Genomic DNA, 144,179 nt, shown 5'->3' with positions numbered 1-144,179 from the left:
GTTTTTATGACTTCCCAGATAACTTTTAATTGCAGTCTGGGTTCATTTTCAGTTTGAGACATTGCCAAGCAAAGTGGAGGTATTATTTATACGTGAAGTATCTTTGCATTCAAAGAGCTAAACAACAGAAGGCAACTAGGTTGGGTGTCAGGATATTAGATGTATAAGACCTAACACTTGCCTAAGAAATATTGCCAAGGAAGTATCACTGGAGTTTAGAAAAGAGGAAGACTTGGGGCAGGGGGGTCCAAGGAGGATGAATTGGGCAGGCATCAACCACACTTGGCCCTGAGTGGCCATGTGTGCCCCCTTGCTGATCACAGGCCTAGCCTTTTGCCTCGATCTTGGAGAGCTTGCAGCTGATGTCTTGATTAGGCTCTTTGTCTATTTTTGACTCTGCTCCCTAATACTTAAGTCATCAGGTTTACACCATAGAGATCCATTTTACTCGAAAACAAACAAAAGCTTTTACAATGCCAAAAACCAGTACCGTACAATTTTGCCTTACAAACTAGAAACATCAATTCCCAAATCCAAATCCTTTTAATGTTGCAGTGGTTGAACTCTTAATTATTACTTTTTAAATAGTTGCTTTATGGAAATGGTTTTTTATGTATGACTTATAATTTTGTACTACTTAAAACACAGAATTTATGCGTTAACCTTAAAGTTTTCTGAAGAGGAAAAGAATAAAAGAAGACAACTCATAATGAGAAATCTGAAGTTCCAATCTCACATTTGCATGGGATGGAGTGTACAATAATGTAAATCACTATTATACTAAGCGCTATGACCACAGGTGATTTGAATACAGCTCTGCTTTGAAGCGCTATCTGGCTTTTCCCTTCTTCAATGTGACTGTTCTAAACTTAGAAGTGGTTTTGGAGCTATGATTTTTGTTCTCTTGAAACATTGCAATTTTTTTCCCCATCTCTTTTTGGATATTGAAGTTGGCCTTGATGTTGCTTCCAATGGGAGTTTACAGGAGGCAAACCCTGCTTAAGTGCAAAAGCTTGTGGGTCCTTCCCTTTTTCTCTACTTTGTTTGATTAGTTTACATCAAATTCACTGCTGCTTGATCATCTAGTTGTATTTTGGTTTTATGCTTAAAAAAATAAAGATGAAAAACAAGAAAGAATAAATTTCCCTGGCATGAAACCAAAATATACACAGAAATAAAGAGATATGGATTACTTGAGAAGGTAAATCCATCCCGAGCAACTGACTATATATAGTCTGGATTATCTGTATTTCTATCATTGTCTCATTGAAAGCTGCTGATAAACCACATATTTCTTCCACCTCATCACGAACTAAAATTCTGTCTGCTTTAATACCTCCCAGGATGCCTTGTGTCAACACTAGTTTAAAAACTAATAATATGTTAATACACAGAATGCCAGCACAATTCAACAAATATGCTGCAAACCGCCAAAATTGGGAAAGTCAGTGTGTCTCAGACCTTTTTAGATCTAGTGCAGTCATACAATTTGTGAGTCTGCATTGGCTTGTGACCATATGAATGAATCCATTGAGATGGGAAAGCAAATTGTTGGTGCACAGAAGAAAGAAAAGCACTACTGATGGACAGACAGCAGCAGATTGCCCAGAAAGAGGCTTGTTTAGTCTTGTTATTATAGTTTGGGGAGAAGGCATGGAAAAAGCACAGCATAACATTTTTTTTCAAGGAAGGAGAGCATTAACAAAATGGATTTAACATAATATCAGTTCCTACTTTAAAAATATTAATACTAACCTATGTTGTTATGTGGCAATGATGCCTTTTTAAAAATCCTAATGAAATGCCAGAAAAGATTTGTGCAACTGTTGCAAAACTAAAACAATCTCATGAATTTGAGATGTACACAAATTCCATTTCATACAAATAATTCATCATGGGAAATGCATGAATAGGATCAATCTTCAAGGCATAAACTTCTAAATGTCTCCCTTTTATCTAAATGCAGAAAAAAAACTGGGGAAAATACCATGTACAGAACATGAAATGCACACACTTTCCTAGAACAAGATCCTGCTGTGGCCAATTCTACCAGGCTAGCTCTTCTAGTTACCTCAATCTGAATAAGAAACGCTGTTAAACTTAACAAAGAACATCTGTTTTTCATTTAAGGCACATTTGAGTGTTCATTAAAGTGTCCTAACTGCTCTTTTCTTTCTCTGTTTCACAATGGCTCTCCTTCTAATACTGTTGCAAGTTCAGCACGTGACTTAAGAAACCTCAGAGCCATTGTGGCATTTCCTTTGAACAAGGCCAGGAGAAACAAGGGGGAAAGCTGAAGTCTCTAAGTTTAATAACATTTTATTACCATTCACCTTTTCCATACTTCCTAGGGGTGTTTATTTTCTACAATTATTCAACTAGGCTTCACTGAACCTGAGTACCCCAGGGGCCTTCATTCCTGTCTACAGGGAGGCCCAGGAAGGCAGAACTTGAAAATGAGTTATTGGTATTAGCCCCATTGATGGAAGTATTTGGTCACCTTTTATGGGAGGAGAAATCAGTTCAACATAGTTTAAATGCAAGGCCTTAGATTGCTTCATTTTGCCATATTCATTAATCCATATAATTTATGCTGAACGTCAAAGTCACCATTTTTCAAACATTGCCTTTGTTAGCTTGAAAGCATTAGTTCATTAAAACTAACAAATGAACTTGGATACTTACTTACTTAAAGATACAGAAAATATTTTATAGACTTCCAGGGCAGATCTATCAGATTTTAACCAATAAATTGCATCCAAATAGAATCAAGAATATTTTCATTTTAATAAACAATTAAAAATGTCTAATCTCTTAAGCATACAGTTACATTGATTTGGGAAAAAAGTGTATTTTAAAAGAATGCTGCTAAATACATCTCTAAAATAAAAAGAATTTGTATTTTAGGTAATTTAGGTCAAATTACAATAATAGAATACATTGGTACATCTCTGTTAAGAGAAATGCAGAACTGTCTGTGGCTGGAAAACTAGTAGAGAAGTCAACACTCTCAGTACAAAATAAATCTTTGTCAAAGATCACTTATCTAATGTGATGAATTAGATGTTCCAAATGCTGTAGATGAAAAACAAAGCCTGACGCATAGTAGGCTGTTAACACATATGAGGATATGTTTATTGAATAGAGAGGTGGAGGAACCTATCATTCCATTTCATGAATAAGGGACTTGCATATTAGCATTTTGTATGTTTAGCATTTCTGACTTCCTGAACAGTTTATCCTCCTGGGATACTCTGCATAGAGAGGATGGTTCTCATTTGTGGGTTCCTACTGCAACATTATTCCTGCTGATAAGAAGGTGAACTCTAACTCCAAAAATTGTTAAGATTTGCCAGATTAGGGGGTTTTGGTCATTTGGGCAAAAGCCACATAATTTTTAATTTCGGCATTATTGAAACAAATAAGTGCTCTATGAAAATTAGCTATGAAAGTAGGACCTTAGAAATCACACACACACACACACACACACACCTTTCAAAAAATCTATGAAAAAAAAAATTGAAAGATAAGTTTACTTTGTTGCCCAAAATTTTGAAATCCATGCATAGCATTTTTCATAATATACATTTTCCATGAACTGTTGGAGACCCTCCATAAACACAGATTTCAAAAGTTTTTGCACAAAGGGGCCAGTGATGAGGTGTAGACATCTAGGCCTCCACCTGTAGTGCCGGCATTGCATGTGGGCACCAGTTCAAGTCCTGGCTGCTCCATTTCTGATCCTGCTCCCTGCTAATGCACCTGGGAAAGCAGAGGAGTATGGCCCAAGTGCTTGGGCTCCTGCAGCCATATAAGAGGCCCAGAAGCAGCGCCTTGCTCCTGGCTTCAGATTGGCCTAGCTGTTGAGGCCATTTAGGACTGAACCAGTGGATGGAAGATCTCTCTCTCTCTCCCTCTCTCTCTGTATCTCTGCCTTTCAAATAAATAAGCCTTAATAAAAAGTTTTTGCACCAAAAATAAATTTATATTTAAATGCCATTTCTTTAAAAAACTCTAAAGTTTTTGCTTTTTAAAAACTTTTATTTGTTTATTTTACAAAAGGGAGACAGAGGGAAAGACAGAGCATCAGAAACCACCTGCTGGTTCACTTTCCAAATGCCCATGACAGCCAGGGCTGTGACAGGTTGAAACCAGGAGCCCATAACTCAATTTAGGTCTCTCATATGGGTGGCAGGGACCCAATAGCTTGAGCCATCACTGCTGCCACCCAAAGTGCACATTAGCAGGACCTGGAATCAGGAGCAGAGCTGGGACTGGATCCCAGGCACTCCAGTTTGGAATGTGGGCATTCCAAGTAGCATCTTAAGCATTATACCAAATAGCATCCCTGCATATTTGGAAGTATCCTCATATATACTATTTATTGTAAAGGCATATACACATATATAAATGTAATACACACACACGTTTAAAACACAAGCTAATTAATACTAGTAAAAATAATTCACAACTATTCATGAAGTAATGCTTTGTTGGTATGGCCTAAGCCACTGCATGCATTTGAGAGAAAAAAGTACTTTTAATTAAAATTTATTTGTCCTACAGTAAAATCTTTAAGTCACAGTTTTCATCTTCTCTGATACTCAGTACTTACACTCTAGCATTTTTGCTCAGTACTTTACATGTGTTATCTCTTTTGATCTTTTCTCATAACCATTCAGAAGAGTTATTCACTTTCGTTCCTGTATTTACTACAGCACCAAAACACAGATACTTGGAGAGATTAACTATGTTGTCCAGAATCACACATAAGTCAAACAGTGGCAGGGCTAGAAATCTGAATTTGCAGCCTCTTAATTCATATTCCAATACAAAGATAATCCTAAGAGTCCAGTAGGATGGTACAGTAAATTAGGTTAATAAATATTAAAATCTTGTAAAAGAGAAATCGATATTTTTTGGAAAAGTATGCTGCATCATCAGCCCTGATTTGGGCTAAAAGCATCCAATTGAGTCACATCTAGAAATAACCCATGGAGAAGAATTGATTCCCATGCAGGAGACTGGAGCCAGCCTAATGTGGGATGCTGGCCAAGGGGTTGTTATGCTTGAGCCAACTAGAACCAGAGCTGTAAAGGTTCTTGACAAGGCCAGACATGGAGAATCTAGGGAGTAAGAATGGGGTCTTTCTAGGGGCCAGAGTCAAAAGCCACATTAGTCATCTTAAGATTCTAATAATTTTATTTTGTCACTATAAAATACTTATAAGACACTTGTGAAGGATGGAGGTTTATTTTGGTTTTGGAGGGTCACAGTTTAAGAACAAGTAGGTCCCATTGGTTCAGCCATTTGGTGAAGCTAGAGGACACCAATAGGGTAACAAAGGCAGGAAGATACCAATAGGGAAACGAGTGTGAAGGAAGAATCACATAGTAGCCAGCAGACAGAGAGGGTGACTGGATCTGACTCAGGCTTTTTTAACCAACCGTCTCTTAGAACTTCCTTCTAAGGACACTCCCCCAATGACCTAAGGACTTCCCAGTAAGCCCACCTTCTTCACACCACTATTGGATCAACACCCCATGCTCCCAGCACCATCAGTCAGTGATTTGTGAGTGAATACGGGAGCCAAATCATGTTCAAACTATAGCAAAGATCAAACCTAAAGGTCAAGGGGGAAAAGATAAGGAGCAATCATAAGGCAGACAGTTGGAAATAAACTGTGAGACAAAAAGAAACTGGACAAAAATTAGGGTCTAAGAACATGGTATAAGAGAGCCTGGCACTCACTAAGTGGATAAAACTTTGTAGAATCAAGGTACTACCAAAAACCCTTCAGGAAATCGGGGAAATCCTTGATCCAGCATTGATGGTTATAGATAGCCTACAATGTACTTCCTCAAATAGTCATTTCCCTAGTATTAATTCAGATTCTAGACAAGAAATCTATTAATACCTATTTGTTGGATACAGATCATGTTCTCAGTCCTCTGTTAAGTGCAATGAGAAAGAGAAAGGAAATAAGATACAGTCTTCATTTCCCAGGCTTGCATTCAGGTTAGCAGGAGTAGTGGGGGTGGGTGGGACACGATCTATCATCTCCCTCCCCCCAAATTTATATTCAGTGAGCATCTCTCACGTAACCCATGCACATATCACATAAATTCACCCTGCCTTTGGGATGTGTCTTGAATCCAATACTTTCTTTTGCCTCCACTCCGGTCTGAGCACACAAGCCTAGACCAGCAATCCCTAATGTCACTGTTCGGTGGATGACTAACTCTGTGAGATGCTTAGAGGCATTAAACTGCCCATCCAAATATGAAAGAAAAAGAAAAGGTTTTGGGTTTAGATAAGAGTAGGAAAGACAGAGGCAAACATAATTAAATCAGTGTCTTGAATGAAGAACTGTGTAGTCTTTAAAACAAGCTAATTTTCTTTGGGCTTCCCTCAAAAGACATTACAGGGGCCAGCACTGAGGCATAGTGGCATCCCATGTGGGTGCCTGTTCGAGTCCAAGCTGCTCTGCTTCTGATCCAGCTCTCTGCTGTGGCCTGGGTAAGCAGGAAGATAGTCTAAGTGCTTGAGCCCCTGCACCTGTGTGGGAGACCTGGAAGAAGTTCCTGGCTCCTGACTTCTGATTGGGTCAGCTCCGTCTGTTGCGGACATTTGGGGAGTGAACTAGAGGATGGAAGATCTCTCTGTCTGCCTCTGCCTCTCTATAACTCTGCCTTTCAAATAATAAGATTAAATCTTTAAAAATAAAAAATAGGGCTGGCACCGCGGCTCAATAGGCTAAACCTCCGCCTTGCGGCGCCAGCACACCGGATTCTAGTCCTGGTCGGGGCGCCGGATTCTGTCCCGGTTGCCCCTCTTCCAGGCCAGCTCTCTGCTGTGGCCTGGGAGTGCAGTGGAGGATGGCCCAAGTCCTTGGGCCCTGTACCCCATGGGAGACCAGGAGAAGCACCTGGCTCCTGGCTTTGGATCAGCGCGATGCGCCGGCCACAGCGCACCAGCCGCAGCAGCCATTGGAGGGTGAACCAACGGCAAAGGAAGACCTTTCTCTCTGTCTCTCTCTCACTGTCCACTCTGCCTGTCAAAAAATAAATAAATAAATAAATAAAAATTAAAATTAAAAAAAATAAATAAAATTATTTTTAAAAGACACTACAATCAGTATTTTCAATCTTACTTAATCACGAGTCTCTTTTCTTGAGGGAAGTCTTTCCAGAAAACTGAGAATGCCACTTTGGGAAGTATTAGTCTACGTAACTGAATTAGACTCTAAAAGGTACCCTCCATAAATTCTCTGCCACCTCAAACCATTCCATACATTTCTACCACAATGTTTTCCTGAAAGTATTATTTTTCATGTATCATCCACCTAATCACAACTTTCAAAGGCTCCCCTGTAACTACTTATAAAGCTCAGATTTGGCAACTTGTCAATATATAATTCTCTATTCAGTTAGTCTGATCTACTCACACATTATCCCAGTCTCCACATATTTGCTGTTCATATTTTTCAGGAATATAATTTTGAATACTCCACTAGTCTTAGGCTCACAAAATTTTCAAGATTTTGCATAAGAATCACTGGAATTCCTCTTGAATACTTCCTTCTCTGAACTTTTACCAAACTTACTTTTAGACAATGCATATTTCACTCTCCAGTATACATAAAAACCCTCCCATATTAACAGCCACGCTTTTGTTTTCTTTTGTTTTTAATTTTCCTAAGACCTAGGACAATTCTGTACAAATAGAAGTAGAAAAGGATAAGATAATGAACATAATAAAAGTAAGTTACATTTAGTATCTAGTGAAGTTTTGTTTGCCGACAACTGCCAAATGAGGAGGCTGGATGTGGTACGATTCAGAATGGCTCCTTGAAGAAAGAAAGGATTTGTGGCTTCCACACATTCCCACGAGGCTTTTACCACTGGAAGGCTGTATCAATTTGCCAGAGCTGCCGTAAAAAAATTCTAGAGATTGGGTGGCTTAAGCAATCAAAGTACATTTTCTCCCAGTCCTGCAGGTAAGCAGTCCAAGAACAAGGTATCTTCAGTTGTTTCCAAGGCCTCTTTCCTTGGCTTGCAGATGGCTTCCTTCTTGCTGTGCATGTTTGTGTCTTAATCTCGTCCTCCTCCTCCCATAAGGACACCATTTGTACTGGACAAGGGCCCACTCATATGACCTCATTTCATCTTAATCATTTCTCTCTAGGCCTAAGCTTCAAATGTAGTCACGTACTGAGGTAACGAGGGTTAGGATATCAACATATGTTCAACATGCAAAGGATCTTCAAAAAGTCCATAGAAAATGCACATTAGAAAAAACCACACTTATATATTAATAGTTGTTGCACCAAAATAAACATCTTTAAATTTCATTTTCCATGAACTTTTGAAGTACTCTTGTATTTTGGGTTGACATAATTCAACCTATAAGAGATGTTTTTGAGTAACTGATTCAAATGAATGGAATGAACCAGACAGAATGAACAAAAACTAAAATAAAACAACAAGACATTGTGAGAATTACAATGGTATTATTTCAAGTTTTCATTTGTAATTTGCCTTGTAAGATATGGAATCAACCCAGATGTCCATCAACCAATGACTGGATAAATAAGTTGTGGGGTGTATACACACACACACACACACATACATATAGATGTATATAGTATGTAATATTACTCAGCCATAAAAAAAGAATGAATCATTGTCTTTTGCCACAAAATGGATGCAATTGGAAACCATTAAACTTAGTGAAATAAGCCAATCCCAAAAAGACAAATACCAGGTTTTCCCTGATCTGTGGTAACTAATAGAGTACCAAAATTGTAATGTATAGGAGTGAAATTGACAGTTTGAGATTTGATAATTGTTTACAGTCCTTGCCTCTACTGGTGAGGAACAATGGTTGTTTCTTCTTACTATTTGTTGAACTCTTTATTTAATATAGGTTCACTCTTATGAGTATAAAATCAACTGAAAGTAGATCATTATAAAAATTAAGAGAGGGAATAAGAGAGGAAGGAGGAGAAAGGGTGGGGTTGTGGGTGGGAAGGAGGGTAGAGTGGGACATATCACTGTTTCTGAACCTGTATTATGAAGTTTCTTTATATTAAACTTTTTAAAAAATAGCAAGAGTGTCGTAGGAATCAACAGAACATAATACATTTACTACTCCTTAGTATCTCTATACCATTCATCTGGAAAATTGTAATTTTAAGAGTTTTTATTTGTTCCTAATAAATTAATTGTTAATTATAGAAAAAAAATAAGTTGCTTTAAATGGTTTTAGTTTTTCATTATTCTTTACTCCAGAATAATTCCTGATACATGGTCATAAAGTTTTTGAAAATAAAGTTGACTATCTTTTCTATTTCAGAGAACCCATGAGACAAGAGTTCACGGAGATACATGCTACTATACCTACGGCCCATTAACCACATGGTCCCACATGAAACAACCCTACCCTCTGGAACTCTACGCAGAAGAAATTCTCCTTTAGTTCCACATACTATCACTTCTTGAAGTATGACAGATACATAATTGGCAAATTTTCCTTAGAATTTAACATTTTCATAGATCGTTGGTATTTGGAAAATCAGTCTGCTGCACACATGAACACGTTGAAAGAAAGATTTGAATAGGGGAGAAAGAATGTGAAAATTTCAGGACTTTCTAGTTTCTCTTAGGATTTGTTAGAATATTTTAATATTAGGAATTAAGAAAGTAAGGGGATATTCTCCCAAAGTCACATGAATGACTTCAGATAAAACATTCTTAAATCCAAATAGGGAAAGAGGCACAAAAGAAATGGAAATATCTAGCATATTCATACTGTCAATCAGTCAAAAAGAAATAATAATTCTCCAATATTTCCTACAAGAGCTCAGAGAACTGCAGTTTCAATGGGGACGCAAGCAAACAAATTCTCATCAAGAAAGTACGAGGTTAGCAAAGGCCAGAAACTGGCAAGGAACGTGCCCTGGCAATGTTGGGAGATAGAACATTCTAGAACAACAGGAAGAGTAAATAGGTTGCGTAACAGATATTATAAGGAAAAAGAGAGTCTAACACCTCTGAAGCCAAAGTGGTGAGAGAAGAGCAAAAAGTAAGCTTGGAGAGGCCACCAGGACCAGACCACGTCATGCAGTAGAGGCCTCTGGCTATGACCCTGAGCCAGGTGAGAAGCCGTGGAGGGTCTGGATAGAGGAATGACAGGATTTGACTTGCATTTGAGTGGGGACACTTCAGGCTTTGGAAAACAGACTGAAGCAGATGAAGCAGGGAGTCAAGAGGCTGTCTCAATAACCCAATGGGAGAATGGCAGCTTGCACAAGAGTGGAAGTAATGGGGTAATTGAGGAAGTGGTCGATTCTTGACATAGATTGTAGGTAGATCCAACTGATTTTGCTAATGCATTGAATATTGAGTGTAAAAGGAAAAGCAGAATCAAAACATAATACCATCCTTTTGTTTGTTTGTTTTTGCTTAACTATCTGAAGGAAGGACTTGTTATTAGTGTATTAAATTGGTACAGGCTCAATTGTTGGCTTCCCTCAATCAGAGTGTCTTTATAGACATTATTTCAGCTACAAATTGAAACTTTGAAAAATGATGTGTTTCAACATCTAGCACACAATTTCACACATACAGGTACTCCATTTCCTTCATAAGTACAATCAAATTGTGCATAAGCAATGGAATAAAGTATCTCAGTTTTCTGTTCACCTGTCTCTCAAAGACATTTTTGCATGTTGCCTCCATGACAAGAGAAACTGCTACACACACAAAAAAAGCATTCTACAATTAGATAAAATATTAATTCAACTCAGAAAAGCTATTCCTATTGGTTCTCTTGGTGAAAGACAAGTGGAATAATAGCAGTCTCCTTATAAAACAAAGAATTAGGAATTATATAGAAGGTGTAAGAACAATCCCCAGGAAACAAGATCCTTCAAAAGTATGGCTGAAATGCCATGAATGCTACATGGTTTAACTATGAAGTTGTTCAGTTTCTAGCAGGTAGATGTGAATTGATATTAACAATGCTCAGGGCTAAACTGACTGATGACTATAGGTCAGAGGGAAAAACTGGGTATTCAAAAGTTTAATACCAAATCTGAATTTGAAAAAATAGAAGTGTGTAATTATTACAAAAAGTCTATGTGTGGTTGAAGGCCTAAGTATACTTATCGAGACAAAGTTTTCTTAAAGTAATTTTACAAAATCAAGGCGATTTACATAAAAAACTGCCCATATAAACTTACGTATACAATGCACTGCAAGAAATTTATGGAAAATATGAAAAAACTATGCATGGATTTTTTTCACAAAAATAACCATGAATTTTAATTTTTAAAATTTATTTTTATTTATTTGAGAATCAGAGAACAGAGAAGAAAGAGAGAGAGAGAGAGAGAGAGAATGTTCCTATCCACTAATTCACTCTCCAGATGCCCACAACTGCAAGTTCTATGTTGTTGGGCAGGAGGTGGGGTGGGGTGGGGAATGAGGTTGGTCAGTTGAAGCCAGGAGCTGGGAATTCAATCCAGGTCTCCCATGTGGTTGGCAGGAACCCAACGAGTTGAACCATCATCTGCTGCCTCCCAGGGTGTGCATTTAACAGGAGGCTGGAACTGGGAGCAGAGCCAGAACTGGAACACAGGCACTCTGATATGGGATATGGATGGCCCAAGCTGCAGCTGAACAGCTAGGCCAAATACCTGCACCAAACTTTTCTTAATTCCATTATTCCAGGAACTTTTTGAGGTACCCTCATATTACATATGGCCATGCAGGGTCCATTTATGGACTCGTGAAAAAATTCACAGTCCTGAAAATGTGGAAAACACATACTTCAAGTGAGCAAAGTCAAGTTTTCCAGATTTATGGCTTCTAGCCACCCAATTCCTGCCCATCATTCAAGACTCGGGGAAACTGTCTTAGTTTTCTCTGACTCACACTGGCTCTTCTCTGAACCAACTCCATTTACTACAAATTCTACTTGCATGACCCATAATTACAACTGCTCCTGGGAAACTTTTATGTTGCCATTCTCTGCCTTCCATGCTTGTCATTAATTTAGTGTTTAACCTGTTTTACCAAAATGCATTGTGAGCTTCCTGAGGGCAAAGTACTTGTGGCTTTTTCCTTAGTAACTAAAAATGCAGTGATATAGGGACAACATGATGTTTATTACATGATGTTACATTACATTATATAAATAGATTCGCCTGTGATTGGTAAAATGTATTCATTTTCTTCCTTTTGACTATTAAAATTATCTACTGACACACAAGCTAAACAAAAGCGAGCCCTAAAATAAAGGATTGTCTGGAGCTAAAATAGCAGATGGCAATGATCCAATCATTGGTGCATCTCTCTCTCTCTCTCTCTCTCTCTCTCTCTCTTTCTCTCTCTCTCTCTCTCTGTCTCTCTCTATCTATCTCTATCTCTATCTCTATCTTAAAGGGAGAGGCAGAAAGAAAAAGAGAGAAACCAATATATAGAGATCTCCTATATGCAGGTTTACTCTCCCAATGCCTGCAAAAGCCTGAGCCAAAGCCAGCAGCCTGGGGAACTCAATCCTGGTCTCCCTAAGTACATGGCAGGGACTCAAATAATTGAGCCACAACTGCTGCTTTCCAATGTGTACATTAACAGGAAGCTGGCATCAGGAGTGGAGCCAGAGTTCAAACACAGGCACTCTAATATGGAATGCAGGCATCCCAAGCATCACTGTACCACGTGCCCACACCTCGAACCACTGAATTAAGAATAATAAAGAAGGAGGTAGGGAGAAAGCTAGCAAGAAAAGCACAAGACTATTTAGATGCTCCTTTACTTTGTCTTAACTTTCTTTATGGTGTTTCCCATCCTGCTAAATTTAAGCATACATCACTTTATATAATCATAATTTAAAATAATCTAATGTTACCCTGTAAAGAGAATCTACACAGTTCTATGAAGAAACTCTCTGGTAGCTACTCCTTTTTATTTTAGTTGCTTATTTGAGAGGTAGAGTTACAGACAGTGAGAGGGAGGGAGGGAGGGAGAGAAAGAGAGAGAGAGAGAGCGAGTGAGGGAGCTGGGCTGATCCAAAGCCAGGAACCTGGAGCTTCTTCCTGGTCTCCCACAGAGGAACAGGGATGGCAAGGACCTGGACCATCTTCTACTGCTTTCCCAGGCCATAGCAGAGAGCTGAATCAGAAGAGAAGCAGCCAGGACTAGAACTAGTGCCCATATGGGATGCCAATGCTGCAGGTGGAGGATTAAGCTACTGCACCACAGTGCTGGCCTCTTGGTAACTACTTTTACTAACAACTCCTAAGAAAACCTCCTGATCCAGGGTCTTCTCTCAGAAATATTCAAACCACTTTAATGTTGTACAGATTAAAGGCTGGCCTTGAGGTACAATGGATTAAAGCATTGCCCACAGCACCAGCATCCCATATGGGTTCCAGTTCAAGTCCCAGCTGCTCCACTTCCAATCCAGTTCCCTGCTAATATTCCTGGGAAATTAGCAGAAGATGGCCCAAGTACTTGGTCCCCTACATCCATGTGGGAAACCCAGATGAAGGTCCAGGCCTCTTGCTTCAGTCCGGTCTAGGTCTGGCCATTATGGCTATTTGGGGAGTGACTCAGCGGAAGGGAGATATCTCTCTCTCTTGGTCTCTCGATCTCTCTCTATCTCTCCCTCTATCTCTGTAACTCTGCTTTTCACATACATAAAATAAATCTTTTAAAAAATTGCATATATTCGGGCCAGCGCCGTGGCTCACTAGGCTAATCCTCCGCCTGTGGCACCGGCACCCCGGGTTCTAGTCCCGGTTGGGGCACCGGATTCTGTCCCAGTTGCTTCTCTTCCAGTCCAGCTCTCTGCTGTGGCCGGGGAAGGCAGTAGAAGATGGCCCAAGTGCTTGGGCCCTGCACCCGCATGGGAGATCAGGAGGAAGCAAGCACCTGGCTCCTGGCTTTGGATTGGCTCAGCGCGCCGGTCATAGCAGCCATTTGGGGGTGAACCAACGGAAGGAAGACCTTTCTCTCTCCCTCTCTCTCACTGTCTAACTCTGCCTGTCAAAAAAAAATTGCATATATTCAAGTATCCCAAAAGGCTGATTAAGGCAATGGGCTATGATGCCTGCTTGTGTAATGTGTCTCCACTTTGTTATTATGAATTTCTACCCAACTAAGACATGATAGATTTTAAATATCTAAATACACGAATGTATTTCTCCCGTATCATCAGGTTCATTTTCATTTCAGTTCTTTAAAACTTTTGCTACATATTGTCAAAAATATCGTTACCCAAGGACATTTTTTCTAAAAATCATATTGAAAAAAACAAACAAACAAACAAACCTGTAGAGCTCCAGGAATCTTTTGGGAAAACAATGGAAACACCTGAATATTCCAAAGTCTTCCAAACAGAACCTAGGCATCTTAAATGATGTGACATAACGTACATGAAAGCAAACTATAAACTAAAACACTATTAAAATGCAAGATCAGATGACAGAGCCCACAGACTACCCAATGCAAGATTTACATTTCATTTATGTGTATTTACAGTAAGTAAAACTTTAAAAACAATGTTTTAAACAGCCCATTCCCAGGAACGTACCCTAACAGAGAGCCATTTTTTATTTGCCTGGTGTATATATGGCACACTTACCCCATGCCCTTGCCCTTCCCCAATAGTACCATTTAGTACAAACAGAGAAATAATTTGTTTAGCGATCTAATCAGGAGAGGCTGCACACAATAAAAGAAAGCATTCTGGTTTTTAAATGAATAAAAATTGATTGTGTCCCTATAAAAACTAAATTGGCAGAGTGTTAACTGCATTTCACATAAACATCTGCAGCAGACTGTGCCTCTCCGCTGTGCTGTAATGCAATATAGGACACTTAGGAATAAATGCAGCCTCCAGATGAGTTCAGGGAGATTTTCTAAAAGCACCTGATGAGATTGTAAAAATTGGATTAGTCAGAACTGCTAATGACACTTAAGACAAAGGGAAATCTTTGAACAAAATTATTTTGCGCTTCTTCTCTCTTGATAAATTATATGCAAATTAATGTTGATTGAAAAATGTTTGCCTGGAAGGTAAATTCTCACTAATCAAGTAAGGTCATCTTTCCTCAAATATAGTACTTCTCATTAGGGATACTTTAAAATGAATCATGCTGTTTCCTCTCTGCAAACTATTGCAATAAACGGTATGATGATGGTAGAGACATTTATATTCTATCTTTTGCATGTTCCTGGGTAGTATAGTATTATAGTTATAATTACGATGAGTATACATTTATATTATTCTTGGTGCTAGCTGTCTGCATATGTATGTATTAATTTTGTGTGTATACTCTTTATATATAGTACATGTATATAATCACATCCACATAACTATGGATATAGCTATCACATAAGTAATTCAAAAAGTTTATGGGAAAATAAAATTAAAAGATAAGTTTATTTTGGTACATAAAAGTTTTTCCAGGGGTCAGCACCATGGCTCACTTGGTTAATCTTCTGCCTGCGGTGCTGGCATCCCATATGGACGCTGGGTTCTAGTCCCTGTTGCTCCTCTTCCAGGCCAGCTCTCTGCTGTGGCCCAGGAAGGCAGTGGAGGATGGCCCAAGTGCTTGGGCCCTGCACCTGCAAGGGAGACCAGGAGAAAGCACCTGGCCCCTGGCTTCGGATTGGTGCAGCACGCTGGCTGTGGCGGCCATTTGGGGGGTGAAGCAACAGAGAAAGAAAGACCTTTCTCTCTGTCTCTATCACTTCTATAACTCTACCTGTCAAATAAATTTTTTTTAAAAAAAGTTTTTCCATGAACTTTTTGAGAATCCTTTGTGTATATTTTCAGCTACCAAACTTTTTTTTTTTCCCCATTCACTAGTTGGAGGCAAAACTGTTCCTTCTGTCAGAATTTCTTAGATAGTTTCATTCTTGGCACAATTTTTTAAAAATTTCAGTGCCAGTGGTTCAAGTAAATTATTCTGTAATTTATCCCCTCTACTAAAATTCCAATGTATGGTGTTAGAAAGAGCAGAGTTCAAATTCCAGCTGGTGCCAGCTTTCAACCCAGAAACAAGTTTATAAAGAATCAGCATTAAAATTTGGAACCTGAGGATTATCCTCAAAGTTTCAGTTTCTCCAACTGAAGCAGAGGATGGGGGACTTCCATCTGTTTCTCTGTGTCTCTTGTCTTTCAAATATATACAAAGGAAATTTAATGTTAAGACAAGTCATGCTTTAAAATGGAGATACTGGATATATGTGCAAGATTTAAGTAAATTAAACAATTCCACTTTACCAAAGACAGAAATTTTATTTGCATAAGTTAGAGGAAACTGAGGTAAGATTATATACTACCACATAGAAAGGTACATATGTATCTTCGCAGTGAGAGTTAGGAAGGTGAAATTAAATAACTGTTCACTAACAGTACTAGATGATCTGAAGAGGGTATATATTCTGAGAAAAATGGCATTCATAAGTGTTTCTTACCAATTCTGAAAGGGACAAGCATTGTATAATCACAAAAGTAAGAAAGGTATAATAATTTAAGAAGCAAGATATTAAAGAATAATAACTGGGAATATTTAAAATTCATAAAATATTTAAATCAGGGATCTAACCAGAAATCTGTTGCAGTGGGTCATATATGAAGAATTCTGGATACTTGCTTCTGATACTGCAAGAGAATCAAGAAGCAATCTTCCAAATTCCCATGGACTTGGGAGTCCTAGACAAATTCCTTATTGTGTTGTTAATTCTCACCAAAGAACAACAAACAAAAAGGAAGCAAAATTGTCCTCAATTTATATTTTCTTTCCCAAGAATAACAAGAGTATTTTGCAATTATTCTTGTGTGCTAAAGAGCAATCTTTAGGGGAAAATAAAACAAATACTGCAGCATAGAATCATAACCAACTAAACATCACTAGCAAGTAGTCTTCAAGGAATTAAATTAATGAATGATGTGATATATTTCAATATAATAAATAATCCAAATACATAATAAAGTAAGTAAATTCAAACATGTACTGCCTTACATTTATAAGGCATTGTGCTATAAACTGAAGAACAGCAGTGATGTCAGTCACAATTCTTGTCCCTAAGGATCATCAGATCTCATGGAAGTATTACAGACACTTGAAATATTTAATAAGATTAACATGAGTGGTATAGGCAGGAAATGCTGTCAGGGTTAACAAATGCAGAGTGAATGATGCCATGATTTCATGAAGGATGTGAGGTTTACACTGATGTCTAGAATGTGGAGAGTAAGCATAGGCAGGGAGAAAAAAGTGGGTATCCAAGTGGAGGGTTTACGAGAAACTGGACAAAGCACTATGAATGCAGGAGTGTGGGTGAGATTGGCTCAGCCGTAGTGAGGGCTCTCAGCAGACAGAGTATCAGGAGATAGATCTCTGGCAGCAGCCCATATAGTAACATGGTAAAACTTACTAAGAAGGATCAAATCTGCATGTTGAGTTTGAAGGACAACTTTATGGATCTGACATATCTTAGCAGTTAATAGACTTGGTATCCAGAAGGAATCTTGTGAGCAAGAGGTTGGCCAGAGCAAGCAATGAGTCAAATTCAAACAGCCAGGTAACACTGGAACTTGACTAGCGAGGCTACTGTTAGGTTTCAAGAAGCAAATCAGACTTCTCTTGACCTATTTTGGGTCAAGACCCTTTTGAGTCATCTTCTGACCCAAAGATGAAGCCAGAGGTTTATAGGCAAACACACACACACACAGGAACCCAATTCAGTCACTGAACCATTTAGTTAGTGAGAGGCCTACATGGTTCTGGTAAGCTCAGCCTCAGAAAGGTTAACACCTTTTCCTTGCTCACAATAGGGGGTAGCATCAAAGCCAGAAGTAGAGCCCAGAATGATTGACTGCCTATTTATAGCTTTAATGCAACACCACCTGTCTATGCTCAGCTCTACTGCTAACCACTGCTTGATTTCTTGAGCTTGTTGGGTTTCCAGTGAATAGGAAGGATTGTGACCCGGTAGTTATCCCAGTCACTATAAACTGGAGGTTAACATATGTAAGAACCATGGGAGAGACCACTGTAAGCCAAGGTTTCATAGACTGGTCAATCACTCTGTCCCAGGAAGCACTTTGAGTGAGTGCTGCTAAATGTCCTTCCATTTGCTCAGGATTACAGGACAGGCACTTCAAGCGACTCCTACTTTCCTATTCATTAATTCAGTAAACACTCATTGGACTTCTACATAATTTCCATCATTCATGGAATTCCTTATCATTCAATCTTCTGTGAGTGTCATGGGAATAGAACTGTAAAGCTTACTGGGCTGTGTCAATGTTTCCCTTATAGATGTGAAGCCAGTTGCAAGAATATTCATTCATTCTTTCATTCTACAAATATTCAGTAAGTACCAACAGGTACTAAAGAAAGCACCCCAAGTAGTGTTGTACTTAACAGGAAGACTTTCAGCTCCTTTACTAAATAGGATATGCGACTTAGCTCCAATCGTGAATATATACATCTGTATATGTATACACATTTATGGACAATAAATGTGTTCATAGCCATAAAACACCTAGAGTAGGATCCACAGGTAAGTCTCCACTAAACATGCTATTATGATCGCTACTTTAGAGTCAGCCATGTCAAAGATCTCTTCTAGAGGCAGGGATACTGTGTAGGGCTTTGAAGTGCTAATAAGCACTTTCTACTAAGAAGAACTACATGAGGGCATTAGAGGTAGACAAAAATATCCTGTGAAAATGATGGAGCTGTCAGGCAACACAACAGGGGCTATCCTTTCTGGATGGAATCAGAAGATTGTCAAATCGTAAAAGGCCCTGTGTGCTCAGCTAGCAGGTGTGAGTTTTATATCAAAAGCTATGGAAGCTATGGAAAGCCATCAGAAGATTTTGTGATGGGGGTATGGCATGATCAACTTAGTACTTCAGAAACATCATTCTGGTGGTGCTAATGGAAAAATCATGTGGATGCTTTTTAAAAAGATGTATTCATTTATTTGAAATGCAAAGTGACATCAATCAAAACCACTGATAAGTTCAAAAGCAGACCAAATATATATGCACAAAGTAGATGAAGGAAACAAAGATGTTCCAAGATGCAGGTCTGAATGACTTGAGGAACTACAACACAGCAGTCACAAGCAAGAAGTGTGATAAGAAATGAATATTGTAAGTATACAGAGAGAACAATGAAGATGGAAGCGCAAATAACCTGTTTTGAGTCACTCACACAGAGATTTCTAAACTCACCCAAATCATATTGGAAGGCTAACTTCTGTCTGCACCCCTCCCCAGCACCACTGGGACACTAATGGGAGTAATCTAGTGATTGGATCACCTGCACTCTAGCATTCTTTCAACGAACACCGTATGGTATATGTGCATAAAATAAGAAACAATACTGGCTTATCTATTTGACTTTTCTAGGTTGCTAACTACGGGACCACGTACAGATTAATGACTTTGCCCATGTCTCAGTTTTCTAGTATTTAAATGGCTACAATAATATAAGTATTGCTGCTATCAATTGAATGTCGATATGCTCTCTCCCTGCCCCCTAGGTCATATGTTGAAACCTTCATTTTCAGCAATGATATTTGAAGGCAGGGCCTTTGGGAGGAAGTCAGGGCTAGCACAGGTCATGAGGGTGGGGTCTTCATGATAGGACTGCCGCTAAAAAGAGGGAGGAAAGGCTGTGTGAGCACACAGTGAAAAGATGGCTATCTACCAGCCAGGAAGTGGACCTTCATCAGACACCAAACATGCCCACTCCTTGATCTTGGACTTCCTAGCTTGCAGAACCATGAGAAATCAATTTCTGTTGTTGAAGTCACTCAGTCTAAGGTATTTTGTTACAGCAGCCCTGGAAGACCATGATATTAGCCCACTCACAAGTTGTGAATGAGGATAAACTTAGATAAATTATAATAGTTAAGTTACTTAGCTCTTAGTATAAGTAATGTATTGTTCTAAGCTCTCCACACATAATATTTCTTTTAATTCTTCCAGCAGCTCTCTGAGGGGATGGACTGACCTATATTAATCAGTGCATCTCACGGGAAATGGATCTTTTCTTTCAAAGACATTTGAATCCCAGGGAAGCTGAACTGCTTTCTAGAAAATAAGATTTCTAGATAATAGGACCTTACGTTCCTGTTGGTTTGTGCTATCATAACATATAGGCATGAGACCTTCTCTCAAGTTTAGCTAGATGTGATTATATTTCAGCCTGAATTGTAGAGATCTGTAAACTGAAGGTAATTCTGTTTCTGTTTCTTTACGTCAGGATAACTATAAAACAATGTGGGCTATTTTACAGACAGTTGTATTGATTATGAAAGTCAAACCTTTTCTGGCATTCATCAAAACTTCTGAATTGGCAGATTCTCAACTTGTGCTTTATCATATGTTAACTGATGGCTTTCATATGTATTAACTGTATATCTGCACTTTACCATTATTTGGTTGATGGTACACTATCATGATTTTACAATAAGCAAACTGAGATCCTTGACAAAAATCATAGGACCAATACATAGACTGGGGACAGATACTCCATCAGTCATGTCCTGGCCAATATTTTATCAACAGTGATGTCATAACACTTTTATTTATGTGAGTTACAATTTGCAGTTTATTTTTTATTGTATTGCTTTAGTTTTTTATTTTAGTAATTTTTTATTATTTGTATAAGGTGAACAAATTTCATATATTTCACATATACTGATTTAGGAGTATAGTGATACTGTCTATATTTCCATAATTACCACTCACAACGAATGACAGGCAATATATGGTATTCCATTATATATTCTCAACTAATGAGAATTATATAACACAGAACAAATAATATCAATCAAGAAGCTATCATAAGACTATTCTAGATGGGCTAATTTAATTAGGATATGCCAGAAATAAACTGAAGAGAGAATATCATTCTAGGTGTTAAAATACAAGTTGGGGGGGCATTTTTCAAAGCAGTTAAGGCACTGCTTGGGACACATGTGTCCCCTCTCAGAATGCCTCCTGGGTTCAAGTTCTGGCTACTCTTCTGATTCCAGTTTCCTAGTAATGCTACCCTGGGAGGCAGCTGGAAATGACTCAAGTAATTGGGTCACTGCCACCCATATGGTAGACATGGGAGACCTGGACTAAGTTTCAGGCTCCTGGCTTCAGAAAGGATCAGCCCTGATGGTTGTGGCCATTTGGGGACTGAACCAGCAATTGGGGGATTTCTCTCTGCCTATTTCCCTGTTCCTCTGTTTCTGGCTCTCTGTCTTTCAAACAAATACAAATAAATTTAAAATGCTTAAAAATATGAGCTCAAGAAAATGGCCAGGTGAGAGAGATACTGCTAAGCAATCCCCCTGACATCCTGGGAACAGCGATGATTGATCAACATTTCTAGGAGGCCACACTGGAAAAATCTATGGCCAGAGACAATCAGGATCTCAGGAATTGGAAGTAAATCAAAGAAGTATTATGTTTAATGTGTAATCTGCATGAGTACTGTGCTATAATGAATATCTGCAACCCCACCCAGGACTGATTCAATGATTCAACTCTGACTTCCAAGAACACCTTTCTCCCATGCTCACCCTCCAAACTAAACTGGCTATGTATTCATTCATGCACTGAATTATACTAGTTTAACATATATTGGGTCCATGCTCAAACCCTCCAAGTCCTGGGAGAACCCTTCGGTAAAAGACATCTTCACATGTAATTTAAGTTTTCCCCTTATATAAAATAGGATACTTGAAGATGTTAGGAAAGTTAAAGTTTTAGAGAGCAAGTGGACAGATTTCTAAAAATACTAATCAACTTTATTTGTATACCTTTGGAATATGGGATATGTAATAATCTGAGTTCAAAAGTCTCTATAACCTGGACTCATACATGACAGAACTATGTGATCCATAAATTACTACTGACAGAATGGACACCTGGTTTGCTACATGTATTTGTTTCCAAGGAGTGTAGAATAGTGGTGTTTAATCTGCTTACTGAATGCTCAATTGACCTGTATCAGATTAATCTACGGTACCTTATATACTTTATACGGTTTTAAGTTTAGATACAAAATGCAATTCTGGCACAAGATGAATTCTTTTCAAAATCTAGAGTCAAGGCTCAATTCTCTCTTCCAACAAAGTCAAAGTGGTTCCTGAATGGATGAGTCAGAATAGGAATCAAGGTAGATTGTCAGGCTTAGACCTAAACCTGAGTGTGGTCCAGTGCTCTAAGGAAAAGATGTGTGAGGACAGACCCAGAAAACAGAGCAACAACAAGAGCTTACAGGAAACTCCATAGAAATTAAGTGCCATTTACCAAGAACAGAACACAAAACCACAGATCAAAAAGGAGAGCATGACCGAGAAAGGTTTTATGTGGATAGATTTTAGTACTAATTGTATATCATGAATTATTGAGGATTTACTCAAGTAACTCAGATTAGGATGTAAGAAAAGCAGTTGCTGCCATCTAATATTAGTTGGGAACCAGTTGGTACCATGGCAGGAGGAGAGCTAACCCGGCACTGAGTAAATGAACGTGTTCATATACTTCTTGCTTATAGTTGGTATGTAGCACAGCACTAAGCATACATGGAGAGGTGGAAATGTAGAAGCCAGAATTGTATTTTATATTACATTTATAACCTTACAAAGGGACTATACCCTTAAGCACTGCATAGATTTGAACTGTCTACACCATCAGGCAGATTTTACTTTGTGGGAGGTACTAATATTAAAACTATCTTTAGAACAATATTTCTCAAGATGGCCATTACCAGCCTATTTGTGGAAAATACGTAGTTCTAAGTGTAACTTTAAAATGTAATATTTTTTTTCCCAAGGAGCTAGAGACGATAATACAAACCATATGTGAAACTGGAGAGAAATGGAACTCAAATCAGACTCTATCAAAAAATCTCTGAGTTTTCACAAGGTAATTAACCCAATATTTTAACACTGTAAACCAGAAGAGTGCCTCTTGTTTTGTTTTATCTTGCTTGATTTATTTTTATTTTTCTCTGTGTGCATGCATGCACTTGTGTGAGTTCAGGGATTTTGGATCTGCTTCTGGAGTCTGCTTAAGTTTTACAGCTGAAAATCTACCTTCATCATGATTCCTTACTCTGTTTCAAACTTCCATTCCTTATCACATCTTTTACTTCTATCACTGCACTGAATGATTTGTGCTGCACAAAGAGATTGGAATTTCTGCTTTCACTGGTGCTGTAATACAAGTTGAAATTGGTAGCTGAAATGTAGAATTTGTATTAACAGATACACGGAGTATCCAGCAAAACTATTTTGAAGAAAAACTAAATGCAAAGTTAGACTTACCCTTTGTGTAGGCTGCAAACAAATTGATAATTTTGTCTGCCTTAACACCTAATGACCATAAGAATGTAAACATTGTGAACTGATTTTTAAGCAATGACATTAATATTAAGGTAAGTTTTTTGGTCTAGGTATGTATTTCCCAGTAAAATGTCTTCACAACTCTTCCTAAATATTTGATAAATTAACAAATGTGTGAGTGTTTTTGGCTTTCATCTTGCATTGTGACTTTCCTTCTGCTCTGATTTCTTAGCTGGGACCAGAGACCAGGAGAACGCAGCTGACTGAAGCAGGTAAGCCTGCACTACACGCATTTCACACATTAGGCATTTGGCTTTATTCTCAGAAATCCTTCAGAATTACATAAAACTTTTGAATCAATATTTTGCAATAACATTTTAAAACGTCCACATGCCCTTTAGTTGACATAATGTTTAAAACTTCATAATATCTACTATCTTAAGAAATCCTTTTTTTTAAAAAAAAAAGATTTATTTAATTTATTTGAAAGAGTTACAGAGAGAAGTACAGACAGAGAGAGGTCTCCCATCCACTGGTTCACTCCCCAATTGGCTGCAATGGCCGGAGCTGCGCCTATCCGAAGCCAGGAGCCAGGAGATTCCTCCAGGTCTCCCACATGGGTGCGGGAACCCAAGGACTTGGGCCATCTTCTACTGCTTTCCCAGGTCATAGCCAAGAGCTGGATCAGAAGAGGAGCAGCCAGGACTAGAACCAGTACCCATATGGGATGCCAGCGCTTCAGGCCAGGGCTTTAACCTGCTGTGCCACAGTACCAGCTGCAAGAAATCCTCTTTTTAGATGTATGATAAAACCTTGCTCTGTATTTCCTACTATGTTGAAAATGTCAGAGAGGCACCAACATGGAGGAATAGGGAGGGAGATTACTGCTGTAGTCTAGGGGAAGATAGTTTTAAAAAATGTGGAGAGGGTGGAATCTCAGGGATGAGTTAGGGAGAAAATGGCAGATGAAATGCTATGCAAATTAGAGGGTCACTGTGGACCTAAATGGAGAGTGTGGACATGCACAGTTCAGGACCCCAGCAGCCAAGAGCCTCAGCACCAGCTTTGGAGTGAGGTGAGACCCGACCACAGCAGCCAAAGCTGTTGGTAATAAAACTATGGGAAAAGCCTGGCATGTGTCCAGCTTGGAGCCCTACAGGGGACAGTATACCTGCCAACATAGAGGAGAAAAGGGGGCTAGCATCCAGGCATTGGTCTCCTTTGAGGAGAGGAGGTGAACATGAGAACATCCCAACAGAGCAAAAAAAAAAAAAAATCTACCCTCTGATAAAAAAAAAAAAAAAAGGAGATTTACCACACCTAACCTGGGTGTCACCTTGGACACACCCCTCACCCTGGAGCACTGCTCCCTGGCACAGCCAGCACATGCTTCAGGGTATTCACTGAAAGAGTGGTCACTCTACTAATCCACAGAAGCAGAGTCCAAAGATAAAAGACATCACATGGAAAAAGAAATAAACCAACAAGTACCTCCATTAATCCTGAAAAACAAATTCAGCAATTCAAGAAACAAGAAAAAGAAAGACAACAAGATGCCCCCAAAGGAACACAACAACACTTCAATACGAGAATATGAAAATGAAGAAATGGAAGTCAAAAAAATTCATTATGCTATTACTTAGAGGTAATCAGAAGCAAATCCATGAACTGAAGAAATCTATACATGACATGAAAGAAAATTTTTCTCATGAAATTGAGATTTTAAAGAGAAATCAGAATGAAATATTGGAAATTAAGAATTCAATAAAATGAATAAAAAATGCTTTGGAAAACCTTAACAACAGAATTGGTGAGGCAGAAGACAGAATATCTGAGTTAGAAGACAAATTGCTGGAAATTTTACAGTCAGACCAAAAAAAAAAAAAGTAGAAGAAGAAGAGGAAGGAGAAGGGGGAGGAGAAAGAGGAGGAAAAGGAGTAAGAGAAGCAGGAGGAAGAGGAGGAGGAGGAGATGAAGAAGGAGAAGGAGAAGAAATTAGAAAAGTAAAAAACACTGTTGGAGATCTATGTGATGCTATCAAACGATCCAACATATGGGTCTTGGAGCTCCTGAAGATGTGGAAAGAGAAAAAGTATTAGAAGGCCTTTTTAGTGAAATAATTACTGAAAACTTCCCTAATGTTGTGAGAGAAAGTGATGTCCATGTACAGGATGCACATAGAACTCCTAATAGAAATGAGCAGAAAAGATCTTCACCACGACACATTGTAGTCAAACTCTCCACAGTAAAACATAAAGAAAAGATTCTAAAAGGTGCATGAGAGAAACACCATATTACTTTTAGAGGATCTCTGATCAGACTCACAGCTGACTTCTCATAAGAATTGCTACAGGCTAGGAGAGAATGGCAAGAAAAATTCTAAGTCTTAAGAGAACAAAACTGTCAACCCAGAAACCCCTGCAAAGCTCTCATTTATGAATGAAGGTGAAATAAAGATCTTCCTTAAACAGAAATTGAAAGAATTTATTGTCATTCATCTAGCCTTACAAAAGATGCTTAAGGATATGCTACACAAAGAAATACAGAAAGATAGCCATTACTATGAAAGATGAAAAGGCAGAAAATCCCCTAGAAGAAGTACAAAAGAAATCCAAAGTAAACAATAGGAAGATTTATGGAAAAATGGCAAGGTCAAGGTGTTACTTATCAATAGTCACCTTGATGTTTAAATTTTAACTGAAAAGTGATCCCTGTTAAATTTAAGAGTGGAAAAAGAGACGGAGGAGGTGTACAATTTGGGACATGCTCAATCGGACTTGCCCCAAATGATGGAGTTAGAAATGTGCCAGGGGATTCCAATACAATCCCATCAAGGAGGCATGTACCAATGCCATCTCACTAGTCCAAGTGATCAATTTCAGTTCACAATTGATGGCTCTGATAGGTCTAAGAGTCAAAGGGATCACACAAACAAGACAAGTGTCTGCTAATACTAACTGATAGAATCAAAAAGGGAGAGAAAGATCCAACATGGGAAGTGGGATACACAGCAGACTCATAGAATGGCAGACGTCCTAAACAACACTCTGGCCTCAGAATCAGCCCTTAAGGCATTCGGATCTGGCTGAAGAGCCCATGAGAGTATTGTAGGCATGGAAAGCCAAGATACCATGGAAAAGAAAAAACAAAAGAAGAAGACCTAAATGAAAGATCTCTGTGAGTGAGATCCCAGTGGAAAGAATGGGGCCATCAAAGAAGGAGGTACCTTTCTCTGAAGGGAGGAGAGAACTTCCACTTTGACTATGACCCTATCGGAATAAGATCAAAGTCAGCGAACTCTAAAGGCTTCCATAGCCCTGGCAACTCATGACTAAAGCCTAGGGAGATTACTGACGCCATGAACAAGAGTGTCAAATTGTTAAGTCAGCAACAGAAGTCACTGTGTACTTACATCCCATGTGGGATCTGTCCTTAATGTATTGTCTAATGTGCAGTGATGCTATAACTAGTACTGAAACAGTAATTTTACACTTTGTGTTTCTGTGTGGGTACAAACTGATGAGATCTTTACTAATTATATACTGAATCGATCTTCTGTATATAAAGATAATTGGAAATGAAAAAAAAAAAAACCCTGGTGTTAAATTGGAAATGGCATAGAAAATTAATTAATTTTTTTTAAAAAATATTATGTAGGATCTCTGTCTTTAATGTGCTGTACACTCTTATTTAATGCTATAACTAGTACTCCAACAGTATTTTTTTTCACTTTGTGTTGCTATATGGGGGAAAACTGGCGAAATTGTTACCTAATATATACTAAACTGATCTTCTGTATACAAAGAGAATTGAAAATGAATCATGATGTGATTGGAAGGGGAGAGGGAGCAGGAAAGGGGAGGGTTGCGGGTGGGAGGGAAGTTTTGGGAGGGGGAAGCCACTGTAACCCATAAGCTGTACTTTGGAAATTTATATTCATTAAATAAAAGTTTAATAAAAAAATAGTCACCTTGAATGTAAATGGCCTCAATTTGCCAGTAAAAAGATACAGACTGGCTGAATGGATTTTTAAAAAGACCCATCTATTTGCTGCCTACAAGAAGCACATCTCACCAACATGCAGACTGAAAGTGAAAGGATGGAAAAAGATACTCCATGCTAACAGAAACCAAAAAAGAGCTGGGGTTGCCATCCTAATATCAGAAAAAATAGACTTAAACATAAAAACTGTTAAAAGAGATGAAGAAGGTCACTTGTAATGATTAAGACATCAATTCAACAGGAAGATGTAACTATAAATGTATCTGCACGCAACTACAGGGTGCCTGGCTATTTAAATGCAATGTTAATGGACATAGACTCTAGTACAACAGTAATGGGGGACTTCAGTACTCCACTTTCAGCAATGGACAGATCAACCAGACAGAAAATCAGCAAAAAACCCAAGAGTTAATCAACACTATAGACCTAATGGACCTAACGGATATCCTCAGAACTTTTCATCCTACAGTACATGGAACTTCATCTAGGATAGACCACAGGCCAGGCCATAAAGCAAGTCTCAGCAAACTCAAAAAAACTGAAATCATACCATGCTTCATCTCTGACCACAATGGAATGAAGCTGGAAATCAACAACTCAAGAATCTCATGTAAACAAATGGTGGCTGAACAACACATTCCTGAATGAACAATGGGTCATAGAAGAAATCAAAAGAGAAATCAAAAAAACTGTTGAGGAACACTTTTTTTATATACTATTTGTTGAACTCTACTTAGTATAGAGTTAATTTTCTGTATATAAAGTTAACTGAAAATTGTTCTTAGTAAAACATAAGAATGAGAATAGGAGAGGGAAGAGGAAGAAGGCTAGGAGTTGGAGTGGGAGGGTGGGCACAGTGGGAAGAATCACTATCACCATGTTCCTGAAGTTGTATTTATGAAACACATGAAGTCTGTATAACTCAAATGAAAAGTTTCTGGGGAAAAATTTTTAATGTTTTTCTAAAGACTTTTATAGCTAGTTCTCAAGTTCTGGTCAGATACCTCCAGCTAGTCTAATACAGCTGTCTTTGGATATGTGGCTGTGTTTCAACCTCAACATGCCTGGTGCTTAAAATGCTGTCCTGATCTCACCATTGCTTTCCAATTCCTGTCACTGTATGTTTTCACCCTTGCTTTGTTTTGGTTTATCATTTTTTTTTCATCTCATCCTGGTGACATTCAACTAGTCACCAACTCTGACATATTCTTCCTTCACAGTTTTTAACTCCATCCTGAGGGGAGACAGACAAAGACATACTCCTGATGGTAGATTTCAGAACATACAAAAGAATGTGCAATTGTCTTTTTCTAAGATGTGCAACATACCAATGTCTTAAAAATTAGATTGCATGCCCTGCTTCCTTTTTGAACATAATAAGCAAAAGGTTTTTAAAACTTAAAATGTGTCTAGTAGTGCTTACATTTGGTATCAAATATAAGTGATTAATACTTCCATGTTCTTTGAATTCCTGATTTGCTTCCTGTATGATCTGAAGCTATTAAGAGGCAATTAGGGAGAGTGTCCTTGAAGTCTCCTTCACATCAGGAATCTCCCTTTTTTGGTTCACTTAACTTCATGTGGGAGTTGCTTGTGATATTTTCCACATTTCCCCTTCTAAGGTTATGGGCCCCATTCATATGCTGTATCTCCTTCTCAGATGAGTAAGTATGATTTTTATGAATTTTTCTTCACTCGTGGAATTTAATTTACATGAATAATTAGGAAAGGACCAAGTGAAATTTCTCTCTCCCCAGGCAAACAATCTTATTAAGAAAATCAATGGCGAACTTTTCCTTTAGTGTTTTTTTCCCTTTTACCCTGAAATGTATTTGTTACCACAAAGAAGCAAAATTAAAAGAAATATATGTGTACTATAAAAAAGAAAGAAAGAAAATGTCAATAAGACAGGTGACCATCAATTCTTCACACTCAACATACATGTTCAAATCCATCTCTTGAGTTATGCCAATGGCTGCTATTCTTAGGGCTGGTGGTTATTTCTGACTGCATGTCTGCACCTTCGATCCGTCTGATGCTGTGTTCAGAGTGAACCCTGGCAGTTCTAACTGATCTTTCTATGAATATCTATTTGCTTCAGACTTCCAGAAGTGGAATGCAACGCTAAAATATTTCACATTATACTTCACGGGGTCTGCACAGAATGTTCCAGTGCACACTGCTTGTGGCTTATGTTAAGGTAGCAGCTGAGTTTTCCTGAAATCTCTTCTCAGTTAGCAGGCACTGACTGAGCATTTACTATACAAGAGTACTTCAAAAAGCTCATGGAAAGTGGAATTAAAAGATGAGTTTATTTTGGTGCAAATTTTTAAAAATCTATACATAGCTTTTCATAATATGCATTTTCTATGAACTTCATGAATAGCTCTCATATACATGGATTTCAAAAAATTTTTGCCCCAAAATAAATGTATCTTCTTTTTTAAAAGAAATTATTTATTTCGGAAACAAAGAGAAAGAGAGAGAAACAGAGCTCCTTCCACTGGTTCATTCCTCAACTGACTGAAACAACTAGAGGGTGGGAAATAATACCAGCAACCAAAGAATTCAATCCAGCCTTCCATGTGGGTTGTAAGAGCCCATTACATCCCAGGACCTGCATTAGGAGGAACCTAGAGTCAGGAGCCAAGGCTGGGTATCCAGCTCAGGCACTCTGATATAGGATACTAGCATCCAAGTCTCTAGGCTAAATGCTAGTCTCTACACATAACTTTTAATTTCATATTTCATAAACATTTTGAAGTGCCCTCATTTATCCAGCAAAGGATGCCAAGTGGCTTCTACCTTGCTCAGAAGTTGTTATAATTGTCACACTATGAAACCTCATTAGTAATAATTCTGTCTTATTATGTATATAACACAAAGTAGCCTCAGTGTTGGGCCTGAATCTTGTGCTTCCTTCATCACTAAAGCTCTCTTCCCTTACACTATTACTAATTGTCTGTCTTTGTCCCCAGTTAATTTTTTAAAAGAGTTATCTAGTTATTTTAAAGGCAGAGCATCAGAGAAAGTGAAAAAGAGAGACACATAGACGGAGAGAGAGATCTTCCATTTGCTGATACGCTCCCCCAAACACCTGCAACAGCCAGAACTGGGCCAGGCTGAAGCCAGGAACCAGGAACTCTATCCAGGTCTCCCACATGGGTGGCAGAGGCTATAGCATTTGGGGCATCTTTTGCTGACTTCCCAGCCACTTAGTGGGAAGTTGGATCAGAAGTAGAGCAGCTGGGACTCTAACAGGTGCATAAACAGGGGACGCCAGCATCACAAATGGCGGCTTAACCTATTGTACTGTGTGCCACCAGCTCCCCTCCCCCAAGTCATGTTTTTTAAAAGTCTGAAATATAGGCAACTGCAAAGTTTGCAGCCAGAACTACTTCTTCCAAGGCCCTGTCCATGTAGACTCTTTTCACTAGATCTACTTCATGAACAACATTATCTCAGAACAGAATAGCATCTGCTCCCAATAATCCCAAGTGTCTACATTTTTAGAATTTTCAGATTGATCTGTTTTGTACAGTTCACATTTATAGGAAAAGTTTTAACTGTGTTAAATAAGTTTATGCTAAATCACTGCTTTAGAATACTAATATCTGCAAAGGAACTAGAAAGAGGTCCATAGAAAACCTCATCAGAATTGAGAGTACAATATGTGGTTCCTAAATTCACTCTAAAATTATAGCAGTAAATGTATATATTAAAATGGAATTACATTTCTATAATTCTTTTAACTTTTTAAATGATTTCATAAGGAAGAAAAGATTATGAGCTAATAAAAATACACAAAAGAAGAATGTAAACAGCCAATAAACAGGAAAAATGCCATTTGCATTAATTACAAGATAAATGCACATTCTAATACTATTATCATCCATTACATTAGAGAGTATATTTCTAATGTTAATCAGAGTACAGTGAAATTATAGATATTTTTGTTGCAGCAGATGGGAATATAAATTGGTAAATTGTTCTGGAACAGCAATATGTATTAATGGCTTTCAAAAAGCGCATGGTTTTGGACTTAATGATTACATTTCTGGAATCATTCCTAATGTACATATGTTCATCATAGTAGTAATTACAGTAGCACAAATATGAAACAGCCAAAATATTCAAAAAATGGGAGAATATTCTGAGAAATGTTGGTTATGAATGGATGAAATATTATACCGCCATTTAAAATTATATCTTTGAGAGTATGTAATTAAGGGGGAATATGCAGTTATGTCAAGAATCAGGGCAGATAGGGGCCAGCACTGCAGTGTATTCGGTAAAGCCGCCACCTTCAGCACTGGTATCCATATGAGTGCCAGTTCAAGTGCTAGCTGCTCCACCTCCAGTCCAGCTCCCTGCTAGTGTGCCTGGGAAAAGAGTGGAAAATGGTCCCAGTCCTTGGGCCCCTGCACTCATGTGGCAGACCTGGATGGAACTTCTAGCTCCTGGCTTCAGTCTGGTCCAGCCCTGGTCATTGCAGCCATTTGAAGGGTGAACCAGCAGATAGAAGATTCTCTCTCTCTCTCTCTCTCTCTCTCTCTCTCTCACACACACACACACATTCTCTTTCTCTCTTTCTCCTCTGTAGCTCTTTCAAATAAATAAATAAATAAATCTTAAAAAAAGAAACAGAGTAGATATAAAAATATACACAATGAGACAAATATATACATTATAAATGCATACACATATACTAGCAGAAAGAAATATTTGAATTATCAACCTAGTTATGAGTTTATGAGGAAAACTTTTTCTTTGTTTTTCCAAATTTCCATCTTATTCCATCAGAGTTCTTCTTTAAAACTGTTTTTACATATCTTTGCCTTTTCTCAGAGAAGATAGGAATCTCATGGCTCCTCATTTGGAAAACTACAACTTACTGGAGTGACCCAATTTTATTGATCACCTTTTCTAACTTGTGAAGTTTTTAGTCTTCCAATTTGACAATCACTATCCAGTCATAAGAGATTATAACATGGAGCTGGTGCTGTGGCATAGCAGGTAAAGCCACCACCTGCAGTGCCAGCATCCCATATGGGCGTCAGTTCTAGTCCCAGCTGCTCCACTTCTGATCCAGCTCTCTGCTATGGTCTGGGAAAGCAGTAGAAGATGACCCAAGTCCTTGAGCCCCTGCACCCATGGGGGAGACCTGGAAAAAGCTCCTGGCTCCTGGCTTCGGATTGGCATGGCTCTGGCCATTGCAGCCAACTGGGGAGTGAACCAGCAAAGGGAAGACCTCTCTCTCTGTGTAACTCTGACTTTCAAATAAATAAATAAATGTTTAAAAAGAAGGAGAAAGAGAGGTTATAACAGGTTAAGCCACTGTTTGCAATACTGGCAGCCCATATCAGAGTGCTGGTTTCGGTTCTGGCTACGGTGCTTCTGATCCAGCTTCTGCTAATGCTCCTGGGAAGCAGTGGAAGATGGTTCCTGGCTTCTGCTCACCCAGTTCTGGCTGTTGCAGCCAACTGGGAAGTGAACCAGCAGATGGAAGACCTTTCTCTCTCATCCCCTCCCTACCCTAATTGTCACTGTGCCTTTCAAATCAATCAACCAGTTGACACTTTTTAGAGAGATCATTTCATCAAGCATTAACGTATGCACCAAGTGTCTGTCAAGCTAAGTCATGGACTCATTGACTCTTAATTACAGGTTGTTATTCTGTTAAAGTCCATCCTATTTGGAACCTTTAAACCTTATGTGAACATCTAAATGTGCACATGTTGTAATTTTCATAGGACAGAGTGAATGCCTGTTTCTGCTGAATATATTGGTAGTTTAGTTTAACAAATAAAGGAAAGACTGAAGAATGAAAACAAAAGATCTTTTAAACATAGAAAATAGAAATTTAAAAGCCATAAAAACTATTTATCACTAGTGTACAGCAATGGCTGCAAATTTAAGTCACTTGGAAACTTAAAAGAAACTACAATATTCTGGTCAAATCCCTAACATTTTCATTTATTTGGTCTGAAGTAAGCCATAGATTTTGGAATTTTTCTTTTCAAGTTTTTAGAATATTAGTGTTAAGAAACTCTACTGAATTATTATTTGGATAACAATTCACTAAATTTTCAGCTTTTTACTTCTATAGTTCTAAGGACTTCTTAGAGCCCATGAGTTACCATAACTAAATTATGCTTTTGTAGTCATCAACCACATTCCATCAACCACCAGTAACTGTTGAATATACCAGTGCCCATATGAAATGCTGGCGTTGCAGGTAGCAGCTTTACTCACTACACCACAACACTGGCACCCAAGTACTCATCACAGACCCAGTAAGCCAAAAGTTCAGGTATTTGACCTGAGCATCAGTAGTTTTCAAAAATTTCCAAGTTATTTGAGTGTGTACCCAGAGTTGCATGCCCTTGTAGTAGAAAAACAGAATAGACAGCATTTATCCTTGCCAGGATTGGAGAAAACAGGAAGTGAAGCTTCATAGAGGGACCAGTAATGAAGAGTAGAGAACATAAGGCAAAGGAGGGCTGGGGAGGATGGATTTTATGCAGGTGGAAGAACAAAGTCAAACCCAAGGCAAGAAAGAACCAGCAAGTGGTTGGTATGACTAGAAAATGGTAGGAACGAGGTGGAAGGGAGGAGACCACAAAGCAAAGATAGGACTTAACCAAGACGTGAAGGGTTTCACAGAGTTCACATTTTGTCCTCCAGAAATGCAAAACCATTGTGGAATCTTCTTCCCTAATGAAGGGTTTCCCAAAAAAGCCTGCCTTAGGACTGCCCCAGGAGAAGTGGTTGCAGGAGGCCTGGGGGAGGCTAGAGCAGGACACTAGCAAGTACCCAGGCGGGTCTGGAATACTGCAAGTTTGGAAAACACTAACTTAAATATAGAGTCTCTAGGGAATGGCAAAGTAGCCATTCCAGACTTTGGCTAGAAGTTAAAGAACTTGAGAATTTAGATTTTATGTTAATCCCATCTTCCGATGAAAGCTGGAGCTCAGGAAGAAAAAAAGACTTTCAAATGAAGGACCTGGCTGAAAGTATGATCTCCATCAGCACAGTCCAAGAGAAATGCAATGTGGCCATGTGATTTTGAGTTTTCATTTAAGTTAAAATTTCTCTACCAGCCACATTTTAAAAAGTTCAAAAGGGGGTGAACATTTGGCCTAGTAGTTAAGCCATGCTGGTTAGGATGCCAGCATCCAACATCACAGTGCTGGTGTTTAAAGCTCAGCTCCTGATTCCAGCTTCCTGCTAATGCAGACCCCGGGTAGCAGTACATGACGGTTCAAGTAGTTAGGTTCCTGTCATCTATATGGGGGACTAGGATTAAGTCCCTGGCTCCCATCTCTGGTCCTAATCCAGCCGAAACCGGTAAAGGCATTTGGGGAGCGATCAATAGATCAGAGCTCTCTAATGTCTCTTTGTCTTTTAAATAAATAAATAAGTATATTTAACCAGTAAAATCCACATCAAGTTAATCTTAGGAATATGTTTTATGGAGCCCCACAGACTATCATTTAAACATATAATCAATATCAACATTAATAACAATATTTTACATTCTTTTGTTTGCACAAAATTTGATGTGCATACCCTATTTCAATTTGGGCCTTACAAAATATCAAATCCTCGTTAGCCACATGTTGCTTACTAGTGGCTCCTGCGTTAGCATAGATCTAGACAGAAGGCATATGGTTTTCTGAACCATGCATTGCAGGCCAAAATGATGAGCCATGGTGGTGAATCGCTCAAGGATAGAGAAGTAGGCTTTCCTCCAGAATCACCACTTGTCAACAGACAACAGAATGGACTGTCTTGGAAACCCAAAGAGGTCTTGTTCACCAGACAACTTTAAACAGTGGCTAGACCCCCTCAGTGAAGTGTTGACAGAGAGTTCATGTATCATGATACAATAAGTTGAAAAAAAAATGGTCTCCAAGGTTAATACCAGATCTGTACCTGATATTGACATTTGGAATGCTATTTTTGGTACAAAATATGCATATGTTAATTCTTGATACATATATGTGCTCTCTCTTGCCCCTCTCCTTACATACACCTGCAGGTCATAAGCACACATATATTTATATACTCACAGATATATATGAATGAATGACATTTACCTAACCACAACACAATCTCTGGTCTCCCATTCTCACTGGTCTGCCACAGCTATCACAGAACAGAGTCTGACATTGCTGCCGAACATTAGTAAATTCTCAAAGAACACACAGTCTTTAATTCTGACCTTCCTGTTGTCATCATGCCTAAATATTTCTCTTCTTACCTCTGTATCTTCTCTACTATAAAGAATATTTCTCTGTAGATTTAAAACTAACATGCAGTACCCACAAAAATGTTTTTCAAGGGGCCAGAACTGTGGCGTAGCAGATAAAGCCACCAACTGCTGGGCCGGCATCCCATATGGACACCAATTTGAGTCCCGGATGCTCCACTACTGATCCAGCTCTCTGCTATGGCCTGGGAAAGCAGTAGAAGATGGCCCAAGACCTTGGGCTCCTGCACCCATCTGGGAGACTCAGAGGAAGCTCCTGGCTCCTGGCTTTAGATCAGCACAGCTCCGGCCATTGCAGAAAATTTGCAGTGAACCAGCTGATGGAAGACCTCTCTCTCTCTCTCTCTCTCTTTCTCTGCCTCTCCTTCTCTCTGTGTGTAACTCTGACTTTCAAATAAGTAAATAAATTTTTTAAAACGTGTTTTAAGCCACCTCCTTCACATTACAAGAAAATAACCCACTACAGAGATTCCATTTAGGTACTTATTCATGTGTAACTTTTTATCTACCACAACTAGAAATCTTTCTCTAGGTGACCCTCCATTACATCCAAGCACTGCTCTCTCTCAATACTGTTTTTCCACATTTTTATTCTCTCTCCTTCACATGTGGACCCTTTTCCTGTGGCCATTTTCCTATAGTTGGAAATTTGATACCAACATTTCTATGTCAAAAAACTCACAGGCTTTTCACCCACTGCTGCCCATTTCTGGTGTTTTCTTCCATGTTGGTTTCTTCTTTGCCATAAATGACAAAGTTCACAGCTGTTTCACCTCTTATAGGACCCCTGCCATGAAGTACCTTTCTGAGCTGCAACAGACTATGCAAGCCTTCTTCATGAGAATCAGTCATGCTTCTCTTTTTCCCAGTCTGTGCTTCTTACACAGGCAATGGGAACTCCAAAGCCAAACTCAACAGACAGTGCAATGCACCAAGGCGACCCACCCCAATATTGCTAGGAAATATTTAAAATGTGATTGCAATGGTGACATAATCATGGTACCTGGGCAATAGGTATAACTACATGAACAATTCTTTAATTGTCTAGGGTTAGTTGCAAAGTAACTTACTCATGAAATTTCTAACCCTCAACTGACTCAGATCTTGTAAAAAGACAACATAAATATAACTTTTAGTCATTATTCTTTTAAATAACAATATAATATGCATTTTTATTTGTACTATTTATCTCAAATTACAAGTCTTATATTCAAATTTATTTTCAGACTTGCTTCTTGTTGGTGATCTTACGAAGGACATTGCCTATCACGTTCTGAACTTCGTTGTCCATTTTCAAAAACAGGATGCAACTTATTTCAACAAAGGATACTTTCTTACTTAGTTCCTAAAAATACTTTCTAAGATTTCTATTTGCATAGCTTATATAGAGGATCTATGTGTAGCTTTAAAGAAACCTGGAATGATAAAGTAGAACAATATCATTTCTATTTTCAGAAAGAGAGAAAAAGTACTCTCCTCTACTGGGTCACTCCCCAAATGTCAACAACAGCCCTGGAAGCAGGGGCTGCATTGAAGTCAGGAGATCAGGAGATGGAATTTAACCATGGTTTCTTGAGCCATCATTGCTGCCTCCCAGGTCCGCATTTGAAGGAAGCTGGAACCAGGAGCCAGAGCTGGGTACTGAACCTTGGCATTACATTATGGGGTAGCTTAACCACTAGGCCAAACATCCACTCCTAAAGTTGTCATTTTTGTGCTAAATGATTATTACTGTCCACTTTGCTCAGAAAGGATTGAAAACAAATGCTAAATTATATTACCACTAAAACCCTGTGTCCCCTCTATATAATGGTATTTAGACTATGTCAGTTATATTCTATAGTATGTGCTAGTCTAATGTTATCAACCGCAAATGCCATGTGATGCCCTCACCTTGAGAAGCTACCATTGATGGGACAAACCCTTGGCAGACCTTGATCCTGGACTTTCAGTGTCCAGATATTTAAGAAATAAGTTTACATTGGATATATGAATATAAATTACCCAGCCTGTGATACTTTATTATAGCAGCACAAATGGACTATGAAAATGATGTTCCTTTTTAATGTAAAAAATCCCTTTTTATATAAATCCCATGTATAATCTATGAATTCTGATTTGAACATCTTACAGTGGCATTGAAGCAATCTAATGCAGTATCCTTCTAGATTTCATAATTTTGTTTTCCTTTTTTTTGCAGTGGCTATGACCATATCTAAGTAGAGAGTAAGACTTCAACTAATTTTTCTAAAGAATTTCACCCTGATTCAAGAAACAATTCATTTATTTTGTATTGTTGCATTGGTTTGAACAATATTTAAATTACAATGACAAATGTAATTCCAGCCAACAGACTTGGGAGCAATGACTCTTGGTGAGCAAAGACATCAATCAGTAGAAGCAAAGGTGTCACGTGAACATCCTACAGAGGGAGATGTCAGCTCACTTCCCAGAAGGCACAAAACACATTTGCTTGTTTAGAGAGTCAGATAAATGGAAGTCAGATATGACAGCTTCTATTTTAATTGATTTTTACTCTTTTCATTAGTCTTTCTACCTTTTATGCTCTGTTCAGAGTACCTTGATGAATTATTATGTCTTTTATGTAGTTTCCCTGAAATGATTCTTAAAATATAGGGGAACAACTTTGCTAAATCTTCATGGAAATGGAATGGGCATTTGAAACAGTGGTTAAGATGCTCTGTGGGATGCCCACATCCTATGTCAGAATGCCTGGGTTCTAGCTCTGACACCACTTCTGACCGTACACTCTGGAAGGTAGCAGGTAATGGCTCAAGGACTTGGGCCCCTGCCTGGAATGAGCTTCAGGCTCCAGGCTTTGGCCTGACCCAGCCCCGGTTGTTGAAGGCATTTGGGGAGTTAGCCAGTGGGTGGAAGATGTTACTTTATTTTAAAACTAATGAAAAGATTTTAAAATAGAGTTAGCAATATTTCTAAAATAATGAAAACATTCACAGCAGTTTTGATCGCTTCAAGAACCACAGAAATGTTCAAGCAACAATTTCCTAACAACATGGTTCTTCAAAAAGTTCATGGAAATATGCATTATGAAAAAACTATGCATGGATCTCAAAAATGTTCTACACCAAAATAAACTATCTTTCAAGTCCATGTTTCTATTAACTTTTTTGAAGCATACGCATATTATGTCTGAGTACACATGGAAGAATCACATTTTTTGCATACACAAGCAAACACAAGACATACAATAAGCCGTGATTTGTAGAATTCTGTTAAAACATTGGCATTAGGAGAAAAGAATAGTACTTAATAAAATTTACACTTTGCATGAATGATGGAACATTCACTACGGTGCATATGTATAGTATGATTTGCCTCAATGACATCTGAATCCATAGCCTTCAAAATGAAAATGATACTGAAATAACATGCAATGACTACAAAGCAGAAACAGCATGCTCTCAGTTTTTTGTGAACAGATGCAGAGCTCTCATCCTTAATATTCAGGATGGCCGCACACACTATACATTTATGAACACAGATTTATATTTCTTGACAACAATGTTTCCCAGTGGAGCACCTTAAAAGTGGATTCCTGAATTAAACATGTTATTGCTTTCCCTTTAAGGGGAATAAAAGTAATAGAGCAAGGAGAAGCTATTTATGTTTCTTTACAGGTAGAGTCTCAGGAGGAAAAGAGAACTCTTGGAAGTTCAGACGAAGGAAGCAGTTTCCCACTGCTTGTCCTCAAGTCCTCAGTCTATTCCTTTTATCACCAGGGCCTGGGTAAGAGCCATCCGGAAGCACAGATTTAAAACTGACTTTTTGTTTAAACTTTAACATTTACTAGCAAAGGGATTCATATATATACACATATACATATACACATACATATATACATACATATATATACATACACATATATACATACATATATATACATACACATATATATGTATATATATATATATAAAACAATATCTATTTGCAATAACAGATGAAACATCATCTGGAAATACATAGGGACATAGCCACATTCTAAGCCATTTTAGGCCTTAAAGTTCATAAAATGAAGTTATAAACTTATTTCATTCTTGTATATTAGGTCCGAAATCTTCTCTCAAAAGTAATAGCTAAATGTGGAAGGCAGAATAATACCTGCATTTAAATAAATATATACGATCTAAAAATAAATGTAAAGTATGCATGTTCAAACATACCTCATCAGAATATGAAGAATTAATGTGCATCCCATAGGCAACATTATAAAATATCCCTGTGTGTAAGACAATCTAATGGATCAGGCATTAGAATCTTTTTAACTGTCAATCAGGGTATTATTACAGAGTATTGAATGTTTTACAAGCCGATATCCTGTTTTGGCATATTTCTTTAGAGAAGGAACAAAAAATTACTATTACCTAGGAAAAAGGGAATTGAATATACTTTTGTTGGTGGTGGTGGTGATGGTATATTTTGTTTAACATGTGTAATAAGTTACAAGCTATTTTCTGCTTTCAAAGGTGCTTTTTGGCACCTTTAGAATCACAAGCGCTTTTTCATTTCTCTATGGTGCCATTTAAAACTCATGAGTTTGTAATTAATTTTGAGAGTTTCTTAATGAGTCAAGTGCCTAAGGGCCTCTTCTCTTAGAGTCACTGATGAGAGATAAAAGCGTATCAAAATACAATCACACCCAGGGGCCAGGAATAAAGCTGCCTCCTGAAGCATCGGCATCCCTTATAGGTGCTAGTTCACTGCTCCACTTCAAATCCAGCTCTCTGCTAGGGCCTGGGAAAGCAGCAGAAGATGCCCAAGTGCTTGGGCCCCTGTACCTGCATGGGAGAGGTGGAAGAAGCTGCCAGCTCTTAGCTTCGGATTGGCTCAGCTCTAGCCATTGTGACCATTTGGGGAGTGAACCAGCAAATAGAAAACACCTCTCTCTCTCTCTTTCTCTCTTTCTCTGCCTCTCTGTAACTCTGCCTTTCAAATAAATAAATAAATCTTAAATACATGTGCTTTCCATAGTCCAACATTATAAATATATATATATAAATTTATATATATATATCACATCCAAAGTGGTCATTGGTTAGTATGGATACCAGTATGCATATGGCAGAAATGATACATCTTATGCTTAAGAATACATGCACAATTATCTGATATAATAATAGTCTAATAAAAGGAGTTAGTTTTTACAGAATAGACTACCTATAGCATAAATTTCTTTAAATTTTTGTGGTGGCTTATTGTATTCAGTAACTCTTGAACAATCTGAATTTTTCTTTTTTAATTATTATTAATTTCAAATGTACAAAATAAAAATTATGAGATAGTACTACAATAAGTTCCCAAATACCTTTCACCCCATTCCCCCATTAACATTTCAGATTAGTATATTTGTCACAATTAATAAATGACACCCAGCTTCTGTTTCATTGGTTAGGTGATTCATTGACTTTGGACTGACACCATATTGAACTGGACATTAGTAGGAAAGGTGTCTCCAGCTGTGAATGGAACAAAGTTCCAGCTGTTGAAAGGCAAAGCCTGGGTGACATGACTGATCCAAGGGCAGTACATGGCTGAACTGGACTACCATTGGAATTTCCACAACGAATGTTAAGACCAAATTCTGTCCATTTTCAGAGAAATAAAGTGTATTCTCTCAAAAGCTATTTTAATACATTTGGATTCATGAGATTTGCTATTGGTAAGCGAGCTTAGAGATATATACAACTTGATCAAGTCCATCCCAGTGGAGAATGGAATATACCCATTAGTAACAGAGCTCTTGTTAAAAAACTGTCCTGTGGTCTTCTCATTCAGTAGGATTTCTACTATTGTCTCTCAACTAGGATGGCTTAGCATATATTTTTCTACCTGATGTTTCTAGGCACAGTAGTTTTGCAATTTTATGTCAGTAGAGATCATGTTGCAATTTTTCATAAATAAGCTGAGGGTGGGGGGGTCTAGGAAAAAATGGTGGAACAGTGCCAAAATACACATGATTCTAAAGAGAATTTCCAGCAGGTAACTAGTTAGAACTTGTCTGTCTAGACACTGCTTTCCTAAAGTGTCAGATACATATGCATCGTGAATGTACATAGTACTACCAAGCTGTATACTTTTAAGTAAAAGGGTGTTTAACCTAGTGATCAAGAGGTTGAATAAGATACCCACATCCCACATTGGAGTAACCTGGATTCAACAGCTGGCTCTGGCTTCCGACTCCAGTTTCCTGCTGATGACGATACTGTGAGGCAGAGATGACGTCTCAATACTTGGTTCTCTGCCACTCTCATGAGTCCTAATTGAGTTCCTGGTTCCTGGATTCAGTCCCTGCCAAGGCTTGACCATTGTGGGCTTTGGGGGAGTGAACCAGCAGATGAGAGCACTTATTCTCTGTCTCTCTTCTCAAATTAATTTTTTTTGTAAAAAAAAAAAAGCAAAATGGTTAACATGGTAAATATTACATGTATTTTGCCACAATAAAAAAATGAGGGGCCGTCACTGTGGATCAGCAGGTTAAATTGCCATTGACCATGTCAGCACATGTCTTATAAGGGTACTGGTTTTGGTTCTAGTCCTGGCTGCTCCACTTCTGATGGAGCTCCCTGATGATGAACCTGGGAAAGCAGCAGATGATGGCCCAAGTACTTGGGTCCCTGCTACCCATATGGAATTCCTGCTCCTGGTTTGTTGCTCCTGCTGTGGCCATCTGATGAGTGAAACAGCTGATGGAAGATCCCTTTCTCTATCTCTTCCTTTCTCTCAGTGACTTTGTCTTTCAAATAAACAAACAAATAAATAAATCTTTTAAAAATGTTAGTGCTATAGGGGCCTGCACTGTGGCATAGCAGGTAAAGCTGCCAGCTCCAGTGCCGGCATCCCATTTGGGCACTGGTTCGAGTCCCAGCTGCTCCACTTCCTATCCAGCTCTCTGCAATGGCCTGGGAAAGCAGAGGAAGATGGCCCAAGTCCTTAGGACCCTGTACCCATGTGAGAGACCCAGAGAATGCTCCTGGCTCCGGGCTTCAGATTGGCGCACCTCTGGCCACTGTGGCCAATTGGGGAGTGAACCAGCAGATGGAAGACCTCTCTCTCTCTCTCTGCATAACTCTGACTTTCAAGTAAAATAAAGAAATCATTAAAAAAAGTTAGTGCTATAAAACATTTTTTTAACAATGTGTTATTAGTGCTATTTTCCCTGCTTACAGTCATCTGTCCAGTTGTTGAAGCCCAACATATGTGATGGCTGAGTAATTCTACATCCACCATTATACTTCCCCAGCCTTTGGGACAACATAATCCTTTAAGCTCCCACAACACTTATTCCATTTAATAGTAGCCAGATTTAATATTTATCGAATATTTACATTTAGTTTTATGATCTTTAGGACTGTGAATAAATTACAAGCCTTGTAAGAGGAGGCAATATGTCTTACACAGTGTTGGTTTGACTATCCATACACTATCAAACTGTCTGTTCAAATGTTAGCAAGAGCTAGGCAAATATTTCTTGAAGTTGACATGTCATCTAGCAGTAAGTTTAGCTAATTCTACTGTGAGAACTATCAGCTAGGAACTTGGACTTAACTGGGTCAAATGTTCATTCCTTTATCTCTTATTAATTCTAACTAATTACAACACCTGGGATGCATCAGGTACTCTAGTAGGAATTAAATATAGACATAAGTACGACAAACAGTCCTCAAGTTGCCCAAATCTTAGGAGGGAGAAAATCTGTAAATATATTTCAATGTGGATATATTTTCCTTTTTCAGCTGAAGAAATGTCAACAACTTTTGAAAAACTGTTTCCAGAGTTAAAGCTATGTATAAACACTCCTTTTGAGATACACAACCTTTCTAACTCTTCAGCTTCCTCCTCTGTAAAATAAGCACGAAAAATAGTACCTATACATCACTGCCATTCTGAAGATCAAATGATATGATGCATGTGTTGTGCGTGGCACTCTGCTTAGCACATTGCAAATACCCAATAAATATTAGCTGCTTTGTTGCCTTAGAGTATGACACTATACTGCAATGACATTTTGTCTTCTGAGATCTGGAATTAGGAGTGTATGTGCATGTATCACCCAATCATTTGTTTTTGTTATCTATTAATGTATCTGGACTTAGGTAGATGCTAGTTGGCTGTATCCTCAATGCACAAGGGTTACCCTTGCTCTGCAAACAACCTGATATGCACATATAGGCCTGTGTGTCTATCATATCAGTGCCTTTGACCTTTCTCTTGGTCATAGCTGACTGCCTGTTAGAGTCAATACATGATCTAGGCTAGGTCAGATCTCTTCCTTGATTACTGAATAACCAAAATGAAGACAAAGAAATGGATCTCACTGGACTTGAGATTCCCTAAAGGCTACATTCTAGAATGAGAGAATGAGGGTCTTGGAATTGCCCCAGCTGCTACTCTTCTGGAGGCTCATCACTCAGGGAGCCCTTTGATTCCGTGAGCTAGTGCAGCATCCTTTCAATAAATCACAGTCAGGAGCTCACTCGCAGCAGAGAAAAGACTTCACTTACTGTGGGAAAGGGTTCTGCCTTTTCTGCGTCTGTCTAGCGAACCTGCTAAGATGGTTTCTCTTTCCACCGAAACCTAGGAGAATCTCCCTGAAGGTGGCCTAGTCTGTGCATCTTTGCCATCACTCTCCAACAACAGTTTAAAGAGAGAAGAGAAAATTGTGCATTTGCTTTCAAATAATTTTCTTTCTACCCTGATTTTTACTTTAACCTTTGAGACTTAGATTAAATCAGTATTTGCCAGTCGAGTCCTTTCATTTCTCCGTTGGCCAATAGAAACAACGATGTTCCTCTAAGGTAACTCATAACCCAGGATGAATTCAATAAGCAAAAAGAAAACAGCTCTGAGCTGACTTAAAGAACCTGGGGTTTCTGGAAAAGGAGGTACACAGAGCATCTAGTCTCTAGACGGCCTTCAGTGACTAACATGTTAACTCAATCTATCACACGGAGCAGAAGGTGTGGAAAACAAGTATTAACATGGTCTCAAAAAGGAATCATGTAGAAAATACAAAGACTTTCTATTTTTCAAAATATCCTAAATATTCTAAATTTGAGGAGGAAAAATACCTCTCCAATGATACAGACTAAATATTGCATGGCTGAAACATACATATAGCACTTAAACAAATAACATCATATCTGCTTAATACTTTATGATGAAAAAATATTTGATTTACCTTTAATTTCTGGCTGGAGCTGTCGAGGCAGTGGCTCCAAATGTTGTAACATAGGAAACATCAGTGCCAACGGGCTTTTAAAAAAAAAGGAGGGAAAAGGGGAGAAAAACCTTCCCCGTTCAGACATGTATGTTTATTTTCCCACATCTTTTAAAAGTTTATTACTCTTACTTAACTCATCGTGGGATATTAGTAGTTCTCAAACAATGTGTGGTTCAAAATTTTATATTTGGTGGTCCTAGTTCAAGCCCCAGAGAACAGCATTCCCCATAATAAACTGATATTTCATAAGACTCACAGGACTCAATTAGCAGAGAATCTGAATTGCCTCTAACTCTGGGGAAAGGGTCAAACTTCAGATCATTTAGATCATGTGAACACAAACAGAAAACAATTGTTACACAATTGGAATTTTAAATTAATTTCAGGAATGACAGATGCATATGATCCTTATTACAGTATGGAGTGTTGTCGTAAGTTCTATAAACTGCAACATAAAAATCTGGCTGATATTTTAACATATGGATTGTATATGTGTATAATAAAGATTTAAGGTATAATACTTATGTTCATGTATACACATGCATGTGCAGATTCTCCTACCTATATTCCTTCTCCAAAGTAAAATATTAATACATTTTGAAATTATTCAAGTTATTTTATTATGGACACATTCTCCACAGTATGAGCTCTCCAGCTTCCCAAAGTATAATAGTGATTTCCTTTTTTTCATTTTGTTTTATTTATTTATTTATTTTTTGCCATGTAGTGGTTGGTTGGATGTTGGGGTAGAATGGGAGAAAAAGGATGTTATCATATCATGGAAATGAACTTCCTAGAGTTGTGGTATACTTGTGGATATCAAATGTCCAAGCTTGACTTTTGATTTCAAATCATGCAAACCCCCTTTTTATGGCCTGTCTCTTTCTCCATTGTAAACTAGTCATTTAAACTGGCAAATGCAAAATCATTCTTTGTGTGCTTATTATAAGCCTGTAAGTCTCCTTCAAATGCACATCCCTTGTGCATAAAGGAGCCACCACCACTCCCTTGGAACCAAGAATCCCCTCAGAATCAGGAGAACAAATAGAAGCGAAGATCATCTGGAACTTCCTATACGTTCTATAGTCAACATAAAAACGTTTGCTCTACTTAGCCACTGTGTTTCTCTCTTTTGTGAAATTTGTCTGTCTGCCTGTGCTAGCTCTGTGTTTACAGTTTAGCTTCTTCATTTTAAAACAGAAATTCAGCCAGCTTTAAACTCTGTCTACTTCTAGCCAATTGTCCTTTTCTGGCAACATTTTTGTTAAAGGAAAAGCACATGGCTAAATGCGATCCTTCCAACACATTTAAAAAGAAACTGAAAAGCTCACTCAAATCAGCTCACCGAGAAATTCTACTGAGATGATGGTGATAGCTCATATAATCACCGGAAATTATTTACTTGAATGATCTCCCAAGAATTCCTGATTCATTAACTATAATTATGGTTGCTGATACCATTCCATATATAATTTTGAGTTAAAAAATAACTAAGGTGTGACTACTTATTTATTATTACAAATAAGAGTTACTAAATATACAAAAATATTATTATCATGCCAGGCAGAGTGCTTTACAATGTATACTTTCATTTAAACTTCATGATAATCCAATTGTGGTAATCCCATTATCTTTACCTTACAGTGAGGAAATTGGAGATCTAAGAGACTATGTATTTTTTTAATTTCTTTTTTTTAAACTTTTATTTAATGAATATAAATTTCCAAAAGTACAGCTTATGGATTACAATGGCTTCCCCCCCCCCATAACTTCCCTCCCACCCGCAACCCTCCCCTTTCCCACTCCCTCTCCCCTTCCATTCACATCAAGATTCATTTTCAATTCTCTTTATGTACAGAAGATCAGTTTAGTATATATTAAGTAAAGATTTCAACAGTTTGCCCCCACATAGCAACACAAAGTGAAAAAATACTGTTGGAGTACTAGTTATAGCATTAAATCACATGTACAGCACATTAAGGACAGAGATCCTACATGATATTTTTAAAAAATTGATTACTTTTGTATGCAATTTCCAATTTAACACCAGTTTTTTTTTTCATTTTCAATTACCTTAATATACAGAAGATCGATTCAGTATATGCTAAGTAAAGATTTCATCAGTTTGCACCCACACAGAAACACAAAGTGTAAAAATATTGTTTTAGTACTAGTTATAGCATCACTTCACATTGGACAACACATTAAGGACAGATCTCACATGAGACATAAGTACACAGTGACTCCTCTTGTTGATTTAACAATTTGACACTCTTGTTTATGGCGTCAGTAATCTCCCTAGGCTCTTGTCATGAGTTGCCAAGGCTATGGAAGCCTTTAGGGATCGCCGACTTTGATCTTATTCCGACAGGGTCCTAGTCAAAGTGGAAGTTCTCTCCTTCCTTCAGAGAAAAGTACCTCCTTCTTTGATGGCCCCTTTCTTTCCACTGGGATCTCACACGCAGAGATCTTTCATTTAGGTCTTCTTTTTTATTTTATTTTTTCCAGAGTGTCTTGGCTTTCCATGCCTACAATACTCTCATGGGCTCCTGAGCCAGATCTGAATTCCTTAAGGGCTGATTCTGAGGCCAGAGTGCTATTTAGGACATCTGCCATTCTATGAGTCTGCTGTATATCCTGCTTCCCATGTTGGATAGTTTTTTCCCTTTATGATTCTATCAGTTAGTATTAGCAGACACTGAGACTATGTATTTTTAAAAATTTTTAAAAGACTGTTTATTAATATAAACAGATCAGATTTCATGTATTTCATAGATATAATTCTTATTCTCACATAAGGTCACTGCCAGTCATTAAACGGCATCATTGTCAAAGACAATCCAGTTCTCTTAGTAGGCTATATATTTAACCAGTACACAACATAAATATGTCCCGAGTATCACACACATAGATATGTGCATATATCTGTGTGTGTGCGTGTATCCATGTATACAAGCATATATATTCTTATATTTATATGTATTTATACTGATAGATTATCATCTAGACAGAAAGATAGAACACTGTATAATAGTAGAACTAAATAATTACCAAATTAATAGTAAAAAGTAGTTGTTTTCAAGTACTTTTCCAGGAAGACAGAAGTGCCAAATATAACTCTCAAATGACACACTTGAGAGTCCCAGTGAGTACATACAGTAGAGATATTTATCAAAGATGTCAATAAAGTTTCCCTTGAAGTAGGGACTTGAGTACAGATCTGAAAGATGAGGAGGAAAAAACGGAGACAGAAGAGTCCAGATGGAGAGGACAATCTATACAAAGGCCCTGTGGTAGGAAGGCACCAACTGAATGAGAGGGAAAGAAGTGCTTGGGAGGGGGTTTAGCTTATGTGGGACACAGGGGCTGGAGTAGAGGAGAGTTCATTATAAGATAAGGCGAGAGACAGGAGTTCTAATCCATGGAAGGATCAGTGAGAGTCCCAGGAAATTGCAACTGATCACATGCACCTCTTATAACTGATCCTATCACAACATGCATGTTGGGAACTGTTAGTGGATACAATGAATCCACCAGAATTCAGAGCAAGAGAGTGCATGAAGGCTCTTAGAATGAGGGAGCATTATCATGGAGACAATGGGATCCCATCCACTTTAAAAGAATAGCTATCCATTAGACAGACAGAGAGGAGGAGAAAAGTTAAGGAGCCAGAAATGGAGCACTGGGCGGGCATTTAGCCTAGAAATTAGGATACCTATGCCCCATTTCAAAGTGCCTTAATGTGATTCCTGGCTGTGGCTCCTGGCTGCAGATTCCTGCTAGTGTGGACTCTGGATGGCAGCAGTGATGGCCCAAGTTACCGAGCTCCTGCCACCCAATTGGGAGATCTGGATGAAGTGCCCTGCCCCATCCCCCACCCCAGCTTGTGACTCAGCCGAGGCCCCTGCCACTGGGGAGTCAGACAGCAGATGAGAACTCTGTCTCTCCGCCTCTTAGATAGAAGAATTGATATAAATATAGACATATAGATGATATAGATACAGATCTATTTTTTTTTCTGAATGAAGATACAGGTGTGGTCATTGACAGAATGGAATCCTTCCATAGGAGTGGGCCAGTGCTTTCTCATGAGAGCTAGTGCCATCTGGAAGCATGCTGACAACCTATTCTACAACTCCTTTGCTCTGTAGTAGGTCTTTTGAACAATATACTCAAGGTAATCACATTCAGTTCTGAACAAAAGGTCCTATAGTCTATGCATGCAGTGAGGGGAAGGAAAAGATAGTAGAAGAGCTCTGACTCCAACAGACCTTCCCTAGTGGCAGACGGGACACTGCAGAAGGTACCACTTTCCAGATGACTGCACCTCCCTGAAGGACTCTAAGGGTAGGGGTTGAATGGAAACTACAACCAAGAGAAACAGCAGAGAACTACGTTTTAATAGCTGTGACATAGACATATGGCTATTCCACAACACCACGCTATTCTGTAATACAACAAAATAAGCTTCTATCTAGAGAACTATACTATCAAGGTCACAGCTCCAGGGAAGGTGTTTGGTCTAGCAGTTAAGACATCATCGGGACAACTATATCCCATATAAGAATGCTTGTTCACTTCCCAAATGACTCCAACAGGCAGATCTGAGCCAGCCCACAGCCAGAAACCCAGAATTGCCTCCAGGTCTCCCACATGGGTGGCAGGAACCCAAGTACTTGAGCTGCCTCCAGGGTATGCATTGGCAGGAATCTGGAGAGGAAGCCAAGTAGGACTCAGTCTCTGGATACAGGATGTGGGTGCCACAACACCTGCCTCTGGAGTACTTCAAAACCAGATGCACATGATTTTACATAATAATGGCAAGCCATGCTGGGCTTTAGCTTTTAACTATTTGCTGAAAATAAAGAGGTTAAAAAATGAGATTAAAAAAAATAAGGAGGCTGGCGCTCTGGCATAGTAAGCTAAGCCTCCACCTGTGGCATTGGCATCCCATATGGGTGCCAGTTCATGTCCCAGAGGCTCCTCTCCTGATCCAGCTCTCTGCTATGGCTTGAGAAAGCAGTGGAAGATGGCCCAAGTACTTGGGCCCCTGTACCACCATGTGGGAGACCTGGAAAAAGCTCCTGGCTCCTGGCTTTGGATCAGTCCAGCTCTGGTTGTTGTGGCCATTTGGGGAGTGAACCAGTGGAAGGAAGATCTTTCTCTCTGTTTTTCCCTCTCTCTGTCTGTAACTGTACCCCTCAAATAAATAATTTTAAAAAAATAACTTAGGGAGTGACAATGATTATTTCTTTATACATTATTATTTCCTGTTCATCTGTACCAAAGTCTATCTCTAAAGACTCAGAATAAGCACAACCATATCACTGGAACACATGAAAGGCAAAGACAAATGCTTTGGTTCTCTCTCCAAGTTCTTCCCATGGTCCTTAAACTCTTCCTCACCAGCTTGTATAACTGGGCAAATGGTTAAAGGTGGAAATTTTTATAAACAAAAATTATTGCTGGCTATAATGCTTAGTTGTTTATTTTATCACTCAGTATAGCCTGAAATTGAACCTCAAATTATTATCCATTTGGGACCGGCACTATGGCGTAGAAGGTAAAGCCACTGCCTACAGTGCTAGCATCCCAAATGGGCACCATTTGAGTTCTAGCTGCTCCACTTCCAATCCAGCACTCTGCTATGGCCTGGGAAAGCAGTAGAAGATGGTCCAGGTCCTTGGGTCCCTGCACCCACATGGGAGACCTGGAAGAAGCTCCAGGCTTCTAGCTTCAGATCGGCCCAGTTCTGGCCATTTCAACCATTTAGTAAGTGAATGGAAGATCTCTCTCTCTCTCTCTCTCTCTCTCTCTCTCTCCCTCTCTGTAACTCTGCCTTTCAAATAAAAATGTTAAAAATCCTTTAAAAATTAGTATCCATTTTTTGTTGATATAATTAAAACAAATTCCAAGTTAATAATTTAAATTCTTGACCATGTTTAGTATTCACTAAGTAATACTCCTTAAAGCAACCTATGATTACATTTTTAGGACCTCAGGTTTGCCAATAATTTCTTAGATACAAAACCACAAGTATAATAAATAACAGAAGAAAAAATGAACCTCATCAAGATCAACAACATTTGTATTCTTAAGTATACCATTGTGAAAATCAAAAGTTAACCACAGAATGGATGAAAAATTTTGCAGTCATTTCTCTTGTAAGTATTTATAGCTAGACTATATAAAGAACTCTCAGAATTCAATAATAAAAAGATAAATAATTCAGTTTAAACATGGAAAAAGGATTTAAGTTTGCATTTCTTCTAAGAAAGTATACAAATGGTCAATAGGCATATCAAAAGAAGCCCAACAGTATTAGTCATTAGGGAAATAGAAATCAAAGCCATAATGAGATGTCACTGCACATGTAGAGGATGGCTAAATTTTTTTTTAAATGAAAGGAAAAGAGCAAGAATTGGTAAGGATGTGGAAAAACAAACTCTCATATACTGCTGATGGGAATGTATTAATTCTGCAAACACTGTGGTAAATCTTTTGGTCATCCCTTGAAAAGTTAAACATAAAGTACTCCAGGACCCAGTATTTCTACTCCTCAGTATAAACCCAAGTGAAATTAAAATATATAATTATTTTTAAAATTGGAAAAAGAATGTTCACCACAGCATTATTAATAATACTCAAAAAGTTTCAGCAATCCAGTGTCAATGAGCTGATAGGTAAAATATGGTACATCCATACAGTGGAATATTATTCAATTATAAAAAGGATCATGACGCTTATATATGTAGTACTTATATATGTTGTTTCAGCATAGATGAACCTTGAAGACATGATGCTAAATGAAATAAGTTAGACAGAAATGCTAAAGACCCATCAAGTAGATTAATGGTTGCCAGGAGCTAGAAGGAGAAAAGAATTGGACATTCCCACTAATGGGAATAGAATTTGTTCTTTGGATGATGGTAATATTCTAACATTATGTAGCGGTAATGGCTGAACACTTTATGAGGATACTAAAAGCCATAAGTTTAAATACTGAAAAAAAGATTTGTAAATTATAAATTATTTATTTGTAAATTATCCATGTAAATTATAGATCAATAAACCTACCATGAGGGAAATAAAGGTCAGCATACTTATTTGAGAAATGCTCTCCTTAGAGACCCCATGGCTACCCTGAAAATCACTGGGGGAGTAAAGGAAAAGGGCTTCACCAGGATGAAAGCTTTTCTTCTTCTGAGACTTCTACCTGTGAAGAGCCACTCAACCAGAAATGGTGCTAGCGAGAGATACACTGACTGCATGCTGTGGCTATCAGGCATACACAGGTTGTTCTCAAGCTGGACAGGGAGAAACAGCAAGTGTTCAGTATTCTCAACATGCCGCAACAGAAAACGTGCATGGCTCTCCACAGAAAGCCTGCCACTTCACTAGTCACACAGCCCTACCCAGAGGACACACAAGCACGACAGTCCCACAGTAGGGCACTTTATCATCAGATGAATCAAAAACCCATACATGGCGGGTCACAATTGTCACTTATCCATTCAATAAATATTTACCCGGTACTGTGGGAATACAAGAGCAGGGTTATTTTTATGTAACATTCTTCGCGGTATCAAGAAGAATGCAAAAAAGACAGGATCCTCAACTTACAATTCTGCAATGATGCCCCATTTTCCTGAGAACAAAACCAAAGTCCGTAGGTGCTATGTGATATGGACCTGCAACCCTATGCCACACCCTTTTGCCTCTGTGACATCACCTTCAACTTTTCTAACCCTTGCTCCCTCCGCGGCAGTCACAGCCTTTTCCTCCAATGCACCAAACATGCTCCTCATTCAGACCTTTGCACCAGTTGCTCATGTAGCTTAAAAATTTTCCTATGACTCATCTGCCCTAACTTTTTTCACAAGTTATACTTTCTCAGGACTGGTGCTAAGGTGCAGCAGGTTAAGCCATCACTTGTGATGTAGGCATCCCATATTGAGGAACAAGTCCCCAGCTGCTCCACTTCAAATCCGGCTTCCTGCCAATGTGCCTGATAAGGTAAAGCAAGATGGCCAAGTGCTGGACCCCTGCCACCCTTGTGAGAGACCTGGTTGGGGTTTCGGGCTCCTGGCTTCAGTCCGGCCCAGGCCTCACCTGCTGTTGTAAGCATTTTGGGAGTAAGCCAACAGATGAAATTTCTCTCTCCCTCTCTTTCTTTCTCTCTCTCTGATGTTCTTTTAAATAATAAATAAATAATTCTTAAACATATTAGATTCTTTTGATGAGATCCTTGCTAACCATCTTATTTAAAATCACAACCCACTTGCTTCCAACATTTCTTATTCCTCATACCCTGCTGTACTTTTCTTTTTCTTTACATTTTGACATGCTATGGAATTTCATTACTTATTACACTTCTCGTTGGCCCATCCCCAGTCTCTAAGACCCATGGAGTTCCTTCCATTTTGTCTACACTGTTCATTGCTGTCTCTCTAGCCTCTACAACAATGCATGCTCCATGAATATATGTTGAGTGAACACAAATAATACCGATACCCTTAGAATATTTTCTCTATAGGAAGATCCTTTTGCACTGGGTCTCTGGGGACATTATTTTAGAGAATCTGAAATCTCAGCTATAAGCCCATAGCACTAGCAGCCACACTGGGCCTCTGAGATGTGAAGGTGTTAATCTCAGGACACCCGATCACTCAGCAGCAGATAGTATTTCTTAGCATACCTGAATATCACTCAACTGTGCTCCCCACCTCTGCTCTTCCCGTTAGTACCTGTCAGAGCCCTATGTGGGTAGACAAAAATTATTTCTGTGCAGAATGTTTATCATGCAATGGTCTGCATGCTCCACAAAATGTCTGAAAGAGATCGGAAACAACGAGCTGGGAAACGGATTTACTCTAATTTCTAAAGGCTCCTCTGATCTTCATAATCCCTGGTATTTCCAATTATACAGGCACTTACTTAAATATTTCATTTCCTCATCTTGTTCTAATTTCTTTCACTCCCCACCCGCCAAAGAAAAATAAAGGAGAAAAAGAAAAAAATACCCCCGATGCTTTTCTCTTAAGTAAAGTTTATCCATAATGTATTGTTAAAGGGCCCTTGATTTCTGTTTGTAATTCCTGCCTAATCATGTACATTCACAGGCTAAGAAAACTCAAGGCCATTTCATCATGACAGTTCTAATCAACAGAAAAGACTTTATGATTAAAATGTTCACTTAGCAATGTGTAAAAATTGTAAATGAGGATTATCTGTATATGACATGAGATTATCAGGATACAAATGAGGCTGAGCAAAGCACCTTTGTGTGCCTTTGTACAACAACACAAAAGCAGCAACTTGGCTGACTGACACAGATGCTACTTTGCATTCTTGTCACCGGTTAAGTCACTTGTACACACACATTGTCTTGAACCATTTCAACTAAATTCCATGGATTTGTCTGTAAAACTGAGAGATTAAGATTAGTCTCTGAACAATTTCTTTACCTTCTAAAGTGAAAAAAAATGTAGTTACCTTTAGCAAAACAGTAAAAATCCCATGAATGCCTTTCTTGTTTACAAACCTGAACTTAATTTCTCAGCACTGTGGAGTCTAGAACAAAAATTTCAAAGTTCTCTGGAGTTCATGTTAATGGTTTTAGCACCAAGGCACCGAAACAGTATAACTGGTCCACATATAAAATGAGTAGAATGGACAAATGAGATTTAATTTTAAATAGAAATTTAAGGAAAATATAAACTTATTTATAATATTTAAAACAAGCATCAGTTCTTTAAATCTACCTGTTAATGTATTGTACCCCATAAAAATGTACAAGTATCACATATTAATCAAAATATTCATCAAAAATATAAATTTAAAAAATAAAATAAATCTGCCCATTAGAAAGTAAAAGATTTTTCTAATATGTATATTATGCACTAACTTTAAAAGTTCTGCTAAAATTTCTTGAGGTAAAATGGCTTTTCTCAATGATCAAGACTATTAGAATTTTTTTCCTGTTGAATGAATTTTCAAATCAAATATCAAAACTTGTTTCAGGAGAATTTCAGAAGTTCTAATTCTATTATTCATACTAATTCAAAATACATTTAAGGTAGTAAGTTTTATACCTGTTAGAATTCTGGCTATCAAGCATGTATTTTAGCTGAAAGTACTTTAAGAAGAAATTATGCACATTCAAATAAAGACTATCACGTGGATTTTACATCATTTTCTTTAGAAAACCAAAAATAGTGTAACTTAGTACAATTAAAAAAACAATATAATGAAAATAAAGTTAAACACTATAAGCTTTTACATTGAAAACTATATAAGAAAATGAGGTGGCATCTATAACAAAAATGTTAATTCTAAATGCATGAGTAGCATCTTTTATTTTAAAAGCAGGAAGTATGTGTTTGCTAATGGGTGTCATCAACTTTAATGTCACTGAATTATCAGTAAAAAATTTATTACACTATTTGCCACATTGTTGTGCCTTTGCTATCTCTTATAGGCTCATATGCTGGAAGTTTGATACCTAGAATCCTATATTAATGGATTAAGAATGGAAATTAATCCAATTACGACATCTGAAGGTGGAGCCTTAGAAAGAGATTAGATTGATTGGGTTGTTAGGGTGGAGAGTCTGTGATTGAGTTACAGTGGCATTGTAAGATAGACCACAGTCATAGGCTGAGTGTAGTCTCTCTTTCCCTGCTGCCTAGCACATGATCTTCCCTCTATACACATTCCACAATCCACGGCCCTCATCAGATTGCAATTGAATCTTGCACTGTGAACCTTCCAAACTATATACTGAAATAAGCTTCCTTTTTAAAAAAAATTTTAAAGATTTATTATTTATTTATTTGAAAGTCAGAATTTCAGAGGGAGGAAACAGAGGGGTCTGGGTCTTCCATCTGCTGGTTCATTCCCCAAAGAACTGCAACACCAGGGCTGGGCCAGGCCCAAGCCAAGAGCCAGGCATTTCATCCAGGTCCAACTGGCTGTAGGGGTCCAAGCACTTGAGCCATCCTCCACTGCTTTCCCAGGCACATTAGCAGAGAGCTGGATCAGAAGTGGAGCAGCTGGGACTTGAACTGGCACCCGCATGGGATGCTGGCACTGCAGATAGTAGATTTAACCCCCTGCACCACAGTACTAGCCCCTAAACCTTCCTTCTTAAGTAGCTCCTCTCATGTATGTTAGTTATAGTGATAAAATTTGACCAACACATACATTGAACCAGGAATAATGATAACTTCTAACCTGTTACATTGACTGCAAGTACCTATTTCTTGATTTTTTTCTCAAAATCTATCTACCTAATCCTTTTAAAAATTTTTTCAGGTTATTCACTATATTCCAGGACTGTGCAAGATGTTAGATATAGGCATAGAATAAAAACGATAACGTCTGCTTTTTTATGTCGACACTTAACTGGGCCAATTTCCTTTATAAGTTGAGTTTAATGCACTACTATAAAGCAAATTGATCAATAGGAGTTCTCTGTTATATCTGTGCCCCATTTACCTGCAATTCAGCTGCATAGGCCTGCATATCAAGTCAATACCTGGGCCACCAAGCCAAGACAAGCCACAGTAGGAATATATCTTCTGATGAACAAGAACAAGAAAAAGAGAAGTAGATCAAGAAGAGAAAAAAACAAAAAGGATAAGAGGAGGGAAAAAGTATTTTAGTGAGTGATTTAGTCTGATGCCTATATTAAAGCTGACAGAATCAAAGTTGCTTTCATTTCTAAAACTTTTGTGCTTAGGAAGAAAGAAGACCGTAATTTTTTTTTTTTATCAGGGCACAGGGGCGTTATCAATAAAATATAATAAACTAAAATAAATTAGTCTTTATTAAAATTTGGAATATCTGTTTGAAAAAAACAAGAAGAAAGTGAAAAGGAAAGATACAGACAAGGAGAAGGCATTGATACACTTGATGGGAATGTCATCTTCTCATTCAAGCTCTACCATGATCTTAATTCTGTTTAAAACTGCAAAGTGATCATGTAGGTGTGTAGTGTGTGTGTGTTTATGTGTGTGGGTGGGTACATAATGAGAACTAATTGCAATCACATTGACCACACTGGAGAAATTAAATTAAAGATAAAATTGAGCTTCTGTAAATTATCAAGAAACAAAAAATACTCATTAAGATTTTTTTAATATCTGAAATTCACTCATATTCTTCCCTGTTAGTCTTAAGCCAATGTTTACAACATACAAAATGACTTTTTATGTGACCTCTGGAGAAGCTGGGAAAACCAGTGTATTTTTGTTCCTGGGCATGCAAATACACAGGATAGAAGGCAAGAATTGAAAGCAATGATGCAATGTGCAGAAATAGATCAAACTGGAAAATTAAGAAGGGCTTTCCCTACTTTCTTCCTTACACTGACCCCCAAATACAACAGGTTAAGGAAATGAGTTTGGCTAAGCAAGGGTGAGATACTAGATCAGTGTGGAGAACAAAAGGTGCATCACAACTCCCCAGTCTAGGCATGGAGGTTGAAATCCCTTAAGGGCCATCCACATATGTGCTATAGGTTGGAGTGGTGTCACATGGCAAGGCTACACTGACTTCCGTACCCCTGGCCAAGGTCCCACTCTTTCATTTGGCATTGACTCTTGCAAAGTATGTAGCTGGCCCTTTATAATGGGCATGCTGGGAAATCTTTTCCAAAAGAAAGAATTAATGATTGTGCCTTGCACCTCCTATGACAAAGAAACACAGCACTTGATAGAACTCATGGGGTTGTGTCTGTGTGTGTGTGCTCCTAGAAGCATTTTTAAAATTTATTTAACAGTTTTTAACACTTTTCCACATTCACTTCCCATGTACACTTATATACTATTTTTCTTCAAAACAAGATATTAATATCACATAATGTGGGATTCATGACAATGACCATAAAGCTAAAGGTAAAATATTCTACACGAATATTTTCTTCTTTCATTGATTTCTTGGGTGACATGGCACTCTAACAGGGTATTATATAAATACAGCATGATGCACACACCCCTGCCAACTGGTCTGTATGACCTGGCAGGTGTACGGTGCTGGTGGTTATGTGTGGTGGGATAAGATGCTATGTAGAGCGTATGGCCAGTTCCTGCAGGAAAATTGCAGTACGGATCTCTAGGATCCTGGCACAAGGCCATGCCACCTGCAGGATGCAGTTATTCTATACCATTCAAAAAGCAGTGCTCCCTTTGACTCTTAATTCTGTGTGGATGCAAACTGTTGAAATCTTTACTTTATATATACTAAATTGATCTTCTGTATATAAAGATAATTGAAAATGAATCTTGATGTGAATGGAATGGGAAAGGGAAGGGGAGATGGGAGGGTTGTGGGTGGAAGGGCAGTTATGGGGGGGGAGCCACTGTAATCTAAAAGCTACTTTGGAAATTTATATTTATTAAATAAAAGTTAAAAAAAACAAAACAAAACAAAAAAAGCAGTGCTATCAGGCCAGGCAGAGACAAAGCACTCCTCTTCAGATGCTCCCAAGATCTCCTAGATGACTATATAACAATCTAGTTTTCCCATGCATAAGAGAGACCCATACAAGAGCCACATGCTTTGATGCCCAGTAGTAAATAATAATCTGTATTGCTACTTTATCCCAAACTCCTGGGAAAGATCTAAGGCTCTGTCACAGCTCCTCTCCAGCCAGCTAGAACCACACCATCTTTCCAGCACTTTTTTACACCCAGCAACTGACAGCACAGGTTTGGCCCAGGGGAGCTGGAGGAGCAGAAATAGTTGGTAGGTTAGAGCCATGCCTGTGGAATTCTTCAGAGGCCATATGTGAGCCACATGAAAAGCTGTGTACCCCTTCCAGCAGTTTTCAATCATATTTGCCAACTCCTCTAAACTGCCTCTTGGCCATTTGCAAGTGGGACTGGAACCCAAAGGATGAAAACTTTGAGAGGATCTGACTGATATACATTGGAATTTCAAACTGCTTTCTGGTAGTAAATTTTATGATTACTATTGCAAATAAGACTAGAAAAACACTCTTCAGACTAAGCAATGTTATATAAAATGTTAACCAAAGACGCATACAATTTTGTAAATGATCAAATATTTCATATTGAAGAACACTTGTGATGTTTTTCATATATGAGTAACTTCAAAGAGTTCATGTAAATATAATAAAAAGGGTTATTTTGGTGCAAAATATGTTTGAAATTCATAAGTAGTTTTTTTACATTACTCATTTTCCATTAACTTTTTGAAGTCCCTTCATATATGCAACTAAAAATAGACTTTATTTTCATAGTTTGAAATATTTTGCCTACAGATTAGCAAAACAAACCTATATAAATGCCAGCAATGTGTTCCTTCTAAAACTTACAGGTGACATAAAGCTGACAAAAAGCTTCTCAGTGGACAAAATCATAAATTAAGAATTTCTAATTTCATAACTGCTCAGTTTTCTCATTCCTCTAAATCACATAAGAAAAACATTTTGGTGAAGAAGAAAGTCAATTTTACAAGAATAAAAGTACAAGTGAACAGAAGAGTAAGGCAACTAAAAATCAAACAATTTACCTCATTTCAGAAGCTGCTATCCAAAGTTCTTATTCATGGATTAGGTTTTTGTTTATCTTGTATTTTAAAATGCATTGGGCTTAAAATGAAAACCTGCAGTTATTCTCATAATCCAATTTAAATGACTAACTGCAGAATTAAAAAGAAGATTAGTATCAAAAGGTTTCCAAAAGATTTTGCATCCATTCACTAAAGCCTAAATCATTCTAAAGGTTCTGTGGATAGGGTTTAGGCTTTTACGAGCTTCCTGAAACAATACAGAAAACTCTTTCTTTTTGTGTGCCTTTTCCATTTTGCCCAGTTTAGAGACTTGTGAAGTCCCTGCCCTCCCTCAAAGACTAGGATTTCAGACGTGGAGTTTAATTAGCTCAAAGAGTTTTGGGGGAATGCTGGTGGTGAGTGTCAGGTTGCTTGGTTGGAGGAGTGGAACAGGAGCATCACAGCCAATATTGAACACCTGCTGTGGTTGACTTGGCACCAGGCATAGCACTTCCCAGCCTGGTGCTACGGCATGGTGCCTCCCTGGGAGAAATTCCCATCAGAGGAGTGGCGGCAAACATCAGAATTCTAAAGGGGGGATGCTCTATGCAAACCGTGCCATCTTCCTCCTTGGCATGCAGTACTTCCTAACTATAAGGCGTTTTCCCTTGGGCTGGTTCCTGGATCACCTCATGGATCCTGGAAGGCACTCAAAAAAAGTATCATCAATTCCATTGGAAAGAGAAGAAACCGAACCTGCAGTGATTACTGTTCACGGCCCCTGCCTATTTTCCTGCTAAACAGTGGTCTTTTCACTTTCCATTTGTTGAACTCTTTGTTTACTAGAGCATTAAGCCTTTGACTATAACATCCATTAACAATAAGTTATCTAAAAATAATAATAAATAAAATATTAAGCTAAAAAAAACAAAGGGAAGAAACTGAAGCATTAGGAAGAAGCATTCTCTCTTTCTCATGTTGCCACAGCAGCAGTCTTTAGTTTGGGAAGCCTCTGTGCCCCTCTCCAAGAAGAGCATTTAAAAAAAGCTCTGGGGGCCTTTCTCTGCTGCTCAGTGGTACCACCACAAGATGTTTCTCCCTCGGCATCTTCTGGATGCAGACAAAAGGAGCCCTGCTAGGTCCTCCTCTTCAATGTAAGGAGCAGGGCAGGACCCAGAACCCAGGGCCTGGGCTGGGCTCTAAGAGGCCCAAGAGGAGATCCAATCACTTTCTCTTTCTGTCTTCAAAGACTGCAAGGGTTTGTTTCCTGGAAAGTAATCAACCCTGCAGTCCCAAACTCCCCCTCTAGGGAGTTGTCCCAAGATCACAGTGGGAGAAAGGGAAAAAGTAGATGAACCCAGCTGTGGCAGCTGCTTTATACTAATTCAGCCTTATCTGGAGCAAGGTGCTATTCTGAGCTCTTCATGTGTGACATCGACGAGAATGCCCAGTTGTTTCCAAATTCACAAGTAGGGAAGGAGTGCCACTCATTATGCTCCCTTGGACTTCCAATCTCATCAGCCTAAGTGACTTAGTTGAGATCACACCCCTCACCAGCAGGTTGCTGTCACTGGCAAGCAAGTCTTTCCAATTCCCTCCCCGCTCCTCAAAAGTAGAATACTGGGAAACATTCTTAGAAATTCAAGTGTGTTTTTTGGACAATGAGACAAATTGTTTGAAGTGAAACTAAGCCAGAAAGTCATTCCAGGTGTGTTCACATATTATTTAAGAAGCTGCTCTAATCCCACTTTCTACAAGTTTAATTACACCACTGTGAGTTATTTAACATGCTTAGGCTTCATTTACATTCCTAAAATGAGGGTTTGAAGCAGATGATCTCCAAAAGCCATCCAGCCTGACGATTTGCTACGTATTTGAGCCCAAACCACTCTACACAAAATCTAAAACTTTTCCTGTTCTGTCTACCATACAATGACTATTTTCCACCATCATATTTTCCACCTGCACCTATAATTTAAGCATTTTGCCATAATATGATGTTGTAATGTAAGTTCTTGCCAAAGAATATCATCTTCAACTCTTTTGGCTGCCTTTTACCAAAAACTCTTTTGTTCATCTGAAAACATCCTTAAGCGAGAGTCAAGCCACAGACTTGTATGTAATACAATGCATACTCAGAATCAATAGAGGATTTCTACCCACAGAAACAAAATACAAAGAATCAAGTTTTTAATGGGCAAAAGAGATAAACAGGTACTTCCAAAAGAAGCTAATCAAATGACCAGTGGGAATAAGAAAAGGTACTCAACTCATCAAGGAAATATAAAGTCACAATGGGATGGCACTATATTACCACCAGAATGCCCAAAGGTGTAAAAGATGAACAATATGAAGAACAAGTGAAGATGAGGACCAACTGGAGAGCTCAGACATTGCAAGTAAAAATGTCTATTGACTTTGGGGTACAGTTCAGAATCATCTAAATCTACCAGTAAACATGAATCCACCCTATTACCATTAATTCCAATCCTGGAAATGTGTGCATATGTCCAGCAAAAGGCACACACAAGAATTCTCATAGCAATTTCATTTATAATCTGCAAAAAAGGAAAGACAACTCAAATGTACATCCATGATACGAAGGATAAATACTACCTTGTATTCCTACAAAAAGCACTGCTTAACAATGAAACAGAACAAACACCAGCTAAATTCAGACCTAGGAAGAATTTCAGAGACACGACAATCAGTGAAATTAACATGATTTATTTGAAGCTCACTGAGAAGCACAACTATCAGTATTGATCAAAGTCAGAGCAGTGACAAGTACTGACTGGAAAGGAGGATGGAGAACCTTCTGGGCTGCTAGATACTTCTGAGTGTTGCTGATTGAGCGCTCTAAACAAAGGCATATAGATCTTAGCAATCACCACACTGTACACTGTGCATTATACCTGAGTTAGAAAACAACAAAATAATTTTAAAAATCCAAGTTCAAAAAACAACATTCATGAAAATTAATTAATGAATATCCAACTGAGCCATATTGTAGATCAGTCTAAATTTTACTCTTGGGTGAAAAGTAGAGCTGCACACCCCCCTATCACACTGCACACATTCAGCCTGGACTTGGAACCTTCCCAAACTACGCTTTAGGCCACAGCTATCTCCTATCTGAGGGTGAGGGCTTTCTAACAAACAGAATGAAATCTGATGCCAATTTTGTTTAAGGACATTGTTTGAGGACAGCATTTCTCCATCCCCTTGATGGAGACGCACTGAGGAAAATTCTTTCATTAATCCTTTCATTTCAGGAAAGGTGTCTATCTTGAACAACTGCTAGCTTATTTCTGATGGATATGCATTCTCCTGTAACTAAATTGTCTGGTGATGGGAGCAAACAAAGGAGAAAATGTGCATTAATTGGCTTTTCACTCTTTTGTGACTTCCCATCTACCCTTTGAGCCACTATCTTTTAGAACATTCTGGATCATTCACCTTTGTTAACTACTTTTATCACTAACTTTGCTTTATTTCTCTATCCTTTTCTCTATTTTTTTTACTACTTTCATCCCATTGTGCTATTTATTAATGTATCATTTATTATTATACCATAGAACAACCACTACAAATATTTTGTTTTAAAACAAACAAAACAGAGATGCACACATTACATACAAAGACAAAGGAGGCCCTTACGGTCAATTAGCATTTTCCTGCTCACTAACCTTGAATCCTAAGCCTGTTTTAATTGTTTAAATAGTCCCTAAGCTTCTTGGGCTTGGCCCATGTGTGAGTCTGTGAATAGTCTCAGGTAGATGGCAGGGCCATAACAAGTACCATTTGACTGCTTCTGTCCAATTAAAGCTAATGTCAATAGTTTCAGAACTTGTAGTGCAAAACATGAACACATTTTTAAATCATGAAAGAACTCTTTCTCTAGGCCTGCAAAAACTTGTGCCCCATTTGGAAATTGGGTTATTTTAATTATAATGTCACAGAGAACAACATGTATTTTAATCAACTTCAGTTGACAATGCTGCAACCACATCATAGTTGATGCCGATTCCAAACCAGCTCAAGAATTACTTCCAGGTTTTAAGAACTTGCAGCTTAGCGAAGCCGGTTAGAAGTGCAGCCTGCCCAGCTGCCGCCAGAGCCCAACCCTACAGGATCTGGGCCTTGTCATTAGGTAGATTTTGAAAACCAAGGTCCTGGGCCAAGTGTGATCTCTAGGACCGGCTCCCAGGCCCCAGGAGAAGGCACCTCCCAAAGGCTATGCTGTTCCTTACAATTTTCTAAACGATTGGCAAGAATTTCACTTCTCTGCCCTTCAGCATAGTCAGCAAACAGCACCAAAGTTTTGCTTGGCACTTCCTTTTGACAACATCTTACAGTTTACACAGCTGGTCCTCCATTATAAAAGTTGTGGGTGACCTTTGGTACATAATAATGCCTTCAACCTTTGAGAAGCTGGTTGCCATTTTTGCCCACTGACCACAAGACTTCCTGAAGGGAGAGAATCCTCCACCATTAAAACTGACTGACAAGATTCCTTGATTTGCTTAATGAAGTAACCATGGGGTAGCTGATGCTGCAATAGTTATTTCAGAATTAAACCTTACCGGTTCTTTGTGTTAATGTTTTTCTCCACAGTAAACAGAAATACAGGGCTTTTATAAGTAATGAAACAATGAGAAAATTGGTTATTGTTTTTTAAACAAATACTTTGAAAATACGTTGTAAATGTTGGGAATATTGGACACACCAATACCGATGCTTCTACAGAAAAGACAGAAGTACTTCTGCTTTGAAGATAGGGATTGGCATTATACAGCCAGTGATGCTGGCATCTCATAAAAGCGCCAGTTCAAATCATGGCTGCTCCACTTCTGATCCAGTTCTCTGCTAAGGCTTCTGGGAAGGTAGCAGGAGATGGCCTAAGCTGAGCTCCTGCCACCCTCGGGGGAGACCAGGTTCCTAGTTTCGGCCAGGGAGTGAACCAGCAGATGGAAGAGCTTTCTCTCTCTCACTATCTCTGTCTCTCTTTTCTCTTCAACTCTACATTTCAAATAAATAAAATACAACCTTTTTTAAAAATGTGAGGAGCTGTATATATATATATATGTGTGTGTGTGTGTGTGTGTGTGTTTAAGGAAAATGATTACAGAGTTTATAAGATAGATTTGCTTTGAGAAACAGTTGTGCAATCATATCTTTTAAAACTTGCTTTAAAGGTCTCAATGAAAAGCTTTAACATTAGGGAGTTGTTTCTGAAAACAAACACTAAGTGGAAAAAAACCTACAACTTGACAATCTGATGCATAGAAGAGGTTTGAATGTGTCAAAACTTAAAGCGTGGCCGGCGCTGCGGCTCACTAGGCTAATCCTCTGCCTGCAGCTGTTCCTCTTCCAATCCAGCTCTCTGCTGTGGCCTGGGAAGGCAGTGGAGGATGGCCCAAGACCTTGGTCCCAGCACCTGTGTGGGAGACCAGGAGGAAGCACTTGGCTCCTGGCTTCGGATCGGCGCAGCACGCTGGCCGTGGCGGCCATTTGGGGGGTAAACCAACGGAAGGAAGACCTTTCTCTCTGTCTCTCTCTCTCTCTCTCACTGTCTAACTCTGCCTGTCAAAAAAAAAAAAAAAACACCTTAAAGCATTTTCTTTTTTCTGAGAAAGTGAATCAAATGCTGAAAAGCAGCAGTGGCCAGGAAGAAAATATGAAAGGGAATGGGTGGATTAAAAGCTGCAGGGAGCTCAGGCTACAATAAGTGGATAACCCTGTCTCTTCCTGGGAGGAAGGTCACACAAATTGAGCCACACAACTGACGCTCAAATAATTGGTGAATGAGCAGATTATCAATTAAATGAAAAAACAAAAGGTGGTTTCTTGAAATTTTAGCTTTATAGAGAATGCAATACATATGTGGTCACTGGCATTGGCAGCCCCTTAATGGCTGTGGTGATGCTAGAACTTCTGCCTCCCGACTCACTGCTTTCTTCCTGCTGTTCACGGTTTTTTGGGTTTTTTTGTTTTTTATATTTTGGCTCTCTTAAGATTTGCTTATTGGGGACTGAGATCTTCCATCTGCTGGTCCACTCCCCAAATGCCCAAGACAGCCAGGGCTGGGCTGGGCCAAATTCAAGATCCAGAAACTCCATCCTGTCTCCCACATGGGTGGCAAGGACCCAAGAACTTGGGCCATTGTCCATTGCTTCCCAGGCACATTAGCAAGGAGCTGAATCAGAAGTGGAGGAGCTGGGATTCCAATATTGGATGCTGGCATCACAAGTGGTCGCTTAATCCATTGGGCCAAAATGCCCACCTGTCCCCACCCCTGTTTTCTTCTTTAAACCAAACACTAGATTAAAAAAAAAGAAGAAGAAGCATTGTTTAAGGGGAATGACCTCCACAGTTGTCTGCAAGATCAAAGGAACACAGTAACTTCTCATGGGGATAAGGCTCACAGAGAAGAGTCTTTCAGCAGAGACTAATGTAGGTTGTTAGGGGCTGCACTATGTCTGCTCCCCATTCACAAGTGGAAGATCTAACCCCCAGTACCTCAGAATGTGATGTACTTGAAGATGAAAAAAAGATGGAATTAAGCTTCAATGAGGACCTATGGGTGGGCCCTTGTCCCATACCTTTGCATTTAAAGAGGAAACTGGTACACAGACAGCAACGGGGGAAGAGCAAGTAAGACACCAGGAGGGTGCCATCTCCCAAAGTATGGGAAAATAGCTTTGTGCTGTTTAAGGCATCCGCTCTGTGCTACTTTGTTAAGGTAGCCTTAGCAAAGAATTTCATTGACATCGAGAGCGTCTGCTCTTGGGAATCACAACAAAACCCTAACTGCCCCACTTGGTAGGTGCCAGTTACTAAGGATGAAAGAAAGCATGGTGAAACATGTGCTGTTTACTGTAACCGTGCTTAGCTTTTGGAATACAGTCAGCTAACCTATAGTTATTTTAGTTAATATTTGCTTTGTGAACGAGTGACGATGACATAATGTTCCCAGTGACTAGTTAATACGAAACAACATCCTTTGGCTGAGGAACCACTCGGCCTAAATAGCTGGACAGCAAATCTCACCCTGCACTAGGATTCCTGAGGCTGGATGGAAAATGGGTTTCAGGTGCCAATTCCAGTCCACTGGAAGTGGCTGAATGAATGCCATGTTCAAAACTAAGTCCAGAGGCCGGCACTGTGGCACAGTAGGTTATTCCTCCACCTGTGGTGCTGGCATCCTATATGGGCGGTGGTTTGAGTCCTGGCTGCTCCTCTTCAATCCAGCTCTCTGCTATGACCTGGGAAAGCAGTACAAGATGACCCAAGTCCTTGGGCCCCTGCACCCACGTGGGAAACCTGGAAGAAGCTCCTGGCTCCTGCCTTTGGATCTGCTCAGCTCTGGCCGTTGTGGCCATTTGGGGAGTGAACCAGCAGACGGAAGATGCTTCTCTGCCTTTCCCTCTCTCTCACTGTCTGTAACTCTACCTCTCAAATAAATAAATAAAATCTAAAAATAATAATAATAATAAAAACCTAAGTCCAACATGGAGTCTTGGTCTAATAAAACTGGGTCATGATGTCTGCCCCAGGAACAGAAGTAATGGCAGTATAGTTGCCCCAAGAAATAAACCATCTAAATGCAAATTTGCTAAATACACATAAACACCAAAGTAAACATGAAGGTCATTTTTTATGTCACTTTTGAAAAGTGTCTTATAGACTAACAATGAACATATATTTTCAATGGAATAAGATAAGTACAGGAGACAGCAGCAGGAGGAAACAGAATTGTCTGTCATTGGCAGATGACACCTTCCACCCCCAGAATGATAGTTTTAGCAATAAACCAGTTCATCCTCCCACATCCTTTCGGAATAAGAACCTCTGCCTCTAGAACCTGCCTGGTCCTTTCTTTCACTCACCAGCCTCATTACCCTCCCTCCACAGCTGCTCTTAACAGTTACAGTGCCTGGACCTGTGCCAGTGTGGTTTACCTATAAATAGTAGGATAACAGACACTGATTTTCAAACAGTAGAACTACCCTTAAGGAACTAGGACTTAAAGAAGCACCTTCCTTACTATGTAAAAAGACCCTGGAAAACTGCTCAGCAATAGCAAACTGTCATGTAAGCTTTCTGAAATGCTTTTATATCCAATACTACATGTAAAAATCATTTTATTTCCATCACAGGCAAAACAGTATTTAAATATAGTGAATTTCATTATATATTATATATAAATATTTTTCCAAATTAAATTTTGTGTAGTGAAACACAGAATCACTTCAAAAGGTGCTTTTTTTCTACAAAGCATTGCATTAGATCAGTTATAGAAAATTTCAAAATAAAATTCAGTTTTTAAGTGATTAAGCTTTATTATAAATTATAATCACTACATTGAAGCACAATAGATTTATACATTATTCCATCTGGTTTTGTAGATCTGCAAATAGATAGTGCTTCATTTCCTAGATTCTAAACAAGTCCTAGAAACAACAAAATTTCAAGAGAAAAATTAGATATCAAAGCTGTTTTTCCCTGGAAATAGAAACACTTTACAACGCAATGTTTACTCAAGAGTTGTTGTTTTAGATTAGGCAACTTTTTCTCCATTTAACATGCTATCAAACAATTCAAATGCATTCAACAATGCAGTAATAATGCTATATTGCTTATAATGACATAATCCATTGAAGACTGTGAATATAAATTCTTTTTACTTATGCATCCAAATTACTCTTATGGCCTTCACAATAGATCCTCTAACCAAAATCAGTGCTTTTCAAGTAAAAGACAGGGGCACAAAAATTTTTAGGAAAGTAGACCAATAGTTGTAGTCACCATATAACATTTGTGAATAATTTGCTTCATTTCAAAAGTGCAAGAAAAATGCTGCACTTTGAAATCTGGTGAAAGGTAAATGAAGACAAGGCCTAGAGCAAGGCTTACATGCCAAGGGTTAGAAAAGAAGCGAATATGCAGCTGCTTTAAGTCAAGCATTTATAATCTAAAATATGTAGAAGGAAAACACTCTGTAAATAACAGAATTAAGCATGTGAAACACATATGTGAGTATTTTTAGGCCAAATTCAATAAGATATTCATTAAGCAAGTTAACAGACAAAAATTGAAACTTAAGTTTGGAAACACATAAGGTTCACGCCATCTCTTAAGGCTGAAGCCTTATGTATTTACAAACATAGCAACAGCAGATTCTTGGGAGTCTATGAATATTTTCTGTACCTCCAGAAGATACCACAATACAGAACATACTTGGGCAAACCACCAACTTGAGGCTAATGACCTTGCAAATTTAGGCTTTTTTCAAAAAGGAAATTGTGAAAAGCAGAATCCACACATTAAAGAAGTAAACATTAGTGGTTCTTTAGAATTCGCTGCTATTAAAGATCATTCTTTCTTGTAATAAAATGCTTGAAATCTTCAAAATTACTCCCATAATTTGGCTGGGACAATTTTTTTCACAGTAAAAAAAAGAAAGCCACAACAACAGTAAATGAACTGTGGCAATAGCTCTGATTTGATGTGAAATTTATTTTAAGAGTTCAATAAAATTTAATTCTAGAAACTATTGGAACGACTAGCATATTATACTCAATTTTGAGTCAACATTTTAGGGTGGTTATGTTTTTCTCCCTGACCAACATAATTAACTCTTAACAAGTCCGATATGTCTGTCTCCCCACTCTCCTTCTCTATAAATACGCATACAGTCGTATATGTATGAGAGTACTTCAAAACGTTCACAAAACATGGAATTAAAAGCATGAGTTTATTTTAGTGCAAAAAGTTTTCTGGTGCACAAAACTTTTCTGCATATATGAAAAATGCACATTATTCAAAAAGTGTTTGGCTTTCAAAAATTTTTTGCACCAAAATAAAATGATACTTTTAAAATTCCATTTACCACAAACTTTTTGAACAAACTCCCTCTCACCCCCACCCCCACCCCCATATACAGGAAGACAACGCTATCATCAGGGATCCTGTCTGAGATAGAAGTTGCTAAGCCATCTTGACATTATGTGAACATCAGCATGTACTCACACAAGCTAGGACAGTTTTGAACTCAGCAGGCCACCATATAACCTTGTGGGACCATATATGTGGTCTGTGGCTGACTGAGACGTCATTATACAGTACACGACTGTACATGATGAATAAGACAGAGCTGCATGACTGGACAGCCAGTGGATGTGACTCCCCAGGTGAAGAGAAACTGTCTTTCATTTCCCAACATCTTCCCCCCTGACTAGGAATGCTTTTCAGGGAGATTCTTCCCAGCAACGGCCTCGTGAGCTGTGCTGATGTTTCATTCACTTGGCTGCAGATTCTAAAATAAAGTTTTGTAATAGGTGGGAGGTGAGCCATTAGTTCTAAACACTGACTATATTCTGCACTGCTAGACCTCAAACCAAGATTTTTATATTTTAAAGTCAAATTAGCTTTAAAAAAAGAGACACTCATTAAGTAAAACACCATGTCTAATTTTCTGAAAATGTTGCAATGAATGATTTTTAAGAAGAGGCCTTATAACTGAATTGAAATATGTAGAAGCAAGCCTGATAATCCCCAGATCCTATTAAACTCAACACCTGCAGCCAACATAATAAATCAGTTTGTGAATCTAATTGCTCGTTTCTCATGCTTCCATGAGCCTCTCTAGCTAAGCTAACACCATTGTCCTAGCCTTAATCACAGCCACGTTTATTTTTGTTGGCAGCCTTATGCAAAATCATTGTATTATGGGTCTTTGCACTTAATTCACTCAGATTATGCCCTGATACTGAAAACAGATTGTAAACCAGGAAAGTGATCTCTGAATTGTTTAATTAACTATGAGCTGTAATTTCTATTTATATCTAACTGAAATATTATAGCTCTGTGTTAAATATTCATAAGAAAACATATTATTCTGTTTCTAATTTAATATACTTAAGCTTGTTGCAATTTACAAGTTATAGTTACCCACAGAGAGAATATATCAACATGTTTTTAATGGTTTAAGCCAATTTCTCTTATTCAGTGAGCTAACTTCTGGAAACAAAATTCATCAACAAAATGCTAATTTCCTAAATGATACCTTGGTGGCCTAAAAGAGTTGCAGCAACTCCAAAATGGCCCAAATTTTATCCTGTGTCTTTAAATCTTTCACTACATACTCTTTTCAGGGAACCACAAGGAAAACAATTTTATCAGTCAATTACCACCAATTATTGTTGGTTGATTAAACTCTCAAGAGCCAGAAAAAAAAAAATCTGTATCTACCCCACATTTTCTACCTTTCTCACTTTTTCAAATTGGTAAATTATCTAAAAAAGAAAAAATACAAAATGTAAAAAAGTCACCAATTAACCTGAAAGCACATGATCCCAAAAGCACAAGCAACAAAAGCGAAAGCAGATCAATGGTATTACATCAAATTAAAAAATCTTCTTTACAGCCAAGGAAACAATCCACACAGTGAAGAGACAGCCTACAGGATGGAAGAAACTATTTGCAAACTATGCATTTGACAAATGGTGAAAATCTAAAATATATAAGGAACTGAACTCAAAATGGCCAGAAAACAAAAAAATCAAATTTAAAAATGGAAAAAGGTCCCAAATAGATATTCATCAAAAGAAGACATACAAATGACCACTAGGCATGTGAAAAATACTCAACATCACTTTTCCTTCAAAACAAATGAAAAAAAAATTAAAGGGAGGAGAGAGACAGAGAGAATCTTTCATTCACTGGCTCCTTTCCCAGATGACTGTTACAGCTGAGATGGGACTAGGCTGAAGCCAGGAGTCAGAAACTCCACCTGGGTCTCACACTTGGGTAGAAGGGATGATGTAAGTATTTGATCCATCATCTGTTGCTTTCCAGGTACATTAGCAAGGAGTTGGTTTGGAAGCAGAGCAGCCTGGCCTCAAACCAAAGCTCTGATATGGGATGTTGGCATTGCAAGGAGCAGCTTAACTCACTGCACTACAATGCTCACCCTTGGAAAATAAAACCCTTGGAAAATAATAAGCTATTATCTCACAGATGCTATAATGGCTATTACCAAACAGACAAAAGATAACAAGTGTTGATGAGGATGTGGAGAAAGGGAAACCCTTGCATACTGTTGGTGGAGATATAATTTAGTACAGCCATTCTGGAAAACAATATGGAGGTTCTTCAAAAAATTAAAAAGTAGAACTACCATATTACCCAGCATTCCCACTACTAGGCATATGCCAAAAATAAATGAAGTCAGAAAGTCAGAGATATGGAGTCCTATGGTTACCACAGCATTATTCATGATAGCCAAGATATGGAATCCACCTAAGCATCCACAGCTGAGTGAGTGGATAAGGAAAATATGTTGGAGACAATAGAATATTATTCAGTCAAAAAAAGGAAATCCTGTCATTTTAAACAACACGATTAGCCTGGTAGATTTATGTTAGGTACAATCAGCCACCCATGGAAAGAGAAACAGTGCATTATCTCACTCGTATTTAGACTCTAAAAAGTTGATCTCATAGAAGAATGGTGATTACCAGGAGCTGGGATGGTCGGAGGTAAGGGTAGGGATTGAGGAAATGTCAGTCAAATAGCACAAAATTGCAAATAGATAAAAGGAGTAAGTTCAATAGATCTATTATTTTAGATCATGGTGACTATGATTAAAATAGGCTACATGCTTGAAAAATGCTAAGAGTGGGTGTAAAGTGTTCTCACCATAAAAATGATACCTATGTGACATAACACATGAATTGATTTAATCATTCCATAATGCATATGTACCATAAAACATTATATATGGTAAATACAAATAATTTTATCTTTCAATTTAAACAAATATTTTCAAAATCTAATCACTTTACAGTCACTTGGCCACAAAAGAGTCACGGCATATTTGCATAAAAATGTCCTTACATTTACAGTAGAATAGTTTCTGATTTTTTTCTTTTCCCATTGATTTACCTGATCTCAGAAACTCTCTGAATGTTAATATCCTCACATAAAGAGGAGAAGAGAGCACCACTACATCCATCCTAAGAACATCATTCAGCAGACATAATGTTTGTGAGTGTTGCCTACTCAGTCATATTCTGTCTATCCGACCACATGGCTGGACAGGCACAATCCAAGGGCGCTCTCAAGATCTCTCTTCATGATCTCAAGATTTCTCCCATGACCGTAGGTGAAACCATGGAGTACCTGCAGGACATCTTCTGCCGTAGGGCAATTAATTTCTGAGTCTTTTAAAGTCTAGCGAATTTGTTTATGGTAAAAATGTAGTGCCAGCACTCTGATGTTTATCTGAGTGGTTTATCAAAGACTACACTGTGGTTTTAAGAACTGGAAGAATGAGTCAAAAAGAAGGACCATTCATCGGGCTCCAAGTGTCCATCATCATCATGCCACTCCTGCGCACTGAGCTATAAACACCCTCCTGATGAAAGCATCCATTCTCCTCCCAAACAAGAACCAGGTGGTTTCTCAGCCTGTTTAAATTAGACAAAGACAAGACATCCTCTGCCAACCCTGGCAGGAGGAGCAAACATGGGCCGTCTCTCAAAGACACTGGGGCATTAAATCAACAGGGTGTGGTTGTAGGCTGTGTGGCTGGGGACCCTTTACTTAGGGAATGCTCTCACACCCTAAATAACACCTACAGGGAGGCACATATGGTCAGACTCAGCTTCCAGATGAAAGTAGACTCACGTCAGTTCTCACCACTAGAGTCAGACTCTCCCAAATCCAGCTGTTCCTTTCACTAGGAAGGGGTTTCTCTTTATGCACCTTCAGTTATGTGATATAAAGCACACATTCACTGCAATAATATATAACAGCAAGGTGCTTAATCTATACCAGCAACTGTCCTAAGTGTCTGACACTTAAGCCTGTGAAGTAGGTACTATTATCTCTATTTTATTTTTTAATGATATCTATTTTACAACTACAAAAACTGAGACACAGAGGGGATAAGTAATTTCCTAGAGAAAGCTCCCTTCCCGAATGATGGAGCTAGTACTGAGTGCGGTCTGGCTCCAGGGGCTACTCAGAGCCTTCAGTGTGTTACGTTATGCTGAGAAAACAAAAGTGAGCAAGCTCTTGAACCTGCTCATTGAAAGACCAGAGACTTCTCTGCTTACTGATCTGTCTGCTTGTTTGCAGGAATGCGGGTCAGCGGAAGGCTAATGAAAGGTCAACTAATTATTTAAACAGACTGTGATGTGACATTAACAAATTTATGAAGGGGACATCTAACTCAATTTGGAATATAAAGTGTGGGAAACAAATGGCCTGAGGATTGCTGGAGAGGTTGAGATGGCTAAGCCGTGGAGAGCTCCCTAGGTCAAGGGCCTTGGGGTGTATACTGTAGCTTTAGGAGAGTTACCTTTGAGATAGATCATTTCAGCTGCATGCACCAGCAAGAGTTCAAAGTGACAAGAATGGAAATAATGGTCTAAACTACTGAAACAACACAGTCAAGGAATTTCAAGGAACAAATTAGGATGGATTTGAAAGCAAGCATTGAGAATGATTTTGAAAGTTAAATTTAGCTTGATCTGATTGATTATACTTAAAGACAAAGACTGGTCAAAGTTGACAACAAGAAATGACTCAATGAAGCCCATTTCAGGCTCACTAAATTGAGCCCTCAGGTCCTTTGACAAGTGTTACCCAGAAAGCATCTGAATGTATGGGAATGACATTCAGGGGAGAGCTCTGAATTGAAGATAAATGTGTTGTGAATTTTAGGAGATGAATAAATTTGTTCTAATCCATAGTAATGGTCTTTTAAAAAAAGAGAGCAGATATGTTCTTAGCGAACAAATATGGGGAAAAAAAGGAAACCCAGTTTGGAACTCTGACCTCCAAATATGAGGAAAATAGAAACCAGACTTGTCTTAGAACTTCTACTGTTGTCAGAAGCTACCACTCCTAAGTTAGGAAATGACTTCCTGTGGAATTTCTAGAATGATTCTTCTTGACTTCTCATCGTCCCTTCAAAGCGCTCTCCTCTTTTGTACTCAGCTTCAAGCATACATCTGTTCTCCTACTCCCAGTTTTCCAGGTGTGTTTCAGCATTTCTCTTTGGAATTCTCTATTCTCTAGGAAGCAGGTGAACACCTACAGTAAAAAGAACAGGAAGCCACTTGCCAGGAACCAGAGTGTGCTTTGGATAAGCTGTCAAGTGACTACTCCCACACTGAGTATTTTCATTCTCTTCAATCTTCACGTGATCTCAGCCAAAAGACTGAGAAGCAATCTTCCGTCTTGCTATTTCTCTATGTTAGTTTCTATTAAGCCAGTGATCCAGATAGACGGAATGATCGGCATTCTGCATTTTGTTACCACTTCCCTTTAGTATATGCATTTCTATTCACATAACATACATGTGGGCAGCTTCATCAAGAATTTATTTCCACTACTAAAAAAGACAAAGATCAAAAACATTATAGGTTGCTCATCTCTGCTGAACCTTTATAATCTGTACTTTTAAAGTCAGATATCTAGATGTTTAGGGTGTGATTTGGTGAGAGTTGAGGGATCCTGTCGGGAGGAAAAAAGAAAGAAAAAGCCCTCCTCAACTCTACTCTTTCCAACTTATGCTGAAACCCCCACCTTGGTCTCAAGCCATAGGTCACCCTTAAAAGGTAACTTTATCATCTGGAGAAATAACTCATTTTATCATGAAATTTTATTAGTATACTAGGATAAATTTATCATGTCAACCTACAGCTCACTTCAGATGTATTTAAGACAACGGTATGATATATGAAACTTGGCTGGTGGCATAGAAGGAAGAGAAAAATCCAGAATATGAGGCAAGGTCGGGGATAAAAGGGAAGCAGGGGTCCCTCGGGGGCGGGGGAGGATGTCAAGAGAAGGAATAAACAAATTTGCCTAGAGCAACCTCACTCAGATGATGAAACAGTGCTTTCACTTCTGAGTCTCTGTTTTTGAGATGATTTAAAGCATGGTCATTATTTGCCTGAAATCCTGCAGGAAACTTTGAATTATATGTGTCCATATTGTACTAGTTATCTTAGAAATGTGATTGGGCTGCAATTATGTCTGTAAAGCTCTAACTACCAAAAGAAAATTGTATGGCATCCTCTATCATGCCTGGGCAAATTTAGATGATTGAAAGCATAAACCAGGCCATATTTTATACTACATCTTCTGAGAAGAAAAGCAAGAAAACTCCTAGTTCACACATGCTGGATGCTAAAACAACATTGGCACAGTGTAGTGGAAAAGAACAGCTCCACAGGGAAAATGGACACTGAAATCCAGTAGCCATCTGCCTTGGCTACAGACGCGAAAGCAAGGTAACACCGGACTGACAGAGCGCTGCAGAGCTCCATATGGTTTTTACAGTCCAGGCTGGATGTCAGGTTTTCTGGTAATGGTAGATATGGTACACTTAACTATTTTCACTAGGAAACACTTTGCATAATTCTTAGGCTCAAATTACGGTTGAACTGTGGATTTATTTTAGGCAACTACCGCAAAGAAAATGCTGCATCTTGTCTCTTATTTTTAAAATTTATTTTCATTTGATTTGAAAAGCAGAGAGAGAGAGAGAGAGAGAGAATCTATTCAGTTTAATTTTTCAAATGCCCACAACCAGGGTTGGGTCACACTGAAATCAGGAGCCTGGAATCCAATCAGGATCTAAGTATTTGAACTATCACCTGGTGCCTCCCAGGATTCACATCGGTAGAAAGCTAGAATCAGAAGTGGAAGAACCAGGTTTGAACCAGGCACTCCTATACAGGATGGGGCATCCCAGGCAGTGACTTCAGTGCTGTGTCAAATGCCTGACCCTATTAATTTAATTTTATCTTTATTTATTTTCATTTTTTTGAAAGGCAGAGAGACAGAGAACATCTTGTCTCTTTTAATACCCTAAATCTTCAGACTCAATACAACTCTCTTAATTCCTAGACCAGTATGCTTAATTTATGGTACAAAATATCCACTTGCCTTAGTTTCACAGGATATATCTCATTACTAATGCCCACAAATACAGAACATTTTCATTATAACTGAATTGTGAGTTCTGCCTCTGCTCCATAAACATACACATCTAATTATATCAAGGCCTTTTAAAAATCAAAAAGTTTGGAAATCAGTTAAATATTACCTTTCAGTAGAATTTACGATATTAAATTATAATTGCTTCTATACATACACTTGTTTTGAATATGAGTATATATTCCTGAAAGTCAAAAATTAGATTTATCTCTATGTTCTCTTACTAGTATGTGATCTTGACTCATAAACCATTCAAAATAGGAGAGACAGTTTTCCATATTTCCAACATAAAGACAGGAAGTCCAAAGCAAAGATCCATTATTTAGATGTATATACTTAGAATATAAAATCATCCTCTTACACATGATAATCCTTGATGTCATTATAAAATTAAAAATATTCATACACATTTGCTTTGGTTCTTATTGGACGCTAGGAATAATCACTTCATTATCTGATTTAATTCCCACAAGGTATTACAGGTTGAGCAATCCTAACCCAAAAATCCAAAATGCCAAATGTTCCTGCTATGGTATGGATATTAGTTTGGATATCTGAATGTCTCCCAAAGGCCCCTGAGTTAAAGGTGTGTTTTCCAGGGCAGCTCTATTGTATGATGATGGAAACTTTAGGAGATGAGAGGTCCTTAGGTCAGTGCTGGCATTCCCCTAGGAAATAGTTCTCAGAAGAGGGCTGTTCTGAAAGCCCTAATCAGGCCTAGCATTCCTCTGTGCTTCCTGGTTTGCCATGCAATCCTTCCTCCACAGTGGCTCCATCATTGCCAACTGCCCCCCTCACCAAATGCCAACAAAGGAGGCTGCCTGATCTCGAACTTGTACCTCCAAAACTATGAACAAAATAAACCTTTTCTGTTTATAAAGTTAGTTGCCCCTGCTAGTCCATTGCAATGAATAAAAGGTGACTAACACAGCTCCAAAATTTGCAACATTTTAAGTGCCAAGAAGGGACCACCAGTGGAAAATTCAACACCAGAAGACTGTTTCATGCAAAAAAATTATTAAAAGATTTTATAAATTATACAAATTGCCTTTTGGTATTTATATATGGTATATTTGAAACATAAATGAATTTGGTATTCAGATTTGGGTCTCATCCCCAAGATATTCTGTATATGAAAATATTCCAAAATCAAAAACATTCTTATTCTAAACATGATATAAATGATAATCAACTTATACTATACATTCTAACTTTACAAAGGGGTAACAGTGGCTTACCAACTTTATTAATGAACTCAGCATCCCTATAAACCATGGTAAAACTTGAACTTGAACCCTGGTATCTCCAATCCTAAACCCATGTGCTTAAATACTACTGCAAGGAGATTACAGTGGACTTCCATATCTCAGTAGTGTCTACACTTGTCAGTGTTCCAGTATCAGTTACCACACAGAGAGGCTCATAAATTATACCATTCATTTCCATAGGCAACATGAACACTTCTTGGCTTAAATAAAATTTTAAATTGATGTTACTTTTCTATGAAATTATCTTTTAGGAGATAAATGTGTTTATATATTTGATTCTTCCTTCACCTCCTTCTGTTTGAGACAAATAGCACAGATCATTTCATTTACTATAACTACTAAGAATCTTCCCTGTTCATGAATTGAAATGTCCATACTGCTGAAAGCAAATTACAGATTCAATGCAATCCCAAACAAAATAGCAAGGACATTCTTCTCATTTTAGAGGAACCAATACTAAAGTTCATATGGAAATACAAGCAACCCTGACTAGCTAAAGCAATCTTCAACAACAAAAACAAAGCTGGAAGCTTCACAATACCAGATTTCAAGACATACTACAGGGAAGTTATAATCAAAACAACCTGGTACTGGCACAAAAACAGACATGTGGACCAATGGAACATAACAGAAATCTCAGAGCTAAAACCAATTAATCTTTGACAAACGAGCTAAAATCAATCCCTGGAGAAAGGATAGTCTCTTCAACAAATGGTGTTTGGAAAATTGGATCTGTGTGTTCAGAAGTAGGAAACAAGTTCTCTACCGTATATTTTATACAAAAATCAACTCACAGTGGACCTAAAGTCTAAATCTATGACCTGATACCATCACATTGCTAGAGGAAAACATTAGAGGAACTCTGCAAGACATCAACATAGGCAAAGACTTCTTGGAAAAGACTTCAGAAGCATAGGAAACAAAGGCAGAAGTAGACAAATGGGATTACATCAAGCTAAAAATATTCTCAGTGCAAAGGAAACACTCAACAAAGTGAAGGGGCAACTAACAGAACAGGAGAAAATATCTGCAAACTGTGCAAGTGATAAAGGATTACTATCCAAGATCTATCAAGAGCTCAAGAAACTCATCAACAACAAAACAAGCAATCCAGTTAAGAAATGGGTAAAGGACATGAACAGGCATTTTTCAAAGAATGAAATTCAAATAGCCAACAGACACATGAAAAAATGCTCAGGATCGCTAGCCATCAGGTAAATGAAAATAAAAACCACAATGAGGTTTTGCTTCACCATGGTCAGAAACCAAAAAATAGGGCTGGTGCTGTGGCATAGTGGGTTAAGCCTCCACCTGCAGCACTGACATCTATTCAAGTCCCAGCTGCTCCTCTTCCAATCCAGCTCTCTTCTATGGCCTATGAGAGCAGAAGTCCTTGGGCCCCTGCACCAACGTGGGCAAAGGTCCTGGCTCCTGGCTTCAGATCAACTTAGCTCCAGTCAGTGTGGTCATTTGGGGAGTGAACCAGAGGATGGAAAACTTCTCTCTCTGCCTCTCCCTATCTCTGTCTGTAACTCTACCTCTCAAATAAATAAATAAAATCTTATAAAAAATAAAAAAAGAATAAATGCTGGTGAGGACATGGAGGGAAAGGTACACTAATACACTGTTGGTGAGAATGTAAACTGGGATACCCATTATGGAAGATAGTATGGAGACTCCTCAGAAATCTGAAAATAGATCTAAATAGATCCTCGAAATTTACCAAAATGAAATGAAATCGGCATGTGAAAGAGTTATTTATACTCTCATGTATGTTGCAGCTCAGTTCACAATAGGTAGGATATGGACTCAACCCAGATGTCCAGAAAAAGAAAATGTGGTATATATACACTATGGGATACTACTCAGCCATAAAAAAGAATGGAATCCTTTCTTTTACAACAAAATGGATGCAACTGGAAACCATTACATTTAGTAAAATAAACCAGTTCCAAAAAGACAAATATATTTTTCTCTGGTATGTAATAGTTAATATAGATGAGAAAATGTATAGGAATGAATCAGACATCTTGTGATTTGATTATTGCTTTACTTGTTTATACTCTTGTGGTACTGTGGTCTTTATACTTTTTACTTGTTGAATATTATGGTTAGTGGTACATTAAGCCTGTGATTACACAGTGGACTGAAATTATATATTTGCAAAATTAAAGGAAAGAAGGGGGAGGATTTGAGAGAGGGAGGGAGGACATTATGGTTATCTTCTTAGAATTGTACCTATGAAATACATGAAATTCATTCTCTTTTTATTAATTAAAAAGAAACAACTTCAAAACATAAGACTAAAGAAATAAATTATTAACTGAATTATTGACTGAAGGAAGATTTTTCATGTTGCATGCTTACATTTAAATGTAAACGTGTTTCACTCAATCATTAAGAACAATTAAATTTGTAATAAAGTGAATTTTAAAATTTGTATAATATAGATATACCACTTAGATTTTTAAGTCTCATTTATAAATTTCTTTATAATCCACCAGTCATCCATTATTTTCTCATTAGTATATATTTTTACTCTGGAAAATCACAAGTTCAAATATATTTTAAATCTTCAATAAAGTAGATTTAAAAAATAAACTTAGTAAAAGTTTTGTTACTTATTCTAGGACCTACTTTCACATCAGTTCTCAATCTCTAGTGTACCCCAGTCACCCAGGATGCTGATTAACATGTCATCTGCAGCAATTCTGTTTTGACAAATCTGGGGAAGGTCCTGGAGCCTCCATTTTCACAGGAGAGGTAATCCTGTCCCAAATGAACCAAAGATTTCAAGAAACTCTGATTTCTGTCCTCCCCCACAGCATTTCCCACAAAATAAAATAAAATGAAGATGAATGTGGTGGTTCCCAGCCTCGGCAGCACATCATAATCACCAGGTCTGGAGCTAGGCCAGCATCCCCAGGTGGTTCTGGTTGATGGTCAAGTTTGAGAACCACAAGCTCAAGAACTATGAATTCAAAATGTCTGTGAGAAACAGAATTAATAGATAAGCTGATTTTGTTGCAAAAAACTTTGAAATTCAACATAGTTATTTCATAATACACATTTTGCATGAACTTTTTGAACACCCCATGTATGCATAATTTTTGGCACCACAATAAACAATTTTAGCTGCACTTTACATGAATTTTTCTCATATGAGGAACAACTGGAGAATACTGTGACACATTTCCTACATGGCTTATAGAATGGTTATTAATAAGCAAACCCTGTATTTAGAAGCAGCAAGATCAACAAAAATACTTTCATGAAGTCTCTTCATCTTTCATTTCTTAGCAACCTGTGACAGCAAGGGGTGACTTGGGGTGACCACCCACATAGGAGAAGCCATGCTCTCCTAATATCGAAAAAGTTTGAAATCAAGGAATGCTGTTACAGCAGCAGAGTTTGCCACTCTCTGCATTCCCTCCTGTTTTGATCTAGCAGCTATTTACAGGTATTCTAGATTCCAACCTTGTCCTGACATACCAGTCCTTAAAATGCTTTAGATGGCCAGCACCGCGACTCACTAGGCTAATCTTCCACCTGCAGCACCAGCACTCTGGGCTCTAGTCCCGGTCGGGGTGCCGGATTCTGTCCCGGTTGCCCCTCTTCCAGTCCAGCTCTCTGCTGTGGCCGGGGAGTGCAGTGGAGGATGGCCCAGGTCCTTGGGCCCTGCACCCCATGGGAGACCAGGAGGAAACACCTGGCTCCTGGCTTCAGATCGGCGCAGGGCGCCGGCCGTAGTGGCCATTTGGGGGGTGAACCAACGGAAGGAAGTTCTTTCTCTCTGTCTCTCTCTCTCTCACTGTCTGACTCTGCCTGTCCAAAAAAAAAAAAAAAAAAGCTTTAGAAACCAGAAAAGCAGAGTTCATGTGCACAGCCAGCTTTAACACTCCTTCCTCACACCCATTTCTATTATTTTGTACCAAAATCTAGACAATGAAGTAGAAGAACCTCCACTGACTTCCAGGCAGATTGAAAAAACCATGCTGCTGTCATGATGAGGCTTGTCAAGGGAAACCAAAGGACCAAAGTATTCAGAAAATTAAAGAAGCTGACTTGCAAAGATTTGCAAAGAAAGCCAGCCTTTAGAAGGACCAGCTCAAAGCTCTGTTTAATTTGTGAACTGAGCTAGACAGGTGAACCTTTGTGCACTTATCTCAGAGTATAAAGTATTTTCCTCACTGTGAGATACAATGGGTATCCTTAATAATTACTTCAATAGGGTTGATAGTCTCAAACTGCAAGGCAACAATTATACTTGCTATTGTGATTTTGCAACTTATTTATATTAAATAAGAGGCAGTCCGTGCATGAAAAAAAATGTTGTTATTATTGTTGTTTGAAAACCAATTCTTTGAAAAAAATCAAATGAAAAATGTTTCTGTGACCAGATGCCAACATAAATCCCAACTTGATCAAGGATACCAATGTAAAAAAAATTGTGAAAGTGCAAGAGAAAAACATTATGGATAATTTTTTTATAACTTTCAAGTGCTTCTCTATGAATCAAAATCCCAAAACTATATAAGATGAATAAATTCAACTAGATAAATTGTCAAAACATGCATACCATGAAACCTGTAGGAAAAACACAAGACAAGCAATAAACTGTGCAGAAATATTAGCACACTATATACAGAAGGCAAACCTAAACATATTAAAATGCCACAAAAATCTACAAGAGAAAACCAACAAAAAGAAAAGGGATGGGAATGGGAGAGAAATTCACAGCACAGGAATGATAGCTGGTTTTAACAAATGAACTCCATAATAACTCCACAAATAATAGCCTAAATGTACTATGTGTTAGGCACCAGCCCAGTTCTTAAAATGCATACAACACATCCAACTCTTACAGTAACTTTGTGAGGTGGTGGTTATTTTTCACTGCCATATATTTTTGAGGAAATAGAGCACAAAAATGTAGAAATTTGCCCAAGGTCACAGATCTGATAAATGGTGGAGCCTGAACTTAACCCCAAGTTATGGGTTCCAGATTCTGTGTTCTTGGCCAGTATGCATACTTCCCTTCCTAATGGGAAAACCACATTGAAATATATTTCATTTCTCAAACTGACAAGGATTGTTAGATTTGCTAATGCACTCTCTGCAAAGCACTGGATCACACTAGCACTCTGAGACATTGTTGGTACAATGTAAACAGTTACAACATCTATTGGGAGCCATCCAGCCACCTTCTCCTGGGAATTTATGCCACACATATAATTGTCCACATGCAAAATTACAGGTTTCAGAAGTGATTGTTTCCACAGCACTGTTTGTAATAGCAAAAGATTGGAAAACCTCCACATGCTCATCATGATGCCACAGCCTTTCCATGGAATAGAAGAAAACTACCGAAGAACAAAGCAGCCCTCTAGCTACTAGCAAGCCATGAGCTCCATGATACGGTAGATGAAAAGGGTAAAGTGCAGACCAGAACGCACAGTGGGCTGTCTTTAGTATAGGGAACAGGAACAAGAATATGTATTCATCATGTGGTCCAAAGAATAAGAAAAGAGGATTCTGTTTTCTTTTCTTTATATTAATACAAAGAGAACAGATTTCAGGTATTTCATAGGTACTGTTCTAAGAAGATAAAAATAATGCCTTCCCTTCCCCATCCCTCCCTCAATCTTCCTCCTTCCTTCCTTTCTTTTTCTTCTTTAATTTTTGCAAAACCATAATTTCAGTCTACTGTATAGTCACAGGCTTAATATACCACTAACTACAATATTCAACAAGTAAAAAGTATCAAAACCACAGTTCAATGGGAGTATAAACAAGTGCAAAAAAACCAATCTAATCACAAGATGTCACTTTCGTCCCTATACATTTTTTGTCTTTTATATTAACCACTATGTATCAGAGAAAACATATGGTATTTGTCTTTTTGGGACTGGCTTATTTTACCAAGCATAATGGTTTCTAGTTACTTCCATTTTGTTGCAAAAGACAGGATTTCATTCTTTTTGTGGCTGAATAGTATTCCATAATGTATACATACCACGTTTTCTTTGATTCCAAACCCAGTTCCATCCTCAAAGGAAAGACTTTGACCTAACATTAAACCATTGATAAGTGTGCTCTATGCCTTTAAAGTTAAAGCAAAATGACAAAATACAAATTAATTATTATCTTCTTATTAGTCTCCACTTTAGCCAACTTTTCAGTTTATCTGAAGATGGCTTACTGGGATTTCAAGGTGATACTCCAGGAAATGTGCATTGTGCTTATGGGACACTCTATACTCCCCAGTAAGTTGGGGGACCTGTTTTCCTACTTGCCACCTACTGTGTTCTTCTGCCTCCTCACTATCTCTTTTCTTTGGATTCATGTTTCTCTCCATTATTCAGAGACACTTCCTGTCTATGCTCTTCAACAATATCCTAAATATCCAGAATCCAACAGAATAGATTTTTTTAAAGGGTACTATTTACGGTTCTATGGTGTAAATCTTTATGTATCCCCAAAATTCATGTTGAAACCTAATCATACCAATATGCTGATATTAGGAGAGGGGCCTATGAGGGATTGGTTCCATTAAAGAGCAGATCCAAGGGAGCTCATTCATCTGTTCCACCATGGAAAGATGACACAGTTCAGAGTTACTATCTATGAACCAGAAAGGAGGCCTTCTTGAGCACCTTAACCTTCAACCTCCCAGGTTCTAGAACTATGAAAAATAAATTTCTATTATAATTACAATCCACACAGTTTTTGGTGTTTTGTTATAGCAGGTCAAGTTCTCCAAGATAAAGATCATCAGAAAAAACACATTTGCTATCCTTATTCTTTTTTTTTTTTTTTTTTTGACAGGCAGAGTGGACAGTGAGAGAGAGAGAGACAGAGAGGTCTTCCTTTTGCCATTGGTTCACCCTCCAATGGCCGCCATGGCCGGCGCTCTGCGGCCAGCGCACCGCGCTGATCCGATGGCAGGAGCCAGGTGCTTCTCCTGGTCTCCCATAGGGTGCAGGGCCCAAGGACCTGAGCCATCCTCCACTGCACTCCCTGGCCACAACAGAGAGCTGGCCTGGAAGAGGGGCAACCGGGACAGAACTGGCACCCCGACCAGGACTAGAACCCGGTGTGCTGGCGCAGCAAGGCAGAGGATTAGCCTAGTGAGCCGCGGTGCCGGTGCTATCCTTATTCTACTGTGCTAAACAACATGGCCAAAATATTTTACTATACCATATTTTTAAAAATTTTTTAATTTTTATTTTTTTGACAAGCAGAGTTAGACAGTGAGAGAAAGAGACAGAGAGAAAGGTCTTCCTTTTTCCGTTGGTTCACCCCCCAAATGGCTGCTATAGCCGGCGCATTGTGGCTGGTGGACTGTGCCCATCTGAAGGCAGGAGCCAGGTGCTTCCTCCTGGTCTCCCATGCGGGTGCAGGGCCCAAGGACCTGGGCCATCCTCCACTGCCCTCCCAGGCCACAGCAGAGAGCTGGACTGGAAGAGGAGCAACCGGGACAGAATCTGGTGCCCCAACTGGGACTAGAACCCAGGATGCTGGCGCCGCAGGCGGAGGATTAGCCTAGTGAGCTGCGGCGCCGGCAACTATACCATATTTTTCATAACTTTATTTTGTTCTACTTCTTTAAAAGCAAACAAATATATAATTTTTCTAGAATTACCCTAAGTCACACAAGTTTACAAGTATTTTCTTTTAAAAAATAAACCCTTTTCAATACCATTACTCTTTCCTATAAAGTCAACTCTTTATAATTCATGCAACAAATTATTTATTTTAGAAATTAGCTGCATATAAAAATATTTAGACAGTTGGCTCCTTAATAAAGCTACTTCTGAAAATATGCTTAAGTAGGAAGCAAACTATCCCTAAAATATCTTAATTACCTGTCTAGAAGAGAATTTTGGAATTTCCTAAACAATGAAAATTTATTCTTGGCACCAGCTTATATTTGCTTCTTTCGGAGCAAGTTTCAATGCATTTTGACTGTCAATACCTTAAATGTAAACTTCAAGCCATTTCTTACCCAGTGTAGGTCAATAAAATATAAAAAGAAAACATCTTTACCTGATTCAATAAGGATGTGTCAACAAATATATTAGAACTGTATGCAAGTACATAGAATAAGATTTTTATTTCAAGGACACACACTTAGAGAAGGTTTCAAGAATGGCATTTTTACTATACTTAAATCTGCATCACTGGAGAACATATTGTCTTGCCTCTTAAAAATAGTGAATCATTCTCTGCCCAAAGGAGCCAAACTTTAAATATCACACAGTAGAAAATGCTATGTGCAAATGAGTGTAATGGGAATTAAAGGCATAAGTTAATGCTTCTAGCCAAGGGAATCACAGACAAGATGGTATGATATTTTAACTTATTGTTCTGTCAAAATACACTATGATACCCTCATCACATGAATTATTAATTATCTTAATAATAAAATATGGTATTATTTTATTGAAGTTGTGCTTGATTATATGACTTCGTTTGACCAATGGAATGTTAGCAAACATGAAATCAGCAGAAGCTTTACCATTTCTCATTTTTATGCTTATGTCATTATCAGGTAGTCATTGAACTCAGGCTGATGAAAAGAACATGGAAGATAACAAACTCTACTCCAAGCCAAGCTAACCACAGGGATACCCTGCTGAGCCCAGCCTTGGGCAGCTGAACCAGTCAGCTCATAGACACCTGAGCAGGAAATGTTGTCATAAGCCACTGAGATTTTAAGTTCACTTGTTCTGTGGCATTACTGTGGCAAAAGTTGACTGAAGATGGTGTATTAAGTTGGACATAAAAGATGGATAAAATTTAACTAGGTCAAAAGGACAATAAGGGCTTCCCAAGCTGAGGGAAACTCACTGAGATCTGTCAGTTTTTCTATGTAATGTTTTCTGTGTCTATTCTTTTCTTTATATTCTAACTACTTGGACCTTAATCGAACTTTCTCTATATAGCATCCACTACCATGACAGTCTTCTAAGAAGTCTTCCTCACTTAATCACTTTAAATTGCCTAATATCTGAAAGTCAAATTAACAATGCTAAAGAAACTAATAATGCAAAGTCACATTGAGAAACCTTCAATATACACCCTCAGACCAAACCGACTAAATAGAGGAACCATTCCTTCATTTCTGCAAATATCTTCTGAATATCTATTACATTACAGCACACTATTACCAGATATAAACAATGAAAAGCCAAGGCAGATACGGTCCCTCATCCAGAGAAACCAAAAAGTTCACAGAAAAGTTAACAGTTTAAACAACTGTTGACATGGAAATGAAACAAGACCACAACACAAATGTGCAGAGAGACAGCAGGCTGTGAGAGTTGGATGAAACACCATCCCCAAAGAGATGATGACGCCGAAGTTGAGATGTTTGCTTTGTTTCATTTATGAGTAGAGATTAACTGCCAGAAAACAATCTACAAGGGTTTGGTAGGACTAGTGTGGCATTCCAGCCCAAGCAAACAGTATAGGTAAATACGATGATGGTGGCTTAGCACAGAGGTGCATGGTTGGAATCAAAGCTGCATCTGAAGAAGCAGGGTAGCATCTTCATGAAGGCATTAGATTACCTGTAAGCACCGTACCCTATGCTTTCACTTACAACATGCTGTCACCATTGTTTTTGTTGTCACTGAATAAATCAAGAAAATGTTGGGAGACTCTGTACATTTAATATAATAATATTAGATTATGATCATCAAACCAATACAAGAAACAAAGCAAGAGAAGAAAATCACCTGCTAAATAAAAACAAGCAGTGAATTTCTATACTGGTTCTACTTTCCCCAAACCTGGTTCACTAGTCTGGGGATCATGAACCCAACTCTCTCTCTCTCTCTCTCTGAAACCCAGTCCTCTCAATAGTACAAAGTAGATCACATTTCCTAGCTATTGATGTTTTTCCATCATGAGCAACTTATGTGTAGGAAAACAATTCCCAATTTATAAAGTGCCACATAAAGTCTATGCATTACTACTAAATGTAAGAGACTACACATTTTGTACAATGCCAGTCCCAATTTATCAGAATAAATCACTAGTTTCCCTATTACTCTTTTAGAGTGGCTTCATAAATGAATATCTTCTAAGCTCTATGTAGTTCAAAATGGGATTTCAGCCTAATTGCCTAAGTCACAAGAAATATTATACAAGGGAAATGGGGAAAAATTTATGAAAAGAAGTTTTAAATAAATTATAGACCCCTTGATCTTTTGAAGAAAAAAATAAAGCTCGAACAAGACAACGTATAACAACAAAGAGTGACCAAAAAAAAAGTAGGCAAAGGTCCAGAAAGTAACAGAAAACTAGAAATGTTAGAAAATAAAAGCTATAATAGAAGAATGAACAAATAGAATAAACATGAATTAAACAGTTAAGGAAACAAAGACAAGCTGAAGAGAATAATTCAAAACAAAATGGAAAAAAATTAAAAACTGATTTTATAAAAGCTATATGGACAGATAAAAAATATTTAATATATGCATGAATATCCTCAAGGTTTAATTGAGTAAGTGAAACAGGCCAAAATTCAAGACCACAATGTAACAAATGCTCTTTTGACATTTATACTTAAACTTTTTGGGAGAGCAGCAAGATGGCGGAATAGGAAGGGAGCACACTGATAGTCCAGGAAGAGACAGTTTAATAAAAGTAGATACTGCAGGTTCAAGGAAGAGTAGGGGAAGAAAGAGCAGAGGAAACTCTTCTGGAACTAGTGATTCACAGTGGAGCTGTGTGGATAGCATGGGAGCCCACGATTCGGGACACCAGTGGCAGAATCAACACACCAGCGCTGGAACGTGGGGTGAGCCAAACCTCAATAGCCTGAGACACCGGTGGGCAAGTGGAAAGAGGAGACTAGAGGGAATGAGGCTTGAAACCCCGTGGGGAAAAGTTCACCTGACTATCTAGAAGAGAGAGGAAAAAAAAGTGACCGATACGGGCACGAGATACTTGCAGAGAACTTCCCAGGTTTGGAGAAGGACAGAGACATCCTAATACAGGAAGCTCATAGAACCCCTAGTAAACATGATCAAAAGAGATCCTCACCACTACACGTTGTAATCAAACTCACCACAGTGAAACATAAAGGAAATATTCTAAAAGATGCAAGAGAGAAACGTCAGATTACTCTCAGAGGATCTCCAATTAGACTCACAGCAGACTTCTCATCAGAAACCCTACAAGCTAGAAGGGAACAGCGAGACATAGCCCAGGTATTAAGAGAGAAAAACTGCCAGCCCAGAATATTATATCCTGCAAAGCTCTCATTTGTGAATGAAGGTGAAATAAAGACATTTCATAGCAAACAGAAATTAAAAGAATTTGTCGCCACTCGTCCAGCCCTGCAAAAGATGCTTACAGATGTGTTACACACAGAAACACAGAAACATGGTCATCAATATGAAAGAAGGTAAAGGAAGGAAACCTCACAGCAAAAGACCACAGGAAGCTCAAAGTATATATTAGAAAATATGTTTGGCAAATGGCAGGGCAAAGTTGCTATTTATAAATAGTCAAATTGAACGTTAATGGCCTCAACTGTCCAGTTAAAAGACACAGATTGGCTGATTGGGTTAAGGAGCAAAACCCATCTATTTGCTGTTTACAAGAAACACATCTTTCCAAGATGCATACACACTGAAAATGAAAGGCTGGAAAAAGATATACCATGCCAACAGAAATTTAAAAAGCTCAGGCTAAAATTTATGTTACCTTATTTAAAATGTTATCCTAATTGTGTTACTAGACATGATAGTTATCTTAATGAGAAAGCCCCAGAGGCCTAAAGGGTTAAATACTTGTAAAATCCTACAGGTGCTTTCAAAAATACTGTGAAGTAAGCAAGTGCCTATTGTTGGTTGATGAGTTTATAATTTTAAACATGGCGACTTAAAGTCTTTTGTCATCCATAGTTATATATGATGTGCTGCTCATAAAACTAAAGCATTGTTGGTTCTGTGTTTAGCTGTCCTCCTATAGGTTCCTATGGACTTTTTCCAGCCACTTTTATTGTATTCAGTACTTTGGGATGGCTCTGTAAACGGATGAAGCCAATAATGTATTAACAGTACCAACTGACAGAAAGTATGGTTAACTGAGGTTACTAAAAACAAAAAGCAATTCAAATCAATTGGAAATTTACAAAAAGAGTTTAAAGACTTTAAAAGTTATTATTAAAATTGCTATATTGGTCTATTATGTTATGTTATATGTGTGCACATATTGTATGTCCACATAGGAAAATTTTATTAAGAGTTTTATTTTAATTGGCTTACATATAAGATTGTCCATAAATTTAAGCTGCTAAAATCAATCAAAGATACGTTTTAATTCGTGTGACCTGAATCTCTGTATCATATGTTTTAAACTTGTTGGTAGAAAGAAACTAAAAACATTTTATATGGTTGTGCTTCAGTTTACTGGTTAAACAAACTACACCATGTTAGATATTTAAGATGTGTTTCCAAATACATGATTCTTAAAATTTATAGAAGGCATTGGACCTTCTGTTAAATGTTTTCTTAAGTTGTTATCTAATGGTTGAAACTATTTGCTAAGTTTTCATGTGATATTGCTATTGTCAGCAAGCGATCTAGGACTTGCTCCCTCATTTCTCTATTCTAAGCCCAACTTGTTCTTTCATTTCTCTATTCTCTTCAAGGTAGGAAACTAATTTTATAATGAAGGAATCTGTAGGATGCACAATTTAATCTTTAAACCTCATAAAAGAGATGGCTAACATTTTTCTGTAATAGCATAGCCAAAATAAGAGCTTAAATTATAATCTCATAGCTAGATTTACTTCGCCATCAGCGAAGTAAACGGTAAGTAGAAAAAACCTCCCTTTCAGACCAAAGGGAAAGAAAGTTTTTAAGTGAGAATATAATTTTCCTCATGGGCATTGTCTACCTTAGAAAAACTACCTCAGAACATGCCTGTGACTATAGACTTGTAGTTCAGGCCACTGAAGATTAAAGATGGGACTTGGGCACTCCCTTGACTTGCATCCTCTGGTCTGCTTTAACACAAACCAGGAGGAAAAGAAAGCTAGGCATCAGAAGCAATGGGTGGCTGGCCTATTAATGGCTGTTCCATACAGTGATCTTCCCTCAAGGAGACCCAACAAGCCAGTCCACTGCAGTGGCTTTCAATGTGGTAAGCCTGGGCTTCAGCAGAAGTCAGCTTGTGAAGAGCCCTGGCAGCTCTGCCAAGAGTTGGATCACTGGAAATGGACCTGCCCTGGAGTCAAAGGATGCCTGGGTCAGAGCCACAGATCTTATTGGCTCTAAGCTGAAAAGCCCTTCACTCAGCCCAACTTCCAAAGTGACCACTGCAGCTGAGGGGACGGCCAAGTAGGGTCAGCAACATTGCAGGCAGAACTATAAATTTCTTGTTGGAGATGCCACCTGCCTTTACCTGGCCAGCTCTCCTCCCAGGCCAGCTAAGTAATGAAAGTCAAAGGAGTGCCTTCCCCTAGGAGGTTCACACCTCCCTTAGGATATACCCCATGGGAAGAGATAGGTAGGTCTGGGCCTCTTAACTTACAAGGCCTAAAGCCCACCAGATTATTATCAAGCCCCTTCTGTCAGGTTCTATTTGCCTCTCAATCAGAAAACTTAATTGTAGCTTAGACAGCACCTTTCTTAGCTCCTCTAATAATGATTCTGTCCTTTGTTCTAGACCCTGTCTAGCGTACTTGGGCCTCATTTCTTTGTAATCATAACCTCTACTCTACCACCAATGGCTCTACTCCCAACCTGTGTGTACTGATGGTCCTCTTCCCCACTTAATGCTATATAATTTCTCAAAATTTCTCTACAGACAAACCCCTCTACCTACAAAAGATGAGTGACTTTTCTCCCAGTCTTGGTTGGAATCAGCTTTCAGGTCTGTTGGGTGTTCCCCAATAAACCCTTTCCCTTAAATAAAAAAGAGGGAGGTGCCTTTCTCTGCAGGGAGGAGAGAACTTCCACTTTGACTATGACCTTTTCTAAATACGATCAGAGTTGGAGAACTCGGAAGGCTTCCATAGCCTTGGCAACTCATGACGACAGCCTAGGGTGGTTACTGGCGCCATAAACTAGAGTGTCAATTTGTTGGGTCAACAACAAGAGTCAGTGTGCACTTGCTCCTCATGTGGGATCTCTGTCCTTAATGTGCTAAACATTGTGATTTAATGCTATAACTAGTACTCAAACAGTATGTTTCACTTTTTGTTTCTGTGTGGGTGGAAACTGTTGAAATCTTTACTTTATATATACTAAATAGATCTTCTGTATATAAAGAGAATTGAAAATGAATCTTGATGTGAATGGAAGGGGAGAGGGAGTGGGAGAGGGGAGTGTTGTGGGTGGGAGGGAAGTTATGGGGGGGGGGGGAAGCCATTGTAATCCTTAAGCTGTACTTTGGAAATTTATATGCATTAAATAAAAGTTAAAATAAATAAATTAATTTAAAAAAACCTTTTCAATAAAAAGGGCACACCCACCTCACATAATTTTAATATAGCTTTTCTAGTAAATAAATTTTGTTAAAAGACACAGCATGTTCTACTAAAAATACAGATTGTGATACAGACTAAAGAAGCCTATGTTGCTATTCAACCTCAAGAACAAAGAAATTTCATAGGAATATTCAAGGAGAAAAAAATCGAATCACATATAAGCTAGAAAGATCAATAGGAGGTCATCATTCTCCACAGTGGCATCTAGTAACAGAAGATAACATGAGAGGTCTAAAAAGGCAAGAGGTAAAAGAGTGAGACCACTGATCCTGCATGCTTCTAAGCTGCCTTTCAAATGAAGGTAATAAGCAGACACTTTCCAATTCGCACAAAGCCGAAGGCATTGTCCTTCTGAAAACACTACTCCACTACAATTTTCAAAATAAACAAAAAGGGTGACACTGGATTCCTGAAAATGCAGCCTATTTAGTACTTGATTCAACAGTGTTAGAATCTTCATGGTGGAATTTTATAAATGCTAATAATGTCAAAAGATCAGAATGAACAAAAAGTAATATGACGAAAAGGAAATGAGAAGTAGCTTAATCACATCAACTTTAAAAAAAAAAAGATTTCTATTTATTTGAAATTCAGAGGATTTAAAAAGAGGGACAGGGGCCGGCACTATGGCTCAATAGGCTAATCCTCCACCTTGCGGCGCCGGCACACCGGGTTCTAGTCCAGGTCGGGGCGCCGGATTGCATCCCGGTGGCCCCTCTTCCAGGCCAGCTCTCTGCTATGGCCCGGGAAGGCAGTGGAGGATGGCTCAAGTCCTTGGGCCCTGCACCCGCATGGGAGACCAGGAGAAGCACCTGGCTCCTGGCTTCGGATCAGCGAGATGCGCCGGCCACAGCGGCCATTGGAGGGTGAACCAACAGCAAAGGAAGACCTTCCTCTCTGTCTCTCTCTCTCTCACTATCCACTCTGCCTGTCAAAAAAAAAAAAAAGAGAGAGAGAGAGAGAGAGAGAGAGAGAGAGAGGGAGAGGGGAAGGGAGAGGGAGAGGGGAGCCAGGAAAGGGAAGGGAAGAGAAGGGGGAAGGAGAGGAGAAGGGAGGGGAGGGGAGGGAAGTGAAGAGAAGAGGAAGGGAAGGGAGAGGAGGAGAGGAGAGGGGTGGGGAAGAGAGAGGAGGAAAGAGGAGGCGAAGGGAAGGGAAGGGGAGGGGAGGGGAAGGGAATGGATTTTCCACCTGCTTGTTCACTCTCCAGATGGCTGAAACAGCCAGGGCCAGACCAGCCTTAAACCAGGAGCCAGGAACTTCATCTGGGTCTCCCAAATGAGTGGCAGGAGCCCAAACACTTGGTTCATCTGCTGCTGCTTTTCCAGGCCATTAGCAGGGAGCTGGATCAGAAGTGGGGCATCTAGGACAAGAACCACAGTCCATAAAGGATGCTAGTGTTGTAGGAAGTTGTTCTTCCTGCTGCAGAACGCCAGGGCCCCTATTTGCCACAGCCTTTGCACCACAAAGTCAATTAGCTGTCTAATTGATGCGTATTGCTACAGAAACTCTTTGCTGGTAGTTTCATATTAATCTTTTCTTCTGCTTCAAACTTTTATTTATTTTCTTTATTTAAAAGGCTGAAACACAGAGAGAAAGAAAGAAAAAAATCTTCCATCCACTGGTTCACTACTCAAATACCCACAACAGCTGGGGCTGGGCCAGGTCAGGCCACAGCCAAGAGCCAAGGACTCTCCATCTAGGTCTCCCACATGAATGTCAGGGAGCCAAATACCCAGGCCATCACCTGCTATCTCCCAGGGTGTACATTAGCAGAAAGGTAGAATAGGAATTAGAATTGGGACTTCAACCCAGGAACTCCTCTATGAGATATAGGAATGCAGATCTCTCTCTCTCTCTTTTTTAAAAGATTTTATTTATTTATTTGAGATGTAGAGTTTCAGACAGTGAGAAGGAGAGACAGAGAGAGAGGTCTTCTTTATGTTGGTTCACTACCCAAATGGCCGCAATGGCTGGAGCTGCACCGATCCAAAGTCAGAAGCCAGGTGCTTCTTCCTGGTCTCCCATGTGGGTGCAGGGGCCCAAGCACTTGGGCCATCTTCTACTGCTTTCCCAGGCCACAGCAGAGAGCTGGATTGCGAAAGGAGCAGCCGGGACTAGAACCGGCGCCACAGGCAGAGGATTAACCTACTGCGCCACAGCGCCAGCCCTAGGAATGCAGATCTCTTAAACACTATGCCAAAATGCCCACCCCTCTTCTTAACTTTATTTTTTTTTAAGATTTATTTATTTATTTGAAAGGCAGAGTTAGAGAGGCAGAGGCAGAGAGAGAGAGAGAGAGAGAGAGAGAGAGAGAGAGGTCTTCCATCCACTGGTTCACTCTAAATGGCTGCAATGGCTGGAGCTGGACCAATCTGAAGCCAGGACCCAGGAGCTTCTTCTGGGTCTCCCAAGCAGGTGCAGGTGCCCAAGAATTTGGGCCATCTTTTACTACTTTCCCAGGCCATAGCATAGACTGGAAGTGGAGAAGCCGGGACTAGAACTAATGCCCATATGGGATGCTGGCACCACGGGAGGTGGCTTTACATGCTACGCCACAGCACTGGCCCTCTACTTAACTTTAGATTGCCTTTTATAAATTGATATTACTTACAAAAATAACATCCTTTTTAAGTTCAATTCTTTTAGTAACTTTGGGTTTTTTCTTTAAAAATCAAATGGGGCCGGCGCCGTGGCTCAATAGGCTAATCCTCCACCTTGCGGCACCGGCACACCAGGTTCTAGTCCCGGTTGGGGCACCAGATTCTGTCCAGGTTGCCCCTCTTCCAGGCCAGCTCTCTGCTATGGCCTGGGAGTGCAGTGGAGGATGGCCCAAGTGCTTGGGCCCTGCACCCACAGGGGAGACCAGGAGAAGCACCTGGCTCCTGCCTTCGGATCAGTGTGGTGCGCCAGCTGCAGTGCGCCAGCTGCGGCGGCCATTGGAGGGTGAACCAACAGCAAAGGAAGACCTTTCTCTCTGTCTCTCTCTCTCTCACTGTCCACTCTGCCTGTCAAAAAAAATCAAATGGAAAATATTTTATTAAAATATTCATGCTATGATTCAACTTTTACAAAATTATTCTTCACCTATACATATTCATCATTAAACATATGGAATTATGTATCTCTAATACTGTCAATGGTTATTTCCAGATAGTAGGAGTTGAGGTGACAGTCTATTTCTTAATATCACTTAAAGTTCTATTTTTAATGTACTATTTTTTATAAATCAATGAATATTATTTCACAAAATCATCTAGAAGTCAGAGGCAGACTAGCTGAGAGGTTTTTTAAAATATTTTATTTATATAAGGTGAACAAATTACAATTATTTCATATATACAGATTTGGGAGCTTAGTGATACGTCCCACTCTATCCTCCTTCCTGCCCATGCTCCAACCTTTCCTCCTCATTCCTTTCTTATTATTTCTTTTAATTTTTACAATGACATACTTTCAGTTTATTTTACAATCATAAGCTCAACTCTTCACTAAGTAAAGAATTCAACAAATAGAAGAGAAAAAAAAAACTGTTCAACACTAAAGACAAAGGCTACTAACAATAATCAAATCTCAATGTCAATTGTCAATTTTATTCATATCCACATCATTTTTTTGCACTTTATTAGATTCCACAGATTGGGGAAAACATGATATTTGCCTTTTTGGGACTGATATTTCACTAAGCATAATGCTTTCCATTTGCATCCATTTTGTTGCAAAATATAGGATTTTCTCCTTTTTTATGACTCAATAGTATTCCATAGCATATAGATAGATATAGATATAGATATAGATATAGATATAGATATATCATATTTTCTTTATTCAGTCATCAGTTGATGGACATCTGGGTTGATTACATATTTTAGCTATTATGAATTGAGCTGCAATATACATGGTGGTACAGATAGCTCTTTCATATGCTCATTTCATTTCCTTTGATAAAAATTCCCAGGAGTGGGATTGCTGGGTCATATGGTAGGTCTATTTTCAGATTTCTGAGCAATCTCCATACTGTCTTCCACAATGGCTGTAGTTTAAATTCCCACCAACAGTGTATTAGGGTACCTTTTCCCCCCACATTCTCATCAGCATTTGATGCTTTTTGATTTCTGTGACAATTATTCTAATCAGGTTGAAGTGAAATCTCATTGTGGTTTGATTTGTACTTCCCTAATGTCTAGTGATCCTAAGTATTTTTCATGTGTCTGTTGTCCATCTGAATTTTCTATCATGAAAAATGCTTGTGTAAGCCTTTTGTGCATTTCGTAACTGGATCATTTGTTTTGTTGTTGAGTTTCTGGAGCTCTTTATAGATCTTGGATAGAAATCCTTTAACAGTTGCATAGCTTGCAAATGTTTTCTCCCATTCTGTTGGTTGCCGCTTCACTTTCTTGAGTATTTTCCTTTGCAGTGCAAAAGATTCTTAGCTTGATGTAATCCCATTTGTCTATTTTTGCTTTTATTTCCTGTGCTTCTGGGCTCTTTTCCAAGAAGTCTTTCCCTATGCCAATGTCTTGCAGAGTTTTGCCAAGGTTCTCTTCTAGCAATGTGATGTTATCAGGTCATAGATTTAGACTCTTGACCCATTGTGAGTTTATTTTTGTATAAAATGTAAGGTAGTGGACTTGTTTCATATTCCTCCATGCATAGATTCAATTTTCCGAACACCATTTGTTGAAGAGATTGTCCTTTCTCCAGGTATTGTTTTTAGCTTCTTTGTCAAGGGTAAGTTGGTTGTAGATGTGTGGCTTGATTTCTGGGATTTCCGTTCCATTTCATTGGTCTACATGTCTGTTTTTGTACCAATACCAGGTTGTTTGATTATAACTTCCCTGTAGTATGTATTGAAATCTGGTATTGTGAAGCCTCTGGCTTTGTTTCTGTTCTATAAGATTTCTTTAGCTATTCAGGTCTCTTATGTGTCCATATGAATTATGCCATCATTTTTTCTAGATCTGAGAAGACTGTTCTTGATATTTTCATTGGAATTGCAATGAATCTGTAAATTGCTTTAGGTAGTATGAACATTTTGATGAGATTAATCTTTCAACCCACAAACGTGGAATATTTTTCCATTTCTTTGTGTGCCTTCTTGTATTTTTCTTTAATCTCTTGTCAATTTCACTGGAAAGATCTTTCACCTCCTTAGTTAAATGTATTCCAATGCATTTAAATTTTGTAGCTATTGTGAATGGGACTGATCTTACAATTTCTTTCTCTGCCATAGCATTGTGTATACAAAGACTATTGACTTTTTGTGTAGATTTAATATCATGCAACTTTACCAAACTCTTTTAGGAGTTCTAATTGGCTCTTAGTGGAATGTTTTGTTTCCCCTACACGTAGAACCATGTCATCTGCAAACAGGGATAATATGACTTCTTCCTTTCCAACTTATAACCCTTTCATTTCTTTTTCTTGCCTAGTGGATCTGGCTAAAAATGGGCATCCTTGTCTGGTTCCAGAACTTAGTTGAAACGCTTCCAACATTTCCTCATTCAGTATGATGCTGGCTGTGAATCTGTCATATATAGCCCTGATTGTGTTGATGAATGTTTCTTCTATACCCAATTTGCTTAAGGTTTTTATCCTGAAAGTATGTTGTATCTTATCAAATACTTTCTCTGCATCTATTGAGGTAATCATATGGTTTTTTAAAGATTTATTTATTTAATTGAAAGTCAGAGTTACACAGAGAGAGAAGGAGAGGCAGAGAGAGAGAAAGGGAGAGGTGAGAGAGATAGAGAAAAAGAGAGAGAGAGAGAGAGAGAGAGAGAGAGGTCTTCCATCTGCTGGTTCACTCCCCAATCTGCTGCAAAGGCTGGAGCTGTGCTGATCCGAAGCCAGGAGTCAGGAGCTTCCTGCAGGTCTCCCACTCAGGGGCAGGGACCCAAAGAGCTGGGCCATCTTCTACTGCTTTCTCAGGCCATAGCAGAGAGCTGGATCCGAAGTGAAACAGCTGGGACGCAAACTTGCCCCCATATGAGATGCTGGCACTGCAGGTGGTAGCTTTATATGCTTTGCCACAGTGCCGGCACCATATCATACGGTTTTCATTCTTCATTTTGTTAATTTGATGTGTCACATTTATTGATTTGTATATGTTGAATTAATGTACTATTTTTGTAGAAATGCCACAATCTGTTTTTATAAGCTGTTTTTAAGATTTCTTTTTATTGTATTTTTCATTTATTAAAGGGAACAGTTTTCATGTATGATATATATATATATATATACAATTTTTAAAACATTAATGATACTTCCACCCTACCATCCCTCCCTCCCTCTCTTCTACCCTTCCTCCTTCTTTTTATATTTTCTTTTAATTTTCACAATAATATTTCAAGAAAACTTGAAAGGCATAAAAAGTAGCAAAGAAGACAAAAAGTTGAGAGAGGACAATACCAAGATCAGCAATGAGACAACTCCTAATAATTAGCATTACACTTGTATCTGATCTTTCTTCCAGGTGACAAGGTAAGTAAGATGGGACGGTGAGTTACATATCTTCTTTTTTAGTGTACAGCAAAAGAAAAGAAAATAGAATCAGCTTAGGAAAAAAAGAGGCCCATATTGGTTGAGTAGCTACCATATGTCAAGCACCAGAGCAGGTAATTCTTACAACTCCATGATATCAGTTAATTTTTCAGATGAGGAAGGCCAGATAAGTAACATGATAAGTAGGTGACAGCTGGTTGGTGGGGATGGCTAAGAGAGAATTCAGCTCATGGGATCTCAAAGCCATGCATTGGCCTCTTCAATCCTCTGCCTCCCAATCTCTCTATACCAATTCTAAATTAGTCTCATTATTCCTTTCATAATAAACAGTGCTCCAATGCTGCTGTGTAGAAGTATGCAGTTAACCATAAGCTCAAAATCAAGCTGAATCTGAACAACATCAAAAGAAAAAGCTAATTAATTATGCAGTAGCACATGTCTACTCTGGACACAGTTCATATCAGGGCATTGCCATGACACAAAAGAGCCAAGTTTCGTATTATTGAAATAAATGATGGGAAACATAGAAAACTATGTAAAACATTTATTAATGCAAGTTTTTTATATTAATATGCATTCCATTTACTTTGAAGATTTTTATTCAATGGGAGCAACTATTGTTGAAAACAAGAATTAAAAACAAACAAAACTTTTCAACAGTAGTCCACTGAACATTACAGCCTTTATTAGAACTATGATTGTATACTCTGAATGCTTCCCAGGAGACAATTTGCATTTCAAATTTTCTGTTGAAATTCTAAGGTATTTTCTCTTACTTAAAAAGTAACAATGAAAATAATAAACTAAGTGTATCCCTACTTTGAATAAACAGGGTTCAATAGATATAAAAATAATATCAATTAAATTTTAACTTCCCTCTTTATAGATCAAGTTGGCCTTTGGACAGTTAACATAGATCAGTAAGGAGTATGGGTAAACTGTAGTCACAAAGATATGTTGGTGCTGTACTCAATACTTACCAATTGCCTTTTTTCAAGTACTTCATTCATTCATCCATTCATTCATTCATTCAAACAATATTGAGTAGCCACTGAGTACCAGCTAATGTGATATGCTAGTAATAAGATAAAAAGCAGGGTCTCCTCTTATGATTCATAGTTTACTGGACAAGGGATGTATGAACAGCTAGTCCCAAGTCAACTGACTCAAGGACTCTTGTAGAACTCTTAAAGGATAGCAGATGAAAGAGGGGCACCTGAAGTCACATAGTGTTGGCCTTTGCATTCAAAATGGGAGGAGTGGGAGAAAGAAGAGGGGGAGGAGAGATTTCTGCCACGTTGAGAAGTGGCCACAGTGTATATGAAGCCAAAGAAGGAAGTGTGACTTTTAGAGGAAATACAAAATGGCAGCAGAAGATGATCTTCAGCCGAGAACACATAAGTGATTATTTGCTACTTTGAAAATACAAATATGCATAGAAAGTCCAAAAATATGGTCTTATTAGTGCTTCTCCCATTACCTACAACATTGTGTTCTTTGAGGAGGAGGGCGTATATGAGAGACAGTAACATCAGAGGGAGTTCAGAATCAGGATGAAGGATGTGCTTTCCAAGGACTCCTTCTCCACGTGCACCATCTAACAGTCCTTCATCTCTCTGTAGCTCTGGCCCTGACTCTTCCTACTTAGCCAAAACTTCGGGAAAGGGTAGCTGACTGGGTTCTGTGGGTTGCTGCAGTACTGACCGCAGGGACTGATGGCCTAGGACCTGCCAGCTCTGACCTTGATTCACATCCGGAGCCCCTCAAAGCTTGCCACATTGTCACCTACAACTGGTGAAGCTTCTAGGGTGATTCCAGGGCCTGCCTTTCCCCCATTATCTTCACAGAGGAGGGTGAGGATGCCACTGAGTATGAAAATCAGGCCTGGGATAAGGAGACACGATGTTTAGTGGAACAGCCACCAGGAGGAAGGCGAACTCCATCATCCCAATTACACCCTTCCCCCATTTGCAGGAAAGCAGTACAGCTTGTAAAGAGAAAGTACAGTTGAGGGCTTGAAACTCTTAAGTCAGAAGACTAGTAGTTAGCTTTTGTTAATCAAAATGTGAGAAGGGAAAATGCGTTTGTTAAGGTTACAGGCTGGGCTGTGAGCTGTGAGCTGTGAGCTGTGCATTGGTTTCTGCTGGCATTTCCTTCCTGGCACTGTACTTAAACCCCCTGCCACACGAGTCCTTCCCTTCTCAATCAACCAACCCTGTTAGGAAAGAAAGAACTTACAGTTGTCGAAAGCCAATACCCAGAAGATCCTGGATAGAGGGCAGAGGTGGACCTGGACTTGGTGGGTCCAGGAAGCAGCTCAGACCTGGCACTCCTCTCAGATCCCACCTCTCCTTGGAGTTGAAGAGATTTGGAGATGGTTCCGAAGTGGCCCAATCTGTTCCACTCTGCAGCTGCATACACGAGGACACAGTCGTGGCAGGCATGAGCCTGGACAAACCTAGGCAGAGTTGATGGCCCTGTCCTTTGGACCATAGCTCAGGCTGCCTCCAGTAAGGTCATACACATGGAGCTTGTCTATCCTCTCCCAAAACTTTCTTGTGTCTTTCAGTATTCCACTTTCTCTATAGCCATTGTCACTTTAGATTGGTTTCTGTCACTATAGATCGACTTGCATCTTCTACTATTTTATAAATATTGAATCACAATGTGTTCTCTTTAGCTTCTTTCAGCATAAATATCTTGAAACCCATATATATTGCATTACTCCTCTTTACAGCTGAGTAGTATTCCACTATATGGATATATTTGTTTTGTATCATCTAGTCATCTGTTGATAACATTTGGGAAGATGACAGAATAGGCATAGGGGAGATAGTTTAAAAAAAAAAGTGGAGAGTACCATCTTAGGGAAGAGTTAGGAAGAAAACGGCAGAGGAAACTCCATGAAAATTAGGGGGACACTGTAGGCCTACATGGAGGGTGTGGACATGCATAGCTCAGAACTCCAGGAGCTGAAAACCTCAGCACCAGCTTTAGAGTTAGGTGACACCAGATTGCAGCAGCCCAAACCACTGGCAATAAAGCCACGGGAAGAGCTCAGTTTGAGTCTGGCTTGGAACCCTGTGGGGAACAGTGTACCTGCCAGCCTAGAGCGGAAAAAAGGGGGGCATGTTTCTCTCTCCCCAACCACCTAGCACTAGCGTTCTAGTGAGAGAACTAGCTGAGAGAGGGCAGGCACCATTCTGGGCATACATAACAGTTGTGTCAGCTCATGTTTGTGTGCCCAGAAACCAGCCCAGAGGAAATGCTTGAGTCTGGATGGGAAAATTGATAGGGAACTGGGAGCTCGTGACAGTGGGAGTCTTGTGTGCTGGGACTGTGAAAAAACTGTGGCTGCATGGGAGGGCAAGGGTGTGGCTGGGTCTTTGGGCAGTCACTGTGAACAGCTCCACAGGCTCAGGGCTCCCTGATTTCCTGGTGAGGGTCACTGCTGCAGGATCCATGCTCACATTGAGGACTGCACAGATCCTTTGTTTGGTTCTTGTGGCAGTGTGGATGAAAATTGTACCCACTGGGCTAACGTCCAGGCATTGGTCTCCTTTGAGGAGAGAGGGTAAGCATGAGAACAGACCAACAGAGAACAAACCTCCACTCTGATTAAGAGAGAGAGATTTACCAAATTCAACTTGGTGTCACCTTGGACACTGCCTTTGCCCTGGAGCACTTAACAGAGCTCCCTGACCACACCCAGCATATGTCTCTGTGTATTCACTGAAAGAGCAGACACTCTGCTAAGCCACAGAGGCATAGTTCAAAGATAAAAGACACCACGGAGGTGGGGGGGGGGGGAGAATAACAAGTATCACCACAGATGCCTAATAATAAATGTAGCAATTCAAGAAGCAAGAGGGGGCCAGCACCACGGCTCACTAGGCTAATCCTCTGCCTGCGGCGTTGGCACCCCAGGTTCTAGTCCCGGTTGGGGTGCTGGATTCTGTCCCGGTTGCTCCTCTTCCAAGTCCAGCTCTCTGCTGTAGCCCGGGAGGGCAGTGGAGGATGGCCCAAGTGCTTGGGCCCTGCACCTGCATAGGAGACCAGGAGTAAGCACCTGGCTCCTGGCTTCGGATCAGTGCAGCACGCTGGTCGTAGTGGCCATTTGTGGGAGTGACCCAATGGAAAAGGAAGACCTTTCTCTCTCTCTCTCTCTCTCTCACTGTCTAACTCTGCCTGTCAAAAAAAAAAAAAAAAAAAAAAAACACAAAGAAGGGCACAACGTAATGATTAAGGGATCAATTCAACAGGAAGATGTGACTATTATAAACATATGCATCTAATTACAGGGCACCTGGCTATTTAAAAGAAATGTTAATTAATCTAAAGGACACAGAGACATAGACTTCAATATAATAGTTATGGGGGACTTCAATACTCTGCTTTCAGCAATGGACAGATCAACCAGACAGAAAATCAGCAAGAACGCAGCAGAATGAATCAACACTATAGACCAAATGAACCTAATGGATATCTACAGAACTTTTCATCCTGTACATGAAGATGCACAACACATATTCTTCTCACCAGTGCATGGAACTTTCTCTAGGATTAACCACATGCTAGACCATAAAGAAAGTCTCAACAAACTCAAAAAAACCAAAATCATACCATACATCTTCTCAGGCCACAATGGATTGAAGCTGGAAATCAACAATTCAAGAATCTCTAAAACTTATGGAAACACATGGAGACTGAACAACATGCTCCTGAATGAACAGTGAGTCATAGAAGAAATCAAAAGAGAACTTAAAAAAAATTCTGAAAATGAATGAAGACAATATAACATATCAAAACTCACAGGATACAGCAAACGCAGGGTTAAGAGGGAAGTTTATAGCAATTGGCCCCTACATCAAGAAATTGGTAGGCACAAAAAATGAGCTATCAATACATCTCAAGGACCTAGAAAAACAACAGCAAACCAAACCTAAAACTAGTAGGAGTAAATAAAAAATTATAATTAGAGAAGAAATAAACAAAACTGAAACCAAAGGAAAAAAAAAACATACAAAAGATCAGCAAAATGAAAAGCTGGCTTTTTTGAAAAAAATAAACAACACTGACAGACCATTGGCCCAGTGAACCAATAAGAAGTGGGAGAAGACCCAAATCAATAAAATAAGAAATGCAAAAGGAAATGCAACAGAAACCACAGAAATACAAAGAATCATCAGAAATTATTACAAAGAACTGGATGCCAACAAATCGGGAAACCCAGAAGGAATGGATGGATTTCTGGACACATACAACCTACCCAAATTGAGCCATGAAAACACAAAAATCCTAAACAAACCAATAACCAAGATGAAAATGTAATCAGTAATGAAGAACCTCTCAGGAAAGAAAAGCCCTGGACCAGATGGCTTTACTGCTGAATTCTACCACACCTTTAAAGAAAAAACAAACTCCAATACTTCTCAAGCTATTCAAAACAGTTGAAAGGGAGGTAATCGTCCCAAACTCCTTTTAAGAAGCCAGCATCACCTTATTTCCCAAACTTGAAAAAGATACAAAAGAGAGAACTACAAACCAATTTTTTTATGAACATAGATGCAAAAATCCTCAACAAAATACTAGTCAATCAAATCCAACAATACATCAGAAAGATCATTAGCCCAGTCCAAGTGAGATTTATCTCTGGTATGTAGGGATAGTTCAACATTTGCAATGTGATATATCACAATAACAAATTGAAGAACAAAAACCATATGATTATTTCAATAGATGGAGAGAAAGTATTTGATAAAATACAAAACCCTTTCATGATGAAAACTTTAAGCAAATTGGGTGTAGAAGGAACATTCCTCAACATGATAGAGGCAATTTATGACAAACTCATGTCTAGCATCCTGTTGAATGGGGAAAAGTTGGAAGCATTCCCATTGAGATCTGAATGTCCACTCTCATCACTGCTACTCAATATAGTCCTGGAAGTTTAAGCCACAGCCATTATGCAAGAAAAAGAAATAAAAGTGGTACAAATTGGGAAGGAGGAAGTCAAACTATCCCTATTTGCAGATGTTAAGATTCTATATATAGGGGATTCAAAAGACTCCACTAAGAGACTATTGGAACTCACAGAACAGTTTGGGATAGTGGCAGGATATAAAATCAACACACAAAAATCAATAGCCTTTGTATACACAGATAATGCCACAGCTGAGAAAGAACTTCTAAGATCAACTCCATTCATAATAGCTATAAAAAAATCCAATACCTTGGAGTAAATTTAACAAAGCATGTAAAAGGCATCTATGATGAAAATTACAAAACATTAAAGAAAGAAATAGAAGACACAAAAAGTGGAAAAATCTTCCATGTTAATGGATTAGAAGACTCAACATCATCAACATGTCCATACTCCTGAAAGCAATTACAGATTCAATGTGATACCAATCAAAATACCAAGGACATTCTTCTCAGATATAGGGAAAAAAAGATGCTGAAATTCATAAGGAAACACAGGAGACCACTAGCTAAAGCATCTTATATAACAAAAATAAAGCTAGAGGCATCACAATACCAGATTTCAAAACATACTACAAGGCAGTTATAATCAAAACAGGCTGGTACTGGTACAAAAAAATGGATTAACCAATAGAACAGATTAGAATCACCAGAAGTCAACCTACGCATATACAAACAACTTATCTTTGACAAAGGAGCTAAAATCAATTCCTGGAGCAAGGACAGTCTCTTCAACATATGGTGCTGGGAAAACTGGATCTCAAAATGCAGAAGTATGTATCAAGACCCCTACTTCACATCTTACACTAAAATCCACTCAACGTGGATTAAAGACCTAAATCTATGACCCACTGCCATCAAATTGTGAGAGAACACTGGGGAATCCCTGCAAGACATTGGCATAGGCAAAGAGTTCTTGGAAAAGACTCCAGAGGCTCAGGTAATCAAAACCAAAATTGACAAATGGGATTACATCAAATTGAGAAGCTTCTGTACTGCGAATGAAACACTCAGCAAAGTAAAGAGTCAACCAACAGAAAGAGAAAAATTATTTGCAAATGATGCAACTGATAAAGGATTAATAACCAGAATATACAAAGATATCAAGAAACTCAACAACAGAGTAAACAACCCAGTTAAGAAATGGGCAAATTACTTAGGCATTTTGCAAAAGAGGAAATTCAAGTGGCCAACAGACACTTGAAAAAATATTCAGGATCACTAGCCATCAGGGAAATACAAATCAAAACCACAATGAGGTTCCATGTTACCCCAGTTAGAATGCATTTCATGCAAAAATCAATAAACAACAAATGCTGGTGAGGATGTGGGGAAAAAGGTACCCTATCCACTGTTGCTGGGAATGTAAACTGGTGCAGCCATTGTGGAAGACAGTATGGTTATACCACAGAAATCTGTATTTAGACATATCATATGACCCAGCCATCCCACTCCTGGGAATATAACTAAGGGAAATGAAATCAGCATATGAACATGTTATCTTACCACCATGCTTATTGAGCTCAATTCAAATAGTAAAGATATGGAATCATCCCAAATGCTCATCAACTGAAGACTGGATAAACAAATTATGGGGTAGGTATACCCTGGAATACTATACTAACAAAAAAATGAAATCCTGTCGTTTGCAATGAAATGAATGAAACTGCAAAACATCATAATTAGTGAAATAAGCCCATCCCAAAAGGACAAATACAGAATGTTCTCCCTGATCTGTGATAACTAATACAGCACATCAAATGTAATCTATAGAAGCGAAACTAACACTTCAAGATTCAATGATTTTGAACAGCCCTTGTCTTGACTGTTGTAGACAGTTTTCATACAATTTAACTCTTTAATTAGTATAGAGGTAATCGTATGTATATAAAGTTAACTGGAAATAGATCTTAGTAAAAGTAAGAATTGGAATAGGAGAGGGAGGAGGAAGAGGGATGAGAGTGTGGGCAGGTATAGTGGGAAGAATCACTATATTCCTAAAATTATATTTTTGCAATGCATGCAGTTTGTATTCCTTAAGTAAAAGATTTCTTTGGGAGAAAAAAGATATCTTTCTCTCTCCCCCACCCCACCTTGCCCCTCTTTGTAACTCTATGACTTTCAAATAAATAAATTAAAGAAAGAAAAAAAAATAACATTTGGCTTATTTCCAGTTTGGGGCTATTACAAATAAAGCTATGTAAAATTAAAAAAAAAAAAGAATAAGAAAAAGAAAAGAAAAGAAAGAAAGGTGAGTTAAATATCACCTGTGTCTCTAATACTTTAGTTTCCATTTATTCGTCAACACAAATAATCTGAATCTCCCCCTTCCTTATCCCACTCAAGCGGCCAGGACCACTGGTCTTCCATCAACTGTACAGGGGTCAGTCCTCCATATCCATAGGTTCCCCATCTATGGATTCAACCAACCACTAGATATCAAATATATTGAAAAAGTAAAATCGTTTCCACACTAAACAGGCACAGACTTTTTTTTTTTATCGTGATTCCCTAAACAATACAGTTAAAAACTATTTAAATGACATTTCCATTGTATTAGGTATTGTTTAAGTAATCTAGAGATGATTTAACACAGTTATATGCTAAGACTAAGCCATATAGAGGGGACTTGAGCATCCATGGATTTGGCATCCTAGAACCTATCACCCACTGACCCCAGGAGAGAACTGCATTATTTCATCAGGAGTCCTACTTGACTCATTGAGGGAACCCAGCACAACTACTTACTCTTCCTCCTGGAGCTGTCTCATAATCACTCCTTCAACCACCTCTGCAACTGCTCCTCAGTCCTCATAGTCAGCCCCTCATCATCTTCCTGGTTCTCATGTCCCCTGCAGCTTCTTTGGTTTTGTCCTCTTCTCCCTCAGCATGCTTTTCCAAGTCACCTCAGTTGTTGTTTTCAGTATGGTCCATTTGCTGCTTACCCCCCAACCTACACTTTTAGGCCAGGCTACTTTAGAAAGAAGCCCATATCCAAATTTTCAACTGTCTGCAGATATCTCCTGGATAGCCTCAAAACATACCCAAAATGCCCAAAACTGAACTCCTGATTTTTTGCAGTTAACCATATTAATAATATAGGTAGGCAGAGAGGATTAAATTGATTAGATTTGTGAGCTGGTGACCAGGCCTTCACCCTGTTCCCTGTGTGATCTCATGCCCCTACTTGACCTCATATGTCCGCCCACCTGCCAATCAGACTATGTAACTACTCCCCTTTGGAAGTGAATTAAAGGCCTAGAGCATGGTGGGCCCCCCTCCTTGTCCCACGCCTTTGCCTCTGCATTCCTGCCATCCCTATAACCTAAGGCTTTGCTCCCTGTGGCTCCCGGTCTGCTCTCTGCCTGGTATGGACTCAGATTATGAGCCCAGACTTCTTTCTCCCTTAAATAAAGCCCTCACTCTCCTGTGTATTTCTTTCTCTGAATAAATGTTAAAACCTTACCATGTTGCCTGGTTTATTCGAGCTGATATTCAGAATTCTTATCTGAATAAACAGCAAAAACTCTCAAAATAGTAATAATAAAAAGCATTAATTAAAAAGGCTAGCCGATTTCATTAAGACAAATTTCTCTACATGAAAAATCTTTAACTACCTGGCCAAAAGCCTTCTGTCCTCATTAAACTTTCTATTACCAAGTAACTGTATGTGAATTTATCCAGATATCAAATTTACAGGAATTTCAAATTCTAAAAAATTATGAACCCAAGAGTACTGAGAAAAAGAATTGTTATCATAAAGTTCATTAACAAAATTTCAGTTGCCTTTAACCCAGAGTTCCTCATGATCACACGTAAACATAAGAGAATATTTACATAATGACACAGATTCAAATAAAAATGATTTTAAGAATTAATATTATTTTTAAAGATAAAAGGATAGTCAAGTCTTATTAAGACAGTTATTCAGAACACAGAGAAAGTACAAGATCTGTATTTCCAAAATAAAAATATCTATATGACTTTGTTGATTGTGAGTCTAGAATTTCATAATTCAATTACTCAGATTCCTGGTCAAAATTCAGTCGTTGAAACTTACTGGAAAACATGTAGGATAAACCATATAATGCTAACTGTTATAAAACTATGCAGGAATGAGTATATAATGTTAGCTATTGTCAAAACTATTTAAGATTTTTTTTTTATTTGACAGGTAGAGATACAGACAGTGAGAGAGAGAGAGACAGAGATAAAGGTCTTTCTTCTGTTGGTTCACTCTCAAATGGTCACAATGGCCATAGTTGAGTTGATCCGAAGCCAGGAGCCAGGAGCTTCTTCCAGGTCTCCCATGTGGGTACAGGGGCCCAAGCACTCAGGCCATCTTCTACTGCTTTCCCAGGCCACAGCATAGAGCTAGACTGAAGAGGAGCAACCAGGACTAGAACTGGCACCCATATGGGATGCTTGTGCCACAGGTGGAGGATTAACCTAGTATGCCACAGCACCGGCCCCACTATTGTCAAAACCATTCATTTCCAGGGCTTGGCAAGATGCCAGCATCCCATAGATTTGTGAGCAGGCATGCTCTATTTACAATCCAGCTCCCTGCTAATGTGCTTGGGAAACCAGCTGAAGATGGTTCAAGTACGTGGGCCCCTGTAACTCATTGTGGGAGGCCTGGAGAGAAGTCCAGGCACCTGGCATCAGCCTGGACCAGGCCCTGGCCATTGTGGCCATTTTGGGGAGTAAACCAGCAGATGGAAAATCCCTCTGTGTCCCTCCCTCTCTGTATCACCCTACTTTTCAAACAAATAAAATGAATCTTTGAAAAAACTTTCCAAGTTTTTTAAATCATAAATTCCTTATCAGTAAAAAAAATGAGAGCACATTGTATTGGATACATTACATATCAGTTTTTCTTTATTAAAATAGTACATGTCATATAGAATCTACACAAAAGGATGAGATTAAAAATTAGAAATTCTATTTTTTCCAAAGGCTTAATGGATGATAAGATCCTGGATGACACTTTTTTTGTAGCCCACCACTACAAAACCACTGTCTCCCACTGTCCCTCCTGTATTTTCAGCTGGACACATTTCTCAGATCTCTACTATGTGTTCAGTCCTCTGCAACCGTGGGTTCCATGTTCACTTGATTCAACCAATCCCTAACTGAAAATATTCAGAAGATAAAGAATGCATCTGCACTGAACATGCACAGACTTTTTGTCTTGTGATTATTCCCTCAATGACAGAGTATAACAATGATTTGCACAGCATTGCATTACACTGGAAATTATCTAGAGGTGATTCAAAGTACACAAGAAGGTCTGTGCAGATTATGTGCAAATCCATCTCATTTTGTATAAGGTACTAGAGTATCCATGGAGTTTTGGTATTTGTGAGGGGTCCTGGAATTAATCTCCATGGGGTCTAAGGGACTGTCCCTAGGTAGTTTTAGCTCTCACCGCAAAGATAGTTTAAATTCCTTTCTTTCCTACATTTATCAACATTGCCAATCTCAGTCAACAATTACTTAAATCTCTCACTGCCTTTTTTTCCAAAGACTATTTGTCACATCTTATTGAAAGTTAACATTTTTTACTCAGAATTGCAGTAGTTATAAGAAAAACTTAGAGTTTGTAAAGGTGAAGAGACAATGCTACTTCCTCTCTATAATACCCAGGAATAACATATATGTCACCTCCCACGAAAATACTCTATATATTGAGTGGCATTTCTTATGCCTACTCAGTAGTTCGGTTTGTAAGGGGCAGCTAATCAAATGGAAAACTGGCCTAAGAATGAAACATGAAAGAGAGAAATAAGGTTTGATGACATTAGCTCTAAGAATGTAGGGGCCCAATGGGTCCAGTTCAAAAACAAGCTAATAAATCTCAAAAGAAGTCCAAAGAAAGAAAATTACAATTTCTTTTCATTCAAATTAATTCAGTCCATACTTCACCATTTTAAATGAATAACTGGCAGCATCAAGATTAGAATCAATGTGACCTTATGAGTATGTCAATTACTTTATAATTTTCTAAAATTGTAAAAGAGAAAGAAAAAAAACAGGAAGCCTAAGTTCATATCATATACTGATACACAGCACTCCTAAATTACAAATATTATTTAATCTTTTTTTTACACGTAATTATAAGTGCATATTTACATCATGGGTGACATTCCATGTACCCTGTAAAAAGAAGCATACCCCATTTCAATCTTATTGTATAGTTGTTTGGTTACCAAGTCTTATTTTCAATTCATTTTCTTTGCTAAAACAGGAAGGGTATCTTTTTCCTCTGACAGTGAATATTTATATAGGGTATATGGAAGAAATATCTTCAAAATGACTTTGATGTCTTCTCCGGAGTTATTCGTCTAAAAACATTTGTCAACACCTGCATAGTCCTATGCTTCAGCTCACGTGACAGTTCGCTTTAAAGTTCTAATGCCTTAAAATCTATTCATTTTATTTGAGTTAGAAAACTTTGGAATATCTATTTCCAGTAAGCTAATTCAATATAGTAAGCTTTATAAATTATAACTTATTTAATAGAATTCAGATTAAAATAGAGCAATGTTTCTAGATGGCAGTAAATCAAAACAAGGAGCATTCACTTTTTTTAAAATTCTAAGGAAATAACTTCAGGTATAGGTGATGAAAATACAGATATGTTGACTAAAACATATACCCACTGAGATTTTTTTTAAGGGTGCAATAATTTTTACTTTGCCAGCAACTCAGGTTGAAAATCAGCTTCTGCTCTATGCCTTAGAACTTTGTTCTCAGTCTGGTTGCCTTCCTGATTACTAAGTCTTTCTAAATTAGAGCAAGCAATTTCTCTTTGTTTTACCTAATATTTGAAAATGGCAAAAAAAAAAAAATCCCTTGGGTCACTGAAAATTATCCTTTCATTCCAGCCGCCTGTTTCAAGTCAGTCAAAACATTCCAGACTTCAAAAGGAGGCTCTGCCTTCTTAGGCCATTTTGGTGTCCCTCTATGGTTGGCCTAGGAGGGATCGGTTATTTGGATAAATTAATTTCTGGAGCCTGCTGGCCTTCTAGAAGCCCTCAGTGTCTGACTGCAAATTAGTTCTACTGAACATGAAGAAATCCCTGGGCAGGCTAGAAGAAATAAATGGTGATAAAATCGAATACTACAATGTTGGTAATGTGATTTTATTCTGCTGTGTAGCTTGTAAGCACAGCTAATGTTGAATTAAATATTTTAACTTTAAAAGGGGGTGGGGGCATGAAAGCAGAAAATCAGATCAGTGTCCAAGTCACAGCAGAAAAGGCTAAAAGCCAACTTCAAAATAAAACCTCCAGCAGGAACCTTCTATGAGAACAAACAACAACGTCCCAGTTTTCCACAAAATCAACTATGTATTTACATTACCGATACAAAGCCCCTCATTGGCCGCCCCTCCTCCGAGGCAGGAAGTCACACAGTTGAATGATGCTTTAGCCAGGGCTGTGAATAAACTGTGAGGCAGTCCCCGAGAGCTGCCTTGTACAAGTGCCTGAGGAGTGCAGATCCTTAAGGAAGAGAAGCCTGCAGCCAAAACTAACAAACAGGGCCCCTCAAGCGGAACAATGGTCCAGAAAACTCAGCAAAAAAGAAAATAAACTTCATTGGCAGTTTGTTTTCCACTGTTAAGAGCTTAGCTACAACTCTATCAAGATTTTTAAGAAGGTAAGAAATTTCACACGTCCTGCATTCTCACAGCTGCTTGAGAGTTTAGAGTGCAAATGGATCATCTGGTCTGGCCATGTCTAATCCACTTTAGGAGATATTTGTATCTTTTCTTTCCAAAGTAAACAGACCCACACCTCTAAAAAGGAGTTGAAGAGCACTTCCTCTCCCCACCTCCAAGGCCCCAGGCCAGAGTTCAGCCTCGCAGTGCAGAAGCCAGCTCCTTGTAAACCTGTGCTAATTCTCTCAAAGGGAGGCCGTAAAGATCAGAAATAAAGACTGAAGCTGTGAGTATTTGGTTGGATTCCATAATATACACGTGCAAAAGAAATCAGCCTAAAAAAGAATATGATCAAGATTTAAAAAAAAATTTCTAATGCATGTCATTCTAAAACTTGTACAAGGAATTGCAATCACGGTATCTTTGTGGGTGGCTGCAAATATATGCTGGTTCCCAAATTTCTATGCATCTCAATTTGTAATTATAGTTGAAAAGGTTTTTAAAAAGTTAGTCAACACCAGAACAGTGGCTTAACTATTCCTCTAGTCCTACACTTGGATACCTTCTTTAAAAAAAAAAAAATCTAAATCAAAAAGCCAGCATTATTTATAGATGAATCAAACAGAACATATTTACCATAATGGAAATGAATAATAAAAGTTAACATATGAAATGGGTCTACAAAATGCTCATGGAAAACACATACTGTGTTAAAACAAAGCATGGATTTCAAAAGTTTTAGCACCCAAATAAACTTTTAATTCCATTTTCTGTGAGTTTTTTAAGTGTCCTCATTTATAGTTCATTTAATAATGCCCAAAAAATGAGAAAAACTATAAAGTGGCTAAATATAATGCTTTCAGTCAAATTTGTCCTAAGTATCAATCACATTTCAGTGACAAGGGATCAAAGCAAATAAGATTATCACAACTGTTTTATTCTAATTTTACTGAAAATGCCCAGACTGTTTTAAAAAAATTTTAAATTAAATATGAGAATTGATTCATGCCTATGTAAATAAATAAAAGAAACTAAATACTGTTCAAAGCAAAATGAAAACTCATCTGTAGATTCCCTACAGAAATTTCAACACTTAAGATAGAAAAGCAGGCACCGGGTAACTGGGGAAATCATTGTGGAATTCCCTTACTCCTGTAAAAGTTTAAATGAGGAAACATGGACGGTACATATTATTAAAAACCATCAAAATTTAAGCATATTTTATCCCTTTAAATGCAAAATAGTTAGGTGAATTGCCACATAAACCATAGGTCAGTGGTTCTCAAACCTTTCACAGGTAAGACCCTATTAGACTCTTCTCTCAAGACTGCACATACTTGCAAAAAAATTTATTATTTATCCATCACGTAATGATTTAGATTTCATACTTTAAAAACAGATTTGTGAAAGCAGGCATACAGCCCAGCAGTTAGGATGCCTGTGTCTCATATCAGAGTGTCTGGTTTTGATTCCCACCTTTGGCTGGTGACTCCAGCTTCTTAACAATACAGATCCTGCAAGGCAGTGGTGATGTCTCAAGTAACTGGGCTCCTGCCACCCATATAGGAGACCTGGATTGTGTTCTCAGCTCCCAGTTGTAGCACTGGCCCAGCAGTTGTAGGCAACAGGGCAGTGAACTTGTGGATGAGAGTTCTTTCTCTCCCTGTCTCTTTCTCTGTCTCTCAACTTCTCCAAAAAACTATTCATTTGCACTTCTGTTAAAACGGTAGATAAAAGGAATTGGATTCTTATCCTGAGTGAACAATCAGATAAAGTTTATATTGCTTTATCGTGGTCAATAAATATTTTTCTAGATATTGAAAATTTTAAAGGACTATGTTAGGGGGTTCCTGGTAGAGTTGAAAGCAAGAAATATCAGAAGCAGTTATATCTGCATGTGTTTTATATGAACTTTTCTGGAAAATATATCAAGTTTTCTTTAAAATTATATGCTAACCCTTAAGGAACAGCAGAGAGCCCTATACATTTTGCCTCAAATATGAAAAAAAAAATTGATTCTCATAGTTCTATTTCCTCTCTTTCATTAAGCACTAGGTCATAACTCATGCTTTCCCAAACCCTAGCAGCGGAAGGGATTTTAGAGGAAATCCAGTTCCACCTTATTCTCCAGTTTAGAGTCACCAACAGATTATCACCAAGTAGTAATGAGCTATGGCTGTCTACATAAAGCGCTTAGATCAGCCTTTGCTACACAGCCCAATATGTGTTGTTTATTCTTGGTATTAATGGCATGGAACAACTCCACGGACATAAAACTAAACACCTCCCAAGAAAATCAGCTCATTTCATTTTTCCCTTCAACTTGTACTTAATGACTGTTGCAGGTTTAACAATTTAAATAAACACACACACACACATATGGTATATGAAGAATTTAGCTATGGGTAGTTTTGTGTTTTTGGACAACAAGTTCAAAGGACTCTAGGAACAACATCCCGATCCAGTTAAGATGTGCTACAGTTTGGATGTGGTTTGTCCTTTGTGAGTTCAGGTATTGCAAGTTCAGTCCTCAGCGTGCCAAGGTGAGAGGTGGTGAGACCTTTAAGAGCTAGGGTCTAGAAGGAGATCCTTAGATGACTGAGGGAATTTAGGAGCAATCACGGGGCCTTTGCTTAGTTTTCCCAAGAGTGAGTTATAAATTGTAAGAGCAAGCCTGGCCTCTGAGTTGCTGTCTGGCACCAGTCGGGCAACATGCTCTCTTGCTCCCACATATCCTCCTGTCACTGTGGTTCTATCTGTCATAAGACCTTCACCAGAGGCATGGTGATGCCAGAGGCATGTCCTTGGACATCCAGAAGTATGAGCTAAACAAACCTCTTTTCTTTATTAAATTACCCAGCCTCAGGTGTTTTGCTACAGTAATGGAAAACAACTAATAGCATATGATATAGATATACATATACACACACATATACATGGTTTAATGATTCAGCAAAGTGCATTTATCATTTTAAAATTTTTCATTAAATTTGGGATTATAAACTTTTTACTTTCACAAATGCCTTTAATGTTTACTATCGTTTATCATTTTAAAAAAAATTTTATTTTTTTTTTACTTATCTGAAAGTAGTGAGAGAGAGAGAGAGAGAAGGAGATATATTCTATCTGCTTGTTCATTCCTACAATGCCTGCAAAAGTCAGGGCTGAGCCAGGCAGAAGCCAGGAGCCTGGAACTCAATTCAGGTCACCCACACGGGTGGCAGAGACTCAAGTACTTGACCTGTCTCTCAGGGCATGCATTAACAGAAAGCCGGAATCAGGAGCAAAGCCCACACTCCAGCTCAGACACTCAAATATGGGAAGTAGGCATCCAAAAGGGAGTCTTACACCAAGTCAAACACCCGCCTCTCTCCTGTGAATGCTTTGACAAATGAGCTTTAACAAAAGTCGACTTCATGGATGACATTATTTGTAAACTGTCCCAGTTCCATGTCACCATCAAGTTTCCCATTTTGAAAATGCAAGTGGTTAAAAGCAGCCGCACCTATCCAACTACAAACATGTTTCACACACTTGCACCCTAAATATGTTTGAGCCTATTTTCACAGTTAACCTTTGCAGCTCACCAGAGAAGGAGAGGTAAATATGTCTTTAAAATGTTTCATAGAAACTTAGATGGCCGGTTCACTCAAAATCACTAATGTGAGCCCTAAAAGCGAAGAAAGTAAAATGTATATTTGGTCCTTTTCATTCTGCCAGGAAAATCTATTTCTTTTTATAAACAGAAATTAGAAATGCTATTTTTAATAACTGATCATGAACCAGCCTTTTGAAAAAGTCCTTATAAAATATGACTGTTAAGGTCACTATCTGGATACTCAAAGCACACAGTTTTTTCTCGCAAAACATCCCAGCAATGGTTAAACTCTTAAGGAAATACAACAGCCTCATTAAAGAAAGAAACCAGCACACCATTTATCCTCTCAAGTGATTTTTGATACAGTAAAAATTTTAGAATTTCTGAATATCAAAATAAATCATCATAAATTCTGGTAGTATACCTGATTTAAGAAGTAACAAGAACAAGTGAACGAACAGTCATCCATTTCAATATCTGCATTGCCCAATGCAATTGACTCTTGGCATCCCTTGCAACCACAACCACAATGTTTCAAAATGAAAAAAAAAATAAAACTAATAATTTAAAAGCTTTCCTTTTTTCTTTTCCCTTACACAAAGAAGGGAAACATGTTAAAGAGGTCTAGGAAGTATATTGGTTTGGATTTTTTTAATATCACCTGGAAAAAGACACATACATTTGTTATTTTTTAAGTGTATTGCTTAACGAAGGCACTCGTGATTTCCTTTTGATTCTTACAAAAATGCTGAAGCACACAGGACTGGAATATTACCCCGACTTAGGTGCAGACACTAGCACACAGTAGGGCAGCTGCTGAGTCAGACGACAATGCCAACCCTTAGAGGCCTGGCAGGCCTACACTGCCACATCTACCGTCACTGGGACCACTGACTTACACTGATGAGAACAGAAGCTTAGTTATTGCTTCACCAATATGATATGGAAGGACCCATTCCCAGCTGTATGAATGAACAGTTTTTTAAAAAAATAAGAGAATGTCAGTGTGATTTATGTTAAATTTGAATGTGGGTGACTTCTGAAAGACATTTCAAGAATTCCTTTGAACTAGACACATTCATTGATCTAGTTTAGCCAAGTAGAGCACCTTGGGAAAATGTCTTCAATGACTATGATTTATTTGCAAAAAGCACATGAAATTTTTGCTATGGGATTGTTAACATATTTTGCCCTCTACTTTCACGAACTCATGTGCATGGGCTAAATTAACCTATATCATTCATTTCTTTTAAAATCCTTTTTCCCATAAAAGAATATGCAAAGTGAACCTCATCCTCTGCTCAAATTATCAGAAATTTTCAATGAATGGAGTTCTAGTAATTGAGAATTCATTGGCGTGTTCCGTGTCTTCAGCATGCTTCTATCCTTGCAAAACCTGACAGAGCAAGAAAAGCTCTGAGCCTGATTCTGGTCTGTTTCCAAAGCTGCTTGGTTCCCCGGAGCTATGTGAGGCTAAAGCTGCCAAAGAGCACTTGTGACGATTTCTCTCTGTTTACAAAACCTGCGCTCCAGGCAATTGTACTTATTCATTCACTCAACCAAAACATTTTGCACATCTACAATATGCAAAATAGAGCGAGAGGCCTAAGTGACATAAGGAGGGTAGATGTTCCTCTCTCATGCTCTGTGCCTTCAAACCACGCACAGTCTAGCAAAGAAACAGACTTTTAAATCGGGGTGGACAAGACACGATGGAATAAATCATATGCTCATTAGCAACTCAAAGCATTCATGTGTGAAGAAAGGTCCTGTTTGGGAGGGGCAGGCAGGATAAAGAAATTAAGATCTGAATGTACCAGTTTATCAAAAGATTACTGATTCTGGGACTGACACTGAGGCACAGTGGGTAAAGCCTCCGCCTACAACACTGGCATCACATATGGGCACCAGTTCAAGTCCTGGCTGTTCCACTTCCAAACCAGTTCCTTGCTAATGCGTCTTGGAAAGAAGCAGTAGAAAGGCCAAGTCCTTAGGCTCCTGTATCCACTTGGGAGTCCCTGAAGAAGCTCTTGGCTTCAGCCTGGCCAAGCCCTAGCCGTTGCAGCCATTTGGGGAGTGAACCAGTGGATACAAGACTTCTCTCTCTTCTCTCCCTCTCTCTTGCTCTTGCTCTCTGTCTCTCCTTCTCTCTTTGTAACTGTGCCTTTCAAATAAATAAAATAAATCTTTAAAAAAAAGGGTTACTGATTCTGTATGCAACATAACAGGAGAAAGTTTTATTGATTATATTATTAATTATACTTATATAAGCACATATATGTATATAAATTAATGATATTATATATAACATATACAAACATACTTCTAAAAATCTGTGCAAGATAGAATTAAAAAGATAAATTTATTTTGGTGCAAATAAAACTTGACACACATCCAATAGTTCTTTCATAACATGCATTTTCCATGCATGTTTTGGTTTTGGTTTGTTTAAAGTTTGACCGGGGCTGGATGGCTCACTCACATGGTTGTCACAGAAGGTTTCAGTTCCTGGCCACATGGGCCTTGCCACAGTGCTACCTGATTGTCCCCCACAACAAGGCAACTGGCGTCCCCCACAGTGAGTGATCCAACAGCCAGCCAGGAGGAAGCTACTGTGGCTCCTAGGACCTAATATCCACAGTAGTGCGCTGTTGCTGCTGCCAGGATGTCTGCAGGCCAGAAGTGAGTCACGAAGTCCAGACCACATTCAAAAGGAGGAGTAATCTCTAGGGGTTCCAACCAGAGGCTGTCTCCTGAAGGGAAGGCCATCAAAGAACCGGTGAATATGTATATTTCACATTTTCAGAAACACATCCTGGAAACGGGGTACAACCTGAAGAAATACTTCCTTATTGATGTTCTGGCCATCTTTTCATGTTAATCACAGGAACACTGTACATTATATTACTTATAAATAAAATTTTAGAGGTATAGAAATGTGGGCATCAAAGACTCTTTGTTACATTAGTGCCAGTGCAAAGACATACTATGACACCAGACATTTAGCACAATGGTTAACACATCACCATCCCACATCTGAGGGCCTGGGTTTGATTCTTGCCTTCAGATTCTAATTCCAGCTTCCTGCTAATGCAGACGTTAGAGGCAGCAGGTGATGGCTCAAGTAACTGGATCCCTGTTACCCACATGGGAGATGTGGATTTTGTTTCTGGCCCTTGTATTTGGTGCTTTGGCAGCCTTAGCTTTCTGTATATACGTCTCTCTGCCTCTCTGCCTTTCAAATAAAATAAATAAATATTTTTTAAAAGATATACCATGAGCTCTACAAATAATATTCATTGGCTTAAGGATGAAGAAAGTTCCAAGAAAAAAGACAAGTAGGATTTAGTAATGTAGATCTATATCACACTGGGTCCAAATGTCATCCTGTAACTGTGGAAATGGATCATAAAACCGAGTGCTAGAACTCATACTGATGCTGGTCCTCCTTCCTGTCCCTTGGTGATCACCACATATTCATTTTGTCATAAAAAGACTTTATTAACTTCGATTACCCACTCAACATGATGGGCACCAGTAAAATCAGGCTGTTAGACTTGGAAGAGATTGGGACTAGTGCTGTGATACAGTAAGCTGGGCCTCTGTCTGTAGTGCTGGTATCACATATGGGTGCCAGTTTGTGTCCCAGCTGCTCCAGTTCTGATCCAGATCTCTGCCAGTGGCCTGGGAAAGCAGTAGAAGATGGCCCAAGTGCTTAAGCCCCTGCCACCATCGTTGGAGACCCAGCAGAAGCTCCTGGCTCCTCGCTGCAGATTTGCCCAGCTCTGGCCATTATGACCATTTGGGGAGTAAACCAGCAGACAGAAGACCTTTCTCTCTGTTTGTAGCTCTACCTCTCAAATAAATAAATGGAATCTTTAAAAAAGAAAAAAAATCGGGAGACATCTTTTCCCAAATTCTACATTTTATAAATGAAGAAAATGAGGGCCAGAGAAAGGAAACAAGTCAAATCCAAGATAAAAGGACTGCCCTGATGCAGACAAAATGAAAAATCCCAAAGGCAGGTGGAGAGCGCAATTGTAGGCTCACCTTACCTGCACAAGCTAACAAGACTACAAGGCATGGATCCTCATTTTATCTGCATGCATTAGCAATGTCCTGGGACTCTATTCTATGTATCCATGGCAACCTTCACACCGCAACTGCACAGTTGTATCTCTGTGATAGCAATCTCCTGGCCTGCAAAGCCTATAATAGCGCCTATCTATTTCTCTATGGAAAAAGTTTATTGTATTATCGCTACCTCAGAATGGCTTCGTCTTTTTAATATTTTACATTGAGGCAGCAGAGATCATCCATCTGCTGGTTCATTCCTTGAATGTCCACAACAGCCAGAGCTGGGCCAGGTCGGAGCCAGCAGCTGGGAACTTAATCTGGCTCTCCCAATGTTTGGCAGAGACCCAGGTTCTTGAGTCATCATCTGCTGCCTGCCAAGGTGCACATTAGCAGGAAGATGGACTTGGAAGAAGAAGGGCCTGAACTCAAACCAGGCACTCTGATATGGAATGCCGGTACCCCAAGTGGACCCTTAACTGCTGTGCCAAACAGGCCCCCACCAACAGTGGCTTTCTGATTATACATACACTTGTGATAATTACCATCATCTCTCACAGGTATTTAAATGCCCTCCTCCCCCGACTACACTGCCCACTGAAAATCAAACCAGTGTGACCCTTTTATTGAGAAAGAAAGACCCATGGGTGACCAGTGCTAATCACTCATGTACACAGGTTCACGGTTATCTGAGCTCCCAGACCCTGCACACGAAAAGTCCCAGATCAGAAACAGCAACAGGGCACGAGTGAATGGTCAGAGCCCTCTTTCCTGTCTTTCCAGCATCAGTCGCAAGCAATTTTCATCTTTGTCACACTCCATTTGTGCTGTGCACACGGACGCAGTGAGCTACACCACAACACAAGATGCTGGCCGGCTCAGAAAAACAAGCACTTACCGAATGCGTGGAGAGGGCCTAACCTTGTGTTTGGCCCTAGAAATACAAGCATGTCACTGTCCTAGCTCTGGAGTAATTTTTCTGTCCAGGTTTAATTTTTTACCTAGAAATACCCTACTGTTAATACCACCTGGTGTCCCGTTTGATGTTTGACCATTATCTTTTCCAAACTCTCAGTCCACCTACCAACCCTGGGCTCTTTAACAGCTTGGCCTGCTCACATGAGAAATTTTGCCTAATTCCTTCCATCATGGTCTAACATCCAAAGCCACAACTTTAACTTAACCCTCTGAATGAGAGCCAGGACCTCATGCACCTAAGCAAATATGTTTTAATTAAGCAGTAGCTGGTAATTGTGAAGCACTGACTATGTGTTTGCCTGGAATAGCACACTGTATGCCAAACGACATCCTAAGCACTCTCACATGTACAACCCTTTCAGACTTCACAACAACCTCATGAATTAAGTTATCATTATCCCCAGTTTACAAAGAAAGTGGCCCAGGACAGGCACCCATATTTCCCCTGTGTGGTACAGCGAGTGAACATCACAGTGCAGATTGGAACTCAAGGAACTGGGCTCCAGAATGTGTGTTCTTACTCACTATGTATCTTTCACGTGGTGCTTCTAGTAGCACAACTGTGCAAGGATTGTACTAATGTCCCTACTTCACAAATGAGGAAGAGCTGATGCTTAGAAAGGTTTGCCCTGAGCATCAAGCAAAGACTAAACCCTGTCTGACTCAAAATCTTCTGCCCTTTCCAAAAAGATGAACCCCAGGGCTTGGCACAGGTGGCTGTATATATTGCTTTGCAACTTACAAAGTGTCTTTTTGTTTGTTTGAAAGGCGGAGAGACAGAGAGAAGCAGAGAGAGATCTTCCACTAAGATGGGGTCATTGGGATGGGTCCTACTCCAACATGACTAGTGTCCTTCTAAGAAGAGAGGAGAGACACAGACATAAGAGGGGGATACAGGGTGTCATGGGAAAATGTAGGCCGAGATGGAAGTGCTGCAGCTTCAGTCTAAGCAAAGTCATGTGTTGCCAGCATCCACCAGAGATAGGAAGAGACACAGAAGGATCAACTCCCAGATTCAGAGACAGCATGGCCCGACTGACACCTCAGTCTTGGACCAACCAGTTTCCAGAACCACAAGAATACATTTGTGTGTGTGTGCGTGTGTGTGTTAAGATTTATTTTATTTACTTGAGAGGCAAAGCAGCAGAATGAGAGGGAGAAAGAGCTCTTCTATCTGCTGGTTCACTCCACAAAGGGCTGCAATGGCAGGAGCTGGGCCAGGACAATCCGGGAGCCTGGAACTCCACGAGGGTACCTACATGAATGGCCGAAGCCCAAATATGTAGGCTATCTTCTAGCTGCTTTCCCAGGCTCATTAGCACGAAGCTGGCTTGGAAGCAGAGCAGCTGGGACTTGAACTAGTGGTACTCCAATTTGGGATAAGATTGACACAGATGGAGGCTTAACCTACTATGCCACAATGCTTTTGCATTGTTTTGAGCCTTCTGATTTTTAGTAGTGTGTTTCAGCAGTCATAAGAAGTGCACACAGGCTTCCCGAAACATACTCCTCCTTTTAAAAATGAAATTGAGGGGCCGGCGCTGTGGAGCACTAGGTTAATCATCCACCTGCAGAGCCGGCATTCCATATGGGCACCAGTTCGAGTTCCGGTTGCTCCTCTTCTAGCCCAGTTCTCTGCTATGGGAAAGCAGTAGAAGATGGCCCAAGTCCTTGGGCCCCTGAACCCACGTGGGAGACCAGGAAGAAGCACCTGGCTCCTGGCTTTGGATCAGTGCAGCTCTGGCCATTGTGGCCACTTGGGGAGTGAACCAGTGGAAGAAGACCTTTCTCTCTCTCTCTCTCTATCTATCTGTAACTCTGCCTGTCAAATAAATAAAATAAAATCTTAAAAAAAAAGAAATTAAAAAACCATTTTAATCCATGATTTTAAATAGATCAGCACAGGCTTTTAACATAGTGGTTAAGATCCCACTTCCCTGATCATAACACTTGGGTTTGACTCCTGGCTCCTGCTGCTGACTGCCAATGCAGACCTGGGAGGCAGCAGGAGATGGCCATATGGGAAACCCAGACTGAGTTCCCAACTCCTGGCTTCAGTCTGCCATCCCTGGCCACTTGGGGACTAAAAAAATGGATGAAGACCATTCTCTTTTTCTGTCTCCCTCTCCCTCTGTCTTTCTTCCTTTCAAATAAAGTTAGATTGATAAATTGTCAAAATTCTCACATATAAAATATCTCATTCATGGGGAAGTTGGATATATAAAACTCTGATTTAATTTATAATTCCTCAGTTCTAAACACATGTGCCTAGGAATTGCATAACTACTTTTATTAATTTTCTGTGCTCCTACTAATAAGATAGATATTTAATTTTTTTTTTCATTTTGGATTAAAGGCACCTTTATTTCCAGAATTTTCAAGTATAGACATAAAGTACATACACATTTTAAGAGTTTTCTTGCAAAATGTAACATCTCAGCAAAAGCTGCTGTTAGCATTTCCAATTTACCATAATTTAAAAGAGATCCAAGAAGGAGAGCTACGAGAACACATGGAGCCTTACAGTATAATTATTCTAAAAAGACATAGAATACCCTTACCAGAAATTTTTGAAATCTAAGTAAGTTGCCTGTCTACGAATTACAATCGAATGCTCTTTTCAGGGTCTGTGAGGCCTAATTCCTCTCCTCTCTCCCTGCCGATTGCCAACATCATGACTAAGCATGTGTATTGCCGTTGTCTAGAATACCTGGCACATGTGTGATGATTCCATTTTTAAATTTTTATTATAGACTTGCAGGTGCTCAGTTAATTTTTTTATCCATGCTCATATTTTTCTAGAGAGCTTTCCAAGAAAAAGTGCCCCAGGGGACAGGTGCTTGGCACAGGAGTTAAGACACTGCATGGAGTGTCTGAGTTTGAGTGCTGGTTCCACTTCTGATTCCAGCTTCTGCTAATGTGTCCCCTGAGGGGGCAGCAGATCATGGCTCAAGCACTTGGGTCCCTGCCACCCACAGAGGAGACCTGGACTGAGATCGGGGGATCCTGGCTTTGGCCTGGCTGACTCCTGGTTCTTCAAGCCTCTGGGGAATGAACCAGTGGATAGATCTCGCCTTCCTTCCTTCCTTCCTTCCTTCCTTCCTTCCTTCCTTCCTTCCTCTCTCTTTCTCTCTCTCTCCCCCCCTCCTCTCCCCTCCCTGCCTGTTAAATAAAATGAGACTAAATAAATACAAATGTTTTAAAAAGTATATTAGACTTATATTGGACTTTTCAATTTTGAAGAACTTTTAATGACTGATCCCAGTTGACCTACAAAATTGTGATTCTAAACAAGAGAAAGTGAGTATTATCATCTCTATCTTATAGACTGAGACTGATGCTTGAAAATCCATCCCAGGCCAGACAGCCAGTACAGGGTAAAACCAGGTCTTCAGACTCCAAATCTATGCTGTAGGTTTTTTGTTTTTTTCATTTATTAAACTTTTATTTAATGAATATAAATTTCCGAAGTACAGCTTATGGGTAGTTTTTAAGATACTAAGCTGCCTGCCTAATTCAGACATGAAGTTGGGTTACTGCATGGTGGGTTTTTAAATGCAAGCCTCCCAGCTTCATCAGGAAGATGGAGTAATTTATTATTTTAATTTGTTTTTCCAAAGAGCTGGTAGGTGCTTTTTTTATTTTGCCATAATTTCCATAATTTCCTTCTAGAAATCCTCAAGGATGCAGTCAGAAGTCAGTTCTTTGATGTTCCTGTTTCAGAAGCATTTACCCATGATGGGGACCCCCCACGGTGCCTGTGTTCTGATTCTATGGTGCTGCTGAGAGAGGATGGGTCTGTGCTCATTTGAACCAGAAATCCTTGAGGGCAGAGTAGTGGCCAGATTAGGACAGAAATTATGCGGAGTCCCCCAACTGTCTTCCTCTCCATCACATTCTCAAGAGGCAAACAGAGAAGTGCATAGAAGTGATAACAATCACGTGAGTTACTTCTTTTCCCTAGATGTAAGAGCCACATAGCCGAACACTGTAGAACAAGAGACATAAAATTTGCAATGTAACATTTTTACTCAGTGCTGCCTCTACACAAAAACAAAATAAGAAGCTCCTTTACCTAACTCATGGTCCCTCATCACATGTCAGACACACTCAGCCATGTTACAGCGATACTGCACTTTTTAAGGTGAACATCATTAGCCATTTCCCCTCCCTCATTTGTTAGGAACCATTCTAAAATGTTAGCTCCAGGTCTCTCAATGTACAAGAGGAGCACCAAAAGCAAGCGTGAATGAGCCCTTGTCTAAGGATCCCCACACTGCCATCCTCATGCCCACCAGGACAGGGAAGCTGCTGTTGGCTGCTCCCACTGATAGAGCACCGAGGAATCCCCAGCTGTCAGGGGGTGAAGTGACCCCTGGCAGCACTCCTGTTAGCCTCCTGTCCAGCTCTCTTTAATCTCTTTGCACAGAATGGAGACAGAACTATCAAGACTTGGGATAGGGGCATTGTTTATGAAGGCAAAGGACAGTCCTAATATTGTAGTGACAGTTGCACATGCATTACAAATGTATTTTGTAATCTGGTGCTATACACTAAACCTTCCAAGAAAGCTTTTAAAAAAAGATATAGATATAGATATAGATATAGATAGAGATAGAGATAGAGATAGAGATAGAGATACAGAGATATAGATAGTCATTCTGATGAGAAAACCAAAAGTTCCATTCTTATCGGGAATATGGCTATGGAATCAAGTATTAAAATCTTCCCAGAGGAGGCATAATCTAGAATGGCTCAATACCAGGTGTAACACCGTGAGCAAAGTGCTAAATGGTGGGAGGAAATGAGAATATGGGACATTATGCTGGAAAAGACATTAATTAGGTTATACAGATTTTACAAATGCAAAAATCCAGGTTCCCAGAGAAGTGGTTATATATTTAATGTTTTTTAAAACATGTATACAGTGCATACTATTGCCCAATTTAAAAAGAGCAATCTACAGAGAGACACAAAAGCACTTATGAACCTCCCAGACATAACGTAAATGAAAGAAGCCAGAAATACTAGAGAACATAATGTGTGAGGATTCAACGGACATCATCTTTGGGAACAAAGTAATCAAAGGCAGAAGCAACTGGAACAGTGGACTTCAACGGGGCTGAGGAAGGCATTGTGAGCCAGTGAGTAGGGAGGAACAGAAGAACACTATGCGGGGAGATGGAAAGGTTCCCATCCCTCCATGGGATAGGGTATAGGTTACACAGGTTAACTCATTTGCCAGAATGGGACTGGTAAGATTTGTGCATATCAATGCAAGTAACTTTTATCTCAAAAAATCTGAAAACAAAAATCAATCTTACAGTGTGCTGAGGCAGAAACAAGGGTGCAGGGGGTGCAATAACTCTGGGGTTTCCTCTGAACACATCCAAGACCTTTAGTAAGAGACACTTGTGAAAGACGGATGTCTGGAGCTACTGGTCCAGGACTTCCTTTTTCAATCCTTTCTTTTCCTCAGTAAGCTTCCCGTTTTCAATCAGGTCCTCTTCCTATCATGAGCCTCTCCTCCCATCTTTCTAAGAGGAAGGGGAAACTTGAGAGCCCCAGGAAGTCAGCCCCAGGAGCCCACCCAAGGTCTCTCTCCACACAGGGCCTCTAAGAGCCCACCTGTCATTCGTGGTTGAGCAGGCAGGAGCCAAATTGCCAGGAAACAGCTTCCCCAATCAGTGTCACACAGCAGTTTGCCCTTGAGAAATATCCCTCCCTGGTCTGTCCATCTGAGATAGCCAAATACCTTTTAAGAACAAAACTGCTTCATTCTCATGAAAGAAAACAACAACAAAATACACAGTAGACTGCCTCTGAACACATCTTTTTGTCAGGATAGCTCAAATTCTCTTACTCTCTGTATGTTTTTCATGTATTTTTTAAAGTTGCTTTCAAATTGGAATTCATAAACTATGAAATAGCAAACAAAATAGTATCAGCAGCACTTCTTTGCAGAAAACTGTTAAACTCATTGATGATTCTCCAACATGTCAACTTGCCTCCGACTCAAAACTGGAGTTTAAACAAACTAACACACTCAATGGGTTAAGGAGGCGTTTCCTATTTTCCTATTTAGGGTAAAAGCTACACCACACAAACGCTTTGTGTGAATTACCTAGCAAGATGACTTTGAAGATCCATCAAATATACACTGTAATTCCATATAGGATGACTGCAAAACTACCTTGATTGCACTTGACCATCTGTTATTAAAATCCTCATCCATTAGCAGTTGCTGCTTATTGCATAACACCAACAGGTCTTGTAAAACACACTCACAGAGACCACAACAGCATTACTAAAGATCACACTTCAAGTTTGCAATAATTCCATTGTGAACAGAGTTGAGCTTTGAAACCACACTTCTAAAGCCATCATATCTGACCAGAGAACTTAAAATGCAAACTCAACATGCCTCCCTAAATATTGCTACGGATGTTTTCCCAGGAGATGACTTTAGCTTCTTAACGTGCTTCCTGGAAATTAAAATTCATTGAATTATTCAAGTTCTAAATGACTCAAAGTTTATTTGTAAGATTACCTCTAATTGAGAATATTCATTTATGAGCCAAGGTTTGCTTTCATTCAAATATGAACCTGAAGAAAATGTCTGAACCCTTTCTCTCTGCTCACAAGATAACTGAAATATAACCAAAGGCTCTCTTGATTTAAAGCTGATTCAAGAGTTCATCAAGCTGTGAAACATCTACACCAAACATACATTTTCAAGATTCACATGCACCTACACATATGTATTCGTAAAACCAACACACATAAAACAATCCAAAGTGTAGACATTAATTTCAAACTTTTTGAGACAAATATATGTTTTCCCTGAGGCAAAGTAAAATGTAAGCCTTAAAATTGTGTTATGCATATTGGTGTAATTACCTAATACCAAAGGCTGGCTTTTTCCTGTCTGACTCTACTCTTGATAACTGATACCTCTAAGAAAAAGATATAAATTAGGTTAGGCTGATGAAATAGTGAACTACTTAATTCATAACTTTCAAAATCATTAAAAATCGGTATAGAGCTTTTGAGAAATTTCCAGACACTCAGGTTACAACACAAATAGTCATTACAATTTTAAAAGTAATAACTCTTTCCTTAGGACTGACATTCTGTTTACTTACAGACTGTCCATTTATCCCCCGGGGGTCTTCCATTGAAGACTTCTTCTGAATTATAGATGGGCTATTAGCTACACACTTCTTCAAAGGCTCCCAACACCCCTGCACCTGTGAGGAACAGCGCATCAAGCAGCCATATTAATTGCGTAGCATGAAATTAGGAGCTGATCTTGACATCTGCAGCTTGCCATTGACTAGCATGTATACACAAGTCAAGAACACTTACCTTCAGTGAATGAATCTTTAAAATAAATATTATGGGCTCACTGTTTATCACAATTTACATGAGCCAAATGTGGCCAAATTATAGCTCAGTTGTGCCTGCTGTCAGCAGCTGCAGCCCAAGGTGGGGGGCGAAGAAGAAGGATTGGGGCAGGGAGGGGGGTGCTAAAGACCTTTCTACACACTTTGCTTTTGAGCCAACAGTACACAAACTTTTTTTTTCCCCCAAATAACTCTTCTTTTTCTTTTTGAATTTAGTTTTCCATGCTATCTATCAATGTCAATTGTACCACAATGCAAAGAGGAAATGTGAACAAAGAAATATGATTGTAGTCTGGGCAAGGATGAAAGAGAAAAAGCTAAGGTTGAGTGTTTCACCCCCAGGGCACGGATATTATTATACTATTTCTTAGCAAGATTGCATTAGGTCACAGTTTCACGGTTGATCAATTCTGCATCTTCAGACTCAACACCTTCAGGAAGAAGGGGTTTGGTGGATGTTTCAAAACATAAAAAATAAGTGCGATATCTTGAAACGTATTCTACATGTAACCATCTTCAAAAAAAAAAAAATAGCTATCCAGCTGCCCTTCCAAATTTTCTAACTTCCAGAATTAATTTTAACACTCATGCTCAAATGAAGAAGCCAAAGGCACTACTTGGGCTTCACGACTGAGAAATTACATACATGTCTCATAGAAGCCCAAATGCAGAGGTTTCAAGTACACACAATTTTAAGGAGAAAAAAAGTCATGAGCTTAGTTTTACTAATATTAAGCAACAGACAACTTGAGTAGTTTAACCTCAGAGTCATTTTTTAAGGTACTTCAATGTTTGCATGCCAACATGCTAGGAAAACCACTGTAGCAGAAATCAAGAGACCTGAATTCAGGTTCTAATGCTGCCACAAAATAGCTGAATCATATCAGGAAAATAATGGAGACTGTGCACCTCAGGTTTTTCATCTGTGAAATGGGATATTTCAGCTATGTGCTATCTTACTGCATTTTATTTTATACAGATATTTTTATTATATAATTTTTTATTATTAAACTTTTATTTAATGAATATAAATTTCCAAAGTACAGCTTGTGGGTTACAATGGCTTCCCCCCTCCCAAAACTTCCCTCCCACCCACAACCCTCCCCTTTCCCGCTCCCTCTCCCCTTCCAATCACATCAAGATTCATTTTCAATTCTCTTTATATACAGAAGATCAGTTTAGTATATATTAGGTAAAGATTTCAACAGTTTGCCCCCATATAGCAACACAAAGTGAAAAAAAATACTGTTGGAGTACTAGTTATAGCATTAAATAAGAGTGTACAGCACATTAAAGACAGAGATTCTACATAATATTTTTTTAAAAAAATTAATTAATTTTCTATGCCATTTCCAATTTAACACCAGGTTTTTTTTTTCATTTCCAATTATCTTTATATACAGAAGATCGATTCAGTATATAATTTGTAAAGATCTCATCAATTTGTATCCACGCAGAAACACAAAGTGTAAAAATACTGTTTCAGTACTAGTTATAGCATCACTGCACATTAGACAACACATTAAGGACTGATCCCACATGGGATGTAAGTACACAGTGACTCCTGTTGCTGACTTAACAATTTGACACTCCTGTTCATGGCGTCAGTAATCTCCCTAGGCTCTAGTCATGAGTTGCCAGGGCTATGGAAGCCTTTAGGGTTCGCCGACTTGAATCTTATTCCGACAGGGTCCTAGTCAAAGTGGAAGTTCTCTCCTCCCTTCAGAGAAAGGTAATGTGCATATGCATTTATATACATAACTTTTAGATAAAATAGTGTGAGTATAGTCTGTCTGAGAACTAATTTTGAAATATGGAAAAAATTCTGTTTTGCTCACAGTGATCAATGCTGCAGAACACAGGCCTTACCCACTGTCAAAACAGATGTGATGCTTCTTGGACAATATAAGACTCATAAGTAACAATATTCTTAAAATCTGGAGAATCTTTATTAAAATATCATTTTGTAATGTTAAGAAGCAGCAATTATATAATTTCAAGTTATGAATAAATAAGAATTGTATGGATATATTTACAGTCTGTTAAACCAAGAAAACACATGATAGCATTCTATTCTGAATTGTACAAAATTTTAGAACTGAATATTAAAATTCACCAGCATTGCTTTTAGAAGATTCCTTGCACAATCAGGGAAGAGCTACTATAGAATAAACTACATTTTTTCTATTGCTTTAGTTCTTCTCAGGAGAAACATTAACTTCTCCAGGAACTCCATGGGATTTTAAAATGATGGTAATAATCCTGCCTTACATTGGTAAAAGTCATCACAGTTTACCAAACGCGTTGACAGAAGGTGCCCACAGTGCACATATATACGGTAAGACAAAGTCCACTCTCATACCTCACAGAAGGGAGCAGGCCTAAGACAAAGCCCCCTCTGACTTCTCATAACCTCCCATCCTCTCCATACCTGTCCTGAGAACACGTTTCAATCAAAATCTGTATATTTGATCTTCCAGGATTATTTCCCATGTGTTTCTTTTCCATATTTCCATACTGAACTTACTGAACAGTTTAAGGTATTAAGAATGGTCAAGTTACATGAGCATGAAAGGTATTTCATTTGTAATTTTATTTCTGCTGAAGATGAAACCATTCTGCACTAAATATCATGTTTGTTATTGTTTCCTGGACTGAGAAAGAAAAGACTGAGATTATAGAGAAGTCAAAGCAGTCAGTATTCATCTACTTCAGGTAGATGTTTCCAGCAAAAAAAGACTACCACTCAAAAATCTAAAATTCACAGAGAGTCATGGACTTTATTTACAAATCCTCTACTGCTTGCTAAATCAGCATAGTTGTTTCCAGATTTCTACATGTCAGTCCAAACCATGAAATATATGACATGACTGGGTCTACTGATACTTAGGAGCCTGGCCCCGGTAAACCCTTAATTCCCTTGCAGGACTTGATCTTTCATAGTTTATAAATAAGCCTGCCTCCATTATAGCACTTATCTAGTGGGACTGCAATTACTCCTCTACCTCTCTCACTCATTCTGTAACTTCATGAGTGTTGTTTTGGTCTGCTCACATATGGCCCTCATTAAATATTTTAAATGAATAATTGAATTAGCAAAATTAGCAAATGGATGGGTATTGTTAATAGATAAAAATATTTTTAAGTTTTATTAATTTATTTGAAAGGCAGAGTTAGAAAGAAGAGAAAGGGAGTGATCAATCTTCCATCTGCTGGTTCATGCCCCAAATGGCTGTACCAACCAAGGCTGGGCCAGGACTGAGCCACAAGCCAAGAGCTTCTTCTGGGTCTCCCGCATGGGTATACGGGTCCAAGGACTTGGACGACCCTCTGCTGCTTTTCCAATAAAGCTGGATTGGAAGTGGAGCAGCCGGGACTTGAACCTGTGCCCACATGGCTTTTACTTGCTGATATTCAAAAGGATTTTTCAGATTTCTGGTCCTGGATGTGAGTTTCATGTAACCTAAGAAATAGGCTCAAGTAAAAATAGGTTACTTGGTTGTTGTCTATCTATCCACCTCTGCTGACATATATAGAGAACAGCTCTTCATAAAACTGTACAGGTCTAAATACAAGCATGTATAGAAGTATACCTAGAGGCAAAGTCCTAAGATAATTGTTTAAGCACAAGGACTTTCTAGAAAAGGAATAGAAAAATGTCCAAGGAGGCTACTTGAGGTATGGGTGGGGTGACGGGGAGGGCTCAGTACACAGTGCTGGAAGGATCAATGGGATAAGGTTTATTTTGGAAGGTCTGCTGAGTACCAGAGGCAGAGACCTGATGACACAGGTGCCCTCACAGATCAAGATGTTGTACGTCCCGTGGCTGCTACCCATTCCCAGGCCATCCCCATTAAGCACTCTGCCAATGCAGGAACTGAGATAATTACCCCTATGTGCATTAATCTAAAATGCAAAATCCTTTACCCACTCCTGAGTCAACAATGACAGCACCTGGAAGAAGAAGGTGCCCCCTGGAGTTGTGCACAATGGAAGACCACCCTTCTCTTGGTCACTGAAGGTCCTTTCATAAAGAGACAAGGGACTGAGGCTCTGTCTGTGAAATCCAAGATGGTGGGTCAGTTATCTACTCTGAGCCTAGAGGAAAAGCCTGGAAGCTTTTCCACAAATGTATTTATCACCTCCGCAGCTGAACAAACGTGAAGAAATAGCTACACAGCAGCAGATTGTGCTGAAATATATAACCAGACTCCATAATTTTGTAGATGCCTGCAGCCACCTGAGAGTATACTTGGAGGGTAGACAGTGGCAAGCAGTCCCTTTCAAGGGCACTGCAGCCCACAAGACACAAGGTCTCCCCAGTGGCAGGTGGTGGAGCCCCTTATTTGCATCCATAGTCCCAGGTCAGTTGCCATCCTGCACACCTGCTGCTGAGCAGGACCAGGCAAGTGGCAAAAGGAACATCAGAGGGCCTCCCAGACAAGCAATAAGTAAGGAGTAAGGGAACCCTTTGAACTGATATTGTCAAACCTGGGGGTAATATGCCTTCTTAAATCCTTATCCTTAAAGTCACCTACCTAGGGAAATAGGACAGGAGACCTCACTCATGGTCTTTGCTGGCCAAGCAAGTGCTTTAGGAAGCAAGGTTCTGTACTGTCAAGGAGAAGTAAACTTTGTTAGGTGGACTCACTCACACAGGTTGCATGGAAGCTTTAGGACCTTTCTTACATTTGCCACTTGTCAGGGGGTAGGGTAGGAAGGAGTTGAAATTAGGATACACACCTGGCAAATACACACTGGCAAATAAATGCTGGGTTTAGGTACTAGTACAACAGAGTCCACCAAAAACATCAAACTGAGACTACAATGTGACAAAAATTTGTAAGCATGCAAACCACCCCCACCAAGGCCCGGCAGCATTATGAAATTGGGCCCCTGGTAATGACATTATAATTATACTGAGAGAGTTCAGTGATGCATACTTGGAAGTGAAAGTTTATGCTCTATTGCAACCAATACACCCATTAATTTTCACAATACAGAATGGCTTTAAATACCAAAACTTTAAAGAATGTGAGGCAAAACATGTATTCTGTGTGTTCCCACTATAATTTAAACTCTTCCTGGGCTGCCAATCTTTCAAATTCTCCAGTCTTTGTTACTTTAACATTAAGAGTTGAACTTGCCAACACCGCGGCTCACTTGGCTAATCCTCCGCCTGTGGCGCCAGCACCCAGTTCTAGTCCTGGTTGGGGTGCCAGATTCTGTCCTGGTTGCTCCTCTTCCAGTCCAGCTCTCTGCTGTGGCCAGGGAGTGCAGTGGAGGATGGCCCAAGTACTTGGGCCCTGCACCCGCATGGGAGACCAGGAGAAGCACCTGGCTCCTGGCTTCCTGTCAGCACAGCGCACCAGCCACAGTGGCCATTTGGGAGGTGAACCAACGGAAAAAGAAGACTTTTCTCTCTCTCTCTCTCTCTCTCTCTCTCTCTCTCTCTCTCACTGTCTAACTCTGCCCGTCAAAAAAAAAAAAAAAAAAAAAAAAAAGAGTTGAACTTAAACTTTCCCAATTTCAGTAAAACCTGTATCCACAATCCACTTAATATTCCTTTGCTACCACCACCTAAAGCCAGGCAGTTGCTACAATAAACACCACAACCTGATCTTACATGCAAACATCATTTTTGTTTTGTTTCAGCTCCAGCACATCACAAATATCCTGGCTATCTTCAGAACAAAAGATTTGAGAAGTTGGAATGAGGCTGCAGACTGCAAAGGCATGAAACAGATCACGAAAGGATCATCAGCCAAGCCACTGGGCCAGACTTTCTAGATTGAGGAAAAATAGGTGGAGCTGGGTGTGTGGGGGGTGGGAGGGTAGAGAGCAGTAACATGATTGGGAAGAAAATATTTTGTTTTATTTTATACATCATATGTATTTTATTTTTCCTGCTGATTTTGAAAAGCAGGTTATATTTTAGATGACACATTCATCATTTTTAATGAACCAGATACCCATCAGGCACTGATCACAACTTGAGGTTCCTCGCATACAAGCATATTTTCATTACAACACACCATCTTTACTCTTTTCCTTCTCCCCAAGTGTTGAATTTTCTAACATTCCTCAGAAGCAGAAGGAAACTAAAGATTGAACCTGGCTTTATAGAGAAGAAAAAGGCTATTCTAAAATAGGTCCCCAGAAGACTATAAGCCAAGATTGAATAAACGTATCAAATCAAGGGGGCCTCTAAGAAAATTTACCAACAGAAGCCTGCCATGCAGTGAACCACTGGATAACAGACTTCCAGAGGCCTACTCAACTCACCATTCTGTGGTCCAGATGCCACAAGGTGCCGTGTCTGGCACGTCATCTTTGCTTTCCTCTCCTTCCTAAGAAATCTGGTCATATCAAGGGAAACAGAGATTCAGCGTGCTCAAGCGAGGCAGACGCACTAACCACTCGCTGGTCTCTCACCCAGGGAGGAGCACATCCCCACCACTGAAACCTCTCATGAAAACCAACTTGATTTCTACATTGGTGAAAGTCTTCTACATCTGTAGATGTGGTTTCTATGGAAATCAATGTCTACGCTAATTTTCTTTTCAAAGATTTTGTACTCATTTACTGAAACTACTGGTTTAAAGGTCTTAGGGTGAAGCCTGACTATTCTTTATGGAACTTTAAATAAATATGACCAGATTTTTACTTCCACCATCTTCATCTTGCATCTAACTTGAAATGAAGAACAGAAAGCAACTAGACACTCAGAGGGGCTGACATTCACGAGGAAAAGGATGATGTGTTTATTTGGTAACTAAAGTTGAGTTCAAACTACATGTTCAAGAACATTAGACCTAGAAATTTTCTTAAATAGGCACTTATTTCATTAATGACATTAAGAAAACTCTGAAATGCTGACTGATTGAGATTGACGGCACACACAGGAGGGACTTGTAAATCTTTTATGTGATGAGAAAGCTAAATTGCACATGATCAACCTCCAAAATTCCACTAGGTCGGGATACTCACTCTGCAGCACCTACTGAAATTACAGCATTGCTAGTCCTCATCAAAGATGTGTGTATCAAACATATCATAGAAATATTTTCATCACCCAAGAAGACTATAGTTTTAGTTTTAAAATATGCTCCAAAAAAACCGATGGCAAACAAACCTGGCTCTACTCAGTGGTTATCATTGTTGTTGTCCAAATCAAGTAACAGCACCTAAATGAGGAATTGCCTTAATTTAATCAACAGGAAATGACAAAACATGAAATATCTATTCTTTTGTATAGAAAGAGCTATCAACAAACAAAAGCACTTCAAAATATAAAAAATATATCACAAAATCCTTAAGATATTAGAAGTACACCACAGGGATGGCCATTTAACCCAATGGACACAATATTCATGACCCATATGGGAGTCTCTGTTTGATCCATTGGTCTGACTCCTGACTCCAGCTTTCTGGAGACCCTGGGAGGCAGCAAAGACGGCGCAAATGACTGGGTTCCTGCCAATCACCTGGATAGAGTTACTGGCTTCCAGCTTTAGCCCTGGGCCCAATCCCAGCTATCTTGAGCGTTTAGGGAGAGAAACAGTGCATGATAGCTCTATCTCTTTCCTTCTGCCAGGAAGGAAGGGAGGAAGGGAGAGTGAGGTGAGAAAGCAGAGAGAGAGAGAGAGAGGGAGAGAGAGAGAGAGAGAATACCTCAGAACTCATCCATGATGCAAAGCAGAACAGTGTCACCTGGAGCTGGGGAAAGGTGTTGATGGACTGACTGCAGAGAGGCACAAGGAAAGTTCTGGGGATATGGAAAGTGTTCCATGCCTCAAGGGTGGTGGTTGCACAGTGTTCATGATTGTCAAAGGTCATTGAGCTATATACTTAATAAAGTTGATCTATAAAAATACATATGCTGGGGAAAGGTACTGTGATACAGCAGGTCAAACTGCCACTTGGGATGCTCACATCTCATATTAGAATGCTGGTTGGAGTTCTGATTGCTCCACTTCCAATCCAGCTCACTTTACTGCTAATATGCCTGGGAAGCAGCAGATGATGGCTCAAGTACTTGAATATCTGCCACCCACCTTTGAGATATAGATGGAGTTCTTGGATCCTTGCATCAGCCTGGCTGAGCCCTGCCCACTGCAACCGTTTGTGAGCATGAACCAGCAGGTGGCAGATCTCTCTCTCTGTCTCTGTCTCTGTCTCTCTCTCTCTTCCTTCCTTCCTTCCTTCCTTTCTCTCAAATAAATTAATAATTTAGAAAAAAAAAACTGAATATGCCACAAGTTGCATTTCCTGTAAATTGGCAACCTTCGACCTTTTTTCCAGTGCTGTTGAGGAAATAACAAAGTGTATTAGTGATGACTGCCTTCTTCATTGGGCACAGAAACTAATCCTGGCCCTACCAAACCATCTTGACCTCGGTGATGATCTTTGCTTAGATCTTCATTCACCAGGACTCCTCCCTGTCTAATTCATTTATCCCTGCATGCATAAATGACATGGATTTAACCACTTCCATGTTTGTTTAGGTGTAGAAGTGAAGAAGGGGCTGGAAAGCATACCCTTGATTTAAGAGGTGAGGATAAGAAAACATAAAATATTTTTAATACTAAATTTCAACTGATGTATCAATAATTGACACAATCTTATGGGTTTCTTTCTTCTTCTTTTTTTTAAAGGATTTAAACCAGAATGGTGTTTTGGTTTTCAGTAATATTCTGGGTTGAATTCATAAAGCACCTGGTCTGTGGTTGGCCCACAGTAAGTTCAGCTGGCAAGAATCAAAATGCAGTTTTATTAATAAAAATAAGATGAAAGCATATTTGTTGCTTACATTCTTACAACATTTCTTTACCATTTACTGCTAAAATTCAAAGCAATTCCAACCACGGATACAGGCATAGCTTTCAATGTCTGGCTCATTAGGTAATGCATTGAGTTCAGGGAACACAAGTTCAGCATCAGACCTTAAAATTAATGTACATTACATGTATCAGTGTAGGAGGGACAAAAGAATAAATGCCTCCCTGTTCTGCTCCAACACCGCACCCCATACCACTGACAATCACAACTTTAGTTTAGCAAAGCGATTTCCTCATTTCCTGGCTGCTGACTCTTAGTTTTAGTAGCTTCTTGACCAGAGTCAGGATTCCCTGATGGAATAAGACTGCAGGACTGCAGACTCCGAGGCCAAAAACCCAAAAATAAAAAAGACACTAATGGAGAAAGCATTAAGCTGTCAGAAAAGAGGCACTGACTCAGGGTTTCTTTGAATTTCACTCTTTCCTTAAAACCAAAGAACAACTTACATCAGAGCGAAGTTAGAAAGGCTTAAGAAACCTGTCTGCCCTCAATTCCATGAGAAAATAGTCAGTGGGAGGCAGAAGGAACATGATGGAAATATCCATGGCGTGGGGATGCTGCTATACCACCACAGAAGGAAGTCACAGAACCCAGGGTTCCATCTAGGGCAGGAATCCGCTGCAACATCCTTGGCAAATAGCCAAGCTGCTTCTGTGTGAGCACTTCTAGGGACAGAAATTCACCAGCTGGTCAGTCTATCTGAGTCAGAGATGGAAGGCTTACTCTTTAGGATGTTTTTGCTCATACCGCACTGAAGTGGACTCATCCAGTTCTCTTCTCCAGTGTCAATCTCTCTTCTGCATCAACAGAAACTCATTTCAACATTGTCTTACACTAAATAGCCCTTGAAATATATGAGGATTACAATGCTATGCCCTGAAGGTTCTCCTCTCCAGAAGCCACACCTGATTTCACATCTTTTTCCAGTGAGTTTCTTAACTTCATTTAAAAAAAATATTTATTTGAGAGGCAGAGGGAAAGAAACAGACTTCCATCCACTGGCTCACTCCTCAAATGCTCATAACAGCCCTCCCTGAGGCCCAAGCACAATTTTGTCCAGGTCTCCAATGTGCGTTGAAAGGACCCAATCACTTAAGTTAACTGTCGCCTCCCAGGGTCTGTATTAGTAGGAAGCTGGAACCAGAAACCACTGGAGCTGAACCCAGGCACTACAATATGGGATGTGAGTGTCTTAATTGCTAGACCAAAAGTCTGCCCCCTTAACTTTCTTATCATACAACAGTGAACATAGCTGGTGGTCAAGGGCCTCTGGTTCTGAATATCACTCTTGCTTACTGAGTTTGGAAATGTTTAAATTCTTTTGTAAGTGACCTGTTTTCAAGTCATCATTTCTCTTACGTATGTTTGAGGAACTGATTCAACCCTTTGAAATTCTCACCTTGGTTTTTTTTTTTTTTCTTGCTTATCAAGTTTGTCATGATTCTGCAATGACTGAGATAGCCATTTGTTTTATATAATATGCCAGCCCAAAAACCATTACTTTAACTTTCTTCTTTCAAGTCACTAACAGATATCTTGAAGAGGAGGGAGCTGAAAACAGAGCCAGTCCTGATGAGTCCAATGGTAGAGAAAAAGACTACTAAGGGTTTGAGTTAAGAGGATAGGGATTTGAGTCCGTAACTCTGGCATTTAGCAACTCAATCTTGAACAAATTAACCATCTCCCACCTGTTTTCTTCATCAATACAATGACATTAATACTATCTAATAGGATGCAGAACATGTGCAATGTGTTCTACATGTAGTACCTGCTCAAAAATGTGTGCCAATGGATGATAAACATTACTGAGGGTGGAAAGTCTTAAACTTATCATGCAACATAGTGAATTGTCTCTAATTTTCACATCCAACAATTATTAGCTAGATTAGGTAAGTCAATCACTTATGGGCAATTAGGCACTATTAGAACCTGCATCTCAGGTTACTAAGATAATAATTAGTGAAGCAATATTGTTATTGTTAACACTTCCTCTCTTTAATTACCTTGTGTAGACATCTTGACTATTTTAGATTTGTTTCATAGTTTTTTTGTTTTGTTTTGTTTTGTTTGTAACCTACCTTAATAGAACTTTCCAGGGCCTTTGCCTGTTCCAAATGGTGAACCAGATCAGACTGTGCTCTCTCCTAAGCACAGAATGGGCCTATTTTGGTCTGATTTGGTCTGAACTCCAAGTCTTTTCATTTTTAAAGATTTTATTTATTTACTTACTTATTTGGAAGGGAGGAGGAGGGGAAGAGGGAGAGGGAGAGGGAGAGGGAAAAGAAGAGGGAGAGGAAGAGGGAGAGGGGAGGGAGAGAGAGAGAGAGAGAGAGAGAGATCCTATCCATCTACTAGTTCACTCCTCAAATGCATGAAACAGCCAGACCCAAGCCAAGAGCCATGAACTCAAGTCTCCCATGTGGTTGGCAGGGACCCAATTACTTGAGCCATCACTGCTGGCTTCCCAGGGTCCACATTATAGAGAAGCTGGAATCAGAACCTGAAGATGGGAATCCAACATAGGCACTCTGATATTGTACCCAGGTGTCCCAACTGGCGTCTTAACCACCAGGCCAAGCACCTGCACCCTCCTAGTCCTTCCATCTGGCCCTAGCTTCCACCCCAGCACATCAGCCTGTACTCTGCCTCTTCTGCCCACCTGCAGCGCCATTCCAGATGCCCCTGGTGCCAACAACTCTCTGCTTGGTGGCTACTTCTTCCACTCAGACTCCCACATAGCCTCCCAAACTCATCCAGGGTTCTGCCCCAGGAAGCCTTGCACATCTGGTTTTCACACCAGGTCCCAGTTGTCTGTTAGACTGCTTCATGTAACAAGAAGCCTGGTCCACTGCACATTCTCCACAGCCTGAATGAGTGAGCCAGAGCCAGAGCCACAGGACACACCAAGTACTGGGTGTCGGAACAGGATGAAAGATCGCTTTCATCAGCCTACATGTGGACATCCTGCTCCTCCATCACCCCAGCCGGGATCTGCTGCGCTGGGCAGACACTTTCTGCTTATTCCTCCAGTCGTGGACATGTCACCACAATGGGTGATGATTTAAGTCCTTCTCCCTCCTGCATTATTTCCCTTGAGACAATTTACCTAGCCAGCATCATTCAGTTTGGCTCCTGGAACAAAAAATGTGGGATGGGCCCTAATTAACATATGGTTAATTAATTATTATTTCCTTTCACTCACCTCCAAACCTCATGAAACGTATTGCAGAGAATCCTGTTTATTTTCCTTGCCTTCCTAATTATTCATGGCAATAATCATTCCTCCCCATTTGCCCCTTCCGATGTATCTGCCACTTCGTTTAACCGGCCTCTTTGATTTGGACCAATCAACCCACTTTTGGCAAAAGCAAGGAACTGCTGCTACTCAAGGCCAGAAAGCGCTAAAAATAAAAGTCTGCTTGCCCCCACTGTCCCCCAACTGTTTGTCATCACTGGAGCTTCGAGAGCAAGCACAGGTCCAAGCTAGCAATCTCATCAACCAAGGACGACACCCCCTCCCCTCAGTCCCCCGACGTCCCGGTCAGTCACCACCTCCCCGAAGGAAAACAAACCGGCCCAGACACGTCGCTCCTCGTGCAGCGCCCTAGCACGGCCAGGCAAGGGGCCACCGCTGGCCCGAGGTGCGTCCCCCTGGGCCGCCACCGCGCCCTTCCAGGTGTCTCCGCGTACCTGGCAGCTGTGCGTTCAGCCGGCAAGGCCGCCCGTCGAGGCGGCGCAGGCGGCTCTAGCTCTGGGGTCCGGCCTCGCGGCGACTGCGCCCCAGTCTGCGGCTCCCCGGGCGCGGATCGCCACGCTCCTCGCCCCGGGTGGGGCGGCAGGCGTCGGCAGCCGCCGCCGCGGAGCCCCGGGGTCCGATTGTGTTTCACAACATCTGCCGGTCACCGTGACCCAACTGCAGGCCGAGCGCGCAGAGCGGCGGGGCAGGGGAGCGAGCGCGGCCGCCCGCGGTGCGACGGTGGAGAGAGGGCGCGAGGGGAGGGTGGCCGGCGACCGGGGTCCGGCGGCTGGACTTACTCGTGGCACAACTTCGGCGACACGGGGCTGAGGAACCGGTTCTTCCAAAAGCAAACCGAAAATGGTAACGGAGAGGCCAGGGCAGCGCTAAGAGGGGCTCTGGCTCGGTGGATAGGGCAAAAACCCCGCTCCAGCTTCCAGAGATTCGAGCCACTGGTGGCTTTTTTCTTTCTTTCCTTTTGAAACGCGCCTGTGCCTCCCTCCCGGTCTATAAGCGCCCTTCCCGCGGCTCCGAGTGCGCAGCTACACCAGGGCCGGCACTGGCACGGGGAGCTTTCTTCCCAGCACCCCTCGATCTTCCCAGTACCCGCCCCCACCACAGCCCCTTCGCTGGGCCCCGACTCCCTTAAGCGCCTGGGGCCCCAGCCCAGGCCTGCTGCCCGCGCCGTGAGGGTGTCTCGGACGCCTAGAGCCCCGCAGCGTTTTCTAAATGAGAGGCCTCAGAGCCAGGAGGGGATTGGAAGGGAGCGGGAGGGGTTCTCGGTTCCCTTGGGGGTGCTAGGTGTTCATGGGGTGGTCCGGAAGAAAAGGGTGGGGGGGATGACATGGGGATTTGGTGGAGGAAGTAGGCTCTGCAGTCGGCCTGAAATTTATTAAATAATTTTAGAAATAGTCTTAAAGGCACATGCCCTTAGCTGCTGCTTACAAATAGGGAAACTGAGGCAAGAATGGCACGTGAAACTACAAAAGTCATGCCTGGACTTAATTCGCACTCCTAGCTCCTTATCTTTTCTGCTAACCTTTTTGCCTCTCTTGGCTTCAGGGACCCCTGGGGAGGGGAGGGGGGCCATCTCTGTAACCACACAGGTGCTCTGCATCTGTACTCAATGGGGAGGAGAGAGTCTTGATTGAGTTTGTAAAGTACATCAGCTTTCTTCAGGCCAGGCCCAGCTGTCGGCAGAAACTGCCTCCTACGTGATTAGGGAATCCAATCACAGGCATGAAAAATAAGTAAATGCTGGGATGATTTGCTCTTACAAGGGCCCGTTTCTCAGTGTGCATCAAAAGATTGGCTCTTCTCTTCCTCCAATAAAATCCCTTCCCACCCCCTCTCGGTTATTCACGTCACATGAAATAATGTAAGCAAAGGAGCCTTGGAAAGCGTGAAGCGTGGCGTGAATGCAGGTATTATTGTACACATGCTTTCAAAATCTGAATTCACATGCATTCCTGTTGTTTTTATCAGTCAGAGTGTCTATTGACTTGTGCTGGATACCATGGAGTTAGAACAATGAGACCTAATCCTTCACTTTCAAAGACCCAAGATTATAGATTCTGAGATAAGACAAGCACACAGGAAATCATTAGGAACCCACACAAAAGCTGATTTTTGATCCTAAACTGTTGGATGTTTATATGTATGCAGACCAGGAGACTTTCCAAAATAGACCATGTTTATTGGGAAATGCCCTATAGAAGCCAGTGCACTGATGGTTAACACAATGAGACCCTGATATCTTGCCCAGCAGGTAATTAATCAAGTTAGTTGGTGGATGAGAATGCTTTGCCTTCTGGGACCCACTGCTTACCCTTTCTACGCATTCATAAGCAGAAAGAGTTTCCATAAGATAAAGAAGGAAATCGAGAGCCTCTTAAAGATCAGGGAATAAAAAGTTTAATTTAAGGAGGGTGCAGGGATAACTCAAAAACTATCAAATACAAGTGTCTGTGAAGAACTCATCAAAGGCAACGAAACTGTCTCTTTTCAAAGACTGTTGGCATGGTATTTGACAATCATGTCTTTAAAATCAGTCTTTATAATATAGGAGTAATATAATCTAATTTTTTGTGTATTAATACAAAAATTCTTTTGATCCTTGATCCTGGTACTTCCTAAGTATATAAAGAAAACAACTCTCAACCCAAATATCTTACCATTTTATATTTTTAATTCTAGAAACCTAGTTTCATAGGACCTTTGGATACAAATAGACCTAACTTTTGAACTGGTGTCTGAATTTAAAGGTGTAGCGAATTAGTTCATCATTGCTGTTTCAGAAATGCCATGTGTTTAAAATACTGAAGATAGAGTCATATTCAGAATTTTCTCTTAATGAAAGTTATTTGGGCAAGGTACATTTATTTTAGCACAGTCTATAAATTCTTCATATTCTCCAAAACAGGAGTAGCAGGAGCCAATTTATCGAGTATAATGTATTCCAGACACTTGCTGGAATAAACAATGCTTGCAAGCCCCTCAGATGCACAGCCAATAGGGAGCTGTTGACTACTTGAGGTTTTTACACATCTCTCAGCCAAATCAGAAATCCAAATCCCAAATCAGTCACAGACACACACTATGGCTTTATAGTACTGCATGAGTATAAGGTCGCAATCTGCAAATATGTTATATCACCCAAGACAAGCTGATTTTTGACATAAAAATACTTTTTTTTCGTTTAGCATGAATGTAAGTATGAATAAAAATTTCAATAAAATTGTAAATGATCTTTGAAACATAGAACCAAAAACACCATGGAATATATTTTCACAATTATCCATTTGAGAATATATGAGAGTTTATATTACTATATTGATGTGTATATGGACATGCAAGTGTATTTCAAAAAGTTTGTGGAAAAATAGAATTCAATTCATTTGGGTGCAAAAAATATTTTGAAATTCATGCACAGTTTTTTCATAATATATATTTTCCATGAATTTTTTGAATTTTTTGAAGACTCTCAAAGGCATAAATTTCAAATTTTTTTGCAGCCAAATAAACTTATTTCTTAATTCCATGTTTTTACAAACTTTTTGAAATACACTTACAATACTCTGTAGAATTTCCATGTGAGTAACTAGCAAATACCATAAAGACTCAATGATATATCTGTTAGTTTATGATGGATTTAGGAC

Source organism: Lepus europaeus, chromosome 4 (assembly GCF_033115175.1).
Source record: "Lepus europaeus isolate LE1 chromosome 4, mLepTim1.pri, whole genome shotgun sequence".
In the NCBI taxonomy this organism is placed as follows: Eukaryota; Metazoa; Chordata; class Mammalia; order Lagomorpha; family Leporidae; genus Lepus; species Lepus europaeus.
This window is presented reverse-complemented; position numbering follows the sequence as displayed.